The sequence below is a fragment of the Nomascus leucogenys genome, chromosome 17 (genome assembly GCF_006542625.1).
Source record: "Nomascus leucogenys isolate Asia chromosome 17, Asia_NLE_v1, whole genome shotgun sequence".
NCBI lineage: Eukaryota > Metazoa > Chordata > Mammalia > Primates > Hylobatidae > Nomascus > Nomascus leucogenys.
Window position 1 is genome coordinate 37,375,505 of NC_044397.1, and position 140,353 is coordinate 37,515,857.

Sequence of the window (140,353 nt, forward strand, 5' to 3'; positions counted from 1 at the left end):
AAATCCTCGGACAAGGATTGTGGGTAGTGGGCAGACCAAGAGTGAAAAATATTCTCTTGCCCTAAATCAGGAGACTACATTAGAAACAGACAAGATAGACTCAGGAAATAAGGCTAAAAGGTACAAAGGACAGGGCAGCTTGTAGCTGACTGCAAGCATTTTGGGGTGAGTCTTTTTTTCATGTAATCTCCCTAAATACCGTCCAAATCTCCAAGGTCAAACAGATGCCACCTCCCGCTGCTGGGGCGGGGCCACATTGAGTAATAATCATTGCACCCCGTGGTATGTTAGCACTTCGATTTCTTTCGCCTAGTGGTGACAGAGCCAAAATGAAACTGAGTAAGTACAAAACACAGCAAAATAGCACTGGCCGCATCCCTCAGGGCCTCACGCAAGCACCAGCCACAGCTGGTCTGGCCGCCCCTGCCCCATTCCTTGAGCTACAAAATGCTGCAGTGATGCTGGTTTGCAAGGCCCCAGAGCTAGGTGGGGGGATTCAGCATCCCTCCCGGCCCAGGTCTGGGCCCCCTCCCTACCCCAACCTGGGGGCTCTTGCAGTAGGTCCCCTGCCGACCCCTCCCGGCTCTGAAGCTGGCTTTCCCGGGAATCGCCTCTTCCAGACCCCAGACTGCAACAGCGCCCTCGAGCCCAGCCACCCCCGCCTCCAACCCACCTGGGAGCTCCATCCTCCGCCCTATCTCTGAGCACCTCCCCTCCCCAAACGCCCAGACCCCCGGCCAAGGAAGCCTTTTGCTGCCTGCCGTCTCCCCGAGGGGCCTGCTTTGCACTGGCAAGCCGTTCGTCCCTGGCCCCGGCGTGCACTGGCGCGCCTCTGTCCCCCGGGTTCCTCGACGTAAGACAGTGTTCAGAGATAGTGCAGAGACCAGGGCGCCCGGACTACGCGGAACCCCGGATGTAGGCCGGGCGGGGCCACGGCTGTGTATGTAGCCCCGCCCTGGGGGGCGGCCGCCTTCCCCTCGCGCATGGCAAGAGCCAATCACAGGCCAGCGTGTCCCCGCTCCGCCAATGGTCGGCCTGTTGCTAGGGCCTGGGTCCCTGCCCTGGAATCGGCCCGCTCAGCTGCCCCAGGGCTTCATTTGTCGCAGATCCGGCCCTCCAGCCATTGGGGAACTTTATCTGCCAATTTCACCCGCTTCTCTCTCCGCTGTCTTCCGCCTGTACCTTTGTTACGTGCTTGGGAGGACGGAGCCTTGGGCTCGTGGTGGGCCCTTGGTCCCACGCCTGCCCTTCAGTTTCCCCATCTGAACAATGACGTGATCTCTCGTGTCCCGGCCCGTACTGGTTGGCTATCCTTTCTTACCTACACATTTCTGCTTCTGGGAACAGCCCTGGGAGGTATGCGTTATTCCCAGATTGCAGAAGAGGAAACTCCTGGCCCCCGATACACACAACAGCTGGGCGGTTTCTGGTGGCGACCTGGGTCTGACGGGTTCCATCACTTTACACGCGGGAACCATGGTGCAACAGTGAGGGAGGGGGCAGATCGGGTGTCCTGGCGACACTGAGGCCAGGTCCTGCCTCTCTTTGGTGTCCCAGGCCCTCCACAGCTAGGTCCCAACCTGCCTGTCCAACCTCCGCTACCCGCATGCCCCAGGTGTTACAGCCCCATCAGCCTCCTGTGCGCCCTCCAAGGTCCTCTGCTCGAATGCCCTTCCCTCCCACGGTCCTGATGGTGATAACTTTGAATCGAACAGTGACGGCCAGCCAGGGCCAGGGCCCTCCCCCATCATTAGTCCTGAAAGATGTCAGAAATGGAATAAAGACACCCGGTCTCCCAGCTTCCCATCTCCTGACATAGAGTTGTATAATCTCAGGCCGAGAGGGAGATGAGTTGCCCAAGTCACTATCAAGGCTGGATTTAGGAATTAAAAATCAGCTCCAGTCTGGCTGCTGACTGTTTAGAAAGGTGGGATTTCTGTCACTCAGCAATGTCCATTTTCTTTTTCTTTCTTTTTTAGAGACGAGGTGTCACTCTGTTGCCCAGGCTGTACTGGAGTGCAGTGGTGCAATCATAGCTCACTGGAGCCTCCAACTCCTGGGCTCTGAGTAGCTGAGACTATAGGTATGCACCACCACACCCAGCTGATTTTTTTTTTTTTTTTTTTTTTTTGTAGAAACAGGGTCTCACTGTGGTGCCCAGACTGGTCTCCAGTACCTGACCTCAAGCCTCAGCCTCCCAAAGTGTTGGGATTACAGGTGAAAACCACTATGCCCAACCCAATGTTTCATTTTCTGAATAAAGGGCTGTTGGGGGACGAAAGCTTAAGAGCTCAGGATTTGGATTCTCATCCCACCATGTCCTAATTAGGTGACATAACCTCTCAAGGTATTTAGCCTTTTAGAGGATCAGTTTCCACATCTGTAAAATGAGAATAATACAACCTACCTCAAAAATGTCTAGCAGTGACTGAGTGCTTACTATTGGCTCTCGGCAGCCTTCTAAAGACTTCACAGTGGCCGGGTGCAGAGGCTCAAGCCTGTAATCCCAGCATTTTGGGAGGCTGAGGCAGGAGGATCGCTGGAAGCCAGGAGTTCCAGATCAGCCTGGGCAACATAGCAAGACCCTGTCTATACCAAAATTACAAAATTAGCCAGGCATATTGACAAATGCCTGTAGTCCCGGCTACTTGGGAGGCTGAGGTAGGAGGATAGCTGGAGTCCAGGAATTGGAGGCTGCAGTGAGTTGTAATGGCGCCATGGCACTCCAGCCTGGGCAACTGAGCAAGATCCTGTCTCAAAAAAAAAAAAAAAAGCCAGGCATTGTGGCTCATGCCTGTAATCCCAGCACTTTGGGAGGTCGAGGCGGGTGGATCACCTGAGGTTGGGAGTTCGAGACCAGCCTGACCAACATAAAGAAACCCCATCTCTACTAAAAATACAACATTAGCCGGGTGTGGTGGCAGGTACCTGTAGTCCCAGCTACTCGGGAGGCTGAGGCAGGAGAATCGCTTCAACCCGGGAGGCAGAGGTTGTGGTGAGCTGAGATAGTGCCATTGCACTCCAGCCTGGGCAACAAGAATGAAACTCAGTTAAAAAAAAATACTTCTTAGGTATTAATTCATATAGTTGCATCATTTGCAGATGAGGAGACTGAGACTTAGCAACATGCCCAAGGTCCCACAGCTAAAAAGTAAGTGGCCAAATGGGATCGAACCCAGGCAGTGTGACATGAGTTCCTGCAAGCATAACTGCGATCCCGTGCTGCCTCTCAGTGGAGTGGGGTTGCTATGAGGATTCAATAAGCTAACGAGTGATTGGTAGCTAGCAGGTGCCTCCTAATACGTGCCAGTTCTGATTAGGATCAGAGTGGAAACAGTGGTCAACCCCCCTGTAGCAGAGGGTGTGACAGGGTGGGGCAGGAGCCTGGGGCCCAGGCCTTGGCTGCTAGACCCTTCCAAGGCAGAGAGAGTGGGCTGGGTCTTCCAGGAGGGAAATTCAGGGAGGCTTGAAGGCCCTCGGAAACCAAAGCCCAGGACAGAGAAGAACCGGGCTAAAGGTATGCTGGGTGTGGGGCTGGGGAGAGGGGCAGTGGGGAGGTGTCAGAGTTTTTCAAGACTGGGCCTCTTTCTTTTTTGTTGAGACAGGGTCTCACTTTGTCACCCAGGCTGGAGTGCAGTGGCACGATCTTGACTCGTTGCAACCTCCACCTCCTGGGTTCAAGCAATTCTCCTGCCTCCACCTCCTGAGTAGCTGGGATTACAGGCATCCGTCACCACACCTGGCTAATTTTTGTATTTTTAGTAGAGACGGGATTTCACCGTGTTAGCCAGCATGGTCTTGAACTTCTGACCTCAAGTTATCCACCTGCCTCAGCCTCCCAAAGTGCTGGGATTACAGGCATGAACCACCATGTCCGGCTTGTCTCTTTGTATTTTTTATTTTATTTTATTTTATTTTATTTATTTATTTATTTATTTATTTATTTATTTATTTATAAGAAACAGAGACTCGCTCTGTCTTCCAGGCTGGAGTGCAGTGGTGTGATCATATCTCACTGCAGCCTCAAGCTTCTGGGCTCAAGCAATCCTCCCGCCTCAGCCTCCCAAGCAGCTGGGGCTGCAGGTGTGCATCTACTGCCATGCCATGACCGGCTACTTTTTCCTTTTTTTTTTTTTTTTTTTTTTTGTAGAGAAGTGGTCTCACTATGTTGCCCAGGCTGGTCTCACATTCCTAGGCTCAATCGATCCTCCCGCCTCAGCCTCCCAAAGTGTTGGGATTACGGGTGTGAGACACTGCGCCTGGCCAAGACCAAGTCAATTGCCCCTGTTTGCGCTCTACAGGGCTCAGAACCTGGGCAGAGATTCCTGAAGGTTCTGGACTGGGCAGTGTCGGTGCCTGAGGAATTCATTCTCTCTGGGAGGGCACCAGGGGGCAGTCGCTTACTGTCCTATCTGGGCCTGGGAGTGGGGCGATGTGGGTCCGCCGCCCCAGGGCGTCCTCTAGGGGGCAGTCTCGGGCCTGCATGCGCACAGCTCCATCCTCCGTGTGGGAGGGGCTGAGGCTTCCTGCCTGACCTTGACTTGAGCCCGGGTGGGGATTGACTTATCTTCCTCCCACCCAGAGCCCACTGCCCCGTGCTGAGGGGATCGGTCTGTGGGGCTGCTCCCAGGGTTCAAGGCTTTCCGGCTGGGCAGACCCGGAGAAGAGGGGTCTTTGGGGCCACGGGAGGAATTACAAAGGGATAGTTTGGGCATCAGGGCTCAGAGACAGCTGGGGTGGGATTCAGAGAGGGGAGGAGCCTCAAAGAAGGGAGGGGAGCCTGCGGAAGTGAGGAAGTGCAGTCATGGGGAGGGAACTCAGAGAAGACGGGAGAACTCCAAGAAAGGCCAGGCGAGGGGGCTCACATCTGTAATCCCAACACTTTGGGAGGTGGAGGCAGGAGGATCACTTGATTCTAGGAGTTCGAGACCTGCCTGGGCAACATAGTGAGACCCTCATCTCTACAAAAAATTAGAAACTTACCAGGTATAGTGGCGCACACCTGTTGTCCCAGCTACTCAGAAGGCTGGACAGGAGGATTGCTTGAGCCCAGGAGTTGGAGGTTGCAGTGAGCTATGATCTCACCAGTGTACTGGAGACAGAGTGAGACCTGGTCTCTAATAAAGAAAACAAAAAGAAAAGAAGAGGCCAAGCACGGTGGCTCATGCTTATAATCCCAGCACTTCGGGAGGCCAAGACAGGCGGATCACCTGAGGTCAGGAGTTCAAGACCAGCCTGGCCAACGTGGTGAAACCCCGTCTCTACTAAAAATATAAAAATTAGCTGGGTATGGTGGTGTGCACCTGTAATCCCAGCTAATCTGGAGGCTGAGGCACAAGTATCACTTGAACCCGTTGGGAGGAGGCTGCAGTGAGCCAAGATGGTACCACTACACTCCAGCCTGGGCAACAGAGCGAGACTCTGTCTCAAAAAAAAGAAAAGAAAAGAAAAAGAAAGAAAGAATGGATTTCCTGTGCGAGGAGGGACTTGGTGTTGGGAGGGGTATAGTCAGGTAGTGGAGCTGAGTCAGGGAGGGACAGAATCAGTGGGGCAGATGGGAACTCACAAGGGGTCCAGTGAGGGCATGAGGGCCAAGAGAGGGTAGGTGAACCCAAAGAAGGGAGTGATCTCTTCTTTGTTTTTTTTTGTTTGTTTGTTTTTGTTTTGAGATAGAGTTTTGCTCTTGTTGCCCAGGCTGGAGTGCAATGGCACCAGCTCAGCTCACCACAACCTCCGCCTCCTGGGTTCATGCCATTCTCCTGCCTCAGCCTCCTGAGTAGCTGGGACTACAGGCACCTACCACCACACCTGGCTAATTTTGTATTTTTAGTAGAGATGGGGTTTCTCCATGTTGGTCATGGCTGGTCTTGAACTCCTGACCTCGTGATCTGCCTGCCTCGGCCTCCCAAAGTGTTGGGATTACAGGCGTGAGCCACTGCGCTGGCTGACCTTTTTTTTTTTTTTTGAGATGGAGTCTCATTCTGTCACCCAGGCTGGAGTGCAGTGGCTCAATCTTGGCTCACTGCAACCTCCACCTCCCTGGCTCAAGTGATTCTCATGCCTCAGCCTCCCGAGTAGCTGGGACTACTGATGCCCACCACCATGCCTGGCTAATTTTTTTTGTATTTTGGTAGAGACGGGGTTTCACCATGTTGCCCAGGGTGGTCTTGAACTGCTGAGCTCAAGCGATACGTCCGCCTCGGCCTCCCAAAGTGCTAGATTACAGGTGTGAGCCACTGCACCCGGCGGGTGTGACCTCTTTGTCATCCATCCACCTGATTAAGTTTTCAACCTCCTTATCCAGCCTGAAGACATAGACGCTCCCAGCCATTCCTAAGAGGACTTTGAAGAGCCCATTATATGGAGAGCAGAACGATGTAGGGAAAAAAGGGGTTACTTAGTGGGGTCAGGGGCCAGACTGAAGGCCTTTCTCACCCAGGCCCTTGTTGGTCATGCACAGAAATATCCACATATCCTCTAGTCCCCCTGGGACTTTGGTCTTCCTACGATTGTTAGGGGACCTGGGTAGCTTCCAATATTCATGACTCCCCCTAGATCTTCACCCTGCATGGGACTGACAACACCAACAGACAATCAGAGGTCCCCCAGAAGTGAAGTCTCAGAATGGAAACTGAGCCCAGGGCCAGGCTGCACCCCAGCCCATGTCTCCACCAGGGTGCAGCGGGCCCAAACCAAGGTCTGGCCCCAGTCCAGGGCTTTTTCTTTTCTTTTTTTTTTTGAGATGGAGTCTTGCTCTGTCGCCCAGGATGGAGTTCAATGGCGCTATCTCAGCTCACAGCAACCTCTGCCTCCTGGGTTCAAGCAATTCTCCTGCCTCAGCCTCCCGAGTAGCTGTGATTACAGGCGTCTGCCACCACGCCCGGCTAATTTTTTGTATTTTTAAGTAGAGATGGGGTTTCACCATGTTGGCCAGGCTGGCCTCGAACTCCTGACCTCAGGTGATCTGCCTGCCTCAGCCTCCCAAAGTGCTGGGATTACAGGTGTGAGCCACATCGCCCAGCTGGCTTTTTCCTAAACACGAAGCTACTCCTGCTGCCTTGATCAATTCTTTATTTTTTTTAGAGACAAGGTCTTGCTCTGTCACCCAGGCTGGAGTGCAGTGGCACGTCCATAGCTCACTGTAGCCTTGAACTCCTGGGCTTAAGAGATTCTCCCGCCTCAGCCTCCCAAGTAGCTCTGACTGCAGGCACCACCAGGACCAGATAATTTTTTATTTTTAGTAGAGCCAGGGTCTCGCTATGTTGCCCAGGCTAGAATGCAGTTGGTATGATCATAGCTCACTGCAGCCTCAACCTTCAGGACTTGAGCCATCCTCCTGCCTCAGCCTCCTGAGTAGCTGGGACTATAAGCATATGCCACCATGCTCAGAATTTTTTTTTTCTTTGAGATGGAGTTTCACTCTTGTTGCCCAGGCTGGAGTGCAACGACACAACTTTGGCTCACTGCAACCTCTACTTCCCAGGTTCAAGCGATTTTCCTGCCTCAGCCTCCTGAGTAGCTGGGATTACAGGCATGCACTACCACGTCTGCCTAATTTTTGTATTTTTAGTAGAGATAGGGTTTCTCCATGTGGGTTATGGCTGGTGTCGAACTCCTGACCTCAGATGAACCGCCTACCTCAGCCTCTCAAAGTGCTGGGATTACAGGTGTGAGCCACTGTGCCCAGCCCCAGCTAATTTTTAAAAACGTTTTTGGTAAAGATGGGGACTCACTATGTTGCTTAGGTTGGTCTTGAACTCCTGGGCTCAAGCGATCTTCCCGATTCAGCCTCCCAAAGTGCTGGGATTATAGGCATGAGCCACTGCGCCTGGCCTTGATTCATTCTCTAACCCCAATCCCTCCTGGCAGGCTCTGCCCTTGTTCAGTCCTGGGGCGGTGGGCGGAGAGGGGGAAGACTTCCTTCTACCAGAGTGGGCTGCTGATACCATCACTGTCGTCTTAAGCAGGGCAGCTGCTGCACCCAGCTGACAAGAAGGGTGGGAGAGGCTGTTATGCTATAGGAACCCTGCCCAGAGGGAGTCTGTTTTTCCCAGGGTCCCCAGCTGTGCTCTTTTCTCCCTGGGCTGAGAGTCGAGAGCCCTGGCTAGACACTTGCTTTTGTTTGCAGGCCAGCCAGGGAGGCTCTCTCACCCTCGTGCTCCTGCCCGAGGCCATCCCACGAGTCTGTTATTGATCCAGAGCCATCCCTTCTCAGCCAAGCCAGGGATTCCCGGCATTTGTCACACTGCCAACTCTCCCAGCACCAACTGGCGGTTGGCAGAGCTGTCTCTTGTAAGCAGCCCATGAAAATATGGCTCGTCCTTGGGAGGCACAGTTAGATGGGCACAGCAAGGTCCAAAGTCATCTGGCGAGCTGGAAAGGGAAAGAGAACCAGAGGTCTCGACCAGGAGGAGCGTGCCAGGAATGGAGTGATCTCTGCTCATGCGTGGGTCTCCATCCCTGGGCTCCTCAGCGCTGGCACCGAGGGCATCGGTTGATGGGTGGAACAGTGCGCCCTTTGGGGTGGAGTGCACGCACCCTGCTCCTGCTCTGCCCAGACCTGCTGGGTGACCCTGGCCAAATGCGGTCCCAGTCAGCCCTTAAGTTCCCCCTCTGTAAGCTGAGGGGTTGGACCAGCCAGTTTCTGGGAAAGGTACCTGCCCAAACGAATGAGTCCACTGGGGCATGGAGGGAACACCTTTTCTTTTTCTTTTCTTTCTTTCTTTTTTTTTTTTGAGACGGAGTCTCGCTCTTTTGCCCAGGCTAGAGTAGAGTGGCATAATCTCGGCTCACTGCAACCTCTGCCTCCTGGGTTCAAGCGATTCTTCTGCCTCAGCCTCCCGAGTAGCTGGTGAGAGGTGACAGCGTGCTGGCAGTCCTCGCTCGCTCTCGGCGCCCCCTCTGCCTGAGCTCCCACTTTGGCGGCACTTGAGGAGCCCTTCAGCCCGCCGCTGCACTGTGGGAGCACCTTCCTGGGCTGGCGAGGCCGGAGCCGGCTCCCTCAGCTTGTGGGGAGGTGTGGAGGGAGAGGCGCGGGCGGGAACCGGGGCTGCGCGTGGCGGTTGCGGGCCAGCGCGAGTTCCGGGTGGGCGTGGGCTCAGCGGGCCCGCACTCGAAGCAGCCAGCTGGCCCCGCCGGCCCCGGGCAGTGAGGGGCTTAGCACCTGGGCCAACAGCTGCTGTGCTCGACTTCTCGCCGGGCCTTAGCTGCCTCCCGGCGGAGCAGGGCTCGGGACCTGCAGCCCGCCATGCCTGAGCCTCCCCACCCCGCCGTGGGCTCCTGCGCGGCCGGAGCCTCCCTGACGAGCACCGCCCCCTGCTCCACGGCGCCCGGTCCCATCGACCACCCCAAGGGTTGAGGAGTGCGGGCGCACAACACGGGACTGGCAGGCAGTTCCACCTGCAGCCCCCGTACCAGATCCACTGGGTGAAGCCAACCCGGCTCCTGAGTCTGGTGGGGAAACTTTATGTCTAGTTAAAGGGTTGTAAATAAACCAATCGGCACTCTGTATCTAGCTCAAGGTTTGTAAAGACAACAATAAGCACCCTGTGTCTAGCTCAGGGTTTCTGAATGCACCAATCGACACTCTATGTCGCTACTCTGGTGGGGACTCGGAGAACCTTTGTGTCGACACTCTGTATCTAGCTAATCTAGTGCGGATGTGGAGAACTTTTGTGTCTAGCTCAGGGATTGTAAATGCACCAATCAGCACCCTGTCAAAACGGACCAATCAGCTCTCTGTAAAATGGACCAGTCGGCTCTCTGTAAAATGGACCAATCAGCAGCATGTGGGTGGGGCCAAATAAGAATAAAAGCAGGCTGCCCGAACCTGTACTAGCAAGCTGCTAGGGTCTCCTTCCGCAGTGTGGAAGCTTTGTTCTTTTACTGTTTGGGTCCGCGCTGCTTTTAAGAGCTGTAACTCTTGCCGTGAAAATCTGTAGTTTCACTCCTCAGCCAGCGAGGCCACGAACCCACCGGAGAAACAAACAACTCCAGACGCGCCTGCTTAAGAGCTGTAACACTCACCGCGAAGGTCTGCAGCTTCGCTACTGAGCCAGCGAGACCACGAACCCACCAGAAGGAAGAAACTCCGAACACATCGAAACATCAGAAGGAACAAACTCCGGACACGCCGCCTTTAAGAACTGTGACACTCACTGCGAGCGTCCTCGGCTTCATTCTTGAAGTCAGTGACCAAGAACCGACCAATTCCCGGCCCACTGGGACTACAGGCGTGCCACCACACCCGGCCATACTGGCCAGGCTGGTCTCAAACCCCTGATCTCGTAATCCACCCGCCTTGGCCTCCCAAAGTGCTGAGATTACAGGGCGTGAGCCACTGCACCCATTTGGGAACACCTTTTCTTTTTTAAAATTTTATTATTTATTTTTGAGACAAGGTCTTGCTCTGTCACCCAGGCTGGAATGCAGTGGTGTGATCATAACTCACTGCAGCCTCGAACTTTTGGGCTCTAGTGATCCTCTTGCAGGTGCACACCACCACATGTGACTAATTTTTTTTTTTTTTCTTTTTTTGCAGAGATGGGTTCTTGCTATGTTGCCCAGGCTGCTCTCTAACTCCTGGTGTTAAGCAAATCTCCTGCCTCAGCCTCCCAAAGTGCTGGGATTACAGGTGTGAGCCCCTGCGCCCAGCCTGCAGTGCCTTTCTCTAATTTGCACTAGGCATTTACAGATGAGGGACACTTTTTTTTTTTTCCTGAAAGTCTTGCTCTGTCGCCCAGGCTGGAGTGCAGTGGCCTGATTTCGGCTCACTGCAACCTCTGAGTAGCTGGGATTACAGGCGTGCGCCACCACACCCGGCTAATTTTTGTATTTTTAGTAGAGAGGGGTTTTGCCATGTTGGCCAGGCTGGTCTTGAACTCCTGACCTCAGGTGATCTGCCACCTTCAGCCTCCCAAAGTGCTGCGATTACAGGGGTGAGCCACCACACCCAGCCAGATCAGGGACACTTAGAGCTATGATGCTGTTCACCATCCCCCATATCTTGATATGCCCTCCAGGCCCCAGGGGAGCTATACTCAGAGGTTCCCCCCATATTCCCTGGGGGCAGTTTCCCTGGGAGGGCGGTGTGAGAGTGGGGCCTAGCCCCCATATCAGAGATTCTGAGCTTTGAGGGCCGGTGCCAGACTGAGACAAGCCGAGCCTCACCCACATCCCTCTGCTATTCTGCTTCCTCCCTCCTCTCCCTCCCTTGCCAACCCCTGACCTCTGGCATTGTTGCAACCCCCCAGGTCCTGGTGTATGCATGTGGGAATGGTGGGGAGGTGTTTGGGGGGCCAGCCTGACCCCTGCCGTGCCCTGGGCTCTGCCAGGGTGACATAGGGCTTTGGTGGTCTGGGGCTCTGTCCCTGGGCTGGAGGTGGTCTGGGGCTCTGTCCCTGGGCTGGAGCTCCAGTTCCCCCAACCCACCTGTCCCTCCTCTCGGTGGCTCTCTCCCATCACCAAGAGGCTCTTTGAACCTAGCTCTGGGGTCCCTTGTCGCCTTTCTGTGGGCAGCTTTTGCTTCTCGCTCCACCCTCTCAATGGAGCAGTGGAAAGCTGCACCTGCCAAATCCTGAGTCGATTCTATAGTCGGAGTGATGATGGCGCCTGGAAATAATTCACTCCTGGGCAACCAAGGCCCGGGGCTGCCTGATCTTACAGACTCTGAGGTCAGCAAGCCCTAGACAACACCCCTCCTGGGGAGGAGGGGCAGTTCCAGGCCTCTACAGGCCTGTCCTGCCTTTTTGTTTGTTTGAGACCCAGTCTCACTTTTGCCCAGGCTGGAGTGCAGTGATACAATCTCAGCTCACTGCAACCTCCACCTCCTGGGCTCAGGCAATTCTCCTGTCTCAGAATTTGAGACCAGCCTGGCCAACGTGGAGAAAGCCTGACTCTACTAAAAATACAAAAATTAGCCAGGTGTGGTGACAGGTGCCTATAATCCCAGCTACTCAGGAGGCTGAGGCGTGAGAATCGCTTGAATCCGGGAGGTGGAGCTTGCAGTGAGCCGAGATCACGCCATTGCTCTCCAGCCTGGGCGACAGAGTGAGACTCCATCTCAAAAAAAAAAAAAAAAAGGCAGGACAGGCCTGGAGAGGCCCGGAATTGCCCCTCCACCCCAGAAGCAGCACAAAGACTCCACAAATCTAACACCCAGCAGAGACCCCCAGATCTGGGCCACCCTGCCCCGTCCTGCCAGCCAGAGCCCACTATGCCCAGAGGTGCTGCCCCAGGCTCACATCATCTGAGCTGAGCCCTAGAGCATGGGCTGGGACCTGCTCTGACTCCCCACCCTGCTCCAGATGTGGGTCTCTGGACAGGGAACCCATGAGGGAGTAGACTGGGTTGGGCACAGGGACTCGCTCCAGTAATCCCAGCACTTTGGGAGGCCAACACAGGAGGATGGCTTGAGCTCAGGAGTTTGAGACCAGCCTGGGCAACATAGCAAGACTCTATGTCTACCAAAAAAAAAAAAAAAAAAAAAGCCAGGCTTGTGGCGCGCTTCTGGAGATGCCTTGAGCTTAGGAGTTCCAGGCTGCAACACTTCGGTATGGTGCACCAAGATCCCACTACTGCACACCAGCGTGACAGTAGGAGACTGTCTCTAAAAAAAAGCTGGGGCCGGGCGTGGTGTCTCACGCCTGTAATCCCAGCACTTTGGGAGGCTGAGGTGGGCAGATCACCTGAGGTTGGGAGTTCGAGACCCACCTGACCAACATAGAAAAACCCCGTCTCTACTAAAAATACAAAAATTAGCCAGGTAGGGTGGCGCACGCCTATAATCCCAGCTACTCTGGAGGCTGAGGCAGGAGAATCGCTTGAACCCGGGAGGCGGAGGTTGCAGTGAGCCGAGATCACGCCATTGCACTCCAGCCTGGGCAACAAGGCAAAACTCGGTCTCAAAAAAAAAAAAAAAAAGGCAAGGTGGTGTGGGGTGATATTGGGGGTGGTGTGGACATGCTCCAGGCCCTCTCCTGCAGGGTGCCACCCTTCTTAGGGAACCTGGAAAAGTCAGGCTGTGGGCTGAGAAAACATGGGAGTATCTTTTTTATTTTTTCCTGAAACAGTCTCTCTCTGTCACCCAGGCTGGAGTGCAGTGGCGCGATCTCGGCTCACTGCAAGCTCCGCCTTGAACATGGGAGTATCTTGCTATAGCCTCAGACTCTGGGTCCCTCAAAAATTTGAGGACCTTGGGACTGAGCTCCAAAGCTCCCATCTGTTTTTTTGAGATGGAGTTTTGCTCTTGTCCCCCAAGCTGGAGGGCAGTGGCACGGATCTCAGCTCACTGCAACCTCTGCCTCCTGGGTTCAAGCGATTCCCCTGCCTCAGCCTCCTGAGTAGCTGGAATTACAGGCATGTGACACCACGCCCAGCTAATTTTTGTACTTTTAGTAGAGATGGGGTTTCACCGTGTTGGCCAGGCTGTCTCGAACTCCTGTCCTCAGGTAATCCACCCGCCTCGGCCTCCCAAAGTGCTGGGATTATAGGTGTGAGCCACTGCGCCCGGTCCCCCGTCTGCTTTCTACCTCCACAACTTTCCCTGGGCCTGGTTAGAGGGTGGCAGCTAGGGCAAGGGCAGACAAGGGAGAGGGGAACTGGGCCCGTGGAAGCTTGACTACACCTGGAGGGAGGCCAACTGGAAATCAACACAGGCAACAAGAACTGCTGGCCCAGCCAGCAGCACAGGTCTGAGCCCGTCAGTTGGCCAGGGCTCTGCCCAATCTCCCCACCCCGAGACTCTGCGGGCTCCGTTCTCACCCCAGTTCGGCTTGCCAGTTCCCTTGTGACTGCCAACAGGGATGCCCTGGCCTCAGGGAGTGTGGCGGTGACAGAGATCTCAAAGCTTGCCAGGTCCACTGCTGTGTACTTGGGGTGTACTGAAGCCAACGCCAAGCTTTTGACATAGTAATCCTCCCATCAGCTCTGTGGGGAGGTGCAATTACCTCTGCGCCCCTTCACCTGGGACCCAACCTAGGTGCTCCTGAGAACTCAAGCCTCAGGTGCTTCTCCTATTTCCTCCCCCTTCCCCACCTTACAGTTTTAATTGCAACTGTGACCTTGCAATCATGACCTCTTTTTTTTTTTTCTTTTAAAGACAGGGTCTCTTTCTCTCTGGGCTTTTGGTTGTTTTGAGACAGGATCTTGTTCTGTTGTCCAGGCTGGAGTGCAATGGCACGATCTTGGCTCACTGTACCCTTCAACTCCTGGGCTCAAGCGATCCTCCTGCCTCAGTCTCCTGAGTAGCTGGGACTACAGGCGTGCAGTACCACCCTGGCTAATTTTTATTTTTTAGAGACAGTCTTACTATGTTGTCCAGGCTGGTCTAGAACTCTTGGCTTCAAGCACTCCTCCTGCCTCAACCCCCCAAAGTGCTGGGATTGCAGGTATGAGCCACTGCGCCTGGCCCTACGACCTCTGCCTTTATGGATGCTAGTCAGCCTGTGTCCAGCAACCTACACCAGTGTACCCACATGGCCCAGCACGGGGCTGGGCACACAGTACACCCTGAGCAAAGGTGACTCCTGAAAGCCAGCAAATGGCAGGTGCCTGAGGCTTCCTTCCACAAACACCAGGGCCTGGGCCAGTGACAGGTAGGTTGCTTCGAACTTTATTTGAGAAAAACAGAAGATAAACGTATCAAAAGAACACACAGATGGTGGGGGGAGGCACAGCCAGTGGCGGCAGCAGGGGTGGGCATCTGGGCTAAGGCTTTACTTGGCAGCAGTCTCGTTGGATTTTGCAGCTTCTGGGCCCCCAAGCTGGGCCCGCGACTCGAAGGTGACTGGGATGGTGATCTCATTGGACTGCGTGGCTAGCTTGGGCATGGGGGCCTCCACGGTCAGTGTGCCCTCAGGGGACAGGGAGGAGGAGACCTGGGTGGGGTCCACACCCGGGGGCAGCCTGGACGTGCAGAGAGGAAAGGCGAGCGTTACATTACACACCGGGTGGGTCCCTGTGCCCTCTTCCCTGACCACCCCCCCCATCCCCCGCCAACCCCCCCCGCCGCCCCCCCGCCACCCCCCCTCGCCCGCCACCCCCCCCCGACCTGGCGCCAGGACTCACGTGTATTTCCGCGTGAAGCACCGGGAGATGTAGCCATGCTCGTCCTGCCGCTCCTCATGCTTGCCTTTATGGGGAAGAGGGAAATCAGACTGCGGGGGAGGGGACGGCCTTTCGGCCCCGCCAGGCCAGAGGCCCCACCTCCTGCTCGGAAGCAGCCAGGACTGCAGGCCGGCAGGGATTAACAGAGGGGGTTGGGGATGGGGGCGTGCCCGCCGGTCTGGGCTCTCAGAAACTTCCGGAAAGTTCTTCGATTCAGAGTTTTGGGAGGAATGGAGCAGGGCGCAGAGCTGGGGAGTGAGCAGTACGCAGGCGCACTTGGAGCCGCGCACATGCCCACTGCGCGGCTAGAAACAGGGACCGCGCCAGGGAACCCCCAGCTTATCTGGGGATAGGGCTGTGGGTGGGGGAGGGGACTCTGTGGAAAGGCGCATTTCCTCTCCTCATCGATGATCTTTAAAAAAATGTTTTGTTTGCTTTATTTTTTTGTAATGGCGCGGGGTCGTGGGGGGCGGGGCGCGTCTCGCTATGTTGCCCAGGCTAGTCTTGAACTCCTGGCCTCAAGCGATCCTCCCGTCTCGGCCTCCCAAAGCGCTGGGATTACAGAGCAGAAAGCGCCCTTAGAAGCGACCCGCACTCCCAATTCCTGAGCAGGGGAATCAGGGATCCTGTTTTTCCCGGTGCTGGGCCAACGTTTAACTCCCCAGGTCCCCGGGACCCCTGTTCCAACGGCACCCCCCGGCCCTGCCCGCCCTGCTAGCCTCCTCCCCTCCCCTGCAGGAGCAGGGGGGCTCACCGGTGATCTCCACCACGCCATCCTTGGTCTTGACCGTCAGCTCGTCCGGGGCGAAGTGGTTGACATCCAGGGACACGCGCCAGCGGTCTGCCGTGTGCCGGATCTCCGAGACCCCGCTGCTGAGCTGCCGGCTGAGCGCGCGGCTGTAGGCGGGCGCGGCCACTGCGGGGCTCTCGATCGCGGCGGGGGGCAGGGGGCGCACGTAGCCTGGCCAGCTGCTGCCGCCGAACCACTGCGACCACTCCTCCGGCAGCCGGGGCAGCCCGAAGGCCTGGTCGAAGAGGCGGCTATGCGGATACCAGTCGCGGAAGGGGTCCCAGCTGGGGCCCCGCAGGAGCGAGAAGGGGACGCGGCGCTCGGTCATGCTGGCTGACTCTGCTCTGGACGTCTGCTCAGAGAAGTGCGGGGCGCTGGGCCCGGCTGCGCTTTTATGCGCCTCCAGTCGGGTATTTTTAGCAGGCGGTGTTTGAGGTCTCTATTAATGGCAATGACCCGTTTGAGGGCCGCCCCTCCCCATGCACTCCTCCCCCAGCGTTCAGGGGCCGTGGGCGGGGCGAAGAGGGTTCAGCCCTCATCTGGAACCTTCTCTCGTTAAGGAAAGCAAATGAGTTCGAGAGCGCGACGCTGGAGCCGTGCCACGGCAGGGCACTCGCCGGCCCTGGTGCTTAAGCGTTGCTGGCTGTGGCCCGTGGCCAGGGCCGTCCTTTTGTTAAGGAGGACAGAGCCAGACAGGTTGGGTTGGGGCATACAACTGAGAAGTGGCAGAGGCAGGATTGGAACCACACGGTGAGATGGAATGTGATAAAAGGAGTCTGGTGCTTGAGCCCAGGAGTTGAGGCTGCAGTGAGCTATGATCTCACCACTGCACTCCAGCCTAGGCAACAAGAGCAAAGCCTTGTCTCTTAAAAAAAAATTTAAAAAGGGGCTGGGTGCATGGCTCATGCCTGTAATCTCAGCACTTTGGAAGGCCAAGGCAGAAGGGTCCCTTGAGGCTAGGAGTTTGAGACCAGTCTGGGCAACATAGTGAGACCCTACCTCTCCTAAAAAATATTTAAAAATTAGCTGGGCATGGTGGTGCATGCCTGTGGCCCCAGCTACTCTGGAGGCTGAGGCAGGAGGATCCTTTGAACCCCAGTGAGTAGAGGCTGTGGTGACCTGGATTGCACCACTGCACTTCAGCCTGGGCTACAGAGCAAAACCCTGTCTCAAAATAAGTAAATGAATAAATACAAATACAAAAATAAAGCAGTCTGGGCCGGGCATGGTGGCTCACGCCTGTAATCCCAGCACTTTGGGAGACCGAGGTGGGAGGATCACCAGAGGTCAGGAGTTTGAGACCAGCCTGGCCAACATGGTGAAACCCCATCTCTACTAAAAATACAAAAATTAGCTGGGTGTGGTGGCAGGCACCTGTAATCGCAGCTGCTGGGGAGGCTGAGGCGGGAGAATTGCTTGAACCCAGAAGGCAGCGGTTGCAGTGAGCTGAGATCTCACCACTGTACTCCAGCCTGGGCGACAGAGAGACTCCGTCTCAAAAAAAAAAGAAAAGCAATCTGGTAATCTGGTGTGGTTGTTAGGCGTGTGGACTTTGAAGCCAGACTGCCTGAATTCACATCTTTGTTCCATCACTAAGCAGATGAACTTGTGCAAGTTAGATTCTTTGTGCCTCGGTTTCCCCATCTGGAAAATAGAGATGATAATGATGGTAACAGTCATGCATTGCATAAAGATGTGCAGGTCAGCAAGGGACAGCAAATATGAAGGTGGTCCCATAAAATTATATTACTGGCTGGGTGCAGTGGCTCACATCTGTAATCTTAGCACTTTGGGAGGCCAATGTGGGAGCATTACTTGAAGCCAGAAGGCTGAGACAAGCCTGGGCAACACAGTGACTCCATCTCTACTAAAATTCAAAACAAATTAGCCAGGCATGGTGGCATGGACCCGTAGTCCCAGATACTCAGGAGGCTGAGGTGGGAGGAGAGCTTGAGCCAAGGAGGTCGAGGCTGCAGTGAGCCTGATTGTGCCACTGCACTCCAGTCTGCATGACAGAACAAGACCCTGTCTCAAAACAAACAAACAAAAACAATTGGTGTGTTTTTACTGTACGTCTTCTAGGTTTATTTTATTTATTTATTTATTTATTTTGAGATGGAGTCTCCCTCTGTCACCCAGGCTGGAGTGCAGTGGCCCAATCTAGGCTCACTCCAACCTCTACCTCCCATGTTCAAGTGATTCTCCTGCCTCAGCCTCCTGAGTAGCTGGGACTACAGGTAAGTGCCACGACACCGGCTAATTTTTGTATTTTTAGTAGAGATGGGGTTTCACCATGTTGGCCAGGCTGGTCTTGAACTCCTGACCTCAAGTAATTCACCCACCTGGGCCTCCTAAAGTGCTAGGATTACAGGTGTGAGCTACCGCGCCTGGCCATCTTCTATCTTTAGAAACACTAATACTTACCATCATGTTGCAGCTGCCTCCAATATTTGGTGCAGTCATATGCTGTAGAGGTTTGTAGCCTAGGAGCAGTAGGCTAGACCATATGGCTTAGGTGTGTAGTAGGCTGGACCATCTAGGTTTGTGTAAGTCCACTCTGAGATGTTCCCACAATGATGAAATTGCCTAACAAGGCATTTGTTGAATGTGTCTCTGTTATTAAGTGACTCATGACTGTAATGGGTTGGCCTGAGGATTTGGTGACCTAATGCAGGAGATGACTTTGGCCCGGAGCCTGGTACATCATAATTATTAGTTGTTATCTGCCTGGGATTGAAGAGAGGGAAGAGGAAGGAGAATAGGTGGGGTTTGGCCATTTTCCCCTTTCCCCTAACAGTGCGGCTGGCCCAGATCAGAACCTCCAAGGCACAGTGCTGAGAGGGGCCAGGAGGAAGGTTACTGTCACATCTCCTACTATATCTTTCCTTAAGAACCACCGATTGGGCTGGGCACGGTGGCTCACGCCTATAATCCCAGCACTCTGGGAGGCTGAGGCAGGCAGATCACTAGGTCGGGAGATTGAGACCAACCTGGCTAACATGGTGAAGCCCCGTTTCTACTAAAAAATACAAAGAATTAGCCGGGCATAGTGGCGGGCGCCTGTTGTCCCAGCTACTCGGGAGGCTGAGGCCGGAGAGTGGCGTGAATCCGGGAGGTGGAGCTTTCAGTGAGCTGAGATCGTGCCACTGCACTCCAGCCTGGGCGACAGAGTGAGACTCTGTCTCAAAAAAAAAAAGAAGCACTGGTTGGCCGGGCATGGTGGCTCACACCTGTAATCCCAGCACTTTGAGAGGGATTATTGCCTGGGCTCAGGAGTTCAAGACCAGCCTGGCCAACGTGCTGAAACCCCGTCTCTACAAAAAATACAAAAAATTAGCCAGGTGTGATGATGGGTGCCTGTAATCCCAGCTACTGGGGAAGCTGAGGCACGAGGATCATTCCAGGAGGCAGAGGTTGCAGGGAGCTGAGATTGCACCACTGGACTCCAGCCTGGGTGACAGAATGAGACTCTGTCTCAAACAAAAAAGAAAAAAGAAAAAGAAACACTGGCCAGGAACCTCAAATGCGGCAAACTTGAATTAGTCTGGACTTACTGTGTAAATCTGGGCAAATCCCCTCCTTTCTCTAGGCCTCAGTTTCCCTTTCTGCAGATTTTGATGCCCACATCACAGAGGGAGAGGGGAGCTCCAAGTAGTAGGGCCTGCACAGACTTGCTTAGAGCCTGGAGCTTGCCCCTTGACCCTACCTCATCCATCTGAACACTGATGGGATCCTGGCCCCCATCTCCCAGCTTGGAGGGAAGGGTGCTGCCCTAGGCTCCTGCCACAACCCTGACATTCCCTCTTTCCTGTCTTTGTAGGCATGGCCATTCCAGCCTTCCTTCTCCCCTGACTTAGGCCCCGTGATCCCTGTTTTAGTTGTTGTTGTTGTTGTTTAGAGCCAGAGTCTCACTCTGTCGCTCAGGCTGGAGTGCAGAGGCACAATCTCAGCTCACTGCAACCTCCGCCTCCTGGGTTCAAGCGATTCTCCTGCCTCAGACTCCCAAGTGGCTGGGATTACAGGCATGTGCCACCGCACCCGGCTAATTTTTGTATTTTTAGTAGAAACGGGGTTTTGCCATGTTGGGCTCAAACTCCTGACCTCAAGTGAGCTGCCTGCCTCGGCCTCCCAAAGTGCCGGGATTACAGGTGTGAGCCACTGCACCCGGCCCTGTTATCCCTGGTTTTTAGACAAGGAAACCACTGTGCACAGAGATTAAATGGCTTTCTGCTGTCTCTGGTAAAGTGCTCTCAGAGCCAACCTCCTGCCTCTCTAGTACCCAGGGCCTCCTGCTTCTTCTGTCCCACTGTACTTGCTGTCCCTATCCTGGGGCTGAGGCTCCACTCCTCCTACTTCTATGGAGAGCCAAGGCCAGTAAAGTCTTGCCCTGCCCAGGCCCAGAATCGGGGCAGACTCCAGGCCACTCACCTTGATGAGCTGGGGGAGCAACAAGTCTTCATGCCTTCTCTGAGCCTCAGTTTCCTTTTTGAGAGAGAGCTCATAAATGCCTCTCTCTCCTCCCCCCCTCTTTTTTTTTTTTTTTGAGACACAGTCTCGCTGTGTTGCCCAGGCTGGAGTACAGTGGAGCGATCATAGCTCATTACAGTCTTGACCTCGTGGGCTCAAGTGATCTTTCTGCTTCAGCCTCCTGAGTAGCTGGGACTACAGGTGTGTGCCACCACACTTGGCTAATTTTTAAATTTTTTGTAGAGACAGGTGTCGCACCATGTTGCCAAGGCTAGTCTTGAACTCCTGGCCCCAAGAGATCTTTCTGCCTAGGCCTCCCAAAGCACTGGGATCACAGGCATTAGCCACTGTGCCCGACCTAGATGCCTTTCTTTCTTTTTTTTTTGGAGACAGAGTCTCATTCTGTCACCCAGGCTGGAGGGCAGTGGTGCAATCTTGGCTCACTGCAAGCTCCGCCTCCCGGGTTCACGCCATTCTCCTGCCTCAGCCTCCAGAGTAGCTGGGACTACAGGTGCCCACCACCATGCCCGGCTAATTTTTATATATATATATATATATATATATATATATATATTTTTTTTTTTTTTTTTTTTTCTCAGTAGAGACGGGGTCTCACCGTGTTAGTCAGGATGGTCTCGATCTCCTGGCCTCGCGATCCACCCACCTCGGCCTCCCAGAGTGCTGGGATTACAGGCATGAGCCACCGGCCCTAGATGCCTTTCTATCTTACCCACCTGCTCCCCATCAGGGAAGAGCCGGGGCTGGACCATGAATCTGAGATCACTCCTGGAAAGGCCTCTGAACTCCTGGGGCTCTCGGGAGCCAATGGTGGGAGACAGACAGGACCCCTGCCTTCTACCTCACCTCCCTGGCTGGGTCATTGTCATGAGCCCAGTGGGTCTCATTTGGGAGCTCCTGGTTGACACCCCACAGGATTTAGCATCAGAAAGTCCCAGGTTTTTGCTCCCCAGCGCTCCCAGCCCCACCCATCCCCAGCTGTAGAAAGTCGAGGTGAGGTCAGGAGCCAGGGAGGGCCCTCATCTGCCTCTGCCTGCTCACCTTGGCCCAGACAGGAGCCGGGGGTGCCCCACCCCAGAGGGAGCTGTCAGGTGTGGTTATAAACGCTTCCAGGTGTGGCTGTATCAGGCCCAGCCACGCTCTGGATGGGAGCTGCCAGCCCTTTGTAGACACAAGCTCCCTTCATCTTGCCTGAAACCAGGACCGACTGGATCTATCCCTGCTGCCCGAGAGATTGTGCAAATCAAGGCACAAAACACACACACTCTGCTCACTCTCTCAGAATTCGCATTCATCTTCAAGGGCTCAGGGTTTTTTTGTTTTTTGTTTGTTTGTTTTTTTTTTTTGAGATGGAGTCTTGCTCTGTTGCGCCGGCTAGAGTGCAGTGGCACAATCTCAGCTCACTATAACCTCTGCCTCCCAGGTTCAAGCAATTCTCCTGCCTCAGCCTCCTGAGTAGCTGGGACTACGGGCGTGCACCACCACGGGCCAGGCACAGTGGCTCACAGCTGTAATCCCAACAGTTTGGGAGGCCGAGGCGGGTGGATTGCCTGAGGTCAGGAGTTCAAGACCAGCCTGGCTAAGGGTTCAGTTCTTGAGGGACGACTCTTAGATCACCCACAAGGGACAGGAGATGGGTGGTTTCTGGCAGCATGGGGGTGAGGTGGGTGGTGGGGCAGAAACTGGGTTTTGGGGACAGATAGGGCTGGGCTTGAATCTGGGTGCTGCTGGCCTGGTGACCACTCTGAGCCCACACGTCCCTATTTGCAAAGTAGAGCTAGCAACGCCCCTGCCCATCTGACAGCGTTGTGGTCAGTTTCAAGTGCGTGAATGTGTGTAAAGTGCTCGGTGCACAGTAAGTGCTCATGGTGACTGCGAGGGCCTTTAATTGTGGATACTGAGCCTTATAATCAGAATTACCCAGTTCTGTGTGTTTTTTTGTTTTTTTTTGGTTTTGGTTTTTTTTTTTGAGTCGGAGTCTTGCTCTGTCACCCAGGTTGGAGTGCAATGGTGCGATCTTGGCTCACTGCAACCTCCACCTCCTAGGTTCAAGCAATTCTCCTGCCTCAGCCTCCTGAGTAGCTGTGATTACAGGCGCCTGCCGCCACGCCCAGCTAATTTTTGTATTTTTAGTAGAGATGGGGTTTCACCATATTGGCCAGGCTGGTCTCTTGGCCAGGCTGGTCTCAAACTCCTGACCTCGTGATCCACCTGCCTTGGCCTCCCAAAGTGCTGGGATTACAGACATGAGCCACCATGCCTGGACATATGTGCTTTATAGGGCATCAAAGTATCCTATCAGAGTCACTTTTTCTTCTTTTCCTTTTTTATTTATTTATTTTTTGAGACAGAGTCTCACTCTGTCGCCAGGCTGGAGTGCAGTGGCACCATCTCAGCTCACTGTAACCTCCACCTCCTGGGTTCAAGCGATTCTCCTGCCTCAGCCTCCCGCCACCATGCCTGGCTATTTTTTGTATTTTTAGTAGAGATGGGGTTTCACCATGTTGGCCAGGCTGTTCTCAAACTCCTGACCTCAAATGATCCACCTGAGCCTCCCAAAGTGCTGGGATTACAGGCGTGAGCCACCGCGCCCAACTTCCTTTTTTTTCTTCCTTTAATAGATAGGGTCCCCACTCTGTTGCCCAGGTTGGAGTGTGGTGATGCAATCATAGCCCACTGTAGCCTCAACGTTCTGGGCTCACGTGATCCTCCCTGCTCAGACTCCTGAGTAGCTGGGACTACAGGCACATGCCACCACACTCAGCCAACTTTACAATTTTTTGTAGAGAGGGGGTCTCACTATGTTACTCAGGCTGGTCTTGAACATCTGGTGTCAAGCAATCCTCCTATCTTAGTCTCCTGACTATCTGGGCTTACAGGCATGAGCCAAGGCCTCCAGCTAGGAGTCCCATTTATTGAGATGAGAAAACTGAGGGTCAGAATGGCCCCAGGGTCACAAACCTGGTAAGGGTCTCAGACCTCCCTATTCTCCATCCAGCAAGGGGGAGACTACCCAGACAGTTCAGAGAGGGCTGTGGGCTTCCAGGGCACAGGGGCAGGAGTGCATGTCTTCCAGGCTAACTGGGTACCTTTTTTCTAGGAGGCTGCACTCTGCCCTCCCCACCGGGCAACTGAGGTGGGCAAGGGGGCCAGGGCTGGGTGGTGGCTCCCACATGCCCCCCTGCCCAGCTGTTCTCTGTCAGTCTGTGGCTGGCTCCAGCATCCAGAGCACTGAGCTGCCAGGGGTGGTTTTTCTGGGATAAAGAGGAAAATTCAGGCTGGGTACAGTGGCTCACGCCTATAATCCCAGTACTTTGTGAGGCTGAGACGGGTGGATCATGAGGTCAGGAGTTCGAGGCCAGCCTGACCAACATGGTGAAACCCCGTCTTTACTAAAAATACAAAAATTAGCCAGGCGTGGTGGCAAATGCCTGTAATCCCAGCTACTCAGGAGGCTGAGGCAGGAGAATCACTTGAACCCGGGAGGTGGAGGTTGCAGTGAGCCGAGATCGTGCCACCGCACTCCAGCCTGGGCAACAGAGCAAGACTCCGTCTCAAAAAAAAAAAAAAAAAGGAAAATTCTAGCCCGAGGGATTTCCCAGAAGCCACCGTGGAGTGGGGTTGGGGGAGGGGTGAGAGGGCAGCTCATAGCCCTTACCCCTCTTCATTGCCCACTGCAAGGTCCAGGGACTCCTTCATTGGACGGTCCCTCCCCTCAACTCTGGCCCCCAAATCTGGGGTGCTCAGCAGCAGCCCCAAGACTAACCCCCTTCCTTTCACTGCGCCCAAGGCCTTGACCACGCTAGCCACGCCCTCTGCAGGCCTCTGCCAACTGCCGCTGAACCAGCCCCGCCTTCGCTGGCCTAGCCTCAGAGAAAGTGCCAGAGTCTCCAGGCAGCTGCCCGAGCTCCCCTGGAGAGGCCTGACAGCTGATGGATGACGCCAGCCCCCGGGCCTGCTGGGAATTGAAAATATGGACGACAGTAATCAGAGTGCCGAGGGTGGGGTAGAGGGGATGCTGGGTCTTTCTGGAAACGTCTAGACACTGCCTCTCTGGGAGTCTGCTTCTAAAAACCCACCTCCAGCCTGCCCTACTCCCTAGACCTCTGGTTTCTGGCTGGACTGGGAGGGGGCCATGCCACCCCCATCACCACTGAAGCGGGGGCCACAGAGGGGCCAGGTGGAAGGGCTGGGGATCTGTCCTCCCGCCCCTCCCGCTCTGGCTGTCTAGCTCTGGAGTCTGGGGACCTGGATGTCTTTGACTGCAGCCTTGGCCAAGGGCCTGCATCTGTGACTCATTTTCTTGATCTGTACAATGAAACCATTGGACTGCATGTTCTAAGTCTCCTTCCAGGGCCGTGAATCAACAGTTTCTCCTCCATTCTTCCCCTCCCCTCCAGGTCCCCTGCATTACCCACTCCACAGCCTAAATGCTGCAGGACAGGGCTGTGCACATGGGAAGGGGTGACAAAGATTCCCTGTTTGACCAAACTTTACTCAGACTCTGGAACCTCCTAAGCCCCTCTGCATAAATCCAGTCTTCCCCCCTGCCCCAGACAGAGTCTCACTCTGTTGCCCAGGCTGGAGTGCAATGGCACAATCTCAGCTCACTGCAACCTCTGACTCCTGGGTTCAAGCGATTCTCCTGCCTCACTCAGCCTCCCGAGTAGCTGGGATTATAGGCATGAGCCACCATGCCTGGCTAAGTTTGTATTTTTAGTAGAGATGGGGGTTCACCATGTTGGTCAGGCTGGTCTTGAACTCCTGACCTCAGGTGATCCACCCGCCTTGGCCTCCCAATGTGCTGGGATTACAGGCGTGAGCCACCGCGCCCTGTCTGTAAATCCAGTTTTTGCAAGAAACCTGTGAAGTCTGTTTAGCAAGAGCCCCTCACCCTTGAGATCTGCTCACCCTCCAATCAGGTTCCTCATCCTCTACGATCTCCCAGGTGATGTCTGCTTTCCCTGGCTGGCCTTCAGCTAGAATCCTGCTAGGTCAGTTGAGCCAGAACCCCCCAGTATTTCCTCTTAGTAATTTGACATCCACTCACCCCACCCTGCTCCTGGGCCATAAATTCTCCCTTGCCCATGCTCTATTCAGAGTTGAGCCCAGTCTCTCTTCCTCCACTGCACAATCCCATTTGCAGTCCCGCCTAGATATCTCTTGTGATGATCCTGAATAAAATGTTCCTGCTCGTGCTTTAACGAGTATCATAGAATCATTTATTAAATAGTGGAGGTAGGAGTGAGGGGAGGACAGGAGACACTCACCAGGCCTGAGATGGGAACGTTCCCTCCCTGTCGGCCAGCTAAGCCTGGATGTGACCTGCTCTGCTTTAAATCAGAGTGAGATGGAGAAAAGGGGTGAATGGGGCAGGAGTCCTCCCTAAGCCTGCGGGAGAGTGGGATTCCTGTCCCGAGATAGATTTAGATTTCCCCCTTAAGAGAGCCCTAGAAAGTGGGTAGGTAGGAGACCCCCAGGCATCCGGGTCTCTAAGATGTCTCCTTGGGTGAGTGGAGGGGCGTCTGGAGGCCAGCAGGTGCCTGGTGATGGGGCTAGTTTGCTGAATATTCCCTCAACTGAGAGAGGAAGGCAGGAGGCCCGGGGTCTTCTAGAACGTCTCAAAAAAAGGCAGGCAGGCCGCACGAGGTGGCTCACGCCTGTAACCCCAGCATTTTGGGAGGCCAAGGTGGGTGGATTGTTTGAGGCCAGCAGTTTGAGACTGGCCTGGCCAACATGGTGAAACCCCGTTCCTACTAAAAATACAAAAATTAGGCCAGGCGCAGTGGCTCACGCCTGTAATCCCAGCACTTTGGGAGGCCAAGGTGGGCAGATCACCTGAGGTCAGGAGTTCGAGACCAGCCTGGGCAACATGGTGAAATCCCGTCTCTACTAAAAATACAAAAATTAGCCAGGTGTGGTGGTGCACACCTGTAATCTCAGCTACTCGGGAGACTGAGGCAGGAGAGTCACTTTAACCCAGGAGGTGGAGGTTGCAGTGAGCCGAGATCGTGCCATTGCACTCCAGTCTGGCGACAAGAGTGAAACTCCATCTCAAAAGAAAAACACACACACAAATTAGCCGGGCACGGTGGCGCACACGCGAAGTCTCAGCTCTTAGGAGGCTGAAGCTTGAGAATTGCTTGAACCTGGGAGGTGGGGGTTGTAGTGAGCTGAGATTGCACCACTCACTGCACTCCAGCCCAGGTGACATGAGACTCTGTCTCAAAAAAAAAAAAAAGTTGGGGGTGGTGAGGGGATGGGAGACAGGCTGGGACATCCAAGCTGGGCAGGTGCCCTATGGCCTGTCACCCTTGGTCTGGGGCTGTAGGAAACTGATTAAGGAGAAAGGGGAAAATACAGTTGGGAAAACAGGAAACAGGAAAGCTCTGTCCGGCCTCCTGGCTGCTTTATGTGTTGGAAGGAAAAACGTGGTATGGAGTGGGGGCTCCCCCGGGCCCTATCTGAAGAGAGAGAGACCACGAGAGGACCAGGTTCATCCCAAACCAGAAGAGTGCGCCCCAGGCTCAGGACCCTCCGGCGAGAAGTGCCCACATCCTGGGGACGGTCTTCTGCCCGCTGCTCCGGGACTGGAGTTTCCTGTTTTCCTGCCGGCCGTCCTGGTCCTATTCTTCCCTTTCCCCAGGGTATAGAGCAGAGTTCAGTCGGCTGACTGAGTTCAGACAGGGGCGGGGGCTGGTATGCTCCCCACCCCTTCCCCACGAAGCCAGGGCGGGCACAGAGGATGAAGGCTCGGAGCTTCCAGGCTGGGACGAACCCTGGCCCAGGCATCTCTCTGCTCCAAGCCTATTGGTCCTGGCTGCATTTTTTCCTTACTCTCTGTCGCCCTCTAGTGTCATCTTGCCTCCACCACGCCTCGCCTTTGGTGCCCAGGCCTCCCCCAAAGTTTCTGCAACCGTTCCTCTCCGGGTTCCCTCCTTCACTCGCTGACTGATTCAACAAACATTTCAAAGTGGCCTACTTGGGCGATGCAGAGACGAGGAAGACATGTCCTGGCCTCCAGAAGCTCAGAGCTTTGGGGAGAGATAGACGTGCTAGCAAATACAACACTGGAAGAAGAGACTGGGCCCTAAACACAGGCTCCCAGCGGACCCCAGAGACAGGAGTAGTCATGGCAGCTGCACATCAGGAAGGCTGCATGGAGGAGGAGGTGGCTGGAGGAGGAGGTGGCTGAGCTGGGCCTTGACCTGTGAGCTCACCTGAACCCGTGGAGGCAGAGAGGGCATGAGGGGCGCCAGCTGGGCTCGGGGTATTGGAATCAAGGGCAGTGATGGGAGATAAGGTGGGAGGGTGCCCTGGGAGGAGCCAAGGATGGCACGTGCCAGGTGGAGTCACTCAGAAGGCCTTCCAAGGCCTGTGAACTGGTGGATGTAGCCACAGGAGGCAGGTTCTGCACGGCAGGGAGTTCTGTCTCATTTATTCAGTACTGTGTCCTCAGAACCAGCCACTCTGCCGGGGACATAGGAATTGTTCAATAAGTATTTGTGGAATGAGTGAATGGGTGTTCAGATTTGCATGTTAGAAATAACGGGAGCAGTCAGGCATGGTGATTCATGCCTGGAATCCCAGTGCTTTGGGAGACCGTGGCAGGAGGATCGCTCTAGGCCAGGAGTGTGAGACCAGTCTGGGCAACATAGCGAGATCCCATCTCTACAAAAAATAATGGCCAGGTGCAGTGGCTCACGCCTGTAATCCCAGCACTTTGGGAGGTCGAGGTGGATGGATCACTTGAGGTCAGGAGTTTGAGACCAGCCTGGCCAACATGGTGAAACCTCATCTCTACTAAAAACACAAAAAATTAGCTGGGCGTGGTTGTTCATGCCTGTAATCCCAGCTACTCAGGAGGCTGAAGCAGGAGAATTGCTTGAACCCAGGAGGCGAAGGTTGCAGTGAGCTGAGATTGCGCCACTGCACTCCAGCCTGGGTGACAGAGCGAGACTCTGTCTCAAAACAAAAACAAAAAATAAAAGCAAAAATTAACAGCATAGTGGAGTGCACTCGTAGTCCTAGCTACTCAGCAGGGTGAGGCAGGAAGATCTCTTGAGCCCAGGAGATCAAGGCTGCAGTGAGCCATAATGGTGCCACTGCACTCTAGCCTGAGTGACAGGATGAGACCCTGTCACAAAAAAAAAAAAGGCAAGGAGGCAGGCTGGCCAGTGAGGAGGCCGGTAGGGCCATGTGCTGAGGTGGGGTGGGAAGGAAGCAATTGCAATGGCTGGGAGCAGCCTGGCTGTGGCGTGCAGAAGAAGGCAGTCAGGCTGGGCAGTGACAGAATGGGATGAGAGGTTGGGGGATGGAGCAGCCAGACAGCAGAGTCCCTAGGCCCAGTGCCATGCTCAGTGTGAGACAGGCTGAGTTGCAGGCCAACCTCTCCGTGTGTTTCACACATCTCTAGCACAGGGCCAAGTCTGCTCCCCCGTAGCCCAGCCCCTTGCCTGAGGCATTTTGTTGAACTTGTTAGAAAGGGTTGCAGAGATCACGAGGGCTTCTTTTTGTTTTCTTTTTTTCTTTCTTTCTTTCTTTTTTTTTTTTTTTTGTTGTGTGTTTGTGAGACGGAGTTTCACTCTTATTGCCCAGGCTGGAATGCAATGGCAGGATCTCGGCTCATTGCAACCTCTGCCTTCCAGGTTCAAGCGATTCTCTTGCCTCAGCCTCCAGAGTGGCTGGGATTACAGGTGCCCCCCACTACCCCTGGCTAATTTTTTGTATTTTTAGTAGAGATGGGGTTTCACCATGTTGGCCATTCTGGTCTCAAGTGATCCACTTGCCTCGACCCCCGAAAGGGCTGGGATTACAGGCGTGAGCCACCGCACCTGGCCAATCATCAGGGCTTCTGTGAACAGCTTCCGTGGATCGGAAACAGAGCCAGGGCCAGGTGCCCCTTCTAGTTTTGGGGAAAAGAAGCTGGAACGGGGTCATGTCATGACACAGCGCCAGCTCTGGGGACTGGGCCAAGGACACCTGTGTCATGACCCACGCAGAGGTGGGAGCAGGGGCCACCTCAGCCGCACCCTCATTGGAGGTGGACCAGAGTTCTTAACCTGTGGGACGCTAAAAGCCTTCAGAGTGAGTATCTGTGTGATAGATCCAATGTTACAAGCCACACTGCAGGCACGCGCACATTCTTCTGGGAGCATTCTCAGCCTTCATCAGATTCTCAAAGAAGATCTGATTCAAAACAAGCTTAAAACCCACCACTCTAAGAGACAGAAATGAAGGAGAAGAAGGGGAAGGAGGAGAGGGAGGCAAGAGGCAAGAAAGAAGGGAAGGAGGAGGAGAAACTGTGTATTTCTTTAGATCTAATAAAAGAAAGAAATACAGGCCAGGCGCAGTGGCTCATGCTTGTAATCTCAGCACTTTGGGAGGATTGCTTGAGCTCAGAAGTTCGAGACCAGCCTGGGCAACATGGTGAAACCCTGTCTATACCAAAAAAATACAAAAATTAGCTGGGTATGGTGGTGCATACCTGTAGTCCCAACTATTAGGGAGGCTGAGGTAGGAGGATTGCTTGAGCCCAGGAGGTCGAGGCTACAGTGAATGGAGATCATGCCACTGCACTCCAGCCTGGGCAACTGAGTGAGACCTGGTCTCCAAGTTTGTTTTTTTTTGAGACAGAGTCTCGCTCTGACACCTAGGCTGGAGTGCAGTGGTGTGATCTTAGCTCACTGCAATCTCCATCTCCTGGGTTCAAGCGATTCTCCTGCCTCAGCCTCCCAAGTAGCTGGAATTACAGGCATGCGCCACCACGCCCAGCTAATTTTTGTATTTTTAGTAGAGATGGGGTTTCTCCATGTTGGTCAGGCTGGTCTTGAACTTCTGACCTCGTGATCTGCCCGCCTTGGCCTCCCAAGGAGCCACTGAGCCTGGCCCTCACATTTTTTTTTTTTAATAAATAAATAAATAAATAAAAAGGAAATTAACTCCTCTAAACCACTCTTTCCAGGACCTGTGCTAGTCCCTAGCCAGAGGCAGGCACGGTGTTTTCCCTAAGCGGCCACCATTTCTTTCCTTCTTTCTTTCTTTCGTTTTTTTTTTTTTTTTTTTTTTTTTTTTTGAGATGGAATCTGGCTCTGTCGCCCAGGCTGGAGTGCAGTGGCGTGATCTCGGCTCACTGCAAGATCCGCCTCCCAGGTTCATGCCATTCTCCTGCCTCAGCCTCCCTAGTAGCTGGGACTACAGGCGCCTGTCACTATGCCCGGCTAATTTTTTGTATTTTTAGTAGAGATGGGGTTTTACTGTGTTAGCCAGGATGGTCTTGATCTCCTGACTTCGTGATCTGCCTGCCTCGGCCTCCCAAAGTGCTGGGATTACAGGCGTGAGCCACCGCGCCCAGCCTCTCTTTTCTTTTCTTTCTTTCCTTCCTTTCTTTTCTTTCTTTCTTTTTTGTGACGGAGTCTCACTCTGTCGCCCAGGCAGGAGTGCAGTGGCTCGATCTCGGCTCACTGCAACCTTTGCCTCCCGGGTTCAAGCGATTCTCCTGCCTCAGCCTCCTGAGTAGCTGGGATTACAGGCATGCACCACCACACCCGGCTAATTTTTGTATTTTCAGTAGAGACAGGGTTTCACCATGTTGGTCAGGCTGGTCTCAAACTCCTGACCTCAGGTGATCCGTCTGCCTCAGCCTCCCAAAGTGCTGGGATTACAGGCGTGAGCCACCGTGCCCGGCTGTGGCCACCTTTTAAATGCTCACTCTATGGCAGTCACAGTCACTGAGCTGAGGACTGTCAGAATATTTCATGCCCACATCATCTCAGCTGTGTGTCACATGGCTGGGAGGCACAGGAGCCAGGATGCATGCCTGCATGCTGCCTCAGGCTGTGTCCCAACCACCCTGCGACACCCCACCATGTCATGAGGGTCCCCTGTGCCTATGTCCACCCTGTGTCTCCTCCCTCTACCCCGTCCCCACCCACTGCTGAAGGTAGTCTGGGTGCGCGGGCTCAGGCAGCCCACCCTGCAGGGTGTTCAAAGTCCACTGGGCCTCCAGGCTGGGAGGAAGGTCTCTTTGGGCCCCTGTTTTAGCCTCAAGCTCAGAGGCAGGGGGATAGACACACTGGCTCTTGGATGCCAGCTCTTCTCTCTGGGGTCCCAAGGAGCAGTCTGAGCCTTTCTCCTTCCTCGGAGGAAGACCCCAGCCCCGCTGCCCTCCTGAATCTCCTGGGGTGCCCACATGCACAGAGGCCTGGTCTCACCGCCTGCCATCCGGGCACCAAGGGTTTTATTCGTGTCCAATTTTTATCCGCACCGCGGAGAAAGAGGGAGGGGGGACATAGAGAAAGCGGGGAACCCGGACCAGACCCCAGACCCCTCCCCCCACTGGAGCCCGGGGCATCTGCCTGGTTGGGCCAAGGAAGACTTCGTGAGATCCCTGAGGGCCCCAGGAGGAGGGGGCTGGGAGCAGCAGAAGAGGACTGGGGGCCACCATTTCCCCATCGATGCCCCAGGCCAGGGCCCTCAGTCTCTTTCCTTCCCCGCCTTCTGAGGGCTGTAGACTCCGTCTGCAGAGGCTCAGCTGGCCACGACCCCATCAGACCCCCAAGGTACTCCCTTAGCAGGTCCAAAGCACATGTTATCCTATGCCTGTGACCCTGGGCTGCCATCCAGCCCAGGTCCCAGACCACAGGCACACGCTGCCCTCCTCTTGGGTGGGGCTGGGGGCACCGCTGACCTGTCACCTGCTCCCTCCCTGGGGACCTGTCTCTACTCCCCGGGGGGCTGCTCAGTCAGTGAACAACTTTGCTTTTTCTCTTTCCTACAGATTCCACCTCCCATCTACCCCTTTCCTCTCCCACCTCTTGACCTGAACCCCTTTTGACCTCAGAGTCAAATGTACCTGAGGTCTGTATCCACCACCTCTTGTCATGCAGAAGTCCTGGCTGGTAGGACCTTGGCCCAGGGCATGGGGTGAGGACAGCCTGGCCTGGAGAGGTCAGACCAAGAGTGAGGTGTCTAGCTCCCCAGGTTGGGATTTTGGGGGCCACCCGTCTGGGCACTCCTGGGTCAGTGGAGGAGCTTAGGGGAGGCTGTGGGGCCAGCCACCAGCCCTCAGCCAGGGTCCTCCTGCAGCCAGCTCAAAAGGATGCAGCTCCCCAGCTTGGATGGGGGTGCACCAAGGGTTAGGCTGTTCTTCTTTCTGTGTAGGTCCGATCCCGCGTGCTGTACCACATCCTCATCTGCCCAGTGATAAGAGAGGAGTGGAGGGAACTGTGCAATGGGGAAGAGGGGCTCCCAGGGCTGGCACCTTGCAAGGTGTCCCTGGCTGCACTGAGCTAAGGTGAAGTGACAGAGCAGATCGTGGACTCTGGTACCATCCACCGGCAGCAGTCCCAAGCCTGGTGAGTTGGCATCAGCAGGAAGGGGGGTGGGGAGATCCCTGTGTTCGTAACGGCTCTTTGTTCCCCGGGCGCAGTGGGTGGACAGGAGGTGGGAGAGGACACCCTTAGAAGCAGCACATCTGGCTTCTCCTTGTCCACCGGGTGCCCACCCTCAGTCTTCCCTGGTCACATCTGCCCGTGCATTGGCCCTGAGACCTCTTTGTAGCCTTGGGGGCAAGGGGGTACAGCCCCCTCCCCGCCAGGGTCCTGGGGCCCGCCCCTCGCCTCTCCCAGTGCCAAGGGGGCACCAAGCTGAGTCTGTCTGGGCTCAGAAGCCCCCGCTCTCAGAGCTGCTCCGGCTGTGGTAGCTGGGACTGGGGGTCCTCGAGGGGCTGCGTGTCTGGCTGTGGGTCCCATGACTGCGACTGCTGTAGCTCCCGTGGCTGTGGCCGGGGCTGGGGCTGCGGCTGTGGCTCCGGGTCGAGTAGTCGCTGCTCAAGCAGCTGGAGGAGGAAGAGGGGCTGGGCCGGTAGTATGGAATAGGACGCTTGCGGGCGCTGCCAGGAAGGAAAAGCTGATTACAGGCCATCCCAGGCTCCGAGCCCCATCCCAGCAGCGGCCAGGGCTTCCTGCCTCAGTTTCCCCTGAGTCCTGGCCTTAGAGACACCTGCCTCCTCCAAATGGAATCTAACGGTCATTGGTTACTTGCAAATTCCATGTTGATCGTTTTGCTTTTCTTCACCTATCCGCAGGGAAAAGAGCCCATGTCTCTGCCCGATCCGAACACCTGCTAATAAATACTTGTTGAGCTGGGCGCGGTGGCTCATGCCTGTAATCCCAGCACCTTGGGACGCTGAGGCGGGTGGATCACTCGAGGTCAGAAGTTTGAGACCAGCCTGGCCAACATAATGAAACCCTGTCTCTACTAAAAATGCAAACATTTGCCAGCCATGGTGGCGCGCACCTGTAATCCCAGCTACTTGGGAGGCTGAGGTGGGAGGATCACTTGAACCCCAGAGGCGGAGGCTGCAGTGAGTGGAGATTGTGCCACTGCACTCCAGCCTGGGTGACAGAGCGAGACTCCGTCTAAAAAAAAAAACTTGTTGAATGAATGAAACTTGCAAATATGGACAGCTCCCATCACCCAAGTTGGCGTGTAAGTGTCTGTAACTACGTTCCAGCCCTGCCTCTCTGTTCCCCTGTCCCCTCTGCAATCAAGGAGTTTGTTGCTTTCAGGTCACTCGAAAGGAACAAGGAGGAGAGTCCTGGCCGCTGCTCCCCATGCCCACGGTCCGGTCCAGTCCCGCCGGCCCCACTCCTCACTCAGCTACCTCCCGCTGGCCCAGAGTTAGTTGGAAGCCAGGAGGCTATGACCCAGAGAAGAGAAAAGAGAGGTTAAGGGGCAACACTGCCCCGTCGCAGGGTTAATTCTGAGGAAGAAAACAGGTGTACGTTAGTGGAGGAGGAGGCAGCCTGAGAGAGGGGCTAAGTGGGTGCCAGGTGGAAGGTGTGAGGGCCTGGCCTATGGGCAGGGTGTGTGACCTGTCTGGGGGCGTCCCCAGCCTGGTGAGTTGGCATCAGAAGGAAGGGGGGACGCAGGAAGATCCTTGGGTTCGAAATGGCTCTTTGTTCCTTGGGCACTGTGGCTGGACAGGAGGTGGGAGAGGACATCCGTTAGAAGTAGGACAATCTGGACGGGCGCGGGGGCTCAAGCCTATAATCCCAGCACTTTGGGAGGCCAAGGTGGGTGGATCACCTGAGGTCAGGAGTTTGAGACCAGCCTGACTAACATGGTGAAACCCCATCTCTACTAAAAGTACAAAAAAAATTAGCTGGGCGTGGTGGCAGGTGCCTGTAATCCCAGCTACTTGGGAGGCTGAGGCAGGAGAATTGCTTAAACCTGGGAGGTGGAGGTTTCCGTGAGCCGAGATCGCGCCATTGCGCTCCAGCCTGGGTGACGAGTGAAGCTCAGTCTCAAAAAAAAGAAAAAAAAGAAGTAACACAATCTGGCTTTTCCTTCAAGGCAGTCTGGCTTTGAGCTCTGGGGCAATGCCCCGCCCCCGTGCTTCTTGGTTACCTGGATCACCAAGGACTAGGAGGGACTAGTTTGAGAATCATACCCTGTTAGAACTGAAAAGATGCTCACGAAACCCTGGTTATTGTACAGATGTGGCAACCGAGGCCCAGAGAAGCACACTGATCTCCCAAGGCTGCCCAGCAAGGCAGTGGCAGAGTTGGGCTCAGAACTTTTTGCCTGTGTTCCCCCCAACCCCCTGCCAGAGTAATCTAGGGCTTCAGGGTGATTTCCACAAAGGCAGACCATAATGTCACCCGGAGACCCAGGCCCAGACACTTCCAGTCCTAGCAGAGAAACTGATCATGGCTTCACCAGCCATGCCCTGGGCACAGCCCCACAGCTGTGTAGGGCAAGGGAGTGTGGCTGCTCTTCTGACAGCTGCCCCAGAGACCAGACTGCTGTGCCCCCTCCTCCAAATCCCCCAGGTTAGTGAGAAAGAGAGATGCAGACAGACGGACAGCTGACCAGGGCCAGACCAGCTCACTTGGGTATCTCCCAGGCAGCCTGTGCAGAGGGGTCCGCCTGGCCCCCAGGCTGACCACAGGCCACTCAGCAGGCTGGACCTTGAGATGAAGGAGAAAAGGAGACATCATTGTCCGGAGAAGGATGCAGGGAGGGCGGGAGGGGCTCCGGAGGGATGGTGGGACTCTTGCAGAGCTGAATTCCATGCCAGCTTTGGCCCACCCAGACCCAAGTACAGAGCCCCCTCCCCTTCATGGGCCCTCAGGCCCCCACCGGGACCCTTCCTTCTGCGAGGCCTCCTGCACCTGTCTCTCTGATCGCCCCCAGCACCTCCAGTTCTAGCCCCCTCCTCCCCTGGCCCCCTACCCTGGCAGAACCCACTCATTGTCCTTTAGCCCCCCCTCACCCCCATCCCCGTGCCAGGTTCAGTGGATCTTCAGAGAAGGTCCCCGGGCCGAAGTCTCTGTTCCTGAACCGGGTCAGCGGCCCCAGCCCTGCGTCCCCGGCCCCCCCAAGACCCTCCATACCTGGTGATGCGCCGCGGCTCCATGAAGCTTGGCGAGTCCCGGCGCCGCTTGCGGATGGGCGAGTAGCTGCGGGAGCGGCGCCGGGCGCGGGCGGCCTCGGCCTCAGAGTGCCTTGTGCGGCTCTCGCCGTCCTTGTCCCTGCGGGGCCGGCCCGAGGTAAGTGAGCGACGCGGCCCGGCCGCTCCACCCCGCCGTCCGCCCCGTCGGCCCCGTCCGGGCGGGCACTCACCGGCTGAGGGGCTTCTTGGGCGACGGCGAGCGGCTGGGGCTGCGGGGCCGCTTCTCTGCGGAGCGCGAGCGCGATTTAGAGGGCGAGCGGCTGGAGCTCCAGGAGCGGGGGTGCGGGCCGGGGCTGCGCGACGAGCTCTTCCCTTCCGGGCCGCCGCGCCGGCCGTGCGCGCCCGGGGACGGAGAGGTGCTGGCGGGCCGCGCGCGCGGGGGCCGCTCCTTGGCCCTGGAGGAGGGAGACGGCGCGGGATAGGGCTCACCGACCCAGAAAGGGGGCTGGGGGCGGGGAGGGTTCCCTGGGGCGGGGCTTAGGGCGGAGGGGCGGGGTCCGTGTAGTTTGTGGTCAGTCTGTGCGGAGTGCGCAGTGAACACGGAGCCTAGTGAGCGGCAGGGGTCAGTTCAGGGGGAGCCCCGTGAGGGGGCGTGTTGGGGGAGATCAGTGGAGGAGATTGTTCTGCGGGATGGGGAGAGAGTGACCAGTAAGCGGGGAGCCTCATGGGAGGAGAGGGGCTTCCCTGGGGGCAGTGATCAGTAAGGGGAGACGGATCAGTTGTGGGGAAGGGGTCGGGATAACCCGGGGTAGCTCAGGGTGGGGAGGGAACTCCCTGGGGGTTGGCATCAGTGGAGGGAGAACTCCGTCGGGGGGCTGGGATCAGTGTGGGGAGGGAAACTCCCCGGAGTTTGGAGGTCAGCGGAGGGAGGGTAACTCCCTAGGGAGAGTTGGGTTCGTCGAGGGAGGGGGCCCTGTGAGAGGGGAGTTGAGATCAGCGTGGGGAGGAAATCCATGGGAGTATCCATGGGGTCCATAGGGGTTTGGGGTCCGTGGAGAGGGAGGAGAGCTCCGTGGGGGGTTGAGATCCGTGGGGGGTAGTTCAGTGGGGAGGGGTTGGGATCTGTGGGGCATAGATCAGTGGGGAGGGTGGGATCCGTGGGGGGATAGGTCAATGGTGGGCGTGAGATCCGTGGGGGGTAGCTCAGTGGTGGGGGTTTGGGATCCGTTTGTGATAGATCAGTGGGGAGGGTGGGATCCGTGGGGGGTAGCTCATGGGGGGGTGGAATCCGTGGGGGTAGCTCCGTGGGGTGGGTTGGGATCCCCGGGGCGTAGCTCAGTGCGGGGAGGGATCCCGTGGGCGGGGATCCGCTAGTGGAGGGGAACCCTGTGCGGGGTGGGGGCGGGAATCCAGCTCCGGGTCCAGCACGCTCACCGTTTCCCGTGTCCGCCGTGGCCTCGCTCAGAGCCGGGCTCGGGCCCGGGGCCGGGGGCGCCGCCGCCGCTGCCGGAGTCGCTGCTGGAGCGGGCCCTGCTGAGCGAGCGCGACGAGCCCCGGGGGGGCGCGGGCCGGGGGCGCCGGCGACCCCTGCGGCGGGGCGCGGACGCCGAGGACCGCGAGCGCCGCCGCCTACGCCGCCGCCGCCGCCGCCTGCCCGCCCCGCCCGCCGCGCGGCCTCCGCGACCTTGGGACGACGGCGCCGAGCGCGGGCTCGGGCTCTCCTTCCCCCGCGCGGGCGGCGTGGGTGCGGCGGCCGCCGCCTTGTCACGGGCCCTGGGCGAGGGCGAGCTGGGCTTCTGACGGGGAGAGAGGTAGACAGGGCACGGAGGGGGGAGAGGGAGACGAGAGAGACAGAGAGAGAGGAGAGAGAAAGAGAAAGAAAGAGACAGAGAGAGAGAAAGAGACAGAGAGACAGAGAGCGAGAGACAGAGAAAGAAAGAGACGGAGAGAGAGAATGAAGAGAGACAGGAGAGGGAAAGAGGAGAGACAGAGAGAAGAAAGAGGGAGACAGGGAGGAGGCAGAGAAGAAAAAGAGGAAGAGAGAAAAAGAGCAGGAGAGAGACAGAGTGAGAAGGAGAGAGATGAGAAAGAGAGAGGGCGAAAGAGCGAGGGAGAGAGAGGAGAGAGCAAGACAGGAGAGAGGGAAGAGAAGGAAAAAGGGGGAAGAGAGAAGGGGACAGAGACAGTGAGAAGAAGAGACAGAGGAGAGACGGGGGGGGGAAGAGAAGAGAGAGAGAGGGAGAAAGAGCGAAGAGAGAGAAGGATGGAAGCCAGGGAGAAGTTCGAGAAACAGAAAAAATCCAGACAGGCAGGGGACAAGAGTTGGGGCAGAGAGAGGACAGAGCAAGAGGATCGAGAAGTTGGGGTGAGAGAGCGGGCGGGTGGGGTGGGGGGAGAGAAGGAGAGAGGGCTTTCACCGGCCCGAGCCGGGGGCTGCCAGTCCCGGAGCATCGCACACACGGTTCCCCGCGCCTGCCCTGCCTCTGCCTCTCCTGGGTGTCCACCTTCTGGCCTCAACAGTGCAGCTCATGCAGGGTTCTTGGCATGCAAAACACAAGAGGGACAGAGCGGTGGGGGGGAGGGGCTCCAGGACAGGCATCGGGGCTGGCATTGCCCCCCGATGGGACGGACGATTCCCGGCAGAGAGAAGAGAGAGCGGCACCGGGAGCGGGGCCAGGGCCAGCCCACCAGGCCGGACCCCCAGCGCTTGGGGGTGGGCGAGGGGATGGAGGGGTTGGGGGCGTCACACGGCACACAGATGGGGGAGGGGGCGAGGGGGACAACTGAACTCAAAACTGAACCGAAGAAAGGGAGGAAAAACAGAAATAAAAAAACAAAATCCACAAATGTCATTAGATACCAAAAATCAAAAACAATATCTGATCCTGGGGAACCTGACATTTTTCTGTTAATATTTTTCTTTGTTTTCCGGCCCTGCAGAGAGCTTTGGAGCTGTCAGTAGCACCCGACTGTCTTTCTGTTTCTCTCTTTTCCTTTTCTTTTTCTTTTTTTTTTTAAGTTCTGATTTTTAAGTCCCTCTTGGTTAACGTCCACTTACCAATAAAGTGGCACTTCCTCCTTTAGTAGGTAAGGTGTGTAAGAGAAGGGAAAAGTGTGGTAGTATAAGTTCATCATTAGATTCACAAAAATGCAAGAGAGAGATAGAGAGAGAGAGAGAAACGCAACCACCCCATTCTAGGCCTGAGAGGAGGCCACGCCGCCTCTGGAGGAAGGGCTGGCAGCGCCCGGCTCCTGAGTGGGCAACTCTTAGGTGACCGCTGGATAGAGATGGCAAATGTTTTTCCAAAAGTGGAGTTAGGACACAAGGATTGGGACACAGAAAACCAGGAAGGGCATCTGGCACCATCAAAAGGGCCCTGGCTGGGATTCAGGAGTCTGAGAGCCTGCCTCTATCTCACCGAGCGACCCTGGCCACGTCACTTCCCCAGTCTGGGCCTCAGTTTCCCCATCCACAAAATGAGAGGGTTGGCTTTTGCTTCCTGATGTCCCTTCCAGGGCAAAGATTCCAGGATTTTCTGCAGGCCCCCTGCCCGCCCTCCCTGTCTCTCTCCCTACACAGAGCTGATCCCTCCTCCTGTCCTTGGCCCTCCATCTAGTAGCAGTTGACTGTCCTTGTCTGTTTATAGGTCTGTTCCTCCCCGAAAATCCTCCGATCACCACTACCAACTTGACTTGGAGCACCTCCACGGCAGATGTGGTATCTGATTCACCTCTGTAACCTCACTTTTTATCACCGAACTTGGCGCCTAGCAAAACCTTGATTCTGTTTGCTAAGGAAGGAAGAGAGTCCTAGAAGCCTGGACCAAGCCCTTTTGGAAGGCTGTTTCTTTTTTCTTTCTTTTTGAGAAGGTGTCTCACTCTGTCTCCCAGGCTAGAGTGCACTGGCGTGATCTGGGCTCACTGCAACCTCTGCCTCCCCAGTTCAAGCAATTCTCCTTCCTCAGCCTCCCGAACAGCTGGAACTACAGGCGTCTGTCACCACATCTGGCTAGTTTTTGTACTTTTAGGAGAGACGGGGTTTCACCGTGTTGGCCAGGCTGGTGCTGGTCTCAAACTCCTGACCTCAAGTGATCCTCTGGCCTCAGCCTCCCAAAGTGCTGGGATTACAGGTGTGAGCCACCAAGCGCGGCCACTGGCAGGCTGTTTGGATGAGAAGACAAAAGCTGCTGCCACCTCTCAGGCACCTTGCTGCTAGGGACTGGAAGGAGCACAGTTTCCTTGGCATGGCCCTGGGTGTTTCCTGCAGAGGGCAAGGTGGTGCCCAAGCCTTTCCCTGCAGGGCTGGAGCTGAGCTGAACATGGAGGTAGAACCAGGAGGTCAACCTCATTGGTGGAAAGGCACAGATGGCTCCTGATTGGTGCCTGAAGCAGCCAATGAACACTAGCCGTAGCTGCCCAAAGCCAATCAGGCCATGAAGACCTCTCCTGGGAAAGCTTAATGTCTCCATGTGGGGCAGAGACAGGCATAAGTGGGCACAATGGATATTTCCTGGTAATGGGGTGCCCCTCTGAGCCCCCTGACTCTCCTGATCACAAGCTCACCCCTCACCCCAGGCTAGGAGAGTTAGAGGCTGGATTGGCCCCTCTTTCATTTTTATTTTTTTATTTTTTTTGAGACAGAGTCTCGCTCTGTTGCCTAGGCTGGAGTGCAGTGGCACGATCTCAGCTCACTGCAACCTCTGGTTCCCGGGTTCAAGTGATTCTCCTGCTTCAGCCTCCCAAGTAGCTGGGATTACAGGTGCCCGCCACCACGCCTGGCTAATTTTTATATTTTTAGTAGAGACAGGGTTTCACCATGTTGGCCAGGCTGGTCTTGAGCCCCTGATCTCAGGTAATCCACCTGCCTCGGCCTCCCAAAGTGCCGGGATTACAGGTGTGAGCCATCACGCCCGGCCTTGAGTTGGCCCCTCTGAGACGGCAGTTGTATTCTCAACAGGAGACCATCAGCTCCCCTAACATATACTCCCCACACTCCAGGAGGCAGCCAGGCAGCCAGTGCCCCAGCACTTTCAAGCACCCCCAGCCCACCATTCTTTTCCCTCAACAGGAGGCAAATGAGAACGTCTCTGGGATTTTCATATTTGCAGTTTCTGTCCTATACCCTGGGTCGTCAAAGAGTGCAAAGTGAACATATATGAGCTGGGGGAAGCTTGGGAGCCAATTCACAGTAGTCCATAACTCAAGTTGACTCTAGTCTCCTTATTTAAGAAATCTTTGCTTGCTACTTTGGTTAGTGGAGGCAGTGCAGCAGGGCAGAGTACGGAACTTAGGAATCAGCCTGGCTGTGAACACTGGCTCCAACTCTTGAGTTTGGACTTGAGCCAGCTACTTCTTCTTTTTCTTTTCTTTCTTTTTTTCCTTTTTTCTTTTTTTTTTTTTTTTTTGTTGTTGTTTGTTTCGAGATGGAGTCTCACTCTATTGCCCAGGCTGGAGTGCAATGGCGTGATCTTGGCTCACTGTAACCTCCACCTCCCAGGTTCAAGTGATTGTCCTGCCTCAGCCTCCTGAGTAGCTAAGGGATTACAGGCGTGAGCCACCATGTCAGGCTAATTTTTTTTTGTATTTTTAGTAGAGATGGGGTTTCACCATGTTGCCCAGGCTGGTCTTGAACTCCTGACCTTGGGTGATCCACCCACCTCTACTTCTGACTCAAAGAAGGGAGCCAACAATAGGTGAGGAAGACCACGGGCCATGATGGGTCCTTCCCACAGATGCTGCAGAGCCCTCCTGACTTCCCACTACATTATGCTGAGAGTGGGATGGGAGTGTTAGGAGCAAAAAGGGTCTAGGTTGGATGGCTGTTCACCTCCATCATGGTCCTGTCCCCTACCATCAAGGTCCAAGCCCCCAGGTCCAATCCCCTGTGCTGATCTGGATCCTTCCTGCCTGCTATTTTTGAAGACCAAGTTCTTTCCTACTTCCTTCTCATCTCCTCCAAGTCATGGGCCTGCCATGGCCTAAGATGATAGTCACTGGTAAAGTGGAACACCCTGGAATCAGCCCTGGTGTGAGTTTGTTGTGAGACCTTAAGGAAGTCACCTGACGGTGGGGACCCTCAGTTTCCCCACTGGTAAAATGGGGATAAGTGGAGTCTTTGCTGGGTCAGCCTATATTGGGGTTGGGTGACTCTTTTCAGAGTACAACCAACTCATGGTCCCTTCACAGGGTCAGAGCAGTGCAGGAAGGACTGGGGGACCCTATGGGGTGTCCACCAAGTACCAAGATGGCAGAGGATGGGAGGAAGGCACCTCTCATGTCCTTCTCCACCCATCCCACCGGTAGTCCTCAGAAAGGGGTCTCCATGCGCCTGCCAGAGTCTGAGCCTCATCCTCAGCTTGACTGGGTCTCATTCTCTCTGGGAAGATCCAAGGCCAAGCACTATGGGATCATAGGATGCTCAGAGACCTCCGAACCTCCCCTCCAGGAAGCTGCTTTTTGTGCCTTGGTGCCTCTTGCAGGGATTCCCTCTCCCCACCTCCCTCCCACAGCCTGGCTAATGCCTATTGGCATCCCTACCCTCAGCTCCAGGGCACCTTTTCCAGGCTGCATCACGTCCGCTCCTGTATGATCCCATAAAACCTGGTTCCTTCCTTCTGTATGGACTCTGCCAGGCCGTGCTAGCCAGGGGGCTGCCCTGGTGAGCAGGAGCTTCCCACTCACATTTCAGCTTTTCCCCTCTCATCATGCTCAGCGGTCTCCATCCATCCTCCATCCTGGGAAACCCAGGTCTGCCTGCCTCTCTCCTGGCGTGGACATCCAGATGGGGCCTGGCACAGAGGAGGTGCTGGGCACATGTCTGCTTAGTGTGTGTGGGAATGAATGAATGAGTGAGTGACTGAGGGACCTCGCCTGCCTCTGAGCCCTGTTCCCAGGAGCCCCTCCTCTGCTTTTTACCACTTGCTACCCGACATGTTTTCTTTTGCTTGTGTAATATATATATATATATATCTTTTTGAGATGGAGTCTGGCTCTGCTGCCCAGACTGGAGTGCAATGGTGCAATCATAGCTCACTGCAGCCTCCAACTCCTGAGCTCAAGTGATCCCCCCACCTCAGCCTCCTCACTAGCTGGGTCTACAGGTACACACCATCATGCCTGGCTATTTATTTTATTTTTAGTAGAGATGGGGTCTTGCTATGTTGCTCAGGCTGGTCTCAAACTCCTGGCCTCAAGTGATCCTCCCGCCTCGGCCTCCTAAAGCATTGGGATTACAGGCATGAGCCACTGCACCCAACCTCTGGGTAAGAAATTTCTGAGGGTCAAGTGGAAAAGATGGTGGAAGGGAGTAGCAAGGGGCAGTGTGTTCACTTGGTCCTGGTACTCTGAAGGACAAGAACAGGTAAACACCTGAGATGCTCTACTCTTGCTTCCTTTGAGGACTTAAGACGACCACCCAACTCGTGGGTCCCTGGTCATATCAGAAACTCCTCAAGGACGGACCCTCCCCTTCCTCATGGGGCTTCAACAGAGTCTCTCCTGTCAGATCAGCAGCACTTTCCTTCTTTTCTTTTCTTTTTCTTTTTTCTTTCTTTTTTTTTTTTTTTTTTGAGGGAGCAGGGACTGAGTCTCGCTCTGTTGCCCAAGCTGGAGTGCAGTGGTGCAATCATGGTTCACTGTAGCCTCAAACTCTTGGGCTCAAGCGATACCCCTGCCTTAGCCTCCTGAGTAGCTGGGACTACAGGTGGCACCACCTCGCCTAGCTTGCCCTTTCTCCCTTTTCAAAGAGCCACTTGCTGTCTGCCCTCCTAACACCACCCAGTGTTGAGGAGGATGCTCTGAGTGGGTGAGCTCCCTGACACCTGCCCCCAGGATAAACATGGGGTGGGGTAGGGACGAGTGGCTGGGCCTTCTCTTTTCAAAGCTGAAGATGGAAGCCCGTGGAGGCCTCATAATGGTTGGAATGCTGAATGTCCTTTTTTTTTTTTTTTTTTTTTTTGAGGCGGAGTCTTGTCATCCATGCTGGAGTGCAGTGGCACAATCTAGGCTCACTGCAGCCTCTGCCTCCCGGGTTCAAGCGATCCTCCTGCCTCAGCCTCCCAAGTAGCTGGGATTACAGGCATGTATCACCATGCCCGGCTAATTTTTGTATTTTTAGTAGAGACGGGTTTTGCCATGTTGGCCAGGCTGGTCTCAAACTCCAGACCTCAAGTGATCCGCCCACCTCGGCCTCCCAAAGTGCTGGGATTACAGGCGTGAGCCACCGCACCTGGCCAGAATGCCAAATTTCTGTAGCTGCTCCCAGGTGGGAAAGGAAACAGTTTAAAGGGCAGGGGTGTGGAGGTGGGGTCCTCTAGGGTCCACCTCTGACTCTAGTACCCTCAGTGTGGCTGGATGAGCCCTGGGCTGGGAGTCACAAGTCCCAGGACCCAATCCTGGTTCTGCCGCAGCACCCTGTGGGCCCCTAGTCCCTGCTGGCTGTTCTTTTGGGATCATTCTGCTCTGAGGGTTCACATTAAGCTGCTCAAATTCAGAAGATGGAAGGATGCTGAGGGTAGAAGGAGCCCCTGTCTGGGTTGGATCATGGACCAGGCAGCAGGCAGGTAAATTACCTGTAAATTACCTCACAGAGACTTTGCTAAGTAGGCCCTCTAGGTCTCAAACCTGCTCCTGGCCAGCTCACTGCCCTGCCCACTGCCACCCCAAATGAATCTACTATCGCACCCAATAGATGGAAGCTGGAGACTCAGTCCTGGTGCCCGTTGCTCCTCCAGAGCCCTGCAGCTCCCACCCCAAAGCTCCATCCTTCAGCCAGGGAAAAACTCGTGGAAGCCCAGAGTTCTGTTTGGCCCAGTAGGCCCCCGAGGATGGGATGGGGCTTTTCCCTTGTGCCTGAACTTGGCCAGAACTTCCTCCACGATCTGAAGGCCAGGAGGCCCCGCACTGGCTCCTCTGTCACTGCCTATTGCCCGAAAGGGCCCTGAAGGCCAGCAGGGTGACCGAAGTCCCAGGGGCTGGCAGGGATGAAAGGTGAGGAGGGGCTTCGCAGCTACTCCAGACAACAGAAATCAAATTGGCTTCACTGCAGCATACAGTTCAGGAAAGAAACACAAACTTGGAATGCTAAACCACACAGAAATGCATTCGGACAACAGAATGAGAAAGAAGGCGTGAAGGAGGATTTAGGGGTGGAAGTCAGGGATGGAGAGGAAGAAGGAGGGAACAAGGAAGGTGGAGAAGGAGGGGAGATGGGCTAGAAAAGTTGGTCGGGGAAAGTCAAGAAAACCAAATGACAAGCCAGGAAACATAGCTTTGTAGCTCATTTGAAGAAAGTGCAAGTTACAAATGAGTAGTCACTAAAATAAAGAAAGAAAAGGGAGGAAGATGAAACCAACCAGGGCAAGATCGAGAGAAAGAGAGAGAAAGAAAACCACATTCAAACCAAGCAAAGTGGTGGGGCTTATCTGGAGATGGGAGCGAGAGCGCACAGCGGAGCTGGGATACCTACCTTCTCAGTGGTCAGGGACAGGAATGCAATAATAAAAAAGAAAAGAAGGTCTCCGCATTGGGAATGCAGAATGGGGGAAAGACAGTGACCCTAAACTGTGCTCCCCCTCTGAGCCAGTAGATGGGTGGCCAATGTGGCTTTTGTCTCATCCCAGGGATGGGAGGGGGCTCTTGCCCAGCCATTTCTGTTTGCTCTTTTTTTTTTTTCTCCTTTTTAAACAATGGGTTCCACTAGCCAAGCTTTCTTTACTGTTCAAACAACAGAAAACCTCCACAGAGCATGCAGGAAGCAGCTGATGGAAGAGAACCACAGGGTGGGCTACAGAGGGGCTGGTAGCATGGGAGAGAGGCCCATGCCGGGGGAGAGAGATGGAGAGGAAGAGAGAAAGAGACAGGAGGCAGACAGACAAAGACACAGACGGGCGAACAGAAAAAGTCAGGCAGAGATAGAAATGGGAAGAGAAGGAGAAAGAGAAACAGAAAGACAGAAACAATGACAGAAGCAAACAGAAACAGAGAGGCAGGAAGAGAGAAAGGTGCCTCCAGACAGAAAGAGGAGACAAGCGCTGTTTAAACAAGGCCAATCGGAGTGGACAGATGGGTGAAGGGAAAACGCGCATTTAAAAGGGAAGGCAACCACAGAGCCGATCTGGAGGAGTGATTCTGCCTCAGGTCAGTCCCACTCCTTTCCCTCTGGCTTCGGCATCATTTTAGCAAAATTCATCCCTTTTGCCTTTTTCTGTTCCTGGATGAGGCAGGTCAGGGGGTGCCTTGGCACCTCTTCTTGGGGGTCACCTGAGGCTGCCCATTACATGATAAAATTTGGACCACAGGGAGAAGCCAGAGAGAGCTCGGAAGCCATGAGCCTGAGCCTTCTCTGCCACCCTCACCTAAGGGTGTCACCTTCCAGGCAGCACCTGACACTGTAGGGTTTTTTGTTTTTTGGGGTTTTTTTTTTTGAGATGGAGTCTCGCTCTGTCACCCAGGCTGGAGTGCAGTGGTGCGATCTCAACTTACTGCAACCTCTGCCTCGTGGGTTCAAGTGATTCTCCTGACTCAGCCTCCCGAGTAGCTGGGACTACAGGCAGGATGATAGCTCGCTGTAGCCTCCAACTCCTGGGCTCAAGTGATCCTCCCACCTCAGCCTTCCAAGTAGCTGGGATTATAGGCATGCACCATCACACCTGGCTAATTAAAAAAAATTTTTTTTTTGTAGAGATAGGGATCTTGCTATGTTGCCCAGGCTGATTTCAAACTCCTGGTCTCAAGCGATCTTCCTGCCTCGTCCTTCCAAAGTACTGGGATTACCGGCATGAGTCACTGTGCCTGCCCTATCCCCTGAAACTTCTAATGCTAAAGACTTCTAAGGTGAGCAGGTGGCCCCTGGGACAGGAATGCAATAATAAAAAGGAAAAAACGGCAAACTCTGTATACTCTTTCTGGGCCTTGGGAGGGTGAGCCTAGCACCAGGCTGTGCCGGTGGGGGCTGGAGGGAGGCCAGTGAAGGCACCAGGTAAGACTGGACAGGAGGGCTTATCCCAGGAGGTCTCCTGATCAGTATCTTCCTCTTTCATCCTACATTGTGTGACCTTGAGTGACTCTCTTCCCTCTCTCTGCCTCAATATTTATTTCTCCACATGTATGAACTGTGAGGGTTTAGGGTTCCCTGAGTCACTGAAGCAACAATCATACGAGTTTCTATAATGTGGGGGCCACCTGCACCCGGGTCTCTCAGTGTGGGCAGACCTCAGTCTAGGGACATGAGAGAGCAGGAGGCTGATTTCTGGAGGGGTCTGATGGGGGAAAGCAGGAGCTGAGACAACCAGCATCCACCTCCCAAATCCTCCTTCTGCTCAGGGCTCCTGGACCGTGCTTTCCATTTTCCACCCTCTCCACAGCTTGGCTGGAGTCTAGAGGTCAGAGTCAGAAGGCTGGAGTCTATTTGTTGTTGTTTGTTTTGAGACAGGGTCTTGCTCTGTTGCCCAAGCTGGAGTGCAGTGGTGCAATTATGGCTCACTGCAGCCTCAAACTCCTGGGCTCAAGCAATCCTCCCATCTCAGCCTCCTGAGTAGCTGGGATTACAGGTGTATTCCACCATGCCCAGCTTTTTCGTTTAAATTTTTATAGTGACAGGGTCTTGCAGTGTTGCCCAGGCTGGAGTGCAGTGGTGCCATCATGGCTCACTGCAGCCTTGGACTCCTGAGCTCAAGTGATTCTCCTCCCTCATCTCCCTCAGTAGCTGAGACTATAGGCACATGCCACCATGCCTGGCTGATTAAAATATATATATATATTTTTTTTGTAGAGATAGAGTCTTGTTCTGTTGACCAGTCAGTCTGGAACTCCAGGCCTCAAGTGATCCTCCTGCCTCAGCCTCCCAAGTAGCTGGGATTACAGGCACCCACCACCATGCTTGGCTATTTTTTATTTTTATTTTTTCCGAGACGGAGTCTCACTCTGTCACCTAGGCTGGAGTGCAGCAGTATGATCTCCGCTCACCGCAACCTCTGCCTCCCAGGTTCAAGTGATTCTCCTGCCTCAGCTTCCCGAGTAGCTGAGATTACAGGCATGCACCACCATGCCTGGCTAATTTTTTTGTATTTTTAGTAGAGACGGGGGTTCGCCATGTTGGTCAGGCTGATCTTGAACTCCTGACCTCAGGTGATCTGCCCACCTCAGCCTCCCCAAATGCTGGGATTACAGGCGTGAGTGACCATGGCTGGCCAAATTTTTGTATTTTTAGTAGAGCTGGGGTTTCACCATGTTGGTCAGGCTGGTCTTGAGCTCCTGACCTCAGGTGATCCACCCCCCTCAGCCTCCCAAAGTGCTAGGATTACAGGTGTGAGCCACCGTGCCCAGCCCAAGATGGAATTTTTTCTCTTGCCTGGAGTGTCTCAGCTAAACTCTGCCAGGTGCCTTCAGACCTCTCCCTCTTCCACAGTTTCCTAAGGATCCGAGTCTGAGGTCTGACACTGATTGTCCTGAACAGCCTGTCCTGCTCCCTGTCCCCCGTGTCCAGCCCATTATACTAAACTGAACTGAGGAGTAGCAGCAAGTTCCAAGAAGCTCCCTGGGCAACCCGGGACAAGTCTCTTCCCCTCCCTGGGTCTTCCAGCTTCTCTCCAGCTTCCTGGGGAATGCAGCAGCACAGGCTGCACCACTGTAGTTAATTTAAAATCTGTGGCAGCTCCAGCCTGTGCCTGGAGTTGAAAGGAGGATTTGCTGCTGCTGCTGACTTGGCAGGAGCTGTTGGTGTGGGAGTGATTTTTTTTTTTAGCGTTATCTTCCCTTTTAAATTCAGATTACAAAGGAAAAAAAAGTATATAGAGATGTGTATATGATTAATGTTCACTTAAAATTCAAAAGCCATCTCTGCATTAAGAGGAAAGGTTCCCACAGTAACACACACAAAAAGAAAATTCTAGAACATAGAAGATAGGAAGAAAAAAAAAACCCAGAGAGATAGTTTGCATTTCTGTACATTAAAATAGAAAAAAAAAAAGGAAAAGAAAATAAAAACAAAACAACAGAAAAAGTTATATAAACTTGCCCACCCTCTTCCCTCACCAGCTAAACAAGAAATGGAATCACAGTATTACCACGTTTCAAATGGGAGGCTAAAAAACAAACAAAAACATAGACGGGGTTAAAAAATGTTGAGCTTTCCTTTTTTTCCGTTTGTTTCTCTCTCTCTTTTTTTCTTTTCTTTTTTTTTTTCAAAGGTATCGTCCAAGAATACCACCCCCACTATTTTTTCCCAAAGACTGTTTCATTCATGGTAAAGTCTGGGACCCCTCTCCCATCCCCCATCTCACTTTTCTGCATATGAGCGAGAACTAGCCTCTTTTGACTCCTCAGGGGTCTTTTTAAGGCAAAGAGGCAGGGATCTGAATGCAGGTTTGAGACCTGGGATGCTCTGAAGTCCCAGATCTCCCAGGACCCCAAGGGTGAGGGATAGGATTTGGGGACCATGCTTGGTGAAAGGAGTCACAAAATGCCGTCTCCAAGAAAACTCCCAGGGCTGTGCCAAACTAGAGTCCCATGCTGGGAGGGAGACAAGATGTGGGTGCTTCAGAAGCTCCCGCACCGAGGCTAGTGGCTGGGTCCCCTTCCCTGACTGCCCTATCCTGGGGATGCCTAGTTGCTGTGGCCATTTTGTCTGCATTGGGGAGGGGGTGGAGGTGGGATCATTGCTCAGGACTCCAGGGCTGGAGAGAGGACCAGAGGTACGAAGGGACCCACTTCCAGCCCTGACTTCAGAGAACCTGTATCTCTGTGTCTCTCGGGAGGCCCCAGCAGGGTGGATGAGAAGCTGGCAAGCAGGTGTTTCGGGTCCTGTGCTCTTGGCACTCCATGCCCACACGGGTGGGGGATGGTGGGTGCCTCTCTTGTGGGTTGTTAATCCTCTCCAGCCTCTGCCATGCTAACCTCAGCTACCTCTGCCTGCCCTCAACCCCCTCCCAAGACAGATCCGGGGACATCAGTGTCATCCTCCCTGCGTGGCCCAACCAAAACCCCCAGAGCCCAGGAGTCTGGTGCCTGGTCCAGGTGGGACAGTCTAGAGACAGGTAAATGTCCTTCAATAAAACTTAAGCTTGAGACCAAGAGCTTTCAGTCAGCTGCCCTTGACTTTCCTCTCTGAGGCCGTGGGAATAAAGGGTGTTTGAGAAAAGAAAGGGAGTGAAAGGAAACAGCCAAAAATCAAAATGAAACTGACCAACACGTACATGTTTGCTGCTGAGACCTGAGGTCTGGGGAGGGGCAGCTCTCCCACTCCCAGCTGAGGCTTTGGGGTTGGGTGGGGGGCAGTCTGTGGGTCTGGGAAGGAACCCACAGGCCTCCCCACCCCAAGCCACCCCCCCACCCACCCCAGTGCCCTTGCCAGCACTGCAGCCCCCTCTCTCTGAGGGGTCTCAACCGTGTGCTCTATAATCAACAGACCAGAAGGGGATGTGGACCTTCCCTGGGGTCTGGGAGAAGCCCCCACCCAGGCCCAGCCCATCCATCTAGGGACAGGCTGAGATGTCTCTCCTCTGCCAGCTCCCCCATTGCACCTGCCTGTAGGTCTTCGGGCATCTGTGCCCCTCTTGGAGGAAGGGTGGGGACAGTTTTGGGGGTGTTGGTGTGGGGTCTCTGAGGCACCCTGGCAGGTGCCTCAGGAGGGTGGCCGTGGGAAGAGGAGCCGGCAGGTTTGAGACACCTGTCCAAGTGTGGGCAGTGCCTGGAAAAGGGCAGAGTCTCCTCAGAGCAGGGACTTTAGAGGGCAGAGGGACTGAGATGGGGAAGGGGGCTGAGGGAGGGAGGGGCTGGGGAGAAGATTGAGGGAGGGAGAGGGGGGTGCTCAGAGGTGGCGCCAGGGCTTGGTGGGAAGAGGGAGACTCAGGGCCCAGGTGGTGCCCAGCGGGGGGTCGTCTCTCGAATCCTGCTCCTGCCTGGGACTCCTATCAATGTCCATGCCCCTCCTACCCTAATATGCCTGGGGAGGGCACGAGACCCTGATTCCTCCCCAGCCCTGTACCCAACTCAGTGCCCCGCGGTCAACCCCCCTCTGGCCTTCAGTTTGCCAAGCGCAAGGGTGGCCCAAGACCTCAGGCGCCCCTCACCCTGACACCAGGGCCAGGTGGGCGCAACGGCCTAGCACTCTCGGCGGCTCCCGAGCCAGGACGCCCCCAGCGGGGAGCCGAGGAGGGAGGAAGCGGCCGCCCCCGCCCCCATGCCACACTTATCGCCCCCTGCCCCGCTGGCGACCCGCCCGACCACGCACGGCGCAGCCCGCGGCGCGGGAACCCTCCGCAAAGCTAAGCGTACGTACATCGGGCGGGCTGTGCGCCGAGCCGGGGCGACCCGCGTGCGCTCCGCTCTTCTGCCCGCTGCCGCCGTTCCGCTGGGGCGACCCCCATCCACTGCCGCCCGACTGGGAAGGCGACCGGCTTCCGCTGGACCGCTGGCTGCCCGTCTTTCGCCCTTCGTCTCGGTGCTTGAGGCTCAGCCTGGGGTTGTGCGCCAGGGAGAATGGGGAGCCGGCGTGGGGCACCCGCTTTGCAAGAATTTGCGCCTCCTCTTTCCCCCCTACCCCGCACGGGGGAAGAGGGCAGCCCCCCACCTGCCTTTTCACCATGCTGGGAACCTTTCCTCTTAGAGAGGGCTTGACCAGGGTGAGCCAGCCAGGCTGTGCCTCGATTTCCAATTCAGGTGGAGGGTTAGGGGCCTTAGGGCAGCTCTTCCTCAAGTTATCACTCCCCTGGTAAATTTCTCTTTTTAAAAATTATTATTAGGCTGGGCTTGGTGGCTCACGCCTGTAATCCCAGCACTTTGGGAGGCCGAGGCAGGCGGATCCCTTGAGGTCAGGAATTTGAGACCAGGCTGGCCGAAATGGTGAAACCCCATCTCCACTAAAAATACAAAAATTAGTCCGGCATGGTGGTGCATGCCTGTAATCCCAGCTACTCAGGTGGCTGAGGCTGGAGAATTGCTTGAATCTGGGAGGCGGAGGTTGCAGTGAGCCAAGATTGCGCCACTGCTCTCTAGCCTGGGCAATAGAGCAATACACATCACAAAATATATATATATATATAATATATATATTATACGTATAATATATATATAATATATATTATACGTATAATATAATATATATATAATATATATTATTATTATTACTTTTAATTAAAGAAGGGGGGGGGTCTCACTATGTTGCCCAGGCTGGTCTCGAACTCCTGGCCTCAAGCGATCCTTCTGCTTTGGCCTCCCAAAGTGCTGAGATTACAGCCGTGAGCCACCACACCTGGCCACCCCGATAAACTTCTACCCACCGATGAACTGACATTCTGTCCACCAGCCTTGCTCCCCAGCCCTTGGGGGTGTTTAATCTGCAACCCTCATCCCCCACCAGGAGAAAGCCTCCCAGAGGCCCAGGCCTACCTGCTGGGAGATCTGGAATCACTGTAGTGGGAGGAGAGGGAGGGGCTGTGGGAGCTGCCACTGCTATGGCGATGAGACCTCCGGCCTGGGGACTCTGTGTGAGGCCTGGCGTGGATGAGGGAAATCAGCCTGTACCTCAATTCTGCCCCCCATGACACCCCAGCCCCCAAGTTGCCCAGCTTCCCACCAGGATCCCAGTGGAATGCTACTGAAAGCCAGTGTTCATCAGTCCCCTAACGTCTGCTATAAAAGCTACATCAGTAGTGTTGGTGCTGGCCGCAGAGCCTATCTTGTCCATATGGGTCAGCTGTGAGAATTAGGAAAAGGCCCCCTTTTCTCTAGACAACCCCAGCCTCCCAAGACCCCCCTTGGCCCTCACCAGGTGATCCTGGAACTTGTGGGGTGGGAGGAAGGAGGGCGGGGGAGTCACGAGGACTGGGCTTGGAAGGACCCTGGGTTGGAAGGCAAGAGGCCTGGGTTTCGGTTCCAGCTCTGATTCAGCAAGAGCCCTTGGCTTTCTTTCTAGATCTTAATTTTTCCATCTGGGCAAAATGAGCTACCTTTAATGGCCTCATTCTATGATTCTAAAAGGCCTAGTTTGCTGGGGCAGGAGGGAGAACGAATGAGGGGGCTGGAGAGTAGGGAGGGCACTTACCTCTTCTTCTCTTTGTTCTTCTCTTTTCTTTTGCTCTTGGAGCTTCGAGATCTGCAGAGAGCAGAGACCACAGTGATGGTGTGGCCCAGGGAGGGTGCGGCCTTCATGCCTTGGAGCCTGGGTATACCCAGGTGTGAATCTGAGATTTGTTCCACTCTAGGGCCTGAGCCCCATGGCTGGTGGGGACTTTTCCATCCTACTCCACCCCTTTGTCCCTTTCATTCAGCCAAGGCTCGGGCCTTCCTCCTCCTGGAAGTCCTGGCCTGTGAACACCTCCTCCCTGGGTCGCAAATGCTGCCCAGTCTGGGAGGGCCACAGAAGTGTGGCTGGCCCCAGATAAAGTAGGGTGCTGTAGCCGGGCGCGGTGGCTCACGCCTGTAATCTCAGCACTTTGGGAGGCTGAGGCCAGTGGATCACTTGAGGTCAGGAGTTTGAGACCAGCCTGACCAACATGGAGAAACCCAGTCTCTACTAAAAATACAAAATTAACCAGGCGTGGTGGTGTGTGCCGGTAATCCCAGCTACTAGGGAGGCTGAGGCAAGAGAATCACTTGAACCTAGGAGGCAGAGGTTGTGTGAGCTGAGATCGCGCCTTTGCACTCCAGCCTGGGCAATAAGAGTGAAACCCTGTCTCAGGAAAAAAAAAAAAAAAAAAAAAAAAAAAAAAAGGCAGGGGTTGCTGTTTGCAGGTGTGGCAGCCTCAAGCCTCAGGTCTGGGCCAGGTAGAAATGGTGATTTGCTCTTGTCTTTTGGTACTGGACTTGGGGACATACCCAGTACTCATTCCCTTGAGTATTGGGGTGTGGCCTGATAATCATACCTCCTGTGCCCCCTTGCTCCGTGTGCTCCCAGACTGGCCCAGCCCTAGGCCAGCTCACCAGGGGTTTAGGTAAGAAATGCTTTCCCAAGGGCGTGATGTCCCAGCTTTTTTTTTTTTGTCTTGAGACAGAGTCCCGCTCTGTTGCCCAGGCTGGTGTGCAGTGGCACAATCTCAGCTCACTGCAACCTCCACCTTGCAGGTTCAAGTAATTCTCATGCCTCAGCCTCCCAAGTAGCTGGGATTACAGTTGCCTGCCACCACGTCTGGCTATTTTTTGTTTGTTTGTTTTAGTAGAAACAAGATTTCACCATGTTGGCCAGGCTGGTCTCAAACTCCTGGCCTCAAGTGATCCGCCCGCCTCAGCCCTCCAAAGTGCTGGGATTACAGGTGTGAGCCACCGTGCCTGGCCAATCTCTCTGCTTTTGAATGACATCTCTGGATCTATCTCCAGGGCTGCCCCCTCCCAACTCCCATAGCTTCCTGTCACATCCCATCCAGCCCTCTGGGGAAAGACCCCCAACCCAGCACCCTCTACCTTTGATGAAAGGCCTGAGAAGCTTCTGGTTAGCCCTCAAAGGTCTCACCCAACCCCAATCCTCAGCCCCATCCTCCCTGGTGCCACCAGATCCCTTCAGACCCCCAAAACAAAGCCATGCTAAGGAACACAGAAATGTGCTTCCTGCAGGAGCAGAGTGAGTGCAGGACAGGCCCGGAGGCTAAGGGTTTGGGTGCTGGAGTCTGCTTTGGGCTTCAGTCTCCCCATTGGAAGCTGGTCTATTCCTAGTTCACTTTTAGGACCTGTCCAGGAAGGATGGGAGCTGGCCAGAGGGTGTGTGTAAGCTAATGGTGGCCACTTGGGGGCAGTAAGGACCCACAGTGATCCATAGACACTGGAAGGCCAGGGGAAGATGAAAAATTGGGGACATTGGAGGGGCAGGGTTAGGTGCTTATGTAGGCTCCTCCCCTACTTGGCAAATTCCCACTGCAAGGAAGGAACTCTGGACTCTGCCCTTTCTCTGGGCTGCTGGGAGGGGATCTGGCTCTGATGCCACCTCTGGAATGTGACCGCCCCACAACTCTCTTCCTTCCGAGCTCTTCTCTCCTTTCCCTTTTCCCTTCTTTTCCTTTTCATTTATTTATTTATTTATTTATTTATTTTATTTATTTATTTTTCTGAGACAGAGTCTTGTTCTGTCGCCCAGACTGGAGTGCAGTGGTGAGATCTCAGCTCCCTGTAACTTCCTCCTCCTGGTATCAAGTGATTCTCCTACCTCAGCCTCCCAAGTAGCTGGGATTACAGGCACCCGCCACCATGCCCCAATAATTTTTGTATTTTCAGTACAGACGGACTATGTTGGCCAAACTGGTCTCAAAGTCCTGACCTCAAATGATCCACCCACCTCGGCCTCCCAAAGTGCTGGGATTACAGGCATGAGCCACCACACCCAGCCTTTTTTTTTTTCCCTGAGACAGAGTCTCGCTGTGTCACCCAGGCTGGAGTGCCGTGCACTCCACTGTGATCTCTCACCTCACTGCAACCTCCACCACCCGGGTTCAAGCGATTCTCCTGCCTCAGCCTCCCAAGTAGCTGGGATTACAGGCACTCACCACCACACCCAGCTAATTTTTGTATTTTTAGTAGAGACAGGATTTCACCAAGTTGACCAGGCTGGTCTCAAACTCCTGGCCTCAATAGATCCGCCCGCCTCAGCCTCCCAAAGTGCTGGGTTACAGACGTGAGCCACCATGCCTGGCTCAGGCTGTTTTCTGCTTTCTCAGCAACCCTATTCTCCTGCACCACTCTGCCTCCACCTGGACTTCTGCCTTTCACTTCCTCTCCCCTCCCCCAGTCCACGCTGAACAAGCCACTGTCCTGATCAGAGCTCCCCCACACTAGCCCCCAGCCCTCCTGGGTGGAGGATGGCTCCATGACCTGGCAGTCAAACCTGTTGGGAGGCTAGCATCTGTCCCCGAGAAACTCTACCTCTGGCCACAGCTCCCTGACCCTGCCTCCTATCCATGGAGGCTTCCCAGCTCACAGAGGTCCTCCTGCCTCTCAAGCTCTTTCCCTGCAAATTCAGGGTCTCAGTGTTTCTGCTTGTCTAACCGGCACCTCCACAGACAGACACACCCCTTGGGCATTGGACCTGCCATGTTGTCTAGAAATTCTTGGGGTCCCCATGTCGTGGCTGATGCATGGGGCAGGTGAGGGTTGCAAACAGTTGGTTTTCATGCTTCTCCTCCACTGCCCAGTCCCCGCAGCCTGGCTCTGGGAAGGAACCCTGGAGCTGAATGATGGAGCCCGGTGGGACCCTCAAAACCCCCTCCCATCACTGCATCCTTTGGGCTTTGGTCCCTTAAGGGACCACTGACCATGTCCTCTGCAAAGCGCCGCTCACCTGTGCCGTCTCTTCCTCCGGGATCCAGAATCAGACCTGTAGGGCGATAAAAGAGTTCTCTTGAGCCTGCCTGGGGTGGCCCAGGGGAGACCTATGGAGGGCCACAGCCCTGGCCCTGGGCCCCACGGGAGGAAGAGGAGCCCCCAGGGTGGGGGCAGCAAGGGTACCTGTCTCGGCGATGCTTCTTCACACTCTTCTTCTTCTTGCGGAGGGGTGAGGAGCTCCCACAGCTGTGGACACAGGGAGGTGGGCTCTAGTGAGCTGGGGTGGGGGGTGGGGAGCTGAAAATGGCTGGAGAGGCCTGGGTGCTTGGGACATTGAAGCTGGAAAGGGAATTCCAGGCCATGAAGCCCAAGGTCCCTTGTACAGAGTGACCCGAGGCCCCAAGGGTCACCAAGGTCCCTCAGGGTAGTTGATGGCACTGCCTATGTTGTCCCCAAGTCACCCTTCCAGCCCCCCTGGCATTGTGGGCAAAGATAGTTTCAAACCCAGAGGTCAGAGGCTCCAATGGTGGGATTCATGGCCTCTGTAGGGGCGAAGCTTGCACCTTGGCAGTGTCCAGGTGCAGGCCCTGAGGGTCCAGGCCTCCGGCTTCTGGGGGATGGCATTGGAATCTCTCCCACCCACAGACGTCCCCCGCCCTGGGTCCAGCCGGCTCTGTCCCCACTGACCTGCATTCAGACTCCAGTCTCCTCTTTTTGCTGAGGGCAGATGCCAGGAAGAAAGGACAGACGGATGGATGGGGTTAGGTGGGGCCCCAGACACTTGCCAGGGTCTCACGCAGGACAGGGGAGGGTGGACAGAGAGATTCGGGGATGGCAGATGAGGCCCCTCCTCCCCAGGGCCACTCGCATTGGTGTTGGTGGGCACGGGACCCCTGGGTGAGGGCAGGGGGGACTGGGAGCACAGGGGGGACTGGTAACGCACAGGCCGGGTCAGTGAGTCTGGCTCTGGGGGATTCAGTAAGAGGCAGGTGCTAGTGACGGGCTCAGTGAGGGGCGGATCCCAGATAAGGGGAGGGGCTCGATGAGGGGTGGGGCCTAGTGGGGAGAGGAGCTCCATGAGGGGCGGGTCCTAGAGAAGGGGAGGGGCTCCTTGAGGGGAGGGACTTAGCGAAGGGGAGGGGCTCGTTGAGGGGCGGAGCCTAGCGAGGGGAGGAGCTTGAGGCCTGGGGTGGGTTCAGTTACCTGGAGGGCACTTAGTCGGGAGTCGGCACGGTGAGGGCGAGGGAGGGGCTCAGAGAGGGGCGGGGTTCACAAATACGGCAAGGTTGTGGGCCAGGGACGGGCATCCAGGGAGAGACCCCACCTCCTCCTCCCTTCCCGCTTCGGCCAGGCGCGGTTCTCACCGGCTTCTCCGGTGGCCGCCTTTCTTTTTCTTCTTTTTCTTGGGAGGGGGCGATGGCGAGCTGCTAGACCAGTGCTTGGTCCTGGGGAAGAAGGGGCGGGGGTGGGGGCGGTGAGCGGGGGCAGCCCCGAGCGCCCCCCACCCCCGCCGCGGCGGCCGCTGACCTGTACCCGCGGTGGCCGCGGTAGCAGGCGGCCGGGCAGTCACAGTCCACTGGGCCGTCGTCATCGTCAAAGGGCGCGTACTCCAGGCCCAGCTCAGCGCCCTCGGTCAGCCGCGGGGTCTCCGCCACACTGCCGGCGACAGGGACGCTCACCACCCGTCTCGGGACGGCTTTTTTCCACCCCTTTTCCCGGCGCCGGGGGCCTGACCTAGCCCCCCAAGTCTGCGGGCTGCTACCCGACTGGAGGAGGGGCGAGGGGGATCTGCGGCCCCTGGCCTTACAGGGCCAGGGGGAGATTTGGGGAACCCAACAGGGCACATCCCCTACAGGTCCCCGACCTCACGGTACAATCTTTTGCAAAAAAGAAAGATAACCAAGCCCCTTATTTAGCCCGCAACCTTATAAGTTCTCACCATCTCGGTAAGCCCCCTCCTCTTTTTTTTTTAATTTTGGAGATAGGGTCTTGCTGTATTGTTCAGGCTGGGTTGCAGTGGTGGGATCATAGCTCACTGCAGCCTTGAACTTCTGGGCCCAAGCGATCCTTCCTCCTCAAGCCTCTTGAGCAGCTGGGACTACAGGCGTGGACCCCCACCCTGGCTAATTTGAAAAATTTTGCAGAGACGGGGGTCTCACTATGTTGCTCAGGCTGGGTTCGAACTCCTGGCCTCAAGCGATCCTCCCCTTTGATCTCTCAAAGTGCTGGAATTCCAGGCATGAGCCACCCTGCACTCGTGGGTGGGGGGTGTGTGTGTGCCTACTCCTTAGATGAGGCTCCTCTTTCTCACTGAATCCCCTCCATATCCTAGCCCCATTAATTGAAGCCCTCCCCCTCAGTGAACCCCCCATTTGATCCCTGTGCCCCTAACCCTACTGTCCTATTCTGGGAACCCCATCCCCACCCCTCCTTTCTCTCACTGAATCCTACTTTCTCTTTTCTTTCTTTTTTTTTTCAGTCTCACTCTGTTGTCCTGGCTGGAGTGCAGGGGCCCGATCTCGCCTCACTGCAACATCTGCCTGCTGCAATCTCCTGCAATCTCACCTCACTGCAACCTCCGCTTCCTGGGTTGAAGTGATTCTCCTGCCTCAGCCTCCCGAGTAGCTGGGATTACAGGTGCCGGCTAATTTTTGTATTTTTAGTAGAGACGGGGTTTCTCCATGTTGGTCAGGCTGGTATGGAACTCCCGACCTCAGGTATCTGCCAGCCTTGGCCTTCCGAAGTGCTGGGATTACAGGCGTGAGCCACCGCGCACGGCGAACTCTAATTTCTTTCTTTTTTTTTTTTTTTTGAGATGGAATCTGACTGTGTCGCCTAGGCTGGAGTGCAGTGGCATGATCTCAGCTCACTGCAACCTCCGCCTGCTGGGTTCAAGCAATTCTCCTGCCTCAGCCTCCCGAGTAACTGGGACTACAAGCATGCACCACCAGGCCCAGCTAATTTTTTGTATTTTTTAGTAGAGACGGGGGTTTCACCATGCTGGCCAGGCTGGTCTTGAACTCCTGACCTCGTGATCCACCCGCCTTGGCCTCCCAACGTGCTGGGATTACAGGCGTGGGCCACCGCGCCCGGCGAGCTCTAATTTCTTAAAGAGCCCCTTCCTCCTGGCCTACGTCCGCCCTCCCCGAGCCCTGGCTCAATGATGTGGGTCTTTCCTCACCTTGGTGTCCTAGTCCTTGAGCCCCTCTTCCGCTGGCTGAGTGCCTCCCTACCTCCCTTCCCCTCCTTTCCTCCAGCCCGGCCTCTGTCGCTGAAATATTCATAGCCTCTCCTCGCCCTCCCCCCTGCAGCCTCCAGGGGGCCCCGCTGCTCATCTCCCGCAGCAGGACTGTGCTCATCAATCAAGCCTGGTGGCAGAGGGTGGGGGCCTCCGATACTATCCATCTTACAGAACTCTCCTTTTCGCTCAGCAGGGACCAGACGCCTCCTGTCCCTGCTCCCGGAGCCCCAGTCAGCCTCTGCCACAGATGTTGGCTCCCTACAGGCTCTTCTCAGAGCGCTTTTTTTTTCTAGAGGTAGCTGAGCTGGAGGCAGGAGGAGCATGAGCTTTGAAGCTCCAGACAAGGACTCATCCCGTACAGTCCCGAGCCGCCTTGTGACCTGGGGCCTGCCGTGTCCCCCTGTGAGCCTCGTCTCGAAGGTGAGAGTGATAACTCCATTCCAGGGCTGTTGGGAGAATTTGCTGAAGTCATAGGTGCTGTGCAGTTTCTTTATGTTTTATTTTATTTTTTGAGACAGAGTCTCACACTGTTGCGAGGCTGGAGTGCAGTGGTGCGATCACAGCTCACTGCAGCCTTGAACTCCTGGCCTCAAGCAATCCTCCCACTCCAGCCTCCAGAGTAGCTGGGACTACAGGAGCACACCACCACTCCCAACTAATTAAAAAAAATTTTTTTGTAGAGATGGGGTCTCACTATGTTGCCCAGGCTGGTCTTGACTTCCTGGCCTCAAGCCAGGAGGATTGCTCAAGAAATTCTCTTGCCTTGGCCTCCCAAAGTACTAGGATTACAGGTGTGAGCCACCGTGCCAGGCCTTCTTTTTTTTTTTTGAGACAGAGTCTTGCTCTGTCACCCAGGCTGGAGTGCAGTGGCACGATCTCGGCTCACTACAAACTCTGCCTCCTGGGTTCACGCCATTCTCCTGCCTCAGCCTCCCTAGTACCTGGGACTACAGGCGCCCACCACCACGCCCAGCTAATTTTTATTGTATTTTTAGTAGAGACGGGGTTTCACCATGTTAGCCAGGATGGTCTAGATCTCCTGACCTCGTGATCCACCCACCTCGGCCTCCCAAAGTGCTGGGATTACAGGCGGGAGCCACCGCGCCCGGCCTTTTTTTTTTTTTTTTTTTTTTAATTGAACAAGCCTGGAAGTGACCCTCCAGAGGCCTGTCTCCAGGGGGGTGGCCCCTACCTTCCAGTTTTTATCCAAGCTGGCTCAGACAGTGCCCTCCCCCACCAAAATGGAGGCTTAGCCCTGGTTTCAGCAGAGCTCCCCTTACTCCTGGGTGCTGTTCATCTGGCTCAACCCTTCCCCACCCACAGCAATAGAGGCGAGGGCTTGGATCGGCAGAGCATTAAGGACATGAGTTTTGGATTTGTTAGAGGCGTGTGAACCAGAGCAACTCCATCTTGAACAGGGGCAGTATAAAATGAGGCTGAGACCTACTGGGTTGCACTCCCAGGAGATTAGGCATTCTAAGTCGCAGGATGAGATAGGAGGTCAGCACAAGATACAGGTCATAAAGACCTCGCTGACAAAACAGGTTGCAGTAAAGAAGCCGGCCAAGGGCCTGGCGGGTGGCTCATGCCTGTAATCCCAGCACTTTGGGAGGCTGAGGCAGGCGGATCACCAGAGGTTGGGAGTTCGAGACCAGCCTGACCAACATGGAGAAACCCTGTCTCTACTAAAAACACAAAATTAGCCAGGTGTGGTGGCGCACGCCTGTAATCCCAGCTACTCGGGAGGCTGAGGCAGGAGAATCACTTGAACCCAGGAGGTGGAGGTTGCAGTGAGCTGAGATCGTGCCATTGCGCTCCAGCCTGGTCAAAAAAGGATGAAACTCGAAAAAAAAAAAAAAAAGAAGCCGGCCAAAACCCACCAAAACCAAGATGGTGATGAGAGTGACGTGACAAAAAAACGTCAGGAAGTTACCCTATGTAGTCTAGAAAGGGGAGGCACGAATAATCCACCCCTTGTTTAGCATATCATCAAGAAATAACCATATAAATGGGCAACCAGCAGCCCTCCGGCTGCTCTGTCTATGGAGTAGCCATTCTTTTTTTTTTTTTAAACGAGTCTTGCTCTTGTCGCCCAGGCTGGAGTGCAGAGGCCTGATCTCGGCTCATTGCAACCTCCGCCTCCAGGGTTCAAGGGATTCTCCTGCCTCATTCTCCCTAGTAGCTGGGATTATAGGCACCCGCCACCACGCCCAGCCAATTTTTTGTATTTTTAGTAGAGAGAAGGTTTCACCATGTTGGCCAGGCTGGTCTCGAACTCCTGACCTCAGGTGATCTACCTGCCTCGGCCTCCCAAAGTGCTGGGATTACAGACATGAGCCACCGCGCCCTGCCTGAGTGGCCATTCTTTTGTTCCTTTACTCTCTTAATAAACTTGCTTTTGCTTTGCACTGTGGACACCCTCTGAATTCTTTCTTGAGTGAGATTCAAGAACCCTCTCTTGGGGTTTAGATCAAATCCCTTTCCTGTAACAGATTCACAGAGACAGGTTTGAATCCAGGCATGACTAAGCTCTTGGTCACATCTATACATCGAGGAAAAGAACAGACCACCTTTGAGGAAAGGATTAAGTAAAATGCTGTCTATGAGGCCTGGCCTGTGACTGTCATCCGGGGCGGGGTAGCCACTGTTAAACGGAGGGGCCGTTGCTGCTACTTACACACCAACACCTCTTCCGGGGAGAAAAGACGCTGCAACACAGGAAATGAGACAGAGGGAAGGGAGGCAGGCCACAGCTACAGGGTAAAATACAAATTTTTAGGGAACCCACTAATTGACTCTTTGAAGCCTGATTTTGTATCTCAAAAAATGTAACCAGGCCGGGTGTGATGGCTCATGCCTGTAATCCCAACACATTGGGAGGCCAAAGTGGGAGGATCCCTTGAGGCCAGGAATTTGAGACCAGCCTGGGCAACATAGTGAGATTCCTGTCTTTACAAAAAAATAAAAATAAAAAGCAGGGCACACTGGCATGCACCTGTAGAGTCCCAGCTACCTGGGAGGCTGGGGCCAGAGGATGGCTTGAGCCCAGGAGTTTGAGGCTGCAGTGAGCTATGATGATGCCACTGCACTCTAGCCTGAGTGACACAGCGAGACCCCATCTTTAAGAAAAAATAGCTGGGCGTGGTGGCTCATGCCTGTAATCCCAGCACTTTGGGAGGCCAAGGCGGGCGGATCACCCGAGGTCAGGAGTTCGAGACCAGCCTGACCAGCATGGAGAAACCCCGTCTCTACTAAAAATACAAAATTAGCTGGGTGTGGTGGCACATGCCTGTAATCCCAGCTACTTGAGAGGCTGAGGCAGAAGAATTGCTCGAACCCAGGAGGCGGAGGTTGCAGTGAGCCAAGATCGCTCCACGGCACTCCAGCCTCGGTGAAAGAGCGAAACTCCATCTCAAAAAAAAAAAAAAGAGAAAGAAAGAAAGAAAAGAAAAAATAATGTTACCCAAATATGACAGGGGTAGCTAGCTTTGAGGCCGTTCTCAAGAACTTCATTCAATTCCCGAACAAGTCCCGATTCCCAAGCTGTGTGATGCCTTGATGTCACACAGCACGTAGCGAGGTTTTTCTGGGGTGACAGAGGAGAGGCTCATGTCATCCCCCGGCTTGTGCAGAGCCAAACACCCCCACATTCCTTTGGTTAAACTTCTCTTTTCTTCTCCATGCTCCTCTTCCTGAGGCCAGTGGCATCCTACCTCCTGTCCTTGTCCCTAAAATTCCCAACACCCTCAGCTCATCAAGCCCCATCCTTCCAGGGCCCATTACCCCTACACAGCTCCTCAGCCACAAAAGTACCTGCCTGACACATAAAACATAGTCTTTAGCAAAACTTAAGCTCACATTGAGTATTGTGTGGGTGAGCTGGTAGGAGCAGGGAGCTTCAGTTGATACTGACACAAAAATGATGAAGGTTATTTACAAAATAAAATAGCCCAGGCTGGGTGCGGTGGCTCGTGCCTGTAATCCCAGCACTTTGGGAGGCTGAAGCAACTGGATCACTTGAAGTGAGGAGTTCGAGACCAGCCTTACCAACATGGTGAAACCTCATCTCTACTAAAAATACAAAATTAGCCAGGCATGGTGGGACATGCTTGTAATCCCAGCTACTCGGGAGGCTGAGGCAGGAGAATTGCTTGAACCTGGGAGGCGGAGGTTGCAGTGACCCAAATGGTGCCATTGCACTCCAGCCTGGGCAACAAGAGCGAAACTCCGTCTCAAAACAGCCCAGTTTAGCCAGGCACAGTGGCCCATGCCTGTCATCCCAGCAACTCAGGAGGCTTAAGTGGGAGTATCGCTTGAGACCAGGAGTTTAAAACCAGCCTGGGCAAGAAAGCAAGACCCCCGTCTGTACAAAAAAAAAAAAAATACCAAAAAACAAAAAACACATAGATTAGCTGGATGTGGTGGTGCATGCCTGTAATCCTGGCAGGATGACTACTTGAGCCCAGGAGTTCAAGGCAGCAATGAGCTGTGATTGCATCACTGCACTCCAGCCTGGGTAACAGACTCCATCACAAAAAAAAAAAATAATAATAACAATAAATAAATAAATAAAGATGAGCACAGGGTAGAGGAGCAGACACAAGGTCTTGGAACCTTCTGATACAACCTGTCCTGAGAGTCCCAGGGATAAACATGGACCTGGGCTGAGGCTTCCTTTACTGGCTGTGTGGGATCACCCAGGGTTAGAATCCTAGACTCTCCTATCCTGCTTCTCCTAGATGACGCTATCACTAAGAACAATGTTCTTTTTTTTTTTTTTTTTTTTTGAAACAGAGTTTCACTCTTGTTTGCCAGGCTGGAGTGCAGTGGCACGATCTCGGCTCACTGCAACCTCCGCCTCCTGCCTCAGCCTCCCGAGTAGCTGGGATGACAGGCATGCGCCACCACGCCCAGTTAATTTTGTATTTTTAGTAGAGATGAGGTTTCTCCATGTTGGTCAAGCTGGTCTCAAACTCCCAGCCTCAGGTGATCCACCCACCTCGGCCTCCCAAAGTGCTGGGATTACGGGTGTGAGCCACCTTGCCCGGCGAAGAACAATGTTCTTTAATGTTATTTATTTATTTATTTGAGATGGAGTCTTGCTCTGTCACCCAGGCTGGAATGCAGTGGCACGATCTTGGCTCACTGCAACAACTTCCACCTCCTGGGTTCAAGCCATTCTTGTGCCTCAGCCTCCTGAGTAGCTGGGATTACAGGTGCCCCCCACCATGCCCAGCTAACCATTGTAATTTTAGTAGAGTCAGGGTTTCACCATGTTGGCCAGGCTGGTCTCGAACTCCTGACCTCAAGTGATCTGCTTGCATTGGCCTCCCAAAGTGCTGGGATTACAGCCGTGAGCCACTGCACCTGGCCTGTTCTTTAATATTTAAAGAGTGCTTCATAGTTCACAATCCCATTCATAGTCCCTTAATGATTTACAGAAATTGCACCCCTTTCCATTCTGCAGATGAGAAAACTGAGGCGCAGAGAAGAAAAGGAACATTCCCTATGATGTCAAGACCTTTTAGTAAAGCATATACGTTGAGGCTAAGGTGAGAGGATCACTTGAGGCTGGGAGTTTGAGAGCAGCCTGGGCAACATAGTAAGATCCCATTTCTACAAATCAAATTAAATGAGGCCAGGCACGGTGGCTCACGCCTGTAATCTCAGCACTTTGGGAGGCTGAGGTGGGCAGATCACTTGAGGTCAGGAGTTCGAGACCAGCCTGGCCAACGTGGCAAAACCCCATCTCTACTAAAAATACAAAAATTCGCCAGGCATGGTGGCACATGCTTATAATCCCAGCTACTTGGGAGGCTGAGGCAGGAGAATCACTTGAACCCGGGAAGTGTAGGTTGCAGTGAGCAGAGATCATACAGCTGCACTCCAGCCTGGGTGACAGAGTGAGACTCTGTCTCAAAAACAAACAAGCAAACACCTATATAAGTTCACCTAGCAGCTGGCTTTGAGAATTCATGTGCAAATGACACAGCCCTTGAATGCGCTGGCTGACCTTCCCTGCTGGAGATGTAAGCCAACGTGAGGTCTTCCAGCTCACTCATCCCCTTCTGACTTGATAGATACTGTTGTGGATATATGCTCTCTGAGTCCTAGATTTGTTTAATGTTTTATGCTCTTAAATTTTCATGTTTTCTTTTTCAATTTATTTTTGTTTTTATTTATTTTTTGAGACAGAGCCTCATTCTGTTACCAAGGGTGTAGTGTGGTTGTGTGATCTTGGCTCACTGCAACCTCCACCTCCTGGGTTCAAGGAATTCTCCCGCCTCAGCTCCCAGCTCCAGAGTAGCTGGGATTACAGGCGTGTGCCACCACGCTCAGCTAATTTTTTGTATTTTTAGTAGAGATGGGGTCTCGCCATGTTGGCCAAGCTGATCTTGAACTCCTGACCTCAAGTGATCCAACTGCCTCAGCCTCCCAAAATGCTGGGATTACAGGTATGAACCACAGCTCCCAGCATTTTTTTTTTTAAATAGAGATGGGGGTCTTGCTATGTTGCCCAGGCCGGTCTGGAACTCCTGGGCTCAAGCGATCCTCCCACCTCAGCCTTCCAAAGTGCTGCTGGGGGCCGGGCGTGGTGGCTCATGCCTGTAATCCCAGCTCTTTGGGAGGCCGAGGCAGGCGGATCACAAGGTCAGGAGATTGAGACCATCCTGGCTAACACAGTGAAACCCCGTCTCTACTAAAAATACAAAAAATTAGCCAGGTGTGGTAGCGTGCGCCTGTAGTCCCAGCTGTTGGGGAGGCTGAGGCAGGAGAATGGCGGGAACCCGGGAGGCGGAGCTTGCAGTGAGCCGAGATTGCGCCACTGCACGCCAGTCTGGGTGACAGAGGGAGACTCCGTCTCAAAAAAAAAAAAAAAACAAAAACAAAAACAAAGTGCTGCTGGGATTACAGGCGTGATCCACCGTACCCAGACTTAAATTCACGTTTGCTAACTAGTTTACTCCTGATCATGTCTATGGAGTAAGCAGGGGAAGTTTTATCCCCTTGTGAAAACAAACTGAGCCCCACAGAGCGGATCAAAGTGGACCCAGACCGAGTCTGCTACAAAAGGACAAAGAGCATTTGGAAGTGGAACACAGCCCCACAGAGGATGGGCGTCGGGCTGACCGCCATGGGCAGGGCTCTGCCCCGGGTAGAGACTGCCGACTGCACGCTCTTCCTCATGCCAGCACTTTCACTAATTAACTCTTCCTGTTTCCCATTAGCCAGGAACACAATGGCCCACTGACAGATGAAAGGGCCCAGATGTGGGAGGGGGGTAGGGAGTCCAGGCAAAGGGTCCGCCCTCTCTGCTCATCACTCAGCCAGGCTGCCAGGCCTGCCAGGGGCCCTGGGTGGGGGTAGTGATGCTAGAAACAGAGATGAATCCTGTCTCGAGCTTTTTCCTTCACTTCTCAGACTGCGGGGCAACAATATGACACGGTGCATATTATGATAATTACTGACCCAGGTGCCAGGTACGATGAGCACTTTACATGTATTAGTCTTTATTTATTTATTTATTTATTTATTTGATGGAGTCTTGCTTCGTCACCCAGGCTGGAGCCTGTCTCTGTTTCTGTTTTGCTCCTACTCTGGCCAGAGAGATGAGGATTAAGTGGGGGTAAGGTAGGAAATACTTTACCCCTCACTACCCAGCAATACAGAAAGTCTGCAAGAAGGGTTTCCCCGTTTCCTATTGAAGTCTCTCTGTTCCTACCGTGCTGCCAGCCTTTACGATGACTAAGACTGGGCGCGGTGGCTCATGCCTGTAATCCCAGCATTTTGGGAGGCTGAGGCGGGTGGATCACCTGAGGTCAGGAGTTCGAGACCAGCCTGGCCAACATGGCGAAACCCCATCTCTACTAAAAATACAAAAAAATTAGCGGGGCGTGGTGGTGGGCGCCTGTAATCCCAGCTACTCAGGAGGCTGAGGCAGGAGAATTGCTTGAACCCAGGGGGCAGAGGTTGCAGTGAGCCGAGATCACGCCACTGCACTCCAGCCTGAGCGATAAGAGCGAAACTCTGTCTCAGACAAAACAAAACAAAACAAAAAAACAAAAATTAGCTGGGCCATGGTAGCATGCACCTGTAGTCCCAGCTACTCAGGAGGCTAAATAAAAATAAATAAATAAATAAATAAAGATGACTGCAACAGGAGAATCACTCAGAAGGTGCTGCCGGGATAGCAGAACAGCAAATGAATGAATATAATTAACTCCATTTTTGTTTAAGAGACCTTTACCCATTCCTGCATGTAGGCTAAGATTTATTATTATTATTATTATTTTATTATTATTATTAATTATTATTATTATTATTTTTTTTTTTTGAGACGGAATCTCACTCTGTCGCCCAGGCTGGAGTGCAGTGGTGCGATCTCGGCTCACTGAAACCTCTGCCTCCCGGGTTCAAGTGATCCTCCCGCCTCAGCTTCCCAAGTAGCTGAGATTACAAGCATGCACCACATAGCCCAGCTAATTTTACTTCTAGCCAGAGAAGCGTGGGATGTTGGTGCTGGGTGGGGAAACTGAGGGTGAACAAGGGGAAGGCCCATCTGAGTGGATTCAGCAACGCTCCCTGAGCACACGGTGCCTGCCAGGCATGGAGCTCGGCCAGCCATGGCTGGACACTCCCAAGCACAGGCTGTTCCCACCCTCATAATGCAGCCTCCTCCAGTGTTTGTATGGTTTTGAGTGGCTCACAGTTCGCCTCTGATCTGAGACAATATTTGCCTTGCTATAACTTGCCTGTTTGATCCAAGGCCCACCCAGAGGCCCACGGCAAACCGGTGTTCCTCCTATCCTGTGACAGGTGGCAGAGGCGTGACCTCAGCAAAGCCATACACCCTTTTTTTTTTTTTTGAGACAGAGTCTCGCTCTGTCACCCAGGCTGGAGTGCAGTGGCACGACTCACTGCAACCTCCGCCTTCCAGGTTTAAGTGATTCTCGTGCCTCAGCTTCCTGAGTAGCTGGGATTACAGGCCCACGCCACCATGCCCGGCTAATTTTTGTGTATTTTGTAGAGATGAGTTTCACCATGTTGTTCAGGGTGGTCTCGAACTCCTGAGCTCAAGCAATCCTCTCACCTTGGCCTCCCAAAGTACTAGGTTTACAGGTGTGAGCCGCCATGCCCAGTCTTACACCCTCTTTATCCACCAAGCTATTGGTCATGGTAACAGTGGGATTTGGTGTGTGGGCTCTTACATCCCAGAGTGTGTGCTTACTCTGAATTTTATTTTATTTTATTCCATTTTATTTTTTGAGATGGAATCTCGCTCTGTTGACCAGGCTGGAGTACAGTGGCAGGATCTTGGCTCACTGCAACCTCTGCCTTCTGGGTTCAAGCGATTCTCCTGCCTCAGCCTCCCAAGTAGCTGGGATTACAGGCGTGCACCACCATGCTCAGATAATTTTTCTATTTTTAGTAGAGACAGGGTTTCGACATGTTGGCCAAAGCTGGTCTCGAACTCCTGACCTCAAGTGATCTGCCTGACTTGGCCTCCCAAAGTGCTGGGATTACAGGCTTGAGCCACTGTACCCTGCCCAAATTTCATTTCTATAGGAGGGAATCATCAGGGCTTGCCTAGGGTCAGTTTGTCGGCCACAGACAGTGTTGGGCTCAGGGCATATCTGAGGTCTTCTGATTTGCAGCTCAGAATCCCCTGAGCTGAGATCTGAGCTGCCTCCCCCACCCCTTCCACCACTGAGCCATAGGTAGGACCCAGGGTGGGTAGGAGGTGGCCATTGGTGATGTCCAGATGTCCCTGGGCCAGGCCAGCGTTTCCAGTGGGCAGAGTCCATGCTGTCCTCTCCTCCTCCTCCTCTTCTTCCTCTCCACCCCCTCACCTGAGCCCCAACCAGACCAAGCCACCTGAGGGAGCACCTGGACAGGCCCCTCTAGTACCCAGCTGCTGCCTAAGCCTGCACCCCCTCCCCCCATCCCCACACAGGTAAGCACTCACATGTGGCCCCCAGGCCGATCCTCCCTGGTGAGCACTCCCTCCTTCTCCATCAGCATCTGCCGAAATGTCCCCACTTTCTGCCGAATCTCCTCCTCCGAATACCTGCAGGGGCACAGAGAGGGTGAAGGGGCTGGTCTCCCAAATTTGGTTCCCTCTTTCCTGTCCCGCACTCAGCCCAGCGCCCCCAACCCCTGGGTCACAAGTGCACACTGCGGCTTGCGATAACCTGTCCAAGGTCACAGACCAAGTGAGGCCTTCAGCACTGAGGAAGCTCAAGTTCACTGCACACAAGCCCGGCCGGGCACAGTGGCTCTCGCCTGTAATCCCAGCACTTTGGGTGTCCGAGGCAGGCAGATCACCTGAGCTCAGGAGTGCGAAACCAGCCTGGCCAACATGGCGAAACCCTGTCTCTACTAAAAATACAAAAATTAGCCGGGTATGGTGATGGGCGCCTGTAATCCCAGCTACTCAGGAGGCAAAGGTAGGAGAATCACTTGAACCTGGGAGGCAGAGGTTGCAGTAAGCCAAGATCACGCCACTGCACTCCAGCCTGGGCGACCCAGCGACTCGTCTCAAAAAACAAACAACAGGAACAAAACATTGTACACCAGCCCAATCAACCAACCAAATAACAAACAGACAGACGAAAGAAAAACTTGTTCCCAGAGGTGGGGAGAGATGACCCCCTCGCCCCTCCTCCGTACCCTCCTCCACCCACCAGGGCAGGCCTCCCTCCCACATCCAGACTGCAGTCACTCTTTCGAGAATTTTAGGGGAAGAGTCAGAATTCTGGCTTTGAGACATATACAGCCTTTTCTGCCTTCCTGGCCGTGACATCCGATCCTCATACAGCCATGGGAGGTCCTCAAAGCACCCCCATTTCTGCAAGAGTAAGGCTGCCAAGTGGCTTATTGGGGGGTTGTCGGGGGGTAAGGGGTAGTTTCATTGCTTCTTTCTGCTGCTGGCTTGGGGTAGGGGGTGGCTGATGTCTGGGCCTCAAATGGAAGCCCCTGACATCTCTACTCCCCTCCCTCTCCCACCCTAAGCCCAGTCTGTTTAGGGACCAAAGTCTGGTTATCTACTCCTCGTCCCTGCTCCCACTCCTGGGGTCAGTGGTCATTCTCTCTCACTGCTCCTCTGTGACAGCCGCTACCTGGCCTCCCAGTTCCTCTGGGGTCTCTCCCTCCAGCCTGTGTCCACACTGCCCCTGGAGGTCTTTGATCACGCAGCCCTGGCCCCCCCCAACCCCGTGCCTGGCACACAGCAGGTGTCCAGCAGCTGTTGCTGAAGGGATCCTCTGGCAACCTCGAAAGGCAGGTCACATTCCTATTTCACAGATGTAGAAGCTAAGGCAAAGTGAATTGACTTGCCCAACCTCATAGAGCTGGGAAATGGGAGGTGCCAGGATTCAAAAACAGGACTGCTGCAATCTTGGGGCTCTCCTTTTCATCACTGGCCCCCATGGCTCAGCTAAGAGGGTTGATCTAGAAAAATATGAGAGCAGGGGATGCTCAGAGGTGGTGGTCACACTTGAGGCCTCTTTGTCTAGTAGCCAGATGTCATCTCGGGGTCCCCAGCTTCTCCCAGCAAGATGCCCTGGGCATGGAGGGACCCTCCCTAGGCCTCTGAGTTGGTTCAACTCAACATTTCTATACACTTGTGTACACCTATACAACTTTTCTTTTCTCTTTTTTTTTTTAATTTTTATTTTTTGAGACGGAGTTTCGCTCTGTCGCCTGAGCTGGAATGTAGTGGTGCGATCTCAGCTCACTGCAACCTCCAACTCCCGGGTTCAAGTGATTCTCCTGCCTCAGCCACCCAAATAGCTGGGATTACAGGCGCCCACCACCATGCCAGCTAATTTTTGTATTTTTAGTACAGATGGGGTTTCACCATGTTGGCCAGGCTGGTCATGAACTCCTGACCTCAGATGATCCGCCCAGCTCAGCCTCCCAAAGTGCTGGGATTACAGGCGTGAGGCAATGCACCCAGCCACTATACAACTTTTCTAGCCTTAGCTTCTACATCTGTGAAATGGGAACACAATCTGCCTTTCAAGATTGTCAGAGGATTCATGGAGGTGATGTCATTATAGCACTTTGCACAGTGCCTGGCATAGAGTAGGTGCCCAATAAATGGTAACGACTAAGGCTTATTTGTCCCAAACCTTTCTCTCTGCTCTCCCTGGGCTGCAGGTCATTGTCTTGGACAGAGAACATGGTGAGGGGGAGGTAGGGATGATTAATGGATACAAAAAAATAGAATGAATAAGACCTACTGGCCAGGTGCAGTGGCTCACGCCTGTAATCCCAGCACTTTGGGAGGCCGAGGTGGGTGGATCACCTGAGGTCAGGAGTTCGAGACCAGCCTGGCCAACATGGTGAAACCCTGTCTCTACCAAAAATATAAAAAAATTAGCTGAGTGTGGTGGTGCACACTTGTAATCCCAGCTACCCACGAGGTTGAGGCAGGAGAATCGCTTGAACCCGGGAGGTGGAGATTGTGGTGAGCTGAGATTGCGCCCCTGCACTCCAGTCTGGGTGACAGAGCGAGACTCTGTCTCAAAAAACAACAAAACAAAACAAACAAACAAACAAAAAACCAACAAAAAAACCTACTGTTTGATAGCCCAACAGGGTGACTACAGTGAATAATAACTTAATTGTATATTTTTGAATAACTTAAAGAATGTAATTGGATTATTTGTAACTCAAAGGATAAATGCTTGAGGGGATGGATACTTCATTCTCCATGATGTGCTTATTTCACATTACATGCCTGTATCAAAGCATCTCATGTACTCTATAAATATGTATAGCTACTATGTATATTAAATTTTTTTTTTTTTTTTTTTTTTTTTTTTTTTGAGACGGAGTCTTGCTCTATCGCCCAGGCTGGAGTGCAGTGGCGCGATCTCGGCTCACTGTAAGCTCCGCCTCCCGGGTTCACGCCATTCTCCTGCCTCAGCCTCTCCGAGTAGCTGGGACTACAGGCGCCCGCCACCACGCCCGGCTAATTTTTTGTATTTTTAGTAGAGACGGGGTTTCACCATGGTCTCGATCTCCTGACCTCGTGATCCGCCCGCCTCGGCCTCCCAAAGTGCTGGGATTACAAGCGTGAGCCACCACGCCTGGCCTGTATATTAAATTTTTAAAAAATTAAAAAAAAATTTTCGACCCAGCAAAGTTTTAGAAAATAATTTTAAAAAAATTAAAAAAGAGACATGGTGGCAGCGTGGGTCCAGCCCTGCCCACTCAGCCATCCATGAAAATGGTATGTTTTGTTTTTTTCCTTTCAGAGATCCCATCTCTCTACTCCCTGCTTCCCTCCGCTCCTACAACAAATATTTGCAGGAGAGCAATTTGACAATTATCTTCAAAAGCCTTTAAAAAAAATGAACACATGCTTTGACTCATACATTAACTTCCAGGTTTACCCTGTGGAAATAATCATGGCAAAGATTTGACTCCTTGGATGTTTACAGTAAGATGGATGCCTCCCCCCATCGCAGGTTCAATGCTAGTGTTTGCATTTCCATAGCAACCCGTACATCCCAACTCCTGGCAGGTGGTTCAGGCTCCAGTAATTATCTGTTGGCTGGTCTGTATCCAATGCTGGCCTGGAGTTCCCTGAGGGTAGGGGCTTTGTCTGGTTCCCAGAGGCAGTCCCAGCACCTGGTACCATGCCTGCCACATTGTGGCATCCAAAAATGTGTGCTAAATGAGTGACTGGTGATGGAGAGGCATGGAGAGTTTGAAGACTGGATTTTGCTTTTGAAAAGATGGCTCTGGTGAATTCATGGTTGGAGAAGAGAGAACTGGAGGCAGAAAGCTGATGTTGCACTACCATAGGGGTTTAAGAGGAGACAGTGACGCCACAGCAGAGAGAGAGGTCTTGAGGATGAAGGGCGAGAAATGGACAAAAAGCCCTCTAGGAGGGAGATGGCTTGGGGAACAATTGGTTGAGTCAGGGGGATGGGACTTGGGGACCAATTGAATGAGCCAGGGGGTCTGGTTGGGTAAGAAACATCACCTACTTCTTCTTCTTCTTCTACTTTTCTTTTTCTTTTTGAGATGGAGTCTTGCTCTGTCGCCCAGGCTAGAGTGCAGTGGCACAATCTCAGCTCACTGCAACCTCTGCCTCCCAAGTTCAAGCAATTCTCCTCCTTAGCTTCCCGGGTAGCTGGGACTACAGGCATCCGCCACCACGCCCAGCTAATTTTTGTATTTTTAGTAGAGACAGGGTTTCACCACATTGGCCAGGATGGTCTCAAACTCCTGACCTCAGGTGAGCCACCCACCTCGGCCTCCCAAAGTGCTGGGATTACAGGCATGTTCCACTGCGCCCCGTCACCACCTACTTCTTAAGCAGGTGTCCCCTGAACCCCAGCTAGGGTCGGAGTCTGTGCAGGTTCAGCCTGCTATGTCGCTCACCATGGGGAGGGCTGGGTCCTGGCCTGGCTAGGGGTGGGGGGCTTTTCTTCTAACCCCCCATCCCCTCGTGGCTCAGGCCACCCTGTGCCGATGCCACCAACCTAGCTCCACCTAGTTCAGGGCCCTGGCTCCTCAGTGTCCACCTCGGTCCCTGTGTGGCCCTCAGGCTCGGGCATTCACCTGGAGGTCCCTTGTCTGGGCATGTGAGTTGGGCAGTGCAGAGCCTGGCACCCAGGAAGAAAGGGTGGTGCCCCACCCCCCCCCAGCAGAGGCAGAGAGCAATTGCTCCCACATCACCTTCTCTTGCAGAGACTAGCTTGTCACTCTCACCAGCACAGAGACAAACACAGCACAGGCCCTCCAACACTGCTTAGCCCCTAATTTATAGGCCCCAGGGAGGGAGACAGAGACTGGCATGGGACCCTGGGCCAGGTGGGTGGGAAGAGACGGCTTAAGGGCAAGGGTGGGCCATTCCCCAGCTGCTTGTGGGGGGCTGGCAGGGGGGCTTCAGGCCAGGATCCAAGCCCCATTTCCTGGGGGTCTCTGGCACATGGAAGGCTGGGAAATTGGCACAAATGGGTTTCATGGAGACCTGCGGCGCACATATGCAGGGCTGGGGGTCATCCTGGAGTCAGTGGGTTGGAGGCAAGTTGATGAACTCCAGCACCTGTCTGTTGAGGATGGGCTGCTGGACTGAACCAATTCAGAGGCTTGGGGAGGTCCCCTCTATGCCCCAGGGCATCTTGTTGGGAGAAGCTGGGGACACAAGGATGACACCTGGTGATTGGTCTCAAGGGTGACCACCACCTCTGAGTGTCCTTTCCCCTCTTATCTCTTGGAGTCAATCTTCTCAGCTGAGCCACTTGGGACAGTGATGACGGGGAGAGACAGAGGAGCCCAACAGTTCTGCTTTTGAATCCTGGCACCTCCCACTTCCCAGTTCTGTGACTTTGGGCAAGTCCATATGCTTCTCCCAGCCTTAGCTTCTATATCTGTGAAATGGGAACATGACCCGCCTTTCAAGGTTGTCATCTGGATATTAGTCCCCTCCCAATCTCATGTTGAAATGTGATCCTCAGTGTTGGAGGTGGGGTCTGGTGGGAGGTGTTTGGGTCATGGGGGTGGATCCCTAAAGAATGGCTTGGTGCCCTCCCCATGGTCATGAGCGAGTTCTCACTCTATTACAGGGGTTGCTAATACCTCAGGTTGGGGTACCACTCTGTGGCCTATTAGGAACTGGGCCGCACAGCAGGAGGTGAGGAGCAGGCAAGGGGGCAAAGCTTCACCTGTATTTATAGCTGCTCCCTGTCACTCCCATTACCACCTGAGCTCTGCCTCCTGTCAGATCAGTGGTGGCATTAGATTCTCATAGGAGTGGGAACCCTGTTGTGAACTGCGCATGCGAGGGATGTAGGTTGCGTGCTCCTTGTGAGAATCTAATGCCTGATGATCTGTCACTGTCTCCCATCACCCCAGATGGGACTGTCTAGCTGCAGGAAAACAAGCTCAGGGCTCCCACGGACTCTACATGATGGTGAGTTGTAGAATTATTTCATTACATACTACAATCTAATAATAACAGAAATAAAGTGCACAATACATGCAATGTGCTCGAATCATCCTGAAACCATCTCCCCAGCCCCCACCCAGTCCATGGAAAAATTTTCTTTTTTTGGGGGGGGAGACGGAGTTTCATTCCTGTTGCCCAGGCTGGAGTACAAAGGTGCAATCTTGGCTCACCACAACCTCCATCTCCCCAGTTCAAGCGATTCTCCTGCCTCAGCCTCCCAAGTAGCTGGGACTACAGGCGTGTGCCTCCACACCCAGCTAATTTTTGTAATTTTACTAGAGATGGAGTTTCTCCATGTTGGTCAGGGTGGTCTCGAACTCCCGATCTCAGGTGATCCGCCCACCTCGGCCTCCCAAAGTGCTGGGATTACAGGCGTGAGCCACCTCGCCCAGCCAGAAAAATTTTCTTCCACAAAACTGGTATCTGGTGCCGAAAGGGTTGGAGACTGCTGCTCTATTAGTTTAGGAAAGAGCTGATTGTTTTAAGGAGTCTGGGGTGTGTCTCCTCTCCCTCTTGCTCCTTCTGTTGCCGTGTGAGACATGCTGGCTCCCCTTCTTTTCCACCATGACTAAAAGCTTCCTGAGGCCTCACCAGAAGCCAATTGGATGCCAGCGCCATGCTTCTGTACAAGCCTCTAGAACCATGAGCCAAATAAACTTATTTTCTTTATAAGTTACCTAGCCTCAAGTATTCCTTTAGAGCAATGCAAAGTGGACTAACACAGACATGATGTAGGTACATCACTTTGCACAGTGACTGGCATATAGTAGGTGCTCAATAAATGGTAGCAACTGGCCAGACACGGTGGCTGTCGCCTGTAATCCCAGCGTTTTGGGAGGCCAAGGTGGGTGGATCACTTGAAGTCAGGAGTTTGACCCCAGCCTGGCAAACATGATGAAACCTTGTGTCTGCTAAAAATACAGAAATCAGCTGGGCGTGGTGGTGCGTGCCTGTAGTCCCAGCTACTCGGGAGGCCGAGGCAGGAGAATCACTTGAACCCAGGAGGCAGAGGTTGCAGTGAGCTGAGATTGCGCCATTGCACTCCAGCCTGGGCAATGGAGTGAGACTCCGTCTCAAAAGTAAATAAATAAATAAATAAATAGTAGCAACTGAAGCTTATCTGTCCCAGAGCAGTGGGGACAGAGTGTACAGTCATCCCAGGCTCCCTGCCCTTTTCCACCTGAGACCCCTGCCAGGTCAGCATGGCACCAGCTCCGAGAATTGCCTGGGCCTCTTCTCTCTCTGTTCTGCCAGGCGGCAAAGGCTGGGATAAAGGGGGAGGCTGCTACCCAAACCACTCGCTCCCTGTGGAGGTGGCAGAGCCGGCCAGCCTAGGGCCATGCAGGAAGTCTGGCTAGCATGGCCAAAGCTTCAAACTCAAAGTCAAGGGCTTCTAGGCCGGGCACAGTGGCTCATGCCTGTAATCTCAGCACTTTGGGAGGACGAGGCGGGCAGATCACTTGAGGGCAGGAGTTTGAGACCAGCCTGGCTAACATGGTGAAACCCCATCTCTACTAAAAATACAAAATTAGCTGGGCATGGTGGCACACGCCTGTAATCCCAGCTACTTGGCAGGCTGAGGCAGGACGAATTGCTTGAACCTGGGAGGCAGAGGTTGCATTGAGCCAAGATGGTGCCATTGCACTCCTGCCTGGGTGACAGAGTGAGACTCCATCTCGAAAAACACCAAAACATCAAAAAAACAACGTCAAGGGCTTGTGTGTGGGTGGGGAAGGGGGAATATGGGGCAGTGATGTCTGTCCCAGGGTCTCAGCCTCTTGGCCCAGGTATTCCCCCAGCCAGTCTGGCTCCTTTAGTCCTCATGCCACTCTATGGGCCATAAGGGAAGGGCATGCCAAATGCATTGTGGCTTTGGGGATTTCCTGGGTCACTCTCTGGGACAGGAGTAGGGTGAGGGGACACTGAATTTTAAGAGTTCCCCAAAGTGAAATTTTTTTTTTTTTTTTTTTTTGAGATGGAGTCTCGCTCTGTCGCCCAGGTTGGAGTGCAGTGGCGCAATCTCGGCTCACTGCAAGCTCCGCCTCCCGGGTTCATGCCATTCTCCTGCCTCAGCCTCCCGAGTAGCTGGGACTACAGGTGCCCGCCACCATGCCCGGCTAATTTTTCGTATTATTAGTAGAGAAGGGGTTTCACCATGTTAGCCAGGATGGCCTCGATCTCCTGACCTCGTGATCCGCCCACCTCGGCCTCCCAAAGTGCTGGGATTACAGGCGTGAGCCAATGCACCCGGCCTATTTTTAATTTTTTAAAAGTAGAAATGGAGTCTCGCTATGTTACACAGGCTGGTCTCAAACTCTTGGCCTCAAGCAATTCTCTCACGTCAGCCTCCCAAAGTGCTGGGATTACAGGAGTGTGCCACTATGCCCAGCTAATTATTATTATTATTATTATTATTAGAGATGGAGTTTCACTCTTGTTGCCCAGGCTGGAGTGCAATGGCGTGATCTCAGCTCACTACAACCTTCACCTCCTGGGTTCAAGCGATTCTCCTGCCTCAGCCTCCTGAGTAGCTGGAATTACAGGCGTCCACCACCACACTTGGCTAATTGTTTTGTATTTTTAGTAGAGATGGGGTTTCACCATGTTGGCCAGGCTGGTCTCGAACTCCTGACCTCAGGTGATCCACCCACCTCGGCCTCCCAAAGTGCTGGGATTACAGGCGTGAGCCACCACGCCCAGCAATTTTTTATCTTTTGGTAGAGACAGGGTCTCCCTATGTTGCCCAGGCCTCCTGGCCTCAAGAAAACCTCGTGCCTTGGCCTGCCAAAGTACTGGGATTATAGGCATGAATTCCTGCATTAGGCCAGACAGCGACCTTTTGTTTTGTTTTGTTTTTGTTTTTGTTTTTTGTTTTTAGACGGGGTCTTGCTCTGCCACCCAGTCTGGAGTGCAGTGGTGCAATCATCGCTCGCTGCAGCCTTGACTTCTCAGGCTTAAGTAATCCTCTCACCTCAGCCTTCTGAGTAGCTGGGACCACAGGCATGTGCCACCACACCTGGCTAGTTAAAAAAAAATTTTTTTTGTAGATGGATTGGCAGGGGCCTCACTATGTTGCCAGGCTGGTCTCAAACTCCTGGGCTCAAGTTCTCCCTCCTCAGCCTCCCAGAGTGCTGGGATTATAGGCATGAGCCACAGTGACTGGAATGGTAGCCTTTTGATTCCCATTTTATAGATGAGCAAACAGAACAGGGAGAGGGGAGGGAGGGCCCAAATCTCCAAGCCTAGGCTGGGCACGGTGGCTCACACCTGTAATCCCACTGCACTCCAGCCTGGGTGACACAGCGAGACCCCATCTCAAACAAAACAAACAAACTAAAAAAGAGGCATGGCAAGAAGATAAATAGGGTGGCAGGGAGGATGCTGGGGGCTGGGGTGGGAGCATCACATCAGAAAGGCTGGAGGCTCCGTCCCGCCCTGTGGTGATTGCAGACTGCAAGCCAAGGCTGTCTGGGAAGCTGACTCCAAGTACGCCATCAATCACCAGTGGATTAGCCAGCCAGCCATCAATATTAAGGAAAAGGATTGCTTTTTAATGAGGCCAAAGAGTGTGTGTTCCTGTGACTGATGTGAGTATTCGTCAAATGCCTGAGAACCCGGTAAATAAACGCAACCAAACCAGTGTTTCTAGAAATGGATATTAATGACTCAATTTGATAAAAGAGCAGGGGCGCCTGGTGCTTATCGGCACTTTGTGGGGACTGGCTGGGGGCTGGGCAGTCCCATATGTGTCTTCAACGGAGGACTCTCAGAACAGCTCCAGAACACAGGTGCCCCTATTTTCCAGGTGAGTAAACCGTGGCTTGTTCAAGGTCAAGATAGGGCCGGAAGCCTGGATTTGGGAGTCTCAGAATGCCTGTCCCTGCCATGATCAAATGCCCTGCTGAGGATTGGGAGGGCAGGGGGAGGGCCACTCAAGAGCTGGTTTTTTGGAGGTGGCTCCAGGATAAGGACCACCTCAAGTGACAGCTTGGGTGGGGGAAGGGACCCTGACTGAGCAAGTGGGGACATAGTGGGTGCTTCCCAGGGAAGCAGGAATCCTTGATGCTGGGGGTCTAACACCCAGGACGTGGCCAAATGCCATCACCTTTTGTTTGGGGAGGGGCTCAGTGAGGGAAGGTTCCTTGAAAGGGTGAGGGTCTTTGAGGGGGAGGGCTTTCAGGATGGGAAAGCACAGAGAAGAGGAGGGGACTTAGTGAAGGGAGAGGGGCTGAGGATGGGGATGGGTTCATCAAGGGGGTGGAGTTCTGGGAGGAGGAGGAGCAAGAAAGTGCAGGGGACACCTCGTCTGTCCCTGTCAACCCTCTTGTCCTCTGCCCACACTTCCCTCCCTCCTTGACTCTCCAGACAGAATTTGGCAGAATTTGCAGGTTTTGTTTGTGTGTTTGTTTTTGTTTTATTTTGAGATGGAGTCTCCCTCCATTGCCCAGGCTGAAGTGCAGTGGCGCAATCTCGGCTCACTGCAACCTCTGCTTCGCGGGTTCAAGCGATTCTCCTGCCTCAGCCTCCCGAGTAGCTGGGATTACAGGCGCTCCCCACCATGCCTGGCTAATTTATTTTTATTTTTATTTTGAGAAGGAGTCTTGCTCTGTCACCCAGGCTGGAGTGCAGTGGCACAATCTCGGCTCACTGCAACCTCCACCTCCGGGTTCAAGCGATTCTCCTGCCTCAGCCTCCTGAGTCGCGGGGACTACAGGCACATGCCACCACGCCTGGCTAATTTTTTGTATTTTTAGTAGAGATGGGGTTTCACCGTGTTTGCCAGGATGATCTCCATCTCCTGACCTCACAATCTGCCCGCCTCGTCCTCCCATAGTGCTGTGATTACAGGTGTGAGCCACCACACCTGGCCTTTTTTTATTTTTTTGTATTACTAGTAGAGACGGGGTTTCATCATGCTGGCAAGGCTGGTCTCCATCTCCTGACCTCAAGTGATCTGCCCACCTCGGCCTCCCAAAGTGCTGGGAGCCACCGTGAGCTGGTACAGGCGTGAGCCACCGCATCTGGCTGGATTTGCAGGTTTAATTCACGACCTGAGGTTCTCACTGTAGGAGATGCTCCCCACCTCGCCCCTCCTTGCCTCTGCCCCTTGAGGTCTCATTCCCTCTTCCGGTACCCACAGCTCATCAACATGTTCCCTTGCCAGCTGGAACCGCCTTTCTGTGTGTCCTCAGCATCCTGCCATCCATCCATCTATCCCTTTCTGCAAGGGGCCTCCTCCCCGCTACCTGGTCCTCTGGGTGAGGTGAGCACCAGGTCCCCATTACCCCTTCTTCTCCCTACAAGCAGCCCTGCCTGGCAGCCAGCAGGACTCTTGATCCTGGCTCTGCCTTGGCCCCCTGCCTTCCAGATGGCCTTCAGCAACTCACTGTCTCTGCCTAAGCCTGGGGGTCTTCCTAAGCTCCTCAGAGATGGTGGCCCCTGTCTAAGGGAGCCCAGGAGGCCTGGGGTGGACAAAGGTGTGGCTTGGAAGGACTACAGGACACAGGCTGTGTCTGGCCCCATGTGGCTCCAGGCTCCAGCCCCCCTGTGTAGGGAGTTTCTGATTTTTCAGCCCACTGACAGTGCAAGTCTGATGGGCAGTCCCTGCTCCTGACTTTGACTCCTTCAGCAGCCAGCCCACTAGTTTCTTTCTTTCTTTCTTTTTTTTTTTTTTTTGAGACGGAGTTTTGCTCTTGTTGCCCAGGCTGGAGTGCAATGTCTCGATCTCAGCTCACTGCAACCTCTGCCTCCCGGTTCAAGTGATTCTCCTGCTTCAGTCTCCCAAGTACCTGGGATTACAGGCATGTGCCACTACGCCCGGCTAATTTTGTATTTTTAGTAGAGACGGGGTTTCTCCATGTTGGTCAGGCTGGTCTCGAACTCCCAACCTCAGGTGATCCACCCGCCTCGGCCTCCCAAAGTGCTGAGATTACAGGCATGAGCCACCGTGCCCGGCCTTTTTTTTTTTTTTTTTTTTTTTTTTGAGACGGTGTCTCAATCCGTTGCCCAGGCTGGAGTGCAGTGGCCGGATCTCGGCTCACTGCAACCTCCACCTCCGCCTCCCGGGTTCAAGAGATTCTCCTGCCTCAGCTTCCCGAGTAGCTGGGATTACAGGCACGCGTCACCACGGCTGGCTAATTTTTGTATTTTTAGTAGAGACGGATTTTCACCATGTTGGCCAGGCTGATCTCAAACTCCTGACCTCAGGTGATCCACCTGTCTAGGCCCCCCAAAGTGCTGGGATTACAGGTGTGAGACACCGCGCCCAGCTAAATTTTTTTTGTATTTTTCATAGAGACGGGGTTTCACCATGTTAGCCAGGCTGATCTCGAATTCCTGACCTCAAATAATCCACTCGCCTCGGCCTTTCAAAGTGCTGGAATCACAGGTGTGAGCCACCACTTTGCCATTAAAGGTAATGGCAAAAACCGTGCTTACTTTTGCAACAACCTAATACATAAATGAAAGATGAGCTGGACTTGCCATGGCTTCATCCCAACTGGTCTGGACTCTGGCCTCTTGTCTGGACAAGGCTCTTGGGTTCCCACAGTCGCGCGACTCCGCCCTAATACCCCCAGCCCCGCCCTTCTCCCCGCCCACGACGTTCGCCACGCCCACGAGCAGCATCACTCGCTTCTCCCACCCTCGCCCCGCCTATCTCCCCACCCCAGCCCCGCCCCGCGGCCCGCTCACCCCTGCTCCTCCATCATCTCCTGCAGCTCCATGCACTTGAGCTCCACCCGCCGCTTGCGCTCGTGGTCCAGGATCTCGCGGTGCGCGCGCTTCACCAGGCCCGGCTCCGCGGCGCGCAGCTCCTCCTCTGCCCGCGGCCAGGTCCCCGAGGAGGCGCTGGGCTGCGGAAAGCCGTTCGCGGCGTCGGGTGGGGACGGCATGCTGGCCGCCCCGTTGTTCACGGTGGAGGACATCGTGGCTGGCCTGGGCCGCTGGCCCTGAGGGACAGACACAGACACGAGGCGGGATGGTCACTTCTTCGCCACCTGTTAAGCTCCTCTCTGCTCGAGTTAATCCTGGAGATTTAAGGGCCCACTCATGGCTCTAATCCGCTTCCTTTCCTGGTGCAGAGGGAGGCGGACGGCTGGTTTGCACCTTTGGGTCACACCTCAGGGCACGAGTGGGTTGGACACTGGGCTTTTTCCATCTGTAGGGTGGGTGGATGCAGGCCAGACTTGATGGCCTCTAAGAGCCATTGGCTGGGAATTGTGTCACCTCCAGGAACTACCGAGGACCATCCTCTCTGGCTTGCACGAATGCTTGGGCCAGACATCCCAGCGCCCACTTGCACACATCATTAACTCCCCAGTCATATTTCTCCTTTAGGCTCAGTTGAAACCGTTTACGCACACACCAGGCCCACTGTCCTGGCTCTGTCCCGTGGGACACAGATTACATGTGTCCCTGCCTCCCAGTCTGCTCCCAGGGCAGCCCTACAGAGAGGGGAAGATGGAAGCCTACTCCATTCCCACCCCAGAGGCAGATTTTAGCTCTCTGTTTGATCTGGCCAACTTCTCCAAAGCCGACATTCCAGATAAGCGGGGCTCGGCCGGGCGCGGTGGCTCACGCTTGTAATCCCAGCACTGTGGGAGGCCGAGGCGGGCGGATCACGAGGTCAGGAGATCGAGACCACGGTGAAACCCCATCTCTACTAAAAAAATACAAAAAAAATTAGCCGGGCGTGGTGGCGGGCGCCTGCGGTCCCAGCTACTCGGAGAGGCTGAGGCAGGAGAATGGCGTGAACCCCAGGGGACGGAGCCTGCAGTGAGCCAAGATCGCGCCACTGCACTCCAGCCTGGGTGAAAGAGCGAGACTCCTTCTCAAAAAAAAAAAAAAAAAAAAAAAAAAAAAAAAAAAAGCGGGGCTCACCCAGATTATGCCCACAGGACTATCTACTCCTTTGTTCTGGAAACACTGCTTCTGATGACGTGACCAAAGCTGACACTGACATTAGCTTTCCAGGCAGCCACGTCCTCCTGTAGGCTCGGGGTGGGGTGGGAGTCAACTTGGCTTGGAGCTAAGAATCCCTGACTCCATGATAGGCCCTCCAAAGTACAGCGCACGCATGCACACACACACACACACACACACACACAAACACTCCAAGGACTTCTATCTTAACAGAGGGGAGGCACCTCCTGAGCTATTTCCATTTCCTTTCTCCAAGGCTCTGCTAGTTGCTAAGCAACAGGGAGGCCTCATTCCCAGGGAGTGGGGTGGGAGGGAGGGAAAGGAAGGAGGGAGGGAGGAAAAGAAGGGATTGGGCATGCCTGGACATCTTGGATCAGGCCTTCCCTGTGACACTACTCCCCCAACACACCCTCCCCTCTTTGGCCTCAGGGATGGGGGTGGGAGTGTTCAGAGCCACAGAAACTGGAAGGCAGAGAAGAGAGAGGGACTGTGACAGCTACAGGAGACTCTGAAGGGGACAGAGTGACAGGAGGCAACAGTGGTGATGAAAACATAAGCTCTTCTCATATGTCCTTCCCCCTGAGTCCCAAGTGCATGGGTTCCAGGCTGCGCTTCTCCACTCCTTGCTGTGTGACCCTGAAGATGTCACTACCCCTCTCTGAGCCTCTGATTTCCACCTGTTCCTGGGAGCATCTGCCAGAGTCTTCTGGAGAGGGGAGTGCCTGGGGACTTAGAGACCAAAGCTGTTCTTCTAACCCCTCTTTTCCACTCCCACACCTGCTGGCTTCCCGACTCTGTCCTGAGACCAGCCCTATACCCCAGTTCCACCAGGGGTTTTCCCGGGACACTCCACAAGCATCACCCACCATGCCCCAAACAGAGCTCCCGGTGCCCTGCTCCCCACCCATGTCGGCTGCAGTGCTTGGCTCATGGGTGACCCCTCTATCTGTTGGTCATCTGAGCCAGGGACATGTGTGGAGCTTGGAGACCCCTATTGCCCCGACCCACAACAGTTCACCTGTCATCAAGTTGGGTCCCTCATCCCTTCTTCTTTGTTCGTTTTTTGAGACAGGGTCTCACTCTGTCACCCAGGCTGGAGTGCAGTGGCACAGTCATAGCTCACTGCAGCCTTGAACTCCTGAGCTCAAGCGATATCCTCCCACCTGTCTCCCCAGTAGCTGGAACTACAGGCATGTGCCACCATACCCAGCTAATTAAAACAACTAAAATTTTTTGTAGAGTCAAAGTCTTGTTATTTTGCCCAGGGTGGTCTTGAATTCCTGGCTTCAAACAATCCTTCCACTTCGGCCTCCCAAAGTACTGAGATCACAGGCGTGAGCCACCGCACCCAGCCCCATCCCCTCTTCTCAATATTGCTCACATTTATCCACTTCGTCTCCTCCTCTGTTACCACGTGGACCCAAGCTCCTCCCTCCACACAGGTCCACTGCCTCTCTGTGGTTGCCTGGCCTCCCTGCTCTCAGACATTCATCCTCCATTGGCAACTTGGCAGATGGGTCCAGGAGCAAATTAGACCATGTCATGCGCTGGTTAGCAGCCTCCTGTGACTCTTGTTACCTTGGCTTAAAGCCATAGCTTGGCCCTGCCTCCTGGTCCAGCCCCGTCTCCACCACTCTGCACCACACACATCCTCCTCCACCTCTCTTGGCTCCAGGCCCTTTCCTGGGATACTCTTCACTCCTAGTTGTCCTCAAAGTCACCGCTCACAGGAATTGTCACCTTCCGGAAGCCTTCCTTTCCCCTCTGGCTGGTGTCACCCTCCCAGAGCTCTTTTTTTTTTGGAGCCCTCTCTGTCACCCAGGCTGGAGTGCAGTGGTACAATCCTGGCTCACTGCAACCTCCACCTCCTGGGTTCAAGTGATTCTCCCACCTCAGCCTCCTGAGTAGCTGGGATTACAGGCGCCTGCCACCTCGCCTGGCTAATTTTTGTATTTTTAGTAGAAATGGGGTTTCACCATGTTGCCCAGGCTAGTCTTGAACTCTGACCTCAGGTGATCTGCCCTCCTTGTGGCCAGGCTGGTCTGGAACTCCTGACCTCAGGTGATCTGCCCTCCCAAAGTGCTGGGATTACAGGCATGAGCCACCACTCCTGGCCTTACCTCCCAGAGTTTTTGCTGTTGTTGCTGTGGATTCAAAGGTCTGGCTCCCCCTGGGCTGAGGGCAGCTTAGCTTTCAACTCCTATCTCCAGCTAAGTGCCTAGTGCATGTGAAGCTCAATGCGCCTGGGGCTGAACAAAGACAGTGACAACAGGAGGCAAGAGAGAGGAATACATGGCATGGCCCTTGATACGGCCTGCCAGACCCCTTTGCATTCTGTCGAATGCTATCTTGCAACTTCATCCCATGCTGCACCCCATCCTGCAACCAACACCCAGCCCCTTAGCCTTGGTCCTCATCCCCCAAATGCGTGCTCTTACTTCCTCCTTTGTGCCTTTGCCTATGTGTTTCCCCTCTGCTGGAGTCCTGTTTCCCCTTTTCTTCACCTAGGGAACTTCAACTCATCCCTCAGGGCCCAGACCAAAAATCACCTCCTCTGGGAAGCTTCCGCTCTTCCAGGAAGGATGAGTCATTCCTTCTTTGTGCTTCCGCATCTTTTGTCCACACTTTTTAAACGCGACATTCAGATACCGAGATTCAGTTGGCTGTTTGCTTCTAACTCCTATTCTAAACTGTGAGCGCTTTTAGGGGAGGGGACCATCCTTTCATTCTGGCTCATTAGAGCCTACCCCAGCACCAGGCAATGCAAGAGGCACGCTGAAGGTGTGGAGAGAGAGCACGAAGGCGCCAGTGAGAGCCCTGGGAGCCATGCTGTTCTACACATCTTCCCTCTGACCTGGGCAAGGTTCCCCAGCCTAGAACTTGGCCTGAGCTCCTGGAGGGCAGAGGGGGAAAGCTGGTGAGAGTCGTTCTGAATGCACTCAGATCTCCAAACCCTGAGAAATTCTAGCCCCAGTGCTAGGAGAACGCCTGGGTAGCAATGCTAGGTTGCCCAGGGTAATCTTTGCAGAAATGATTGAGGAGGAAAGGAGAGCTATGTGAAGAGAGGCGTGGCAGATGCAGCCTGGATTTTCACTAGAACAGATGGTGGATTTGACCAATTTCACCTGGTGAGTTGGAGAGGCACCAGGTGGGAATCTGCGGCAGGTCATTAACAGAATGACCCAAATAATTGCACACTAAGCCCATTTCCTTCCAAGTCAGGTTTGCTGGGCCAGCAGACCAGGGGGTGACTGCAGGACTGCAGGCACAGGGTCCCTCTGTGAGCCATATGACATTATATTTTATGAAATCATTGTGAGGCTGGGCGCAGTGGCTCACACCTGTAATCCCAGCACTTTGGGAAGCCGAGGTGGGTGGATCACCTAAGGTCAGGAGTTCAAGACCAGCCTGGGCAACATGGTGAAACCCTGTCTCTACTAAAAATACAAAAATTAGCCAGGCATGGTGGTGGGCGCCTGTAATCCCAGCTACTCAGGAGGCTGAGGCACGAGAATCGCTTGAACCTGGGAGGCAGAGGTTGCAGTGAGCCGAGATCGTGCTATTGTATTTCAGCCTGGACGACAGAGTTAGACTCTGTCTTGAAAAAAAAAAAAAAAAGAAAGAAAAAGAAATTATTGTGAGATTTTTCCTTCCTTCCTTCCTTCCTTCCTTCCTTCCTTCCTTCCTTCCTTCCTTCCTTCCCCTCCTTACCTTACCTTTCTCCCTTCCCTTCCCTTCCCTTCCTGACTCTCAATCTGTTGCCCAGGCTGGAGTGCAGTGGCGTGACTATAGCTCACTGCAGCCTTGACCTCCTGGGCTTCAGTGATCTTCCTGATTCAGCCTCCAAGTAGATGAAACTACAGGTGCACCACCATGCCCAGCCGATTTTTAATTTTTTTTGTAGAGATGGGATCTTGCTATGTTGCCCAGGCTGCTCTCAAGCTCCTGGGCTCAAGTGATCTTCCTGCCTCGGCCCCCCAAAGTGTTGGGATTACAGGCATGAGTCACTGCGTCTGGCCTCACTGTGAGATTTCATAAGGTGACACTGTCCTGGTGGGTGCTAATATCCCATTTTGTTGTAATTGGTTGATTGATTGACCTATACTCAAAAGGAGCTGGTTAATGGATCAATGTCATGTTAGATGTAAGTATTTAGTGGAGAATCACAGGGCTCTATTCTCACCACGTCTGATCCAATATGTTCACTATTGACTGGCTAGAACATTGGTAGTCTGACAATCAAATTCACTGCGGACACAGCCTGAGAGGGCTCATGGATATACAGTCAGAATCTAAAAGGACTCAGTAGCCGGAGACATTGGAAGAATCTAAGAAGGTGAAACAGGGCCAGGTGCAGTGGCTCACATCTGTAGTCCTAGCACTTTGGGAGGCTGAGGCGGGCAGATCACGAGGTCAGGAGTTCGAGACCAGCCTGGCCAACATGGTGAAACCCCGTTTCTACTAAAAGTACAAAAATTAGCCAGTCATGGTGGTACATGCCTGCAATCTAAGCTACTCGGGAGGCTGAGGCAGGAGAATCACTTGAACCTGGGAGGCAGAGATTGCAGTGAGCCGAGATCGCACCACTGCACTCCAGCCTGGGCAATTGAGCGAGACTCCATCTCAAAAAAAAAAAAAAAAAGAAGAAGAAGGTGAAACAGGATAGTGAAAAGTGCCACATTCTGAAGCTGGGTCCCAAACTAAAATTGGAATGGGGTAGACATAGTTCAGAAGCAGAATATTTGGGAAGGATTATAGGGATTTTCAATGATCACAGACTCAATTTGAGTCAATATCACAATGTGGCTGTCAAAAATGCATGTTATCTTAGGATATATCAACAAAAATAGGATGCCAAGGGGGGGAAGATTATAAGGATATACAGGTGGTCAGAATGCCTAGCTTCAAATATATGAAGGATTGTAGAGGATTTAGGTCAAACCTGGCTGAATCGACTGAGAGGCTTGTTAGAAGTAGTGATGTTTGGCTAGCATTGCCAGATTTGCCAAATAGGAACACAGCATACCCAGTTAAATTTGAATTTTATATTTGGAACATACTTCTACTAAGAAATTATTCGTTGTTTATCTGAAATTCAAATTTAACTGAGTGTCCTATATTTCATATGTCAGTGCTACCTGGAATCCAACCCAGATCTACCGAATCAAAGTCTCGGCTGGGCATGGTGGCTCATGCCTGTAATCTCAATGCTTTGGGAGGCCGAGGCGGGTGGATCACAAGGTCAGGAGATTGAGACCATCCTGGCTAACATGGTGAAAACCTGTCTCTACTAAATATACAAAAAATTAGCCGGGCATAGTGGCGGGTGCCTGTAGTCTCAGCTACTCAGGAGGCTGAGGCAGGAGAATGGCGTGAACCCAGGGGGCGGAGCTTGCAGTGATCATGCCACTGCACTTCAGCCTGGGTGACAGAGTGAGACTCTGTCTCAAAAAAAAAAAAAAAAGTCTCTGGGGATGAAAACGCTCATGTCCCCCAGGTTCTCCTGATATAGCCCAGGTATGGACCACCAATTAGGGGGAGGTGGGCAGTGGTCTAGAAATAGCCATTTTCAAATTTTATTGAGCATCAGAATCACCGGGAAGACTTGTTAAGACACAGATTTGTTTTGTTTTGTTTTATTTGAGATGGCGTCTCGCACTGTTGCCCGGGCTGGAGTGCAATGGCGCAATCTCAGCTCACTGCAACCTCCGCCTCTCAGGTTCACATGATTCTCCTTTCTTAGCCCCTCCTGAGTAGCTGGGATTACAGATGCACACCACTACACCCGGCTAACTTTTTGTATTTTTAGTAGAGATGAGGTTTCACTATGTTGGCCAGACTGGTCTCGAACTTCTGATCTCATGATCCGCCCGCCTCAGCCTCCCAAAGTGCTGGAATTACAGGCTTGAGCCACCGCGCCCAGCAAGGCACAGATTGTTGACTTCACCCCCATAGTTTCTGATTTGGTAGATCTGGAGTGGGGCTTGAGAATTTGCATTTCTAACAACACCAATACTACTGGTCCTTAGAATTCCCTAAGAGGAGCAAGGCCCTAGCCGATCTGCAAAACAGAGCCCCAAGATTCTTGCAGGCAAGTCATCTAGTGTTGATTTCAGCTCAGTTCAAAAAAGAGTCTTATCTTGTTTTGTTTTTATTTTATAATAATCAAAACTCTTAAAAACGAAGCAATTCTGGCCAGGTGTGGGGGCTTGCACCTGTAATCCCAGCACTTTTGGAGGCAGAGGCAGGCAGATCGCTTGAGGTCAGGAATTCGAGACCAGCTTAGCCAATTTGGTGAGACACTGTCTCTACTAAAAATACAAAAATTAGCTGAATGTGGTGGCGCATGCCTATAATCCCAGCTACTTGGGAAGATGAGGCATGAGAATAGCTTGAACCCAGGAGGCGGAGGTTGCAGTAACCCAAGATCGCACCACTGCACTTTAGCCTGGGTGACAGAGTGAGATTTCATCTCAGAAAACAAACAAAAAAACAAACAAACAAAACTAAGCAGTTTGTCATAGGATGAATGAGGTCTCTATTACAGGAATTGTTCAAACATGAGATAGAAACAATATTCATGCATTCACTCAACAAACACTCACCCAGCATCTACTCTGGGCCTCACGTTATTAAAGGCTGCGGGTATAGAGATGAACATGACCCCATCATGGCCCTGTAGAAGCTCACAGGCTGGTTCAGGAGACTAACAGGTAAACAGCAGCGTAGTGTGATAAGAGAACTGGAGAAGTGTCTGTAGCCCTGCTTGGTTCGAACTGGAGAAGTGTCTGTAGCCCTGCTTGGTTCGTCAAGGCAGGCTTTTCAGCAAGGCTGGGAGGGAGCAGGAGGCAGGGCTGCCAGAGCCAGTGAGGACAACCGAGATTCAAGAAATAAATGGGCCTATCTGGCAGGGTTTGTAATTGACTGGATGTGGGATGGGGAGGCAGCTTAGATGACACCGGGTCTCTGGCCTGGGTGACCAGGTGGATGGTGCAGCCATTTATTGTGATAGGGAACATGAAGAACAAATTGGAGGTGCTTGAGGGTGAGGGGTTTGCAGGTGCAAGCAGGCAGATATGGAGTCTAGAGCTATAATCTGAACCCTAATTCTAACTTGTTCTGGTCCTTGGAGGCTTTGACACTGTCCTTCTTTGGAGGCAGAGCAGCAAATAGGAAGTCTTTTTTTTTTTTTTTTTTGAGACGGAGTCTTGCTCTGTCACCCAGGCTGGAGTGCAGTGGCGCGATCTCGGCTCACTGCAAGCTCCGCCTCCAGGGTTCACGCCATTCTCCTGCCTCAGCCTCTCCGAGTAGCTGGGACTACAGGCGCCCGCCACCACGCCCGGCTAATTTTTTGTATTTTTGGTAGAGACGGGGTTTCACCGTGGTCTGGATCTCCTGACCTCATTATCCGCCCGCCTCGGCCTCCCAAAGTGCTGGGATTACAAGCGTGAGCCACCGCACCCGGCCAAGGAAGTCTTTATCCTACCACTGGTTGGCTGTGAGACCATGAACAAGTCCCTTCCCCTCTCTGCACCCTTGTTTCTCCCACCGAACAATGACTCAAAGACCCCAAGGGTCCTTTCCTACTCTGGAAGTCTGGGTAATACTAACTCTAAATGTGTGGCACCAGGCTGGGTGTGGTGGCTTACGGCTGTAATCCCAGCACTCTGGGAGGCTGAAGCAGGTGGATCACCTGAGGCCAGGAGTTCGAGACCAGCCTGACCAACATGCTGAAACCTGTCTCTACTAAAAATACAAAAATGAGCTGGGTGTGGTGGCGCATGCCTGTAATCCCAGCTACTTGGGGGGCTAAGGCAGAAGAATAGCTTGAACTCAGGAGGCGGAGGTTGCAGTGAGCTGAGATCACACCGTTGTACTCCAGCCTGGGGAACAAGAGTGAAACTCCATTTCAAAAAATAAAATAAATAAATAAACAAATAAATAAATAAATAAATAGCACCAGACCTTCAGCCCACTTCCTTTCTGCTGATACAGCCAGGAGCCAGGGCCCCACCGGCCACCCTTAGAGCTCAACTGAAGCTGTCCCCAGCATTGGGTCAGCTCCCAAGGGCAAGCCCAGATGCTGGAGCCAGCCAAACCCATGTGTAGATTAAGTAATGAAGCCCTAGTTTAATGCTTGCCAAAGGGGCACACTCCCTCTTCTACCAGCCAGGAAGTGGTTAAAGGCCTAGAGGCCTGATTTCCCAGCCTCCTGGCTGGGTCCCTGGACTTGCCTCCCTCCCACAAGCCCAAGCCTGGGTTTCCTGAGCAAGCCTGGCTGTGGATATGTTGGGCCACAAACTGGATGCTGCTACCTGCAAGTGATTAATTGAAGGTGAAACAGCTCATCTGTACTGCAGGGTCCAGCCTGTTCCGGAAAGTCAGCTGCTGACAGGCACAGAGGCCCCTCAGCTAACGAGGTCAGCACTCACCCTGGGGCTCAGAGGGAGAAGATGCTCAGATCCGTAGTGACCTGGTCAGGTCTGGGGGAGAGGGAACAGGCTGTAGTGAGAAGTGGACCACAGATGAGTCTGGGAAGAGGCCCAGCCCTGCCCTGGGGACCCCTGATTTGAGAGGGAGACAGGAGAGTGATCTTTGGGAATTCATAAGGTGAGAGACCTAGGGCATGTGACTTCAACTCTCTGGGCCTCAGTTTCCTTGCCTGTAAAATGAAACTATTTAACAATAGCATCTTCCTCATAGGTTTGTTGTAAAGGACTAATGCATGGGAAATGCCCTCACAGTACCTAGTATGCAATGAATATCTCGTAAATGGCACTGGAGATTTATTATTATTATTATTATTATTATTATTATTATTTGAGACGGAGTCTCGCTCTGTCGCCCAGGCTGGAGTGCAGTGACGCAATCTCGGCTCACTGCAAGCTCCGCCTCCTGGGTTCACGCCATTCTCCTGCCTCAGCCTCTCCGAGTAGCTGGGACTACAGGCGCCCGCAACCACGCCCAGCTAATTTTTTTTTTGTATTTTTAGTAGAGACGGGGTTTCACCGCAGTCTCGATCTCCTGACCTCGTGATCCGCCCGCCTCGGCCTCCCAAAGTGCTGGGATTACAAGCGTGAGCCACCGCGCCCGGCGAGATTTTTTTATTATTATTATTATTATTATTATTATTATTATTGTAGACACAGGGTCTCACGATGTTGCCCAGGCTGGTCTCAAACTCCTGGCCTCAAGTGATTCCCCCGCCTTGGCTTCCCAAAGCACTGGGATTACAGGAGTGAGCAGACTCCTCCCTGCTCCCCGTCTCTCTGGCAGCGTCGCAGCCCTCCAGCACCACGGACAGCACCCCCGTCACCAATTCAGGGGCCCCATTTGCTCCTGGGGCTGAGAAGCCTCTTTTGCCGGGGAAAGGGCGGGGGGGCGGGGGGGCGGGGAGGGGGGCAGCACCATTCCTCTAGGGCGTTTTTTCTCCTGGCCTTGCCAGCCAGAGGCATGCCTCCCCAGAGGTAATGTCAGGACTCAGAGCCTCCACACGCTCAGAGGTACAGATTCCCACAGCTTCAAGTGAGCACTTGAGCACTTCGTCTGTGGTCACACAATTTAACCACCTTCTTACTTCTAAGATCTTTCTGCTGTCTTCTACTAGGGCCAGGAAAAAAGAGTGTTAGACCAGGACAAGGACTTGGAGTCAGAAGACTTTAGTTTAAATTCTGGCTCCACTACTTCTGCCTGGGTGATCAGGAAAAGTCATTAAACTTCCCTGAGCCTCAGTTTCCTCATCTGTAAAATGGAGTGTTGGGATTCGGTCAGGCTGGTGGAAAAAATATTAGTTATGATAGCCACAAAACCCTTTCGGAAGGCCTGAGGGTTTTCACATGACTTCGGTAATAGACCTGGTCGAAGGCAGGCTGGTCCCTTTACCTTCAGTTAAATAGATTAGAGTAGTAAATAACGGGATGTGGGGAAGTTATCCAGTTAACTTGTTTACTCATGTGGTCTTAAGATGAGCCTTTGATGTGTGCTTTTTACTCGGGAAGTCCTCAATGTCAATTACCCTCTAATGGCGCTGACTCAAGCTTTTGTTAACTAATCTTAATGAATAAATGTGAGTCTCCCTAGCTGATCGGGGTGGCCACAGTGACAAAACTCTCTTGGTGTGTAGGCGGTCACTCAGCAGGACTGGCAAAACAGAGTATCTGTGTATCAGTGTACGTTTTATTCATCCATCATTTGGGTCAGGGTCTGTGGGCAGACCCTCTTAGCTAATACCCTCTTGTGAGGAGCAAAACCCTAGTCTTGTAGCTTGTAGCTTGGTGGGATCATTCATTCATTCTTTCTTATAGTAGCAGGCTTGTTATGAAGACAGATCCTGATGCCATTCTCCCACCCACCCACCCAGTCCTGCGGGAGCAAAAAAGAGACCAGGGAGGCTCTACATTTGCCTAGGATGGACAGGGAAGGTTTCATGAAGATAATGATATTAGAAACGTGCCTTTGAAAGATGTGTCTTCGGCCGGGCACAGTGGCTCATGCCTGTAATCCTAGCATTTTGGGAGGCCAAGGTGGGCGGATTGCCTGAGCTCAGGAGTTCGAGACCAGCCTGGGCAACATGGTAAAACCCCGTCTCTACTAAAATACAAAAAATTAGCCAGGCCTGGCAGCGTGGGCCTGGGAGCGTGGGCCTGTACTCCCAGCTACTCAGGAGGCTGTGGCAGGAGAATCGCTTGAACCCAGGAGGCGGAGCTTGCAGTGAGCTGTGATTGTGTCACTGCACTCCAGCCTGGGGGACAGAGCAAGACTGTTTCAAAAAAAAAAAAACAAAAAAAAAGGGAAGAGAAGGGAAGAGAAGGGAGCGGGGCAGGGGGGAAGTGGGGGAGGGGAGGGGAGGGAGAGGGGGAGGGGGCAAGTGCGGGAGAGGAGGGGAGGGGAGGGGAGGGATATGTCTTCTCCAGATAAGGAACAGGGAGTCCAGGGGACAGGACAGGCAAAAGCCAAGGGCATGTTAAGATCCATGGACCCTTGACTAAGAGGGCTACAGTGGAATAGAATTTCTGATCCAGGAAGCTGCATTCCTGTGAAGGTGGTGGCTGCAAACACAGAATCAGACCTTCCAGAGAAAAAGCCCAGTGCAGGGACAGCAGGTGGGCAGGGATGTGCCTCCTGAGGAAAAATATTCTTTGTAACTCTCAGAAATGAGACAGAACTGACAAATATACATGAAACCAGGTCCTTAAGTTGTGAAACTCATTCTGGGTCTTGTTAAAAATAAATGTGTGCAGGGCCGGGTGCGGTGGCTCACGCCTGTAATCTCAGCATTTTGGGAGGCCGAGGTGGGCGGATCACGAGTTCAGGAGATTGAGACCATCCTGGCTAACACGGTGAAACTCTGTCTCTACTAAAAATACAAAAAATTAGCCGGGCGTGGTGGCGGGCGCCTGTAGTCCCAGCTACTTGGGAGGCTGAGTCAGGAGAATGGTGTGAACCCAGGAGGTGGAGATTGCAGTGAGCTGAGATTGCGCCACTGCACTCCAGCCTGGGCGACAGAGAGACTCCGTCTAATAAATAAATAAATAAATAAATAAATAAATAAATAAATAGTGTGCACAACAATCGTTTGTCAAGATACTCTATCAAGTTGGAAAAGAAAAGCCATCTGCATTCTGTCCAAGGAATCGAGGTGTGTCCCCACTCCAAATCCTGGCATTGAAGCCAGGTGCAGCCATGACAGGGACGTATTCCCTGGAGCACTCTCCTGCTGACCCTTCCCTTCTCTGTGTAAGGACCCTTCTGCAGACCTCCAGCCTTGAACACTTTATATTGAAAGCTTCCCCTGTGCTCACTGCCCAAGAGCTTGGGGCTGGGGGAGTAAGGACCAGAGGACCAAGGGACACCCCATCAACTCCAAGCTTGGGTCATTCATTCAGGTCACAGCTATTTGTGAGCGGCTACTCTGGGGTTCACCAGAGGACAAGAGAAATGCAGAAGGAGAAGCACTGGTGCTTATCATGCTGAGGATGACGGATGCATGGCAGAGACATCTAACAGAGCTGGGGTGTGTCGGGAGAGGAGCATAGCTAGGAGGTCTTCCTGGAGGAGAGATCTTGAAGCATAAGTAAGAGTTGGTGGGACAAAGGAGAAGGAGAAGGATGTCCTGGTCAGGGTGTGGGGGTGAGCAGGAAGAAGGCATGGAGAGGAAAGAGGGAAAAGCATGGACTTGAAGCTGGGCGCGGTGGCTCAATCCTGTAATCCCAGCACTTTGGGAGGCTGAGCCGGGAGTATCATTTGAGGTCAGGAGTTCGAGACCAGCCTGGCCAGCATGGTGAAAACCTGTCTCCACTAAAAATACAAAAATCAGCGAGGCATGGTGGCGGGTGCCTATAATCCCAGCTATTCGGGAGGCTGAGGCAGGAAGATTGCTTGAACCCAGGAGGTAGAGGTTGCAGTGAGTCGAGATCATGCCACTGCACTCCAGCCTGAGCAACAGAGGGAGACTCCATCTCAAAAAATTAAAAAAATTAAAAAAAAAAGCATGGGCTTGTCTTGCTGAGCCCACTGAGCCAGGAGGGGAGGGAGGGCCAGATCCCCAGGGCCTTCAGACTCAGGCTGAGGACCTAGGACCACACCCTGCAGGCAATAGGGAGCCAGTGAAGGGTACTGAGCTGGGGAGGTCAGATTTGCATTTTGGAAAGATCTCTCTTGCAGCTTCTCTTTTTTTTTTTTTTTTTTTTTTTTTTTTGGGACAGGGTCTCCTTCTATCACCCAGGCTGGAGTGCAGTGGTGCAATTATGGCTTACTGCAGCCTCTACCTCTTGGGCTCAAGCGATCCTCCCACCTCAGCCTCCCAAGTAGCTGGTCACTACTACACACAGGCACATATAACCATGTCCAGCTAATTTTTGAAAGTTTTTTAGAGACAGGGTCTCACTAGTTTGTCTCTAACTCCTGGACTCAAGCAACCCTCCTGCCTTGGCCTCCCAAAGCTCTGGGATTGCAGATGTGAGCCACTGTGCTCAACTCTGTCTTGCAACATGATGCCCTCAGGCCCCTAAAGGATAACTGATAACCCAGTCCACATGAACCAAGACAGACCTGTGCCTATCAGCCAGTAGCAGATGGGTTCAAATCACTTACTATGTGTGCTTAGTGACTTAACATCTTCCTTATCTGTAAAATGGGGTTCATATAAGTACCCCCACCTCAGGGTAAGGAGTAAAGGAATAACGTGTGTACAGTGCCTGGGTAGGCGATAAGCTCTATGAATTAAGTGTTAGCTGTTATCAGCCATGAACTACGCCAATCAGTCTAAATCACTACAGGCATGAGTTAGACCAGGAGGAAATATAGATCCATATAAATCAGAACAGATCAGGTCAATAATTACCATTTTAAATCATTACAAACACTCATAGCCCAATCATGGCACTTTTCACAGATACAAACCCACATAGACCAGTAGAGACCAGTAGAGACGGGTAAGAAGAGGGCAGGTGCGGGGCGCGGTGGCTCACACCTGTAATCCCAGCACTTTGGGAGGCCGAGGTGGGTGGATCACGAGGTCAGGAGATCGAGACCATCCTGGCTAACACGGTGAAACCCTGTCTCTACTAAAAATACGAAAAATTAGCCGGGCGTGGTGGCGGGCGCCTGTAGTCCCAGCTACTCGGGAGGCTGAGGCAGGAGAATGGCGTGAACCCGGGAGGCAGAGCTTGCAGTGAGCTGAGATCGCGCCACTGCACTCCAGCCTGGGCGACAGAGCGAGACTCCATCTCAAAAAAAAAAAAAAAAAAAAAAAGAAGAGGGCAAGCCCGGTGGCTCACACCTGTAATTACAGCAATTTGGGAGGCTGAGGTGGGTGGATCACCTGAGGTCAGGAGTTCGAGACCAGCCTGGCCAACATGGCAAAACTCTTTCACTAAAAATACAAAAATTAACCGGGTGTGGTGGTGGGCACCTGTGATCCCAGCTACTCGGGAGGCTGAGGCAGGAGAATCGCTTGAACCCAGGAGGCGGAGGTTGCGGTGAACTGAGATTGCGCCACTGCACTCCAGCCTGGGCAACAAAGCGAAACCTTGTCTGGAGAAGAAAGAAAAAAAAGACGGGTAAGAAGACACTGCAGGGAGAGGCCTGGGAGGAAGTGGCTCAGGCAGCCGGCAGAGCCCAGTGAGCTTCCTCCATGACTCCTTGGAGTCTCTCTGGAGAGGCGCTGGTGCTGGCACGGCTGTTTGTTACCCAACCCTCCAGAAGACGCAGTGGGGGGAGGGGAACTGCTGAAAGCCTTGCTTTCAATAATTCAGCAGCTGGAGCTTCCTGCCGCCCCTGCTGGAGCTGGAGGAAAATCTTGGCCTGAGCCCCCAGGCTGGGGCTGGCTGGGGGTGGGAGGGCTGGTTCCTGGAGGGGCAGGCAGCCTGACTTGCAAGGGTGTGGGCACTACACCTCTGCGTTTTGGCCATAGCCTTTGTGGTCCCTTTTCTGCCCTCCCCTTTTCAGTCTAGGGCTGGGTCCAGCCTGCCTGGGCAGGGCTCGGGCTGACACTTTCCCTGCCGTCTCAGTCTGTGCTGGGGAACGGAGGTGGCTGGGCTGGCAAAGTTTCCAGGGCCAAGATGGGGTGTCCGGGGCCGGCGAGGCAGCGAGAGCGAGCCTGCAGACCACAGGAGAAAGCCCTGGTGGCTTAGCTGGCAATGTGTCCAGCCCTATGCTATCCTTGTCCAGCTCCACACCACATTCCACTCCACCCAAGAACGCACTGACCCACGCTGTTCCTCATGCTGGGAAGGTTCTTCCTCATCTACCCATCCTGCAAGACTGCTCAAGCATCACCTCCTCCGTGAAGCCTTCCCTCACTGCCTGGAAGGACTTCCTGGGGGACGTGCCTCTGCTGTCACCCTGTGGCTACTACTCGCAATCTAGCATGACTATTGCTCCCTGGCTGACTGAGGGCTGTCCAATGGCAGAGACTGGGCCGATCCACATCTGTATCCCTAGTGCCCAGCACAGGGTTTGGCACAGAGTAGCCACCTGGGACTGTTTGCTGAGACTCTGCCTGTGTTTGCACCGATGGGAGCTCACTGCTTATTGTTTTACCACCATCATCTCTGGGAACTACAGAGGGAGAGGTCCTTGGTCACTGCTCTCACTATGCCTAGACTGTGTGCATGCTGACATTTACATGGGCCTCATGGTCATGTACTTTGTAAATCCTCGAGTCCAGCCTTGTCTTTGTTTGTTTGTTTGTTTTTGAGACAGTGTCTCGCTGTGTTGCCCAGGCTGGAGTGCAGTGGTGTGATCTCGGCTCACTGCAACCTCCACCTCCTGGGTTCCAACCATTCTTGTGCCTTAGCCACCCAAGTAGCTGGGATTACAGGCGTGTGCCACCATGCCCGGCTAATTTTTTTTATTTTTAGTAGAGACGGGGTTTCACTATGTTGGCCAGGCTGGTCTCAAACTCCTGACCTCAAGTGATCCACCTGCCTTGGCCTCCCAGAGTGCTGGGATGACAGGTGTGAGCCACCGCACCCGGCCCCAGCCCTGTCTTTGAATAGATAGGAAGGACTTGCCTGGTCAAGGCTCCTGTCTTTGTTGGCTCTGATTTGGGTTCCTGGAGCAAAGATTTGGGTGGCAACCAAGCAGGCTGCCCAGGGCATCCCCTCAGGCTTCTGCTGGGCTGGCTGAGATCAAAGAGAAAGCCGGCTGGGGGCTGGAGCATCACTGACAAGGGACAAGGAGGGACAAGGAGGCCTCCACTGTCTGCTGCCTCCAGAGGAGTCCACAATACAGGTAATGCAGCCCAGGTGAGAACAGGTAACAATGCTCAGGTGAGATCAGTGCAGATTGATGTGGCCCAGGACAGGTCATACAGAGCCTTATAAATGGGACAGACCCAGCCAAGCCAGGAGCTCAGACCGGCTGATCAACAGAGGACAGTGGGGACACCGCACGCCAGCATGATAGACAGCTGGAAGGTATCAGAACAAGCAACAGTGGCTACTGAAAGCAATACAGGCCGGGCATGGTGGCTCACGCCTGTAATCCCAACACTTTGGGAGGCTGAGGCGGGTGGATCACTTGAGGCCAGGAGTTCAAGACCAGCCTGGCCAACATGGCCATCTCTACTAAAAATACAAAAATTAGTCAGGCATGGTGGCGGGTGCCTGTAATCCCAGCTACTTGGGAGGCTGTGGCAGGAGAATCGCTTGAACCCGGGAGGTGGAAGTTGCAGTGAGCCAAGATCACGCCACTGCACTCCAGCCTGGGCAACAAGAGCGAGACTCTGTCTCAAAAAAAAAAAAAAAAAAAAAATAGCCAGTTGTGATGGTGCATGCCTATAGTCCCAGCTACTTGGGAAGCTGAGGCAGGAGAATCTCTTGAACCCGGGAAGCAGAGGTTGTAGTGAGCCGAGATTTCACCACTGCAATCCAGGCTGGGCAACAGAGTGAGACCTTGCCAAAAAAAAAAAGAAAGAAAAAAAAGAAAGCAACACAGACCAGTTCAACCTAGTAGACAGATCTGTAGAGGCCAGAACTGATATGAAATAAGCAAGTAGTGGTTTGGTCTCTTCTCCCCTGCATTCTAGAGGAACAAAAGAATCCCTGCCTTACTCAGTCCTCCTGCTCTCTGTCAGGGCCCTCAGTGGCCTTGTGGGAGGCTGAAGCCTTGCCACCAGGAGCAGACAGCTTCCCTGGGGCTGCTGAGCAAGAACAGAGATGGGGGTGGGGTGGGGGGTGGGGAGAATGTTCTACAGAAACAGCTTCAGCTTAGCCCAAGAAAGAACAGTCTTATGACTGAGCTGTCACTGATGGCAGGTGGCAGTCTCTGTGTCCCAGGAGGATGCAAATCAGATGGCCTTGGTGGAGATATGGAGGGAGAGCCACGTGTGTGTCAGAAGCCCGTGCTCTCTGAGGACCCTCCCAAGCTGGCCTTGAGGACTGACCCTGCAGTGAAATCGGAGAAGTCTGTGTGCTTTCCCCAGTTTTCATCAACTCCTTCTCCTTCCCCCAGGACCAGATCCCAACCCCCGCTCCAGGTTCACACCTGGAAGCTAGGCAGAGGAAGGCACAATGGGCTAGAAGTTGTATGACCAGATCCCTTCTCCTTTCCGGTCCTCAGTTTCTCTCATCTGGACCAAGTGTCAGGGGCCTAGATACTGGCAGGGCTCGGGTGGTGTTAGTCTAAACTGCACCATTTTGTAAGCTTCCTGCTATTTTGCAGACCTTAGTCAAAGTGAAACACTTCACGGTGGTTTGGGCCGTTAGAAACATCCTACCTAACCACCTGACCACAAGGTGGACAAAGCCCCGACTGAAGAAACAGCCTTCCTCTTACGATATTCTGCTGGGACAAAATGCAAGGAGTACCACATTCTGCCAGAACAAGGGCCAGAACTGCCTCATCATTGGAACATCTTATCAATATCCTGCCGGGCAAACCATACTGCTTAGACCCCTCCCGCCCATACCTATAAATTGTGCCAGCCTGTAAGCAGCGGTGGGCTCTGACATTAGGCTGGTCCCCCACTTCTGAAGGTTTTATGCTGGATGTAAAACCTGCATTTGCGCCCAGGTGTGGTGGCTCACGCCTGTAATCCCAGCACTTTGGGAGGCCGAGGTGGGTGGATCACCTGAGGTCAGCAATTTGAGCACAGCCTGGCCAATATGGGGAAACTCAGTCTCTACTAAAAATACAAAACAGCCAGGCGTGGTGGTGGACACCTGTAATCCCAGCTACTCGGGAAGTTGAGGCAGGAGAATCGCTTGAGCTTGGGGGAAGGAGGTTGCAGTGGGCAGAGATTGCGCCATTGCACTCCAGCCTGTGCGACAAGAGCAAAACTTTGTCTCAAAAAACAAAACAAAACAAAACCTGCATTTGCTTTTGAGCCGCCCTCTTTCTGTGTGTGTGTGTCTTTCTATAATCTTCGCCTTCCCTTCAAAACCTAACAGGTGGAGATGAGCTCTGAGTCCCTGGCAGTGCAAGACTGACAAGAATCAAAATTGGATGGTGATGTGCACCCCTACCCTACCCCTACCCAGGCCAGAGCTATCAGCAGGAAGGGTGTGTGCTGGACAGACAGTCCGGCCCCTTCCACCCACTGAGGAGGGTGACAGGAGAAGCCACAGGCAGCTGCCTCCACTGCCCTTACAATCTCATTATGGAAAATTCCCTCTATTGACTCAGCTCCAATCAAGCCGGCTGCCTGGGGGGCATCCCCTCAGGTTTCTGCTGGGCCGGCTGAGATCAAAGAGAGAGTCCGGCTGGGGGCTGGAGCATCACTGACTTTCCCATCGATCCAGATGTGCCTCTCGTTGCTAGGCAACAGCCTCCAGTCTCTCCCGGTCTTTCCTCCCCCCAGGGGCTGCAGAATTGGACAGTAAAAGGGGAGAGAGGGAGAGACCCCACATTCACTCTCCATTCATCCCTTCCCAAGCTAGAAACCTCTGTCACCAACCTGGGAACCTTTCCTCCCCAGAAAGCAATTCCCTTGTCCATGTTGAGAGCTTGACCCTCCCACCAAAATGAACCTCTTCTCTCTCCTCACATTTGTATGCGCCTCCAGTGTATTGGAAATCCATCCCTCCTCTGCTCCATGTAAGCACTCTCTCAGGAAGACAGGCCAGGGACTCGCCATTGAAGAAATCAAGGCTCAGAGAAGAGAAGGGGCCCTCAAGGACTCAGTGGAAAAGTCAAGATAAGACTGCAGGTTCCTTGTCCAGGCTCCATGGCTCATGCCTGTAATCCCAGCACTTTGTGAAGCCAAGGTGGGAAGACTGCTTGAACCCAGGAGTTCAAGACCAGCCTGGGGGCAGGCATGATGGCTCACGCCTGTAATCCCAGCACTTTGGGAGGCTGAGGTGGGAAGACTGCTTGAACCCAGGAGTTCAAGACCAGCCTGGAGGCAGGCACGGTGGCTCATGCCTGTAATCCCAACACTTTGGGAGGTCAAGGCTGGGGGATCACCTGAGGTAAGGAGTTCAAGACCAGCCTGGCCAACATGGCGAAACCCCATCTCTACTAAAACGACAAAAAATTAGCCAGGTGTGGGCCGGGCGTGGTGGCTCACGCCTGTAATGCCAGCACTTTGGGAGGCCAAGGTGGGCAGATCACCAGGTCAGGAGATTGAGACCATCCTGGCTAACATGGTGAAACCCCGTTTCTACTAAAAAGAAAAAAAAAAATTAGCTGGGCGTGGTGGTGGGCGCCTGTAGTCCCAGCTACTCGGGAGGCTGAGGAAGGAGAATGGCGTGAACTTGGGAGGTGGAGCTTGCAGTGAGCCGAGATCGCACCACTGCACTCCAGCCTGGGCGACAGAGTGAGACTCGTCTCAAAAAAAAAAATTAGCCAGGTGTGGTGGCACATGCCTGTTGTTCCAGCTACTCAGGAGGCTGAGACAGGAGAATCATTTGAACCCGGGAGGCAGAGGTTGCAGTGAGCTGAGATCATGCCATTGCACTCCAGCCTGGGCGACAAGAGTGAAACTCAGTCTCAAAAAAAAAAAAAAAAAAAAAAAAAAAAACCAGACTGGGCAACATAGGAAGACCCCGACTCTACAAAAAATAATAATAATAAAAAAATGAGCCAGTGTAGTAGTGCACGCCTGTAGTCCCAGCTACTCGGGAGGCTGAGGTGGGAGGATCATTTGGGCCTAGAAGGTTGAGGCTGTAGTAAGCTATGATTATACTACTGCACTCCATTCTGGGCAAGAGAGCCAGACCCTGTCTGTAAAAAAAAAAAAGAAAAAAACTGCGGGCTCCTAACTCCCAGCCCAGTATTGGACTAAATATGAGAGCCATTTAATCTTCAGAGAATGTCTCTAAACACAAATGCACACTCCCATTTTTCAGTGGGTTGGCTTTTTTTTTCTCTCTTCCCAAACGTAGGATGCATTTCATAGTAGTTTTTTTTGTTGTTGTTTCAAGTGCTATAATTTAAAACTGTTAGTTGTGCTTTAAAACGGGCATAAAAATGTACTGTGGGTTTTGGGGGCTGTAATTGACTAAATAATGCAAATCCGATCATTTTATCACAGTTTAATATTTTGCATATTTTATCTACCCTATACTGCTCATCTTTCCTGTTTTTTTTTTTTGAGTGAATATATGCATGTCATCCTAGCAGTTATTATGTGGTGACCTACTTATTTCATGGCTTATTTAGAATTTTAAGGTCTCTCTCCCTCTGAGGTCTTTACAGCCCTTGGGGATGGAGGAAGGAAAGACTCCTGGCCGGGCACAGTGGTTCATGTCTGTAATCCCAGCACTTTGAGAAGCTGAGGCAAGAGGATCACTTGAGATCAAGAGTTCTAGACCAGCTTGGGCAACATAACAAGACCCCATCTCTATTTTTTTTTTATTATTTTCTTTTTATGAAAAGGAAACTTTCTCAGTCTTCCCACTGGTCCCTGCCAAACCTTTCCTTAAACAACTAAGGGAGAGGAAGAGGTGGTGTGTTTCCCAAGGTGTGAGGGGCCAGAACTCAGAAGTTGGGGCTCCCTGGGAGGTGCACAGTCCCTGAGCAGCAGTCCCGGTGGCCTTGGAACTGCCACTGCCTGCCACCTGCACACTCCCAGCTGTTAGCACGGTGACAGCTCCTCCCCGACTCCCCTGCCCTGCACCAGTCACACACTTCAACTCTGAGAAGCACAGCTTTTCAAGGTCCTTGACAAATGGTAACCAATTAATGTCAATTAATCTGATTAGCCTAAATAGTTAATTAAGCAGCTAATTTACAACATCATTGACAATAACCCACAGCTCCTGAGAGATGGTGGGTGGGAGGTAGGAATGGCAGGGGTGCTGAAGGGAGGTCCTCCTTGCTCTGGGAACAGGTGAGCCCCTTAAGGTCAGATCGGGAGTGGGAGCTCCCGGTGCAGCAGTGGCCTCTCCAAGTCTCCACTCTGCTCTGCCATCATCCGAGAATCTCCATCAGAGTACCTAGCCCCAAGCCAGCCTCAAAGGGGCTGATTTCTGTGGGACAGGGTGAACCACAGCATGGTGGAGGAGGGAAAAGGCCTCCTGTCTGGGAAACTATTCCACCCTAAAATCCCAGAGAGGGCTGGGTGCGGTGGTTCACGCCTGTAATCCCAACACTTTGGGAGGCTGAGGCAGAAGGATCACTTAGTCCAGGAGTTCAAGACCAGCCTGGGCTACATGGTGAGACCCCCGTCTCTACTGAAAATTAAGAAAAAAAAATTAGCCAGGCATGGTGACATGCACCCATAGTCCAAGCTACTTGGGAGGCTGAGGCAGGAGGATTGCTTAAGCCTGGGAGTTCAAGGCTGCAGTGAGCTATGATTGTGCCACTGCATTCCAGCCTGGGTGACAGAGCAAAACCCTGTTAAAAAACAAACAAAGAAACAAAAAAAACAAAAACCCAGAGAGGAGCCTCTGCAACCGCTTCCCATCCACACCAAGCACCTTAGAGCTCATAACCCCTTTCACGTCCCCAAGCTACAGAGAAGCCCTGAGAGAGAATTCCTACCCTTCAGCCCATCCTACAGATGAGGAAACTGAGTAGGCCCCGTGCTTGCACTGACAACCTGCAACAATGAACCCGTGAGGTCCCTGCCCTTAAAGAACAGCCAGCCTGGGGCCTCACAGTACCTTGGTGCAACCTCTGTGGGTCAACCACTTCTTAGCTGGCCGATGTTATTTAACTCTCCGTGCCTCCATTTCCCCAGCTAGGACCTACCTACATCATTGGATGTTCTGAGGACTAAATAAGTTAATACACACAGCAGCGCCAGCGCACAGAAAATACCGAATGAGTTGGAAAGGTAAACCACCAGTCTGAATGGGGTGTAAAGCCGGGCGCAGTGGCTCACACCTGTAATCCCAGCACTGTGGGAGGCTGAGGCGGGTGGATTGTCTGAGGTCAGGAGTTCGAGACCAGCCTGGCCAACATAGTGAAACCCCATTTTTACTAAAAATTCGAAAAATTAGCTGGGCATGGTGGCAGTCCCCTGTAATCCCAGCTACTAGGGAGGCTGAGGCAGGAGAATCTCTTGAACCTGGGAGGTGGAGGTTGTAGTGAGCTGAGATCATGCCATTGCACACCAGCCTGGGTGACAGAGTGAGACTCCATCTCAAAAAAAAAAGAATGGGGTGTAAAGTGGGCCAGGGAAGAAGCAGCACCGGGCCCTCGAGGGCACCCAGATTGGAACAGGGCATCACGCAGATGTCTGAGCAGAGCCTGAAGCTCAAGGAGGTAGAGGAAGAGGGAGGAAGGGCATTCCAGGCGAAGGGAACCACATGTACAAAGTGATGAGGCAATGGTTCTCAACTCTAGTATATACGGTCACCTTGGAGCTTTAAAAAATGCAGACCTTGGCTAGGCACCGTGGCTCAGGCCTGTAATCCCTGCACTTTGGGAGGCCAAGGTGGGAGGATCACTTGAGGCCAGGAGTTTGAGACCAACCTGGCCAACATAGCAAAACCCTGTCTCTACTAAAAAGACAAAAGTTACCCAGGCGTGATTGTGCACGTCTGTAATCCCAGCTACTTGGGAGGCTGAGGCAGGAGAATCGCTTGAACCTGGGAGGCGGAGGTTGCAGTGAGCTGAGATTGCACCACTGCACTCCAGCCTGGGCAACAGAGCGAGACTCCATCTAAAAAAAAAAGCAGACCTTGCTGGGTGCAGTGACTCATGCCTGTAATCCCAGCACTTTGGGAGGCCGAGGTGGGAGGATCACTTGAGGCCAGGAGTTCAAGACCAGCTTGGGCAACATAGCAAAACCCTGTCTTTAAAAAAAAATACAATATTAGCAAAATTAGCCAGGCATGGTGGCGTGCACCTGTGGTCTCAGCTACTTGGGAAGATCATCTGAGCTGGGGGAGGTCAAGACTCCAGTGAGCCATGACTGTGCCACTGCACTCCAACCCGAGTAACAGAGTGAGACCCTGTCTAAAAAAAAAAAAAAGCAGATCTCAGCTGGGTGCAGTGGCTCACAGTTGTAATCCCAGCACTTTGGGAGGTCAAAGTGGAAGGATGACTTGAGGCCAGGAGCTCAAGACCAGCCTGGGCAACAGGCTGAGTTTTGTAGAGACTCTGTCTCTACAAAAAACATTTTAAAAAATTTTCTGGGCACGGTGGCACGTGCCTGTAGTGCCAGCTACTCAGGAGGCTGAGGCAGGAGCATCGCTTGAGGCGAGGAGTTGGAAGCTGCAGTGAGCCGTGATTGCGCCACTGCACTCCAGCCTGGACAAGAGAGTGAGATCTAGTCTCTAATAATAACAATAATAGTAATAGTAATAATAATAAAATTCAGGCCCCACACTCAGATTTGGAATCAGTCGTTTTGGGTGGGTCCTGGGAATCTGCTTCTCATGGACTGTTCTAGAAATACTGGGGCAGGTACCTCTGCAGCTAGAGACCATGGCTGCAGTGGTTCTGGGTGTCCAGGTTGGGCTGAGCCGCAGAGAGGAGAGGAAAGGCCCCAGGCCATATGACCCATGTCCTGAAAACACACCGCAGGCCCCCTGTTGTCTCCATCTGTCCAAATCAAAACCGCTCTTCAGGGTGACCTTCCTGGAACAGCTCTGGCCATGCACTTACCTACTGGGAACATTCCTGGCGTTCTCTGCTGTCCATGGAAAAAAGGCTAGGCTGCCTCGCCTGACAATAAGTCCCCCCCGCCCCCCAACAGTGAGGCCCCTGTCTCCAGCCCGGGCTTTCGCTCCTCTTCCCAGACCCTGGCACTCCAGCCACGCTGTTCCCCAAGCGCCTGGCACTCTTACCTCCTCCTCTCTGCTCCTGCCAAAAACACCCTGCTTCCTTGTGCCTCCGCCTGGCAAACCTGCATTCATTCTATGAGCTCCATCTGTGAGGCGGGCTCAAAAGTTAACCAAAGTCAACCAGGTCAGGGAGTCCTTCCCCACACTGGTGTCCCGGTAGCCCTTAGAAGGCTGCTACATAACCCCAGTCCATCTAAAAAACATTCTTGGCTGGGCGCAGTGGCTCACGCCTGTAATCCCAGCACTTTGGGAGGCTGAGGTGGGCAGATTACAAGGTCAGGAGTTCGAGACCAGCCTACCCAATATGTTGAAACCCCGTCTCTACTAAAAATACAAAAAAAAAAAAATTAGCCGGGTGTAGTGGCAGGTGCCTGTAGTCCTAGCTACTCGGGAGGCTGAGGCAGGAGAATCGCTTGAACCTAGGAGGTGGAGGTTGCAGTGAGCCGAGATTGCGCCACTGCACTCCAGCCTGAGCAACAGAGCAAGACTCCATCTCAAAAAAAAAAAAAAAAATCTCCAGGGCTGCTGGGGCTCAAGGACTGTCTTGCTCCTCCCATTTTTTTAGAGATGGGATCTCACTATGTTGCCCAGGCTGGAGTGCAAGGGCTATTTACAGGCGTGATCATAGTGCACTACCCGCCCCCCCAAGACTCCTGGACTCAAGCAGTCCTTGCGTCCCAGCCTTCCAAGTAGCTGGGACCACAGGTGCATGCCACTGTGCCCAGCTCCTGCTTCTCCTCTCTTTACCTAATGCCTAGTACAGGGCTTGGGGATGACAACGTGTTCATGCAGCTTTTAAGTGGGGAAGAGCTACTGCTGTGTGATGAATGAATGAGTGAATCAAGGACCATCTCTGCTTTCTGATGTCTGAAGAGCAGGAGAGAGAAGAAGACAGCATTAGAGAGGCGGGGAAGAGACGTGTTCTGGGGAGAATGATGGATGGGTCACAAGGACCAAGACATATGTGTCAGATAGGGCCTGACAGAGAAGGAAGACAGGACTTCCCCCAGGAAGGACCCACTGAATGTTCCAGCTTTCCTGCCTCCCCAGAGGCCCCTTCTGGGGCCCTGATGGGAGAAGGGGTGACTTGGAGGTTCTGCCAGTCTTCAAGCCCACTCCTCTGACCTGGGGCACTCTGTCTGATACCAAGGGCCGTGCCATCAGCTGGAGATGGGTGTAGGGGGCAGGTTGCCCAGCTCCCAGAGGTGCGTCTCTGGTATCCTGTACCCCCTTTCAGTGGTACCATCACCTCCTGCCCAGATGAATAGGCAGACAGACACCTCCCTGACCTCTCTGCCCTAGGTCTCTTTCTCTCCCTGTCTGCCTCCTACCCCATTGCAGCCAGAGGGGGCTTCCTGAAGTGCAAACCTGAGCGTTTTATGGCATTGCTCCAGAGCTTAGGATTGTCATTGCTTTCTGAATAAATTTCCAGCTCTTGACTGGGTGCAGCGGCTCATGCCTGTAATCTCAGCACTTTGAGAGCCTGAGATGGGAGGATTGCTTGAGGCCAGGCATTTGAGACCAGCCTGGGCAACATAGCAAGACCCCGTCTCTACAAAAACATTAAAAAATTAGTTGGGTGTGGTGGCACATGCCTGTCGTCCCAGCCACTTGGAAGGCTGAGGCAAGAGAATATCTTGAGCCTAGGAGTTGGAGGCTGCAGTGAGCTATGATCTCATTATTGCACTCTAGCCTAGCAGATGGTGAGACCCTGTATCAAAAAAAAAAAAAAAAATTCAACTCTTCAAGGCCAACCACTCCCACTGGGCTGCCTTCTATTATCAGCCCTGCCCTCTGTCCTGTCCTATGGCCACATTAGATAACTTTCCCCTGAATCCAGCCAGGACATTTCATACCTCTGTGCCATTGCCCCTGATGCTCTCTGGAGTGCCAATCCTCTGCCCTTTCTGTCTGGCACCTCCCCTGTCATTCTTTGAGGCCCAACTGAAATGTCACCTCTCCCAGAAGCCTCCTCTGACTCTCCATATCACTTTGGACGACTTAGTTCTAGCAGAACCTCAGTGGGTCATCAGTTTTCATGACTGCCTTCCTTTCCACTGGTCCAGAAGCTCCTCAAGGTCAAAGGCAGAGTCTGATTCACCTCTGTGTCCTCGGGCCTCGTGCTGTGCCCAGAAAACAGGAGGCCCTCATTAAATGTCGATCGTATAGTCTAACCCACTCAAAGGGTGGCCTCCGCCTAGCAGAAGTGCACTGGATTTTACCCTTCCTGGGGTGCTTTTTTGGAGATAGGATCTTGCTCTGTCACCCAGGATGGAGTATAGTGGTGCAATCATAGCTCAAGGCAGCCTTGACTTTCTGGGCTCAAGTGATCCTCCTGCCTCAGCCTCCTGAGTAGCTGGGTCTACAGGTGCACACCACCATGCCTGGCTAATTTTTTCTATTTCTTTCTTCCTTCCTTCCTTTCTCCCTCCCTCCCTCCCTCCCTTCCTCCCTTCCTCCCTTCCTTCCTTTCTTCTTTCTTTCTTTTTTCTTTTTTTTTTTGTTTTAGGGTCTTCTTGCTCTACACTCAGGCTGGAGTGCAGTGGCGCGATCTCAGCTCACTGCAATTTCCACCTCCTGGGTTCAAGTGATTCTCGTGCCTCAGCCTCCTGAGTAGCTGGGATTACAGTCACCCTCCACCAGGCCCAGCTAATTTTTGTATTTTTAGTTTTGATGGGGTTTCGCCATGATGGCCAGGCTGGTCTCGAACTCCTGGTGTCAAGTGATCTGCCCGCCTCGGCCTCCCAAACTGCTGGGATTACAGGCGTGAGCCACCGTGCCTGGCTTAATTTTTTCTTTTTCTTTTTCTTTCTTTCTTTCTTTTTTTTTTTTTTTTTTTTGTAGAGATAAGGTCTTATTATGTTGCCCAGATTGGTCTTCAATTCCTGGGCTCAAGTGATCCTCCCACCTCAGCCTCCCAAAGTTCTGGGATTACAGGCATGAGCCACCATGCCTGGCCCCAAGGTGCTTTCAAACCCAGGACCTGAGTCACTTCTAGTATCACCTGGAGGGAAGTATTATTATATCCATTTTACAGAAGAGAAAAAGGGTTGGAGGTTGGAGGCCAGCTGAAATCAGGGCTCAAGAGATTGGGAAACACCTGATTCCAGTTCTGGGTGCTTTCTTCTGGGGTCTTGTTGGATCCAAGCCCTCACCGCCCCCTAAGCCCACCCCGCCAGGGGTATGTGATGCTCTCACGTCCTCCTTCCCTAGCAGTTCTGGCAAATCCTCACCTCAATCCCTGGCAGAGGGGCTTGCCTTACTTTCTGTCTGACCTATCCCAGGCCATAAAGTTATTTTCACCAGGGGAAATCCACACACGCAGACCCCAAAGCTGTGCCACCCAAGAGGGGCACGGCAGGGGCAGGGGAGAGACTCTCTCTGCAGCTCTCAGCTCCACCCATGCCCAGCCTTTATAAGGCCATTACAAATATGCTTTTGGAAGAATATTTATTTATTTCTTTATTGAGATAGAGTCACCCGCTCTGTTGCCCAGGCTGGAGTGCAGCAGTGCGATCTCAGCTCACTGCAGCCTTGAACTCCTGGGCTCAAGCGATCCTCCCACCTCAGCCTCCTGAATAGCTGGAACTACATGCGTGCACCATCAAGCCTGGCTAATTTTTATTTATTTATTAGTAGAGATGGGGTTTCACTATGTTTCCCAGGCTGGTCTCAAACTGCTGGGCTCAAGCGATCCTCCTGCCTTGGCTTCCCAAAGTGCTGGGATTACAGAGTGAGCCACCAAACCTGGCCCTAAAGAGTCTTTAAAGACATCAGAGAATGCTCATGATAGAGTAAAAACAGCAACAGACCTCCCCCAGAAGCATGTTCCTGGTTATTTAACTCTATGTACCTATGGACACATGGAAAAAAGCCTGCAAGGAAATACCATACTGTATTCAAAGTTGTTGCCTTTGGGTGGTGGAATTACTGATAGTTTCTATTTTCTACTTGGTTTCTGTATTTCCCAAGACTTGTACAATGAAGATATACCATTCTCTCTCTCTCTCTCTCTCTCTCTCTCTGTGTGTGTGTGTGTGTGTGTATTTTCTTCTTTTGAGATGGAGTCCCACTCTGTCGCCCAGGCTGGAGTGTAGCTGTGCAATTATAGTTCACTAGATCCTTGAACTAGACTCAAGCAGTCCTCCCACCTCAGCCTCCCAAGTAGCTGGGACTACAGGCACGTGCCACCACATGTGGCTAATTTTTTTATTTTTTAGTGAGCCGAGGTCTTGCTATGCTGCCTAGGCTGAAGATACGCCATTCTTAGAATCAGAACAATTCAGTACAACTTGCTTTTACCTGTCTCTGTCCTGGGAAGTCCTGGGAAATGGTGGTGGGGAGGGAGTGCTGGACTAGGAGGGGGCTCAGCTGAGGAAGCTGCCTGGACCCTGGGGTCTGGGTAACTGGGCCAGGCCTCCTCACAGCCCTCAGAGGCCCTGGCAGGATGCTAACGGAGCCGTGGCACCGTCCGTCAGCTTCCGTCGGCACAGCAGCCTCTGCAGTGGGCAGGAGGCCAGGGCGGGGGCGGCAGGAGGCTGAGGCCAGGCTGGCTGCCGAGGAAGCAGTGCTGCAGAAGGACAGGCCAGAGGCTTTAGGCTCTGAAGGAGTCCTTGGGGGGCAAGGACTGCTCTGGAGCCAATGTACACATGGCCCCAGGGGCCTGTCTTCTAGGCTAACAGTCACTGAGGCAGCCTGAACCTGGCCCACCCACCCAGGCCCTCTGAGAGCCCTATTCTAGATGACATGGGGCCAACAGGGCTGAGCCTCTGGGATGGAGATGTCGCCCTCCTGCGCTCATGACCCAGAAGAGGGCAGAGGGACAGCACCCCAGAGGTATCAGCAGGTGCTAAGCCACAGTGAAGGCCTAGGCTGGGCCAGGCTGGGTCTGTAATTGTTGGTAACAAGCCCTTCCCTGTCATAATCCCCTGTTCTCCTGGGCATCCCGGTCCTCCTGCTCTCTCTCTCTCTCTCTTTCTCTCTCTCTCTCCAATCCCTTTCTCCTCTCTGAACTCACTCTCCTTCATTCTGCCCCCCAAACACCTTCCGTTCCCTTCCCCTCATCCGACTCTTCTCCATTCATCAAAAGCTGTTCTTGGATGGATGTGGTGGCTCACACCACATTCTAGCACTTTTGGAAGCTAAAGCAACATAGTGAGACCCCATCTCTACAAGAAATAATAACAATCGCTGGGTGTGGTGGTACATGCCTATAGTCCTAGCTATTCGGGAGGCTGAGGCGGGAGGATTACTAGAGTCCAGGAGGTCGAGGCTGCAGTGAGCTGTGATTGTGCCACTGCACTCCAGCCTGAGCAACAGATTGAGCCCTTCTCTCAAAAAAATAAAAAAATGGGTTTTGACCAGATGACCCCCCACCCACGAAGGCCCTGACAGTCCCAAGATTTAAACATCTCTCTGTCCTATAAATCTGTATGTCAGGAAGCCTGCGGTTCCATCATCAGAGGTTGAAGTCACCTCCGGTGTTTCAAGCTTTGATTTATTAGAGCTGAGATTTCAAATTCACCTGTCCCAAGTCACCTACAGACTTGGGTCTTAATTAAAGGAGGGAAAATAGGGCTTAGACAGGCCCAGTGGCCCACCTACAGATCCCAGGACTCTTTGGCTGAACCAAGATTAGAGTGGTCCTTGGGGACTAGAATTTGAGGTGAGCTGCAGAGACACCGAAGATGCCTTCCACACACCTCTCAGGGTTGTTCACCAGAGCCCAGGAGTCCCCCAAGGACCACAGGCATGGGACTAGGGAAGCAACAGAGGAGAGGTGATTGAGGCTTATTCATGGAATTTTGGGGGAAATAGGAGAGTTTGCAGCTGGTGTTGTAAAGAGAGGAGGCATGGCTGGGCATGGTGGCTCACGCCTGTAATCCTAACACTTTGGGAGGCCGAGGCGGGAGGATCACCTGAGGTAGGAGTTTGAGAGCAGCTTGGCCAACGTTGCAAAACCCCATCGCTACTAAAAATATAAAAATTAGCCGGGCGTGGTGGCACATGCCTGTAGTCCCAGCTACTTGGGAGGCTGAGGCAGGAGAATCATTTGAACCCAGGAGGCAGAGGTTGCAGTGAGCTGAGATTATGCCACTGCACTCCAGCCTGGGCGACAGAGAGAGACTCTGTCTCAAAAGAAAACAGAACAGAGAGAGAGAGAGAGAGAGAGAGAGGAGGAGGCAAGCCCTGCAGAGGCACTGGGTCAGTGTGGAAATGAGTCCAGGCTGAATGGGAGGGACTGCAAGAAATGGAGGCGAATTTCCTTCTCAGTTCCAATACCTTGGCTCAGTGAAGGAGTTGTGGCGGGGGGGGGGTCAGAGATGGGGGAGGGTTCAATGAGGGGAGAGGGGATCAGGAGGGGGGACTCACTGAGGGGCAGGAGGCTGAGTGAGGAGAAAGGAGCTGGGAGAAGTGGTGTTCAGAGGAGAATAGCTTTCTTTTTATAATTTTTTGTAGAGATGGGGTCTCACTATGTTGCCCAGGCTGGTCTTGAACTCCTGGCCTCAAGGGAGCCTCCTGCCTTGGCCTCCCAAAATGTTAGGATTACAGGTGTGAGCCACCACACCTGGCATTAAACACCATCATTTTAGGGTTGGGGACACTGAAGCTAAGAGATGGGAAGGGACTGGTTCAAGGTCATACAGGGAGCCAGGATCAGAGACAGGGCCAGAAAGAAGGTCCTTGGACTCATGTTCAAGAGTCCTTCAGTTGCCTTCACCACATGCCACCCACCCCTCCAACACTCACTGGCCTACAGTGCCTGGGTTGATTCTTGCCCTGGGGAGCCTGGAGAATCGGGGGCAGGGTGGTGTTGTGGAAGTCACCCTGGGGTCCTGAGGCAGTGGGGTTGGGTTGCACCAAGACCTTGCTCTGTGACTTTGGGAAAGTCCCATCACACCTTCAGGCCTTGTTTTGCTCCTATGTGAAAGGGAGACAGCAGCACCTTTGGCTCCAGGTTACGTGAGGATGAGATGAGATCATGTATACAAAGTTACAGGACCATGGGCAGAGGCTCAGTGTGTGTGTAGGAGTGAAGAAAGAGGGGCTGGGCTCCTCTAACCTCCCCATTGGTGCCCCTGGCAGCCTTCTGAGACAGAAAGAGCTATAATTTTGTCCCTGGGGGACAATAAAATGTGGGCAGAGGAGGCAGAAAAGTCAGGAAGGGAGGCTGACCCCAGCAGCGCTAGTAGCTCCTGGCCATGGACCATCTAAGGAGGTGAGGGTGAACCACTAAGAAAGGAAGGGGCAGTCACTGGCTGGCAGAGGTCAGCAAGAGGTTGGGAGGCGGAGGTCAGCAAGAGGTTGGGAGGCAGAGGAGGTGCAGAGCGAGTGCAGCAGTGAGCAGATGGGACTGTCAGACTCAGACCCCCCCTTTGGCAGGCATGACAGGGGTAGAGGCACCCCCCCTGGCTGGTTCAAGGCACATTCTACCTCCAAGTATCCCAGTGACCTTGTGGGAGTCACCTCCTCACTGCACTGTATGCCCTCACCCATCTGCCTCAGGCTCCCCACCTGTAAAGCTGGCATCATAAATCAAGACACTGGCATTGAACTGGGCCTTGATAAACAGAGGATGGGACAGGTAATCAGTAACTCTCCTGCCTCCAGGAGGACAGCGCCAGTGGCTTCATGACCTTGGGAAAGTCACTCAAGCTTCATTTCTCAGCTATGAAATAGGGACAATGATGCCATCCTCGTGAAGCTTCCGTGAGGATTAGCTGAGTCAACCGTTGCATTGTGCCCAGCATGGAGCTGGGTATGAGGCTCTCAACCACTGTTCATCTCCTCCAGGAAGAGAAAAGTGTGCTTCAAATATCACTGAACACTATTCCACATTTATCCAGCTCTTCTTTAAGAAATTCTTACTTGTCTCCTATTGACTAACACTCACCCAGCATTTTATACCATAAAAGTAGTCTCCCATCTCCTTATCCAGATTATTTCTTTCAACAGCAAAGTAGACATTGTTAACACTACACCCGTTTTACAGATTGAAAACAGACTCAGAAAGGTCAGTGGCTTACCTGAGGTCACATAACCTAGATTTGATCCCATGTCTTTCTGATATCAGAGTCCATGACTCCCAACCCACGTACCCCTACCTCTTAAAACCCAGTTGACTCTTTAGTCACTCTTCAAGAATACCTCCTGCACCCCACAGGAGAGTGGGATGGGGCATAAAGTTAAGGAACCAGAAAGCTAGTGTTGTGTGGGAACAATTTCCTAGCCAGCTGGGTCCTATTTTTGGCTGAGGAAGAAGCTGGCACAAACCGGGGCCATGACCTTAAGATGCCCCCTGGACAGATGAACTTGTGTACGTATCTCCATCAAAGCCCAGCACCTGCCATTTCTCTTGCCATGGGACAAAAGACCAGCCCAAGCCCCCGGTGCTAGGGTGAGTGAGGTCTTAGGGCAGCGAGAAGTTATGGCTGGGATAGGGCACAGGCATTGAAGTACCACATCAGACCTTGATACAACCTTCCCTTCCTCCCCTTAAATCTCTCCCCACAACGGATCTGCTGTCAGGAGTAGGAACTGCAGGAGGCTTCAATACTGTCCAGGCAGGAGCTCTGGGAGGGAGGGGGAGGCGGAGGCAAGGCAGAGGTTGCGTCTTTTCTCAGCTCTCCTCTTTACCAGGAATTCACTCTGAGGCAGGGCTAACTCTGGGCTAGAAACTCTCTCTGAGCGTCCGTGGGGAGGGGTGTGTGCACAGAGAACCCCCCTCCCAAATTCCTAGTAGCTATTTTCTCTTCTGTGTCCTCCATCCTCTTCCCAGTGCAAGAGTAAATGCCATCCTGTGAGACCCAGTTCTCCTTGCCAGCTCCTGCCTCCCTAGGGGCATTTGGGCAGCCGGGAAAGGGGCCAGGCTGTCCCCTGGGCCGGCACCTCCTGCTGGACAGAGGCCCAGCATCCAGGTGGGGGCCTGCTCCCCCCACCAGGGCCAGTGACTAGCATCTCCATGGGGTCCCTGTATCGGTCCTCCCTTCCCTGGGGAGCAGGTCCTTCTCCTCAGTGGGACTGCGGTTGGGGGGCCTCCCTGGCACCCTCATGGACCAGGCCATGGTCATTTATGCCCAGGGGAGTCCTGCCCATGACCCCAAAGGGTCCCCCCTGTCTCCATCCCTCTCAGTGAAATGAATGTCCCTCATCTCTGCTCCCCGGGCGCCTGGCACCCCCGGACAGACACCCTCGCCGATCCCCCACACTGCCCCTCTGCTCGGGGGAGCCTGCAGACCACGGGGGTGCTGGGGAGGCCCGAGCTTCCACCCAGCCCCAGCCCCTCTGGGAGATGCCCCCGCCCCACAGGCGCTCTCACCTCACCGCTGACCGCCGCGATCTGCCGGGCGCTGGGGCCAGGCCTTCGGGTCCCACCGGTCCGGGCTGCCGCCTCGCCTGGGCTGGGTTGGGCAGGGCAGCTCCGCGGCCCCCACGGCCCCGCACCCTCCGCCTCCCCGCGGGTGCTGCCGCCGCTTGCTGAAATGCTGGACAGCGCACCGCCACCGAGGCGCCTCCCTGCCCGCCCGCCGGCCAGAGCGGCGCGGCCCCGCGCCCGCAGCGCCCTCCGCAGGCCTGGAGGAACGCCCGCAGCGGAGGCAACAGCCCGGACGGCTGGGACGGGCTCTCCCCCCGCCCGCTCCCCCTCCTCCCCACCCCCTTCGCCTCCCTTCCCCGGTTCCCTTCGCCCCTCACCTCGCCGTCCCCCCGCCCCTATCCCCGGCCCCCAGGGACATCTGTTTCCCCCACTTGCGAGAGGGGGCACGTCAGCCCTGGAAGGAGCCTGGGGCAAGGGAGGTTATTAGTTAGGATCTGGGAAATGCATTCGGTGTGCAGAAGCCTCGCCAGGACCCTCTCTTCCCACCCAGTGTTAAAGAAGGCACCAGGGGCTGAGCGCGGTGGCTCACACGTATAATCCCAGCACTTTGGGAGGCTGAGGCGGGAGGATAACTTGAGGCCAGGAGTTCGAGACCAGCCTGGCCAACATGGTGAAACCCAGTCTCTACTAAAAATACAAAAATTAGCCAGGCGTGGTGGCAGGCACCTGTAATCCCAGCTACTCAGCTACTTGGGAGGCTGGGGCAGGAGAATCGCTTGAACCTGGGAGGCAGAGGTTGCAGTGAGCCGAGATTGCACCATTGCACCCCAGACTGGGCGACAAGAGCAAAACTTAGGGTCAAAAATAAAATAAAATAAAATAAAATAAAAGGCACTAGGGAGGTTGAGGTGGGAGGATTGCTGGAGCCCAGGAATTTGAGGCTGCAGTGACCTATGGTCACGCCACTGCACTCCAGCCTGAATCATTTTTTGACACCATCTCAAAAATAAAAAAAAAATTAAAAAAAGGAGTGGGTAGTGTGGGAGACATCCCAATGGAGACAGGAGATTTTAAATTTTTTTTTTCATTTTAAAATTTTGGCTGGATGCAGTGGCTCACATTTGTAATCCTAACACTTTAGGAGGCTGAAGTGGGAAATCACTGAGCTCAGGAGTTCGAGACCAGCCAGGCCAACATGAGGAAAACCTGTCTCTATGAAAAATACAAAAATTTGCCAGATATGGTGGCATGCATGCACCTGTGGTCTCAGCTACTTGGGAGGCTGAAGTGGGAGGAAGGCTTGAGCCTGAGAAGCAAAGGTTGCAGTGAGCCAAGATTGCTCCATTGCACTCTAGCCTGGGTGACAGAGCCTCATTTTGTCTCAAAACAAAACAAAACAAAACAAAAACAAAAAACAACCAAAAAATTAAATTTTTAATAGAGATAGGGTTTGATTATGTTGCCCAGGCTCTCCTTGAACTCCTGGCCTCAAGCAATCCTCCTGCCTTGGCCTCCCAAAGTGTTGGGATTACAGGCATGAGCTGCTACACCAGACTTTTTGTGTGTGTGTGTGTGTGACAGGGTCTCGCTCTGTTGCCCAGGCTGGACTGCAGTAGTGTGATCATATCTTACTGCAACCTCAAACTCCTGGGTTGAAGCCATCCTCCTTCCTCAGCTTCTCAGAGTGCTGAGATTACAAGCATGAACCACTGTGCCTGGCCAGGAGGAGAGGATTCTGAGAATGGAAACGCTGAGCCTTTGATGTTGCTGGGTTGGGAGTCTGGGGTCCACAGTTCAAGTCACCATTGGGTTACTCTCTGTGTGACCTTGGTCTGTTCCTCCCACAGCTCCTGGCCCCCTTTCAGTGAGCAGGCTGAGTGAAGGAAATTCAGAGTTGGAGACGTTGGGAGACCAGAGACCTTCCCTAAATAGAGATGTTAGAAACCAGGAACGTGGAGTCCCCTGTTTCAAGCTCACCATTGGTGTCTCCATGGCTGTGTCAGGAGGCAGGACTGGAAGTGCCACAGCAGCCCTGACTTGGGGGAACAGTGATGAGGCACATCAGGTGCCTGGGGTGCAGATTTTAGGAAGAATTTGCATGACACCAAGAGGCATCCCTGGGTCTGAGTGTGTTTGTTGTGAGTCTGTGTGTGGGTTTATGTGTGTATGTGCCCCCGTGTGTCTGTGTCTGTGCATCTGTTTTTATTTTTTTGAGATGGAGTTTCACTCTTGTCACCCAGGCTGGAGTGCAATGGTGCAATCTCGACTCACTGCAGCCTCCACCTCCTGGGTTCAAGCAATTATCCTGCCTCAGCCTCCAGGGTAGCTGAGATTACAAGTGCCCGCCAATATTCCTGGCTAATTTTTGTATTTTTTTTTCTTTTTCTTTCTTTTTAAGTAAAGACGGGTGTTTCACCATGTTGGCCAGGCTGGTTTCGGACTCCTGACCTCAGGTGATCCACCTGCCTCAGCCTCCCAAAGTGCCGTGATTACAGGCGTGAGCCACCACACCTGGCCTGTGCATCTGTTTTTGGATTCATGTCTTTCTGGGGTCTGTGTCTGTGTGTGCCCTCCTGTAACTGCCTCATGGATTCTCCTTGCCCGCTGCCCAGATAGAGCCAATTTATCAAGACAGGGGAATTGCAATATGCAAGGAGTTTAATACATGTAGAGCCGACTAAATGGGAGACCAGAGTTTTATTATTACTCAAATCAGCCTCTCCAGAAATTCAGAGGCTGGAGTTTTTCAAGGATAGTTTGGTGGGTCGGTGGGGGAGGTGACTAGGGAATGGGAGCTGCTGACTGGTTGGGGATGCATTCCTTTTTTTTTTTTTTTTTTTTTTTTTTTGAGATGGAGTTGCATTCTTGTTGCGCAGGCTGTAGTGCAATGGTGCGATCTCAGCTCACTGCAACCTCCACCTCCCAGGTTCAAGCGATTCTCCTGCCTCAGCCTCCCGGTAGGTGGGATTACAAGCATGCACCACCACACCTGGCTAATTTTGCATTCTTAGTAGAGACGGGGTTTCTCCATGTTGGTCAGGCTGGTTTCAAACTCTGGTTGGGGATGCATTCCTATGGGTGTGGAAAATGGTCCTCTTGCATTGAGTCTGCTTCTGGATAGGGCCACAGAGGAGTTGCTGGTCTGAGTGGAATAATCCAACAGGAATGCAAAAGCCTGGTCAGGCGCGGTGGCTCACGCCTGTAATCCCAGCACTTTGGGAAGCCGAGGTGGATGGATCACCTGAGGTCAGAAGTTCGAGACCAGCCTGGCCAACATGGGAAAACCCTGTCTCTACGGCCCTCATTCTTTTTTTTTTTTTAAGTAGAGACAGGTGTTTCACCATGTTGGCCAGGCTGGTTTCGAACTCCTGACCTCAGGTGATCCTCCTGCCTCCTCCTCCCAAAGTGCTGGGATTACAGGCATAAGCCACCACGCCCGGCCCTCTCTTATAATTTTTGCAAAGGCGGTTTCACTCTTCCCCTCCCCTCTTCCTTTGCCCAGGTTTCCTTACCTACCAGAATCTTTGGAGTCTGTGTGTGTGTGTGTGTGTGTGTGTGTGTGTGTGTGTGTGTGTGTAAGATCCTTGAACTGCAGGCCCTTGCACTATTTGCAGAACAAAGATTGAGGGTGAGGGAGAGGGGTGGGCTACAGCTGCTGCCACCAGTACTGCAGCTCCACACCCCCGGGGGTCAAGTCCTCTGCTGATCTCCTGCCTTCTGGCTGCATGACTATTTCATTTGCTGGGACTTTGAGCTGGCCTAGAACCAGTCAGCTTGGTTGCTCCTTCTTCCTGAGAGGAGTTGCCCCCTCTGTGCCTGGCTGGGACTTCCCAGGCAGGTCAAGGTCTGGGAGAGGGCTCTGGGAGTGGGGGGTTGGGGCTGGTGGCTGCAGGCCTTTCCTTGACTGGAGAACCATGGCTGGGTGTGTGGAGAGGAGTGGAGGAAACTCACAGGAGGCGTGGAGACGCGGCATCATCTCAGAGTGAAATGCATGCCTTAAATGAAGCTGGCTTTTTTTTTTTTTTTTTTTTTTTGAGATGGAGCATCGTTCTGTTGCCCAGGCTAGAGCACAGTGGCACGATCTCGGCTCACTGCAACCTCTACCTCCTGGGCTCAAGCAATTCTCCTATCTCAGCCTCCCGAGTAGCTGGGACTACAGGCGCATGTCACCATGCCCAGCTAATTTTTGTATTTTTAGTAGAGATGGGGTTTTACCATGTTGGCCGGGCTGGTCTCGAACTCCTGACCTCAGGTGATCCGCCCACCGTGGCCTCCCAAAGTGCTGGGGTTACAGGCATGAGCCACCGTGCCCAGCCAAAGTTGGCTTTATGAAACTTCACATTGCTTTGGTTCCTGACCGACCCTGGCCTCAACTCCGGAATTAGCACCTGGGAGCACTGCCCCAGCTGGGCACACCTCCTCCTCCCTTCCCTGGTCTGTCTCTGCAGCACCTCCCTCCCTGGTTTTGCAATGGGAGCAGCTTCAGGGGAGAAGGGGATTTGGGCCTATAAAAGATGACTGCGACCAGACGCGGTGGCTCACACCTGTAATCCCAGCACTTTGGGAGGTCGAAGCAGGCAGATTACTTGAGGCCAGAAGTTCGAGACCAGCCTGGCCAACGTGGTGAAACCCTGTCTCTACTAAACATACAAAAATTAGCTGGATGTGGTGGCGGGCAGCCTCCCAGCTACTCGGGAGGCTGAGGTGGGAGGATCGCTTGAACCAGGGAGGCGGAGGTTGCAGTGAGCTGACGTCGCGCCACTGCACTTCAGCCTGGTTGACAGAGTGAAACTCCATCTCAAAAAAAAAAAAAAAAGCTGTCTGCAAGCAAACTTCTCCAGCTGCCTGGAACTCTGTGTTCTACCAGTCTCAGAATCCCAGGCCACCTCTCCATCCCAATATTCCCCCCTCTCCCTTCGCGCTCCCTTCTCCTGGCTCATAGGGATAGACTCTGCCTTGGTTTCCCCACCCAGCCTGCTAATTTCCCCAAAACGCGCTCCTCCCCTTGTGCAACTTGTTTCAAAAAATGGCACCGCCATCTGTGCTGGCTTTTCTCCGTGTGATCCTCTGGCTCCGGCTCTGCCCTGCTCTAGGCCTTGGAGGGAGGCTGGCCTCTGCGGGCCGATTACCCAGGTTCCCTCGCTCTTGGCGTCCGGTTGGGTTCATCTCAGGGGAGGCATCACCAGGAGAAGCGAGATCCAGGAGAAGGGGAGGAGAGAGAGGTTAGGGATTTATTCCCCTGCTGAGTTCCTCTCCTGCCCCTCTTCTCCACCTCCTGTTCTTCTGGCCAAGTTTTTCGGCCTCCTCCCTACAGCCTAGGAGTGGTAACGGCTTCCCAGTAATTTAAGTCCTCGGCTGCTTCTCTATGTCTTGTCGGTTCATTCTCATATCCCCATCTGCACCTGTGTGCAGGGTCCCTTCATCAAGCTCTCGTCAATGGGACCTTTGTACGGGGATGTCTATTTCATTCTAGATCCCTGATCCAAGAACCTTCCTTGCCCTAAATCCGGTCTCTAAGTCAGAGACCTGTGAGTCTGTGAGATTCTCCAGTTCCTCCCTTCGCCGTTTAGACCTTCCATCTCCTGGGACTGTCCCCACTTCTTTTTTTTTTTTGAGATGGAGTTTCTTTTTCTTTTTTTTTTTTTTTTTTTGAGATGGAGTTTCATTCTTTCTCCCAGACTGGAGTGCTGTGGCATGATCTCGGCTCACTGCAACCTCTTCCCCCCGTGTTCAGGCGATTCTCCTGCCTCAGCCTCCCGGCTAAATGGGGTTTCACCATGTTGGCCAGGCTACCACAATTTTAAAAAAAGAAAGAGGGGAAACTAGTGCTGGACAGGGAGACACTGTTTTATTTATTTTATTTTTTATTTTCAGAGACAAAGTTTCAGTTTGTCGCCCAGGCTGGAGTGCAGTGGCATGATCACAGCTCACTGCAGCCTCAACCTCCTGGATCAAGCGATCCTCCTGCCTCTGCCTCTGAGTAGCTTGGACTACAGATGTACACCACCAAGCCCAGCTCATTTTTATTTTTTATTTTTTTAAAGAAACGCATACTCACTATGTTGCCCAGGCTGGTGAGACACTGTTTTATCTGCAGATGTCTTTGAAAGATTCATTGACCAAGTGCCATCTGAGCAGAGATTGCCTGTTCAGAGGGAGAGTGACTGGGGAGGGGGAGGACACAGGGCAGGGGTCTGGTATCAAGGCCTGGCCCAGGCAGACATTCTGAGGCTGCAGAAGTGGGGACAGGGCTGGGCGCGGTGGCTCACGCCTGTAATCCCAGCACTTTGGGAGGCCAAGGCGGGCAGATCACCTGAGGTCAGGAGTTTGAGACCAGCCTGACCAACGTGGTGAAACCCCATCTCTACTAAAAATACAAAAATTAGCCGGGCATGGTGGCAGGCACCCGTAATCCCAGCTATTCAGGAGGCTGAGGCAGGAGAATGAACCCAGGAGGCGGAGTTGCAGTGAGCCGAGATAGCGCCACTGCACTCCAGCCTGGGTGACAGAGCAAGACTGTCTCAAAAAAAAAAAAAAAAAAAAAAAATTAGCCAAGCATGATGGCAGGCACCTGTGGTCCTAGCTACTTGGGAGGCTGAGTGGGGAGGATCACTTGAGCCCAGGAGGTTAAGGCTGCAGTGAGCCGAGATCACATCACTGCACTCCAGCCTGGGCAATAGAGTGAGGCCCTGTCTCAAACAAAACAAAACGAAAAACAAAACCTGGTCCTTCTGCTGTCCCAATACCTTAAATGCCCACTCTTTTCTGCTGGTCCAATCCATCAACATTCCCATGCTATCGGCCTCCTTTTTCTCTCCTCACTCCCTCCGGCCCCTCCCTGATGCCCCCTCCATGTCCAGCACTTTGCTGGATCATATTGGGGGACCCCTGTGGACCATGCAGCCTCCTTCTCTTCTCTTTGTGCCCCTCTGCCTAGCCCACCCAGATCTCTTCCTCTCCATCTCCCTCCCCTCCCCCAAGCACATCTCCCTCTCTGTCTGCAGAGCCTGGGAAATTGAGGAGTCCCTTGTGGCAGGGCTGACCTTGAAGCAGATCTTTAATAAAAAATGAGCAGAGGCGGCAGCGTTCCCTGCTCGCCCCTCCTCCCTCCCAGCCTTCTACTCTCCTCGCCGTTGCTCGTAAATCCACCATCAGGGGCCATTGCTCTGGGGTAAGCATTGCCCTCATTAGGGTCTTTTAAAAGCTGCGCGTTCTTGGGACGTGGGGATGTGAAGGAAGAAAGCTTTTGTTGAGATCTGGGGATGCGATGTAGAAGGGGAGGGGGCTACACTTTGAGGCTGTGGCCTCTGCTGCTTCTGCCTAGAGCTTCACATGTGCCCCCCCAGCCCTAGGACCCCCTCTCACCACCACGGTGTTACACGGTACTAATGGTCCAGCCCCCACCCCAGCCTGAGGTCATCCTAGTCTGGAAAGGGATGGCTCTCAGCAGCAGCCTATGCCTCACCCACTTGGAGGGGCTTCAAATCAAGTCTCCTGCAGATCCAGGTCTGCTCTCAGCCTGAGCCCAGGAGTGACAGTGACGCACATCTTTGAAAACTGCAGTAATCTGGCTGAGTACAGTGGCTCACACCTGTAATTCCAGCACTTTGGGAGGCTAAGGTGGGAGGATCACTTGAGCCCAGGAGTTCAAGACCAGCCTGGGCGACTTAGTGAGACCCTGTCTCTACTAAAAAAAAAAAAAATTAGCTGAGTGCAGTGCACACACCTGTAATTCAAGCTACTTGGAAGGCTGGGGCAGGAGGATCCCTTGAGGCCAGCAGTTTGAGGTTGCTGTGAGCTATGATTGCATAACCGCACTCCAGCCAGGGTGACAGAGTAAGACCCTGTCTCTAAAAATAAATAAACAATGCTGGGTGCGGTGGCTTATGCTTGTAATCTCAGCACTTTGGGAGGTCGAGGCGGGCTGATCATTTGAGGCCAGGAGTTCGAGACCAGCCTGGCCAACATGGCGAAACCCTGTCTCTACCAAAAATACAAAAATTAGCTGGGTGTGGTGGTGCCTGTAATCCCAGCTACTCAGGAGGCTGAGGCAGGAGAATCACTTGAACCTGGGAGGCGGAGTTTGCAGTGAGCTGAATCAGGCCATTGCACTCCAGCCTGGGCTAAAAATGAGACCCTGTCTCAAAAATAAATAAATAAATAATAAAAATAAAATTTAAAAATGGAAACTGCTGTATTCCAGTGATTGTACTTCCTGCTGATTACCTCTAATCCCACAATGAGCCCGTGAGCAAAGGACCAGCATCCCATCTTACAGATGAGAACACTGAGGAGCAGGGCAGTTCAGAGCTTGGCCACAGCCATTCAGTCCATAAGCATACTGGGCAATGATTTGAGCCAAGATTTGTCTGACCCAAAGCCAGGCCTGCCCCTGGGCCAGTGGCCTTGGGGTTGTGCCCCATCTCATCTCTCTTCCCTGGGTCTGCTGCCCAGGCCCCTGCCCTGAGCAGGGCACACAGCTCTTCCCCCTTCCTGATCCCAGAACCCACCCAGGCCCTTGACAGCAGGCTGTGCTGTAAGGACAGACCTCTCAGAACCAGGTTGTCAATTTCCCGACTCCTCAGCATGTTCCCCTCTTCCGTTGGACCTCTTGGGACTCTAGAGCCTGAAACCCCCTGAACTGTCCACACGGTGGGTGTGTGACCCTGGCTGGCCCACCGGGCTAATTTTTTTTTTTTTTTTTTGAGGTTTTTTTTCACTGAGGTTGCAGTGAGCCAAGATAGTGCCACTGCACTTCCAGTGGGTTGACATAGTGAGACCCCGTCTCTAAATAAAGAAATAAATAAATCAGCCATAGGCTGAGGTGAGAGGATCACTTGAGGCCAGGAGTTCGAGACCAGCCTGGCCAACATGGTGAAACACTGTCTCCACTAAAAATACAAAAATTAGCCAGGCATGGTGGCAGGCACCTGTAATTCCAGCTATTCAGGAGGCTGAGGCAGGAGAATCACTTGAACCCGGGAGGCTGAGGCTGCAGTGAGCCAAGATCACGCCATTGAACTCTAGCCTGGCGACAGAGCCAGACTTCATCTCAAATAATAATAATAATAATCATCATCATCATTATCATCATCTCCCTGGCAGGGACTTGGAGATCCTTGACAGGCATCTGTGACCCAGACCGGGCAGGGCCTTCATCCTTTTCCTGTTAGCGGTAAGGACAGACAGCATCCCCTCCCAGCTTTCTCTTCACCTCTCATGATGCAGAAAGGAGCTAAGTTGAGTTAGGGGAGGGATTCAGGTGTTGTGGTTAAACATGATGGCAGACAAAACTCCTCTGTGGTGTCTACAGTCAAGAGAGTAGTTATTTGCAGGAGATGCTGACCAGAGGGGGCACAAGGAAGGTTGAGAATGTTCTGTTTCTTGAGCTGGGTGCTGGATGCATGGATATGTTCAATTTGTGAAAATGCACTGGGCTCTGTGTGTACGATTTCTATACTTTCTTTTCTTTTAGAGACAAAGTCTTGCTCTGTCGCCCAGGCTGGAGTGCAGTGGCGCCATCATAGTTCACTGCAGCCTTGAACTCCTGGGCTCAAGTCATCCTCCTGCCTCAGCCTCCTGGGTAGCTGGGACTACAGGTGCACACCACCATGCCTGGTTCATTTTTTAAGTTTGTTTTTTTTTTTTTTTTTTTTTGTAGAGATGAGGTCCTGCCATGTTGCCCAGGCCGATCTTGAACTCCTGGCCTCAAATGATCCTCCTGCTTCAGCCTCCCAAATTGCTGGTATTACAGACATGGGCCACCATGCCCAGCCAGATTTCTATACTTTCTGCAATAAAAGTTTTTAAAAATGCCCAGTAGCTGGGTGTAGTGTCTCACGCCTGTAATCCTAGCACTTTGGGAGGCCGAGGCGGGTGGATCACCTGAGGTCAAGAGTTTGAGACTAGCCTGGCCAACATGGTGAAATCCCATCTCTACTAAAAATACAAAAAATTAGCCAGGTGTGGTGGCGCATGCCTGTAGTCCCAGCTACCCAGGAGGCTGAGGCAGGAGAATCACCAGAACCCAGGAGGCGAGGCTGCAGTGAGCCGAGATCGCACCACTGCACTCCAGCCTGGATGACAGAGTGAAACTCTGTCTCAACAACAAAAAAATTGCCCAGCCCAATAGAGGGAAGGTTAGGATGACGAGAGAATGGGGTGATGATGTGGGCAGTGGTGGAGGGCAAAGGACAATGGTGGCCTGAGGTGCAGCTCCTGTCTTTCTTTTTTTCTTTTCTTTCCTTTCCCTCCCTCCCTCCCTCCCTCCCTCCCTCCCTTCCTTCCTTCCTTTCTTTCTTTCTTTCTTTCTTTCTTGAGAGGCGGACTCTCACTCTGTTGCCCAGGCTGGAGTGGAATGGCACGATCTCAGCTCACTGCAACCTCCGCCTCCCAGGTTCAAGTGATTCTCCTGCCTCAGCCTCCTGAGTAGCTGGGATTACAGGTGCCTGCCACCACGCCTGGCTAATTTTTGTATTTTTAGTGGAGACAGGATTTGATCATGTTGGCCAGGCTGGTCTCGAACTCCTGACCTTATGTGATCCACCTGCCTTGGCCTCCCAAAGTGCTAAGATTACAGGCGTGAGCCACCGCGCCCGGCCCCCTGCCTCTTTCCTTGGCCATCACCTACTCATCATAGTCCCTTCATCCCATCCTGGGGACCTGTGACCAGGTCCACTGGGCAGGTGCCCAGCCCAGGGACGCTCACCCCCAAGGATTGTGCAGTGGGCTCTCTCTCCTTGGAGGCTGGGAGCACTGAACCTGGGTCCCCGTGTTCCGACTGGGGGCAAGATGCCAGCAGAGACAGCAGCTGAGGCTACCTTGGACAATGTGACCCAGTTTCATCTGCATCTGTCTGCCAGGAGAACAGATTCAGTCACCTGAATTTATTGCACACATCCACACCCACATGCCAGACTCACACACATCTACCATGTATTGTATATCATATATACATGCCACACACGCAAAGCCATGCATCCCCCACACTTTTCTACATGCCCCCCTCACACCCCATGATGTGCTCCATGCACTGGCTGTATCTACTCCTCCAAGCACATATATCCACACCTCTTTCACCCCGTGAGAATCAAACTTCAGGCACACTCCACACCCACGCAGCTCCCAACATGGACAACACATACACTCCCATATAACTAGACTGGCCAACATGGGGAAACCCCGTTTCTACTAAAAATACAAAAATTAGCCGGGCGTGGGGGCACATGCCTGTAATCCCAGCTACTCAGGAGGCTGAGGCAGGAGAATCGCTTGAACCCAGGAGGCAGAGGTTGCAGTGAGCTGAGATTGTACCACTGCACTCTAGCCTGGGAGACAGAGCGAGACTCTGTCTCAAAACAAAAACAAAAACAAAAATACATGGGCACCCATGCCTGTGCACCCATGCCTAATATACCTGCCAATGCATTGGACCCTGGCCCGCCAAACTATCCTCAAGACAAACCCTGGCCTCCGAATTTTCAGGGAGATTGATTTGAGTAATAATTCCGTCTCCCACGTGGCATGGCTAGCCTCATGTCGATTACACTCTTTCTTTATTACAATGCCATGGTCTCAGGGAATTGGTTTTATCTGTGCAGTGGGCAGGAAGAACCCATCGGGCAGCTACAACTCCCAGCCAGGCACAGTCCCAGAGTGAGCCCAGGGTAGCTATTGTGTTTATGGGATGGCTGCCCTGTGCCAGGGACCTCCTGGGCCTGGATGTGGGGTGGGGGAAGTTAGCAAGCTGAGGCTGAGAGTAGAAAATGTAGCCTGCAGAGGTGGCTGTCCGAAGGAAAAGCACACCCACACTGATTGGAGCCCCAGCTACCCAGAGACAGGAGGAGATGGACTGAAGTTTCCTTCATGAGGTCCTAGCCCGAGGCCCCATCTCTTCCACAAGGCCTTTCCTGGTTGTCCAAGGGGCCTCAGACTCCAGAGGAGCCCAGGCAGCAGAAGTCTTTTTTTACTTTTTTTTTTTTTTTTTTTTTTTTTTAGAGACAGGGTCTCACTGTGTCGCTTAGGCTGGACTGCAGAGGTGCGATCATAGCTCACTGCAGCCTCAGCCTCCTAGGCTCAAGCGATCCTCCTGCATCAGCCTCCCTGGTAGCTGAGACCACAAGTGTGCTAATTTTTATTTTATTTTATTTTGTTTTATTTTATTTTTTTAGTAGAGACAGGGGTCTCACTATGTTGCCCAGGCTGGTCTTGGACTCCTGAGCTCAAGCAATCCTTCTGCCTCGGCCTCCCAGAGTGCTGGGATGACAGGCGTGAGGCACCTCGCCTGGCTGTAATTCATGTCTTGTTTTTGTTTTATGTTTTGAGACAGACTCTTGCTCTGTTACCCAGGCTGGAGTGCAGTGGTGTGATCTCAGCTCACTGTAACCTCTGCCTCCCGGGTTCAAGTGATCCTCCTGCCTTAGCCTCCCGAGTAGCTGGAATTGCAGGTGCCCATCACCATGCCTGGCCAATTTTTGTATTTTTAGTAGAGATGGGGTTTCACCATGTTGGCCAGTCTGGTCTCAAACTCCTGACCTCAAATGATCCACCCACCTCTGCCTCCCAAAGTGCTGGGATGACAGGCGTGAGCCACTGTGCCTGGCCTGTAATTCATATTTTATGTCCACATTCTCGCTCCACTCCTCTTGCAGGGCTATTTCCTTTATCCTTTTCTTTAAGTCTACTCATATTTGTACTAAGCTGTGTTCTAGGCAGCACCGCCCAGGATGTGGTAGGCTCAATGCACTGGTTTCTAGCATTTCTGATACCCATATGTGAATATTTCATTATGTGAATTATTTGCATATGTGAATTATTCATTATCCACAAAATGAACGTGTCTAAGTCATATTGGCACCCCTTGGAGATGCCTGGCTTGGCTCCCAGCACCAGGCCCTGCCTAGAGCTCCGGAGACAGTCTCACTCCCTCCCACAGCCAGGCTGATGACCACAGCCAGGTCAATGACCCCGCTCCCTTACCCAGGAGAAGCACTTTGGGGTAGGGTCTGCTGGGGCTCAGAGGATTCAGGTGCCGCCCACCCGTCATGTGCTGTGTGACTGCAGGCTAGGTCTTCTACTCTGAGTCTGAGCTTGCTAATTTCCCCCACCCCACATCCATGCCCAGTAGGCACCTGGCACAGGGTGGCCATCCCATAAAGACAGCAATAGCTGTCTTGGGCTCACTCTGGGACCGTGCCTGGCTGGGGGCTGTAGTCATCCGAAGCGTTCTTCCTGCCCACTCCACAGACAAACCAATTCCCTGGGACCACAGCATTACAATAAAGAAAGCACAGGCCAGACGCGGTGGCCCACAGCTGTAATCCCAGCACTTTGGGAGGCCTAGGCGGGCGGATCGCCTGAGGTCAGGAGTTCAAGACCAGCCTGGCCAACATGGCAAAACCCCATTTCTACTAAAACAAAACAAAACAAAAATTAGCCAGGCATGGTGGTGGGTGCCTGTAATTCCAGCTACTCAGGAGGCTGAGGCAGGAGAATGGCTTGAACCTGGGAAGTGGAGGTTGCAGTGAGCCGAAATCGTGCCATTGTATTCCAGCCCGGGCAACAACAGCGAAACTCCATCTCAAAAAAAAAAGAAAGAGTGTAATTGACATGAGGCTGGCCACACCAGGTAGGAGATGGAATTACTACTCAAATCAATCTACCCAAAAATTTGGAGGCCAGGGTTTTTTGAGGATAGTTTGGGGGGCCAGGAAGTGCACATCTGGGTGGGGACACATAGCCAGTTGGTGGGTCTGGATGAAGCAATCAGTCATCAGAAGTGCAAAAACCTGGCCAGGCACAGTGGCTTATGCCTGTAATTCCAGTAGTTTGGGAAGCTGAGGTGGGAGAATTGCTTGAGCCCAGGAGTTTTTGACCAGTCTGGGCAACATAGCGAGACCCCACCTCTACAAAAATCAGCTGGGCATGGTGGCACACATCTGTGTTCCCAGCTACTCGGGAGGCTGAGGTGGGAGGATCACTTGAGCCCAGGAGGTCAAGGCTGCAGTGAGCCATAATCGTGCCACTGCACTGCAGCCCAGGCAACAGAATGAGACCCTGTCTTAAAAAAAAAAGGCAAGATGGGGGTTGGTTAGATCAGATCTCCTTCACTGTCATAATTTTCTCACTGTGGTAATTTTTGCAAAGGCAGTTTCAGGGCAGCTCCTCTCTGCCTCTCCATGTGTAATGTGGGGTGAACAGCCTCCCTCAGAGGCGTCCCGGGACTCTCTGAGATGGCAGATGGAAGATTCCAGGCGACAAGATGCTCTGCACGCAGGCATTTTCAGGGTTTGCTCTAGGGTTTGCAGCAGGAGCTGGGAGGGTCCCACTGCACCCCTCTTTCCTGAGCCAGACATTTTAGCCGAGCTCAGCCCAGCCTGGGGTATATCTGCCATCAGTCACCACTGTCAAAGCTTACCGTACCCAGCCCCCGACACATACACACCCATGCACATGTCACTGCCTTCCCCCAACACAGAATCAGGCCCCAGCCCATGGAGGGAGCATTTTCAGTACCCCCAACCATGGCCCCAACCAGGTGACCTCCCTCCAGGGCTGCAGCAGAGTTAACCTAATTCCGGGCCTGTGCTCGGCCTGGCACACTGGCGCCGGCTCACAGCTCACAGCCGGCTGGGAGAATACAAACCAGAAGGAGCCCGGGGCAGGGAGGGATGGGGGGAGCCAGCAGGACATGGAGGTGTTATTTTTAGGCAGCAAGGTGGGGCTCGAGGTGGATCTGGTGGCTGAGGGAGGAGGGGGCTCCACACAGTGATGGAAGGCTCCAGTCAGAGGGACAGGGTGGCGTGCGTGTGGCTTCTCCTTAGAGGTACCAGGCCGGCCTGGGGCTTCCAGGAAGGTGGGGAGGGGGCCCAGAACTGGAAAGGGGATTACCGTGGCTTCCTGCCAGAGCTGTCCCTGCTGGGCCTGGGAGAGACACAAAGCACACGCAGGGATTTTTGGGACAAAGAGGCCAGCTGCGGGGAGTGAAATGGCTGTAAAGTGGGCAGAAGGTTGGGCATAGTGGCTCACACTTGAAATCCCAACACTTTCGGAGGCCAAGGCGGGAGGACTGCTTGAGCCCAGGAGTTTAAAACCAGCCTGGGGAACATAGCAAGGCCCTATCTCGACAAAAAAATAAAATATTTAGCTGGGTATGGTGGCACATGCCTGCAATCCCAGCTGCTTGGGAGGCTGAGGTGGGAGGATTGCTTGAGCCTAGGAGGTCAAGGCTGCAGTGAGCTATGATTGCACCCCTGCACTCTAGCCTGGAAGGCAGAGCAAGACCCTATTTCAAAAAAATAAAATATAATATAAAAATACTGGGCAGCCCAGGCACAGTGGCTCACACCTGTAATCCCAACACTTTGGGAGGCCAAGGCGGGCAGATCACAAGGTCAGGGATTCGAAACCAGCCTGACCAACGTAGTGAAACCCTGTCTCTACTAAAAATTAAAAATTAGCTGGGCGCAGTGGCGCAAGCCTGTAATCCCAGCTATTCAGGAGGCTGAGGCAGGAGAATTGCTTGAACCTGGGGGGTGGAGATTGCAGTAAGTTGAGATCTCACCACTGCACTCCAGCCTGGGCAACAGAGTGAGAGTCTGGTAGACTCTCAGAGCAGATCAGAGTGATCTGCAGAGCAGAGCAGAGTGAGAGTCCTTTGGTAGGCTGAGATGGGTGGATCACCTGAGGTCAGGAGTTCGAGGCCAGCCTGGCCAACAATGTGAAACCCCATCTCTACTAAAAATACAAAAAATAGCGTGGCGTGGTGGCGCATCCCTGTAATCCCAGCCACTCCGGAGGCCAAGGCAGGAGAATCACTTGAACCCGGCAGGCAGAGGTTGCAGTGAGCCGAGATCACGCCACTGCACTCCAGCCTGGGCGACAGAGCAAGATCCTGTATCAAATAAATAACTGAATCAACGAATAGAAAAAGGTCTCGAAGGACAAACTTCTAGAATGAAGATGGAAATTGCCTTTGGAATGTGTATTGTGTGTAGGGTGCTCTCAACTTTTTACTCCATATATTTAATTTCTTTTTTTTTTTTGAGACGGAGTCTCGCTCTGTTACCCAGGCTAGAGTGCAGTGGCGCGATCTCAGCTCACTGCAAGCTCCGCCTCCCAGGTTCATGCCATTCTCCTGCCTCAGCCTCCCAAGTAGCTGGGACTACAGGCGCCCACCACCACGCCTGGCTAATTTTTTTGTATTTTTAGTAGAGACGGGGTTTCACCGTGTTAGCCAGGATGGTCTCAATCTCCTGACCTCGTGATCCACCCGCCTCGGCCTCCCAAAGTGCTGGGATTACAGGCGTGAGCCACCGTGCCTGGCTACTCCATATATTTAGCGGGATGGGTTGAATTTTGTTCCTAAAAATTCATGTATTGAAGTCCTAAGTCCCAGTTTCTCAGAATAGGGCCTTATTTGGAAACAAGGCCTTTGCAGATGTCATTTGTTACTCTTTTCCATGGATGGGGAAGGTCCGCAGACTGGGGCCACCACTGTTGATGAGTCAGTTCACACATTTCCCCATCTCACAACCATATCTGCTGTGCTGGTACAAACCAGCCCCAGATCAGCCCACCTGGTCCTATCTCTCAGCATCTTGTTCTGCCTGACCCAGGGTGACCCCCTTAGACTTTGCGAGGAAACTTAAGCAACTAGAAGAAAATGAAGAGGAGGAAAAGAACTCATTTCTGGCTGGCCAGCTCTGGCTGATGCAGGAAGCTCGCTCCAAGTTGTGAGTCCACGGGGGCCAGGGCGCAGGCAGGGGCAGGATGTGGGCGGCCTATGCGAGTGGGGAAATTGAGGAATTCCATCTCAAGCCCTAGGAGATTAGGAACTGGGACCCACAGAGGCAAGCACTGGGACACCCGGGCCCAGCCCCCTGTAGGCTAGAGCCTGCCAGCGCCTGGATGGGGATTTTTATTTATTTATTTTTTTTTTATTTTTTTTTATTTGTTTTGAGATGGAGTCTCGCTCTGTCACCCAGGCTGGAGTGCAGTGGCGTGATCTCAGCTCACTGCAAGCTCCGCCTCCCGGGTTCATGCCATTCTCCTGCCTCAGCCTCCCTAGTAGCTGGGACTACAGGTGCCCGCCACCACGCCCCGCTAATTTTTTTGTATTTTTAGTAGAGATGGGGTTTCACCGTGTTAGCTAGGATGGTCTTGATCTCCTGACCTCATGATCCTCCCACCTCAGCCTCCCAAAGTGCTGGGATTACAGGCGTGAGCCACTGCGCCTGGCCTATTTTTATTTTTGAAACAGAGTCTTGCTCTGTCTCCAGGCCCCCTGCAGTGTCACGAGCTTGGCTTACTGCAACCTCCACCTCCCGGGTTCAAGCAATTCTCCTGCCTTAGCCTCCCGAGTAGCTGGGACTACAGACACACGCCACCATGCCTGGCTAATTTTTTGTACTTTTAGTAGAGATGGGGTTTCACACTGTTGGCCAGAATGGTCTCAATCTCTTGACCTTGTGATCTGCCCGCCTCAGCCTCCCAAAGTGCTGGGATTACAGGCGTAGGCCACCATGCCTGGCCTCTGGATGGAGATTACTGCAGACTTCCATAGTGGCTGCAGGGCAGGCTCCAGCTCTCCCTCCTTGTCCCCAGCAGCTTCCTCCCACCCTGAGTTTGGAGTAATTGATCCCTATCCCCTGGGCATGTCAGGCAGGAATGTCCTGTCCCTGCTGTCCCCACAGGGCAGTGGAGCCAGGAGGGAGTCAAGGTTACCTGGTTAATGGAAGTTTCCATCTTGTGGGGCACCACCTTGCTCCTCTCTTTCTTTTTAAAATTTAAGACAGGATCTGGCTTTTTGGCCAGTCTGCAGTGCAGTGGCATGATCATAACTCATTGCAGCCTCCATCTCCTGGGCTCAGGCAATCCTCCTGCCTCAGCTTCTCAAGTAGCTGGGTATATGGGTGACATGCACCACCATCCGCGGCTAATATTTAAATTTTTTGTAGAGACATGGGAGGTGGGGGGCAGTCTCATTATGTTGCCCAGGCTGGTCTTGAACTGGGCTAAAGGGATCTTCCCACCTCGGCCTCCCAAAGCGCTGGGATTACAGGCGTGAGCCACCGTGCTTGGTCTCTGCCTTGCTTCTCTTGGGCAAGGTTGACAGCGTCTGCACTTCCTGCACTGATACTGTGTTTCCGGTTTCCACTGCCTTCCTGGATCCACTCCCACCTCCCTTCTCGCTGTCTGAAGGCGGCTGTCCCTCCTGCCTAGATGAGCAGAGACCAGACAGAGCCGGAAGCTGGATTTGGCTCTGGAATGCTAATGCACATTCTGCCGACCGTGACCTCGCGGGGCTGGAGCAGGGTTGGTGCAGCCTCAGCCTCTGGCTCCCTCTGCAGGCAGCAGGTGGGAACTGCAGGGGAGCTGTGGCCTGCGGGAGACCAGGTCCTCCTCGTGGAGGTCAGGGTTGTTCTAGGTTATGCTGTTCACCCCGTCCGCGATCGCAGACGAGACTCGAGACTTGCTTTCCTTATAATTACCCAGCGTGGCTGGGTGGCCCCAGGACTTAACAGCAGCTTATTTGCCGCATGGACTCTTCTGCTGTCTAATTACCTTCGCTCTGGGCGCCCCCTGCGCCCACACTCTGTTATTTAAAGACTGGTTCCCCACCTGGTGGGTGGCTTGTGCCTGTAATCCCAGCACTTTGGGAGACTGAGGTGGGAGGAATCCAGGAGTTGGAGACCAGCCTGAGCAACATAGAGCGACCCCGACTCTACAAAAAAAAATTACAAAAATTAGCCAGGTGTGGTGGCATATGCCTGTAGTTCCAGCTACTCAGGAGGCTGAGGCAGGAGGATCACTTGGGCCTGGAAGGTGGAGGCTGCAGTGAGCTATGATTGTACCACTGCACTCCAGCCTGGGAAACAGAGGGAGACCTGATCTCAAAAACACAACAAAGGCCGGGTGCTGTGGCTCACACCTGTGATCCCGGCACTTTGGGAGGCCGAGGCAGGTGGATCACCTGAGGTCAGGAGTTCAAGACCAGCCTGGCCAACATGGTGAAACCCCGTCTCTCTTAAAAATACAAAAATTAGCGGGGCGTGGTGGCATCCGCCATCATGCCCAGCTAATTTTTTTGTATTTTTAGGAGAGACGGGGTTTCACCATGTTGGCCAGGCTGGTCTCAAACTCTTGATCGCGTGATCTGCCTGCCTCGGCCTCCCAAAGTGCTAGGATTATAGGCATGAGCTACCACGCCTGGCCCTAGAGCCATTCTTAACAGGGTTTGTCCCCCTGGAAAGTTCCCGAAGCCTCACCCTCCCAGGAATTCCCTGTTGGGTGCCACAGTCATCTCTTCACCACTCGGTTTCCACTCTCCCATCCTTGCACCGAGATCCCACCATTAGGCCTTTTTCATGCACGGACCTTCTCATGCTCAGTCTCTCTGTGGTGTGGAAGTGTCTAGTGGGTGGGCCTCACAGAAGGTTCCAGGCCCTGGTGCAAGCCCAAGGGAAATGATGATCCAAAATGGACTCAGATAAAGTTTCTGCCACTCTGCACTGGGGGCTTTTGGTAGGAGTCCAGTTCAATTTTAGAAAAATAAAAATACATGTCTCGCACTTCTGAGTTTGCAGACTAAGGTCCATTCTGTATTTGCAAATGAGGACAAAAAGAAAGGTGGCTGGGCGCGGTGGCTTACACCTGTAATCCCAGCACTTTGGGAGGTCAAGATGGGCAGATCACTTGAGGCCGGCCAGGAGCTGGAGACCAGCCTGGCCAACCAGCCTGGCCTTTCACCATGTTAGGGTGCCTAAAAATACAAAAATTAGCCGATGCTGTGGCACATTCCTATAATCCCAGCTACTCAGGAGGCTGAGGCAGGAGAATCATCTGAACCTGGGAGGCGTAGGTTGCAGTAAGCCGAGATCACGCCATTGCACTCTAGCCTGGACAACAAGAGCTAAACTTCAACTCAAAAAAAAAAAAAAAAAGGCAATTGGGGGAAAACAGTCCTTCCAGCTCCAGCTCACCTAGCACTGCCTATCTTTTTCCATATTCAGATCACATGGTGAGGCAGGTATGCTTGTCCATCTTAGCGGTAAGGAAGTGAAGGCTCAGATTCCCATGGCTAGTCAGGCTGGTACAGGGACTTGAAAAAGATGGCGCTTTCCCATGGCCCACATACTGCCTGGGACCCTGAAGGCTGACTCCTGGGCACTGACTGTCCCCAGCCACCTGCCTCTCTGCAACTACCTGCCACCCCTCCACCTGCCCTGGGACACCTGCCTCCAGATGAAGGGGCCTGCTATTGCCTCTGCCTCCCCCAGCAGACCCCAGCTTCCACTCCCATTCACCCTGGAACTGCCGGTGCTGGCCCAGGCCAGGCTTTGGGGACTGTGCGAGGGAGGGTTTGAGAAAAGCCCACTCTGGTGCAGGAGTAGCACTCAGTGACCTCTGGTGAACCCTCGGAGACTCCCAGGAGCCTGGACATGTTCCCAGCCCAGCATGACTAGTGGCATGAGTAAGTGTGGAGCTGGTTCTCCAGGCAGATACCTGGCTTGGGTGCCAATGCCTGGAAAGGGGCTGGCAGGTCCATCCCTGAGGGCTGAGGCTACAGCCACCTGCTAGCCCTGGGACACAAAGTATTAATACGTCACTCACACTGAGCCTCAGTTTCCCCCTCTGTAAGGTGGGCTCTAGCGTCTACCTCCTAGCTATGAAGACTAAATGAGATGCCTCCTCTGTCTGCACTCCACTGTAACTCTAGTTCCTAGAATACCGCCTTGCCCCAGCAGGACCTCCAGAAATACACGTGAAAGGCACCCGCATAAAGCATCCAGCGCAGGGCCAGAAACCCAGTGACCTCTCAGCCGGTGTCCTCCAGAGCCACACTCACTGCACTGTGCTGCTGCAGCTTCCACTGTCTCCACCTTTCCAACATCATCTGACCACTCTGCCCCTCCGAGAGCTCCGGAAACACACTTCTGGCATCCAGTGACCCCCCCAAACCCTGCTGTTCATCCCGCCAAACACAACCCACCCTCCTCTCTGCCTCTCAAAATCCCATCTTCCCCTGAGGCCCAAGCAGGGCCTTCCTTACTCCAGGAAACCCTCTCCAACTACTCCTCACCCTCCTGATCCCCCTTCTGGGGGTTCCTGTGGCCTGTCGGCAGCCGCCACATCACTGTACCCTAAGTACTTTTTTTTTTTGAGACAGAGTCTCGCCCTGTCGCCCAGGCTGGAGTGCAGTGGTGCAATCTCAGCTCACTGCAACCTCTGCCTCCCGGGTTCAAGTGATTCTCCTGCCTCAGCCTCCCAAGTAGCTGGGATTACAGCTGCGTACCACCACGCCTGGCTAATTTTTGGATTTTAAGTAGACATGGGGTTTTACCATGTTGGTCAGGCTGGTCTCGAACTCCTGACCTCAAGTGATCCTCCTGCCTTGGCTTCCCAAAGTGCTGGGATTACAGGTGTGAGCCACCATGCCTGGCCCGCCCTGGAGGCTCTGGCCAGCCCTTAGTGCTCACCACGTGGCATGTCACCCTGCAGGGACAGCCCCTGCAAATCTGGGTTTGGGAGGCCAGGACATAGCCCATGGTGGAGATGGAGGTGGATGGGTGCCTTAAAAAGGGTCAGGAGGCGGGGCCTGGTGGCTCTTACCTGTCATCCCAGCACTTTGGGAGGCCGAGGCAGGAGGATCACTTGAGGCCAGGAGTTTGAGACCACCCTAGCCAACATGGTGAAACCCCATCTCTACTAGAAATACAAAAATTAGCCAGGCGTGGTGGCATGTGCCTATAATCCCAGCTACTCGGGAGGCTGAGGCAGGAGAATAGCTTGAACCTGGGAGGTGGAGGTTGCAGTGAGCAGAGATCATGCCACTGCACTCCAGCCTGGGCAACAAAGTGAGACTTGGTCTCAAAATATAATATTAAAAAAAAGGGTCAGGAGAGGCACTGCACTGTTTAAGGCGGGGTAGACACCGCCCACATCTTACCACCATGCTTGCGGTTCCCATGCAGACACCCCTCCTTCTGTGGTTAGGAACCCACTCACCTCCAACCTCATCTATTCACTGAGGTCAACCAGATCCCCTTTATCAGGAGGAGGGGGTTACACTGACCTGGTTTGGCCCCTCCCTCCTGAACCCAGACTGGGTAAAACTTAGAAGTCACTGGTGCCACCACTCCTTTCTCTGCCCCAGGATGTGGGGCCACGTCCAAGCTTAGCCTTCCTCCATCTACCTGGGGCAGGTGCCCAGGTGAGGTGGCTAAACAGAAGGGCAGGAGCCTAGGCCGGGCACAGTGGCTCACGCCTGTAATCCCAATACTTTGGGAGGCTAAGGTGGGTGGATTACTTGAGGTCAGGAGTTTGAGACCAGCCTGGCCAACATGGTGAAACCCCGTCTCTACTAAAAATACAAAAAATAGCCAGGCGTGGTGGCGGGTGCCTGTAATCCCAGCTACTCAGGAGGCTGAGGCAGGAGAATCACTTGAACCCAGGAGGTGGAGGTTGCAGTGAGCTGAGATCGCACCACTGCACTCCAGCCTGGGTGACAGAAAAGGACTCTGCCTCAGAAAAAAAACAAAGAAAGGCAGGGCCCTGGCTTCTGTTCCCAGACCCCAGAACCTGTGCCCCACAGCAGGCTTAGTTCCAGCCCCCAGCACCATGACCGGGCCCTATTCCCAGTAACCCCTCCACAGCCAGTACCTCTTACTAGGTTTTGGGATGAGTCCTTGGAAAGGCCTAGAAGAGAAACAGAGGTAGGGGTGTCAAGGGGACGTCCTGGGGATGAGGAAGGCACCCCTGGGATGCAGTGGCCTCGGTCTCCCCTGGGAGCACCCCAGACCTATGGCAGCAGAATCTGCATTTTAATAAGCTGCCCTGGGGCTCTGTGTGCGCGGGACACAGACAATGTGGCAAGGTGCTGGCATTGGCAGTATCGCTCTGCAGGATGCAGACCTGGGCCTTGGGCAGGCTCTGCCCTGGCTGGTCCTGAAACCTTGAGCTAATCCCTCTGATGGGGGCTAAAGGCCTTTCCTGGGGGCTAGGGGTGCAGTGAGCAGGTGTGGCTGAACAGGTTGAAGATGCCCTCGAAGGCTGCCCTTGCCATGGGGGGGTGACCAGTCTCACTTCTGAAGGGCTCCCTGCACTCGGGCTGGCCTGCAGTCCCTTTCTGGCCACCCCCAGGACCCAGGATGGTGCCAGGAGAGCCACCTTGTCCAGAGGGGAGGGCAGGACCTAGGGAAAGGCTAAGGATTCACAGGTGCAAGCCCCCATCTGAGCTGGTCCTGCCTCTTCACCCTCACCCTTCCCCTGAGTATCTGGTGACTATGAACTTGATCTTGTCGGCCACGGCAAGAATCCTCTCCAGGTTCCGGGAGCTGAAGGTGCAGGGCTTTTGGAACGGGATTCCGGGGGGCAGCCCCTCGATGATCACAGAGCCGGGGTTACTCTTGATCCACTTATAGGGGACCTGGAGCGGGTACTTGATGCCCAAGACTTCTCCTGTGGGCGAGAGGCAGGGTCCTGCCCATCAGGAGTGAGAGGCAGCGTGGGGTGTATGTACATGGGATTGCGGGGGTGTGATGGAAAGATGTGTGCAGGAGAGTGAATGTTATGAGAAAGCTCTTATGTAGCACTGTGGAAAGGTATAGGCATTACAATCTGAGCTATTTGATCAGAACATAAAAAAAAGGCCAGCATGGTGGCTCATGCCTGTAATCCCAGCATGTTGGGAGGCCAAGGCTGGAGGATCACTTAAGTCTAAGAGTTCGAGATCGGCCTGGACAATATAGCAAGATCCTGTCTCTACTAAAAATTTCTAAAAAATAGCTGGACATGGTGGTGCAGGCCTGCAGTTCCAGCCACTTAGGAGGCTGAGGCAGGAGGATTGCTTGAGCCCAGGAGTTTGAGGCTGTAGTGAACCATGATCACGCCACTGTACTCCAGCATGGGTGACAGAGTGAGACCCTGTCTCAAAAAGGAAAAGAAAAGAAAAGAAAGAAAAAGCCACACCAGTATGCTCCCATGTTGTATGCTCCTTTTTTTTTGTTTTGAGACAGAGTTTCGCTTTTGTTGCCCAGGCTGGAGTGGAATGGCACGATCTCAGCTCACTGCAACCTCCACCTCCCAGGCTCAAGCAATTCTCCTGCCTCAGACTCCTGAGTAGCTGGGACCACAGGTGTGCACCACTGCACCTGGCTAATTTCTTTTTTGTATTTTTGGTAGAGATGGGGTTTCGCC

General features: G+C 53.5%; 2 protein-coding genes across 2 annotated transcripts; both read right to left on the bottom strand.

Moving 5' to 3' along the window:
- Positions 1-14,588: 14,588 nt before the first annotated feature.
- HSPB1 (heat shock protein family B (small) member 1) lies at positions 14,589-16,427 on the bottom strand. The gene is made up of 3 exons (XM_030797522.1): positions 15,860-16,427; positions 15,067-15,130; positions 14,589-14,904 (listed from the first exon to the last, which is right to left on the bottom strand). Exons 1-3 carry the CDS (start codon positions 16,221-16,223, stop codon positions 14,715-14,717), a joined length of 618 nt encoding a protein of 205 aa, XP_030653382.1. The 5' UTR covers positions 16,224-16,427; the 3' UTR covers positions 14,589-14,714.
- A 15,162-nt stretch (positions 16,428-31,589) lies between these two features.
- Positions 31,590-116,329, bottom strand: SRRM3 (serine/arginine repetitive matrix 3). Its single transcript, XM_030797523.1, has 15 exons — positions 116,159-116,329; positions 81,929-82,185; positions 69,233-69,334; positions 57,552-57,680; positions 57,389-57,469; positions 56,712-56,741; positions 56,208-56,270; positions 56,041-56,076; positions 52,822-52,872; positions 52,167-52,271; positions 51,058-51,235; positions 37,215-37,576; positions 36,011-36,235; positions 35,782-35,919; positions 31,590-33,272 (listed from the first exon to the last, which is right to left on the bottom strand). Exons 2-15 carry the CDS (start codon positions 82,159-82,161, stop codon positions 33,044-33,046), a joined length of 1,962 nt encoding a protein of 653 aa, XP_030653383.1. The 5' UTR covers positions 82,162-82,185; positions 116,159-116,329; the 3' UTR covers positions 31,590-33,043.
- Between the last annotated feature and the right edge of the window lie 24,024 nt (positions 116,330-140,353).

What these genes read in the sequence shown, in the direction of transcription:
- HSPB1 (XM_030797522.1), bottom strand. Translation starts at nt 16,223, where the DNA reads ATGACCGAGCGCCGCGTCCCCTTCTCGCTCCTGCGGGGCCCCAGCTGG. An exon ending in TGGCGTGGTGGAGATCACCG is followed by an intron (nt 15,131 to 15,859) that starts GTGAGCCCCCCT and finishes TTCCCCATAAAG; the next exon opens with GCAAGCATGAGGAGCGGCAG. An exon ending in TGCTTCACGCGGAAATACAC is followed by an intron (nt 14,905 to 15,066) that starts GTGAGTCCTGGC and finishes CTGCACGTCCAG; the next exon opens with GCTGCCCCCGGGTGTGGACC.
- SRRM3 (XM_030797523.1), bottom strand. Translation starts at nt 82,161, where the DNA reads ATGTCCTCCACCGTGAACAACGGGGCGGCCAGCATGCCGTCCCCACCC. An exon ending in AAGAAGCATCGCCGAGACAG is followed by an intron (nt 56,077 to 56,207) that starts GTACCCTTGCTG and finishes ATCGCCCTACAG; the next exon opens with GTCTGATTCTGGATCCCGGA. An exon ending in AAGAACAAAGAGAAGAAGAG is followed by an intron (nt 52,272 to 52,821) that starts GTAAGTGCCCTC and finishes CATCCACGCCAG; the next exon opens with GCCTCACACAGAGTCCCCAG.